This window comes from Oncorhynchus gorbuscha, linkage group LG15, assembly GCF_021184085.1.
Source record: "Oncorhynchus gorbuscha isolate QuinsamMale2020 ecotype Even-year linkage group LG15, OgorEven_v1.0, whole genome shotgun sequence".
Taxonomy (NCBI): domain Eukaryota; kingdom Metazoa; phylum Chordata; class Actinopteri; order Salmoniformes; family Salmonidae; genus Oncorhynchus; species Oncorhynchus gorbuscha.
Window position 1 is genome coordinate 46,733,753 of NC_060187.1, and position 144,179 is coordinate 46,877,931.

Here is a 144,179-nt window from a genome sequence, read left to right on the forward strand (position 1 = left end):
TGCCATGCCCCCCAGGGGTCAAATATGGGGTATATCCATATTATTATAGGGCCCCATGCTCTATAATACTCTTGCCCTATAAATAGGACGTCCTATTAGTTATATCCATGAGTCATATTAGTATTTTAATATCAAATAGCTTTCCTCAAAACGAACACACACACACACACACACACACACACACACACACACACACACACACACACACACACACACACACACACACACACACACACACACACACACACACACACACACACACACACACACACACACAGAGAGAGAGAGAGAATGGCAAAGTTGTTTAAAGTAACTGCCCAGTGAAAATTCTGTTAAAATTCTGTTAACTCATTCTCAAATAGACTGTTTCAAAAATGCATGATATTTTCAAATACAGGATGATATTATTCTCCTGGCCAATGAGTGGTCTACGTGCATTAAGATTTTTTGAACGGTATACGCTGTTGTTGGGATAAGCCCACACCGTGGTGTTGTTGGGGTAAGCCCACACAATTCTGTTGTTGGGGTAAGCCCACACCATTCTGTTGTTGAGGTAAGCCCACACCATTCTGTTGTTGAGGTAAGCCCACACCATTCTGTTGTTGAGGTAAGCCCACATCATTCTGTTGTTGAGGTAAGCCCACACCATTCTGTTGTTGGGGTAAGCCTACACCATTCTGTTGTTGCGGTAAGCCCACACCATTCTGTTGTTGAGGTAAGCCCACACCATTCTGTTGTTGAGGTAAGCCCACACCATTCTGTTGTTGAGGTAAGCCCACACCATTCTGTTGTTGAGGTAAGCCCACACCATTCTGTTGTTGAGGTAAGCCCACACCATTCTGTTGTTGGGGTAAGCCTACACCATTCTGTTGTTGAGGTAAGCCCACACCATTCTGTTGTTGAGGTAAGCCCACACCATTCTGTTGTTGAGGTAAGCCCACACCATTCTGTTGTTGAGGTAAGCCCACACCATTCTGTTGTTGAGGTAAGCCCACACCATTCTGTTGTTGAGGTAAGCCCACACCATTCTGTTGTTGAGGTAAGCCCACACCATTCTGTTGTTGAGGTAAGCCCACACCATTCTGTTGTTGAGGTAAGCCCACACCACTGCAACACAGAAAAGCTGCTTTATAACATACTTAATTACCATTTTTTGGGGGGAAGAAAAACTATTTCACTCATATTGTAATTCATTTCATAGAAATCTGGAAACACTGGACAGATACTTTAAAGTTTTACAAAAGCAATGAGGCATGTTTTAATTGGTCACCGTCTGAATGAAAATATCTTATGTCTGATATTTAGTGTGATCACAGCTAAAACATTTCCTTAATAATAAAATGCAAATGAACAGGGCATGCAACAAAAACACCAATTGTAGTGGGTGAACTTACTTGTCTGAACACTTGGCAAATTAATCAGTCACACATCTCAATCAGATTAGTCTCCCAGAGTAATCCCAGTTGAACTAGTTTTGGTAAATGAAAATGAAGTCAATATTTCACAAATATTGCTTCCGGTTGTCACCTTGTACTTACCCAGACACCTCACAAAATGTCTGTTTTTCAAAGTCCTTAACTCTGTTGCCTCTGGCTGGGACACATTGGACACGTACTTGTCACAACATGCTAAATACTGGAGAGGGGTCTTGTGATGTCACCTTCTGTCCATCACAAAATGGCTCAAACACCTCGAAACCGCAGGCACATTTTGGAAGTTAATGATGTCAAGAACATGCACAAGAAAAACATATTCATGCTTAGTAAAACAGAGCTAGAACAGTTACTCAAATAAAACACAAAATACTGAAATGCTGCATGTCACAGCACAAAATCTAGGAAGCAGAACAGTCCTTTTTCCTAAATACGTATAGCCTATTGGCTGAAAATGTGAATAAACGTCCTAATGCTTGATGGATAACACTTAAGTTCTTCAAATCCACTCAAAATCCATTCGACTGTCCTTTGGTTTGAGTGTTTGGAACGGTATTTAAGCAGTGGGTCTCTTGAAGGGCTCCGGGGAATTCTTTGAAATGATGTACACTCCATTGTCCAAGTGGTTTAGTTACAGATCTTCTCTGTCATTGCTCTCTGGGGGTAAAGAGAAGAGAGGAGAGACAAATCATATGATGTTGACAAATGACCGGTAGATGGCCCCAGGCTTAATTTATCGTAACCGACAATGCTACACACCTACCGTCACGCTGTATGAGGCCACAAATATATTCGAACAGATAGGCTACAATACAGTCATCATCTGATGAGAAGTCACTCGTCTGTTCCCATCTTACCTCTAGTCATCCAAAAGCTTATTTCCCCCCAGATTATGTTGTTGATATAGTCTCATTACTTTTTCACCAGGAGGGGAAGTAAAAGTCTGTCCTTTATAATGATGATAACAGAGGCATTTTATTGTACCTTGGAGCACCTACCTCCATCTGTTCAGATGTAATGAAGCTCTCTGCACTATAGAAAACAACTTGAACGTGACATGATTCTCAGTTATGGCTGGCTAGACTGCAATTTCACTTATGATGGTTATATAAACCAAGCCAGATTTCTTACAAAGAGTTTAACAAGTTTTTTTTTATGATGCAAACTGGGGAAATAAGTGGTGCATCATTAATTCCAATGACTGTGCCAAAGGGAAAATGAAAGACACACTGCTATCGTATAATTATTTTATACTGGGCTGTGATTTAGTAATATGCTCTATGCCCAGAGTTGATTCTGTATAATCACCCAGTTTATGTGGTTTGCGCAGACACTCAAAACAACATGTTCTGTTGTGGTGTGAAATAACGCACACAATACACTGCCTTCGTTTTATGGAGGAAAATGTAAGCTCCTCCCTCATTGGGCCACGGCAAAACTAGTCAGTCTGAATGATAGTAATGTGAGGGATACGCCCTCATACATTCATATCCAGACACCCTTCTACCCCTGTCCTAAATATGAACTTACAGGACATAGAAATGGAACCTTCCACCCAAGCTCTATCTAAGGATACATCCCAAATAGCACCCTATTCCATATTTAGTGCACTACTTTTGACCCCCCCATTCACCCCCACCCCTCCTTTCTCACCAGGGGCTCCAGTTCAGAGTGCTCGATGAGGCTGAACTCAGAGATGAAATAATAGTAGTGTTTGTAGCAGGTATTGATGTGGGCCTCAGCGCCCATACTGCAGATGCTGTCAAAGTGGTGGATGTAGACGTGCACAAAGACCCGGAAGAGACGGCTCAGGATCTTCTTACACACCTGCTGGAAGTTCTTAGGGAAAGGAACACCTGGGACCAAAGAGGATAGAACTGTCAGTGAGGAAGACTGCCACCCCATTCGATTCATTTTAGAGACCATCCCTGGATGCATTAATGAACATCTATTTGTAACTATCAGAATGTCATTATGTTCCATAATTATGCTATATTATGTTTCAGAATTACATCTCACTTAGCATTCAAATCTGTCACATTCGTTTCCATTGGAGATCATTCAAATCACACTGGACATCAATATCCTATACTGTAGGTAAATCATATACTGTCCAATTTCTCTCAACGCAATTACATGTTAATTTAATAGATTGTTCATGCACAAAATCTCCCTCCTCAAACAGAGCTTGATAACAACCCCTTGACAATGAACAATAGACTAAGAGTACCCCATTCAAGTTCTTCCAAATGCCACCCCCCAGAGTGTAAATTATACCGTGACATTCGGGGGAGCCTCACTTGGGATTTTTTTTTGTGGGCCTAACAGTAAAGTTGTCATTTAACAGTAAAAAAAAAAAACATTTTAATGTGGCATGAACACAACCAGTCGTGATGTTTTCATCTGATTGTCAAATAAATCACTTCAAGAAGTAGACTAACTGCAGCTGTGCACATTTTGTCTACTCCAAAAATGATTCCAGCATCCAAACCGTGCACACTGTACACTTGCTATTTGATGAATGGAAAAAGACATCTGTTACAAACATCACAAATGTAATGACATTTGGTGATTGTCATTAGGCCTATTATAGTGGTGTGCATTCATGGATGCCGAGGGAATCTATGGTTCCCCAAAAAACTATAAACACATTTTTTAAAATTGTGAAATTATATTTCATAATTTTCCTTCAATTCGCAAGTGTCTGAATCTATCTCACTGGAGAAAGCATGATACTCTTTTTGACCAGACAGCATCAGATACATGGGCTGCACATACTGTGACAGAGGGGCGCTGTTTTACTCACTCGGATGCTTTCTCCAGTGAGACTGATGCGTCTTTCGGCCAGGGCATCTTGCTGTCGGCCCGTCTTGGTCAAATTATCAATATTTAGAGACCACTCCAAAGTTTGACTTTAGTTGCATTTAGAGGAGCACATGTCTCATTCATGGGAGCTTAGCTCACACTGGCCCCCCATAATTCACACTCTGCCACCCTCATTCTGTAATTAACCTATCTCGTTAACCTTTCTAGATCCATTAAAGATACTGTCAGAGAGAGTGGGCATGAAGCCACATCACAGGTGCATTCACTATCCTAGTTTGGAACCACTGCCTTTACGCACCTACTCTCGTGGGGAAGATGTTCTCGTTGTTGATGTTCGTCTCTATCCAGTCCATCAGAAGGTTCATGTACTTCAAGGCGGGCAGCTTGGTGGGCTTCTTGTAGTCGTCTCCGTCCTGCCACCGGTACTCGTAGCGCAGGCCCCCCGACATGATGGGGCAGGTGCGCTCAGTGCAGAACTCGCTGACCGTGCCGTAGATCAGGTTGATCCGGTTGAAGAAGTCCACCACGTGCACGGCGATCCAGTCGTTGATGTTTTCTCCTTCGGGAAGCTGGACCACTTTCCTCAGGTCCAGGCCGGACTTCAGAGAGGCCTGGGCCTTCTTGTACAGCTCAAACCGCTGTGTGCCAGGCTCAAAGCGCTTCCGAGGCCTAAACGTTTTGTCTTTGCTGAAGACTTGTCCGAGGCAGAGCGCCATTGTCTTAATGGTGGACTCTATGGTATGGCCTTCCTGAGCATGGATTGGACAGGTTTCACTAACATACGTTTGTTTAGGTTGCAGGTCGCTGAGGAGTTGTTCTATTCAGAGGGCAGTGACCTTTACATTGGGGATGATTGAGAATGGAGGGACCCCTCTCTGAGACATAGAGGAAACAAAATAGGTCATGAGAGGTTAAGAGATGCTCAGCTCGTTCACAATGTTATCAGGCAGCATGATAGAAATCAGGAAATGAAAACAGCAAAGTAGAAACAATACTGTAAGCTTGTTTACAAAGGGCATGCCTTGAAGGACTTGATGAGCAAAGCATGTAGGGATTGTGAAACTGCTCGGAACAGAAAATATGACCCCAAATATGAGGTGAGAAGAATCCATTTGCGGAATTCATTTCTGGTGACCTTTTATTTTCTGGCGGCCACTATGCGTTGAATGTCACAAGACCAACAACCATAGTGTCCTTGAAATAGGCCCAGTGCGATCTCATACTGAAATCAGATCAGAGGGGATAGCCAAAGGTAATTGTGTAAATGAAGAGCATGCTGCACTTCGCTAAGGGGAAGCGTGGTGAAAGGGCTCTTTACGTCGTCTGTACGTGAGACATTTTGAACTTTCCACCTAAAAGCCGCCACCCACACGCTCAACATTATCTATGCAGAACACTACCTCTCACTGTGTCATACAACTCCATTGGAGAAAACCCACTTGCGCAGCTACACTGCCTCAAGTTCAATTGTAAGCACAATGAGTTGTCTAACACCTTCGATATTGACCTGATACAATATTGACGGAGGTCTACTCCCCTGTAGGGATGGGCAATAGCACAGTAGATAATTACTATAATGGCGTCATACATCCAGTCATTATTAGCTATTAACCATCTGGCAGACCATGAGGAGATCATTTCGCAGTGTCCTGGACTGGTTAAGGATCAAACAGCCTGAATGGGTTTGACATTTTCCTTTCAGACAGTGAATGTTGCAGAGGGACAAAATCTATTAGACTAAATTGCTTTTGTTTTTTTAATCATAAGGGTTAATAACGAACGGTTGTCCGTATCAGAATATCGTATGAAAAAGGGGGGATGAAGGAGTAAGGGGGGGGGGGGTAGTCATTTCGAGGGATGAGTCATAACAACAACCCGTATATCAATCAAGTCAAGCGCACCAGAGAGAAGAGAATAACTCGTGGTGCATCAGATCTTACCGAGAACTCCCCAGAAAACTAGTTCAGTTACAGGGCAAGGTTAGTAGCCAACTGGCTACTCAGCTCCATGGTTAAGAAGGATCTGAACTTGACTGAGTTTCCATGACTTTCATGTGGAGTGCTCTGAAAAGTCAAGGCAACCTTTACAGCTGTCAATAAGTCATGCAGGTATTTGTTCCATATATTATACGCTGAATAAACTAGAGACAATATGCTGTTCTAACATGCTTCTGAAGCTTCTTTTAAAATAGCTTCTTCTTTCATTCTATATGACACATACAGTATGTCCCGTGCCCTTATGACTGCCCCGTGACTGTATCCACATTTGTGTCCCACGTTCCATTTCACACAGCTGCTCTCAACAGTTCCTGGTTTTGTTATGGTGCAACGTGTGTGGTTTAAGTGGGAAATATTTTTCTTTCTATATAAGTTAAGCTTATTCATGTGCTCGGAGTCTGAAATCTACAGAGTCATGCAGAATGTTGCATTACACTTGGTTTAGTGTAGTTTTACTGTCGTTTTGCTATTACGCCTCGATTAGACCAGTAGCGTCAATGGGTTTTGGTACACCAGAAGTACATTCATTTCCAATGGAAAGCTCAGTTTGCCTTGCAGTATTGTGTTGCAGAGGCAGTGCGTTCTGTGTTCTGGGTCGTGCATACATTGGATTTATACAAGATATGCATAACATTGTATGCATCGACTTGACAGAACTAGTAAGCAAAAGGTGAATGTTGAACTTCTCTTGAATTCATATCCACTAAAATGTTTGATTACATAATGAAAAAGGTTTGACTGCAGAATTTATTACGCAGTATTGATGCAATGACGTTGTCGGTCTGACAGAGGCGTTAGACTTTAGCAGAACTTTGACAAAGAGCTTCCTCTTTCACTCCTCGTGGCCTGTATTTATAAAGCGTCTCAGAGTCGGAGTGCTGACCTAGAATCCGGTCCCCCCTCTCCATACGATATTTTTCATTATGAGCCTAAAGGCAGAACTGATTCTCGATCAGCGTTCCTACTCTCGAGACGTGTAGGAATGAGGGGCCCTGGACTGTTCAGGAGGAGAGTGTCATCCATCTTCTTGACAGCTTCCTCCACATACGCATGGTGTTTGTACACAGTACGTGTGGTGTGAACAGGATCCTCCTCTTCCTCAGTACTTTACATCTACAGTGGGGCAAAAAAGTATTTAGTCAGCCACCAATTGTGCAAGTTCTCCCACTTAAAAAGATGAGAGAGGCCTGTAATTTTCATCATAGGTACACTTCAACTATGACAGACAAAATGATAAACAAAATCCAGAAATTCACATTGTAGGATCTTTAAATAAATCTGCAAATAAATTCATTAAAAATCCTACAATGAGATTTTCTGGATTTTCTTTTCTCATTTTGTGTGTCATAGTTGAAGTGTACCTATGATGAAAATTACAGGCCTCTCTCATCTTTTTAAGTGGGAGAACTTGCACAATTGGTGGCTGACTAAATACTTTTTTGCCCCACTGTATTAGCTCTACTGGTGAATTTCTATTGGCGATAATACAGGCATTCAAAATTGGGAAAGCACTGAGTTTGTAGCCCATTGGAGAATGACCAGAAAATATGTGCTGGTGCACAACTGGATAGTTGGCTGATTTAGTGATGGCTACTACACTCCATTAGTTATGGTATCTAACTTTCAGATGCACAGATGTGAATAACAGTCGTGGACCGTACACCTCAGAGTACTACTGTATTTAACAGTCGCAGTGTACAGAGGATACATTTCTATACAGGCCAAGGGATTGGGATACATTCGCTTTGTTGACTTCACTGCTTCTCAGTCTCCACATGCCTCTCCAATTACAGACTGGTGCATGTCTGATCACGTACGGGGGATGGCGGACCAGACCCACTGTGCACACTGCACACTTTACTGAGTTTTCCATGGAATTTCCTTCGGACAGTGAAGCATAACAGCAGCTCTTTCTAGATCCTACACACATATGTGGGAGAGAAAAGAGTCGCTAATGCAATGGACCAAACACAGTTGGATCCAGTTATATGCATCAAAGTGAAAGAGTGAGAAAAGATACAAGGAGATCAACAGAGACATAAAAAAAGGGGGAGAAGTTTCCCCCACAGTACCTGGCTGGGCTCCCAATGTGGACGACTTGGGAATGTGGACAACGATCCAGGCAGATCTGTTCCTCTCCGGTTCCTACAGATACTCCCTCCTTCCCAGCTACCAACAGACCTCGAGGCTCCAACTTCACTGAGAAGCCAGCGACACAGCAGCGCAGACAAAAAAGTACAAGTCAAAAAGTTGTTTGGCTTCTCTTCCTGTGAGTGATGTCACATCCTGACTTTGTCTGAGAGGCCCCTGCTGTCTGTGTGTGTCTATGTGTGTGTGTGTGTGTGTGTGTGTGTGTGTATGTGTGCATGGAAGACCTATAAATCGACAAAGGAGGTTCCCTCTCTGCCACTCCTCATTCTCTCTCTCTGCCTACTTATCCTGTAGGAAGGCAGCCCGTCCCCCTTAGCCAACGAGGCCCAGCCCTCATGTGGGAGCTCTGTGAAAACAAACCCTCTTATTATCCCACAGAGCCAGAGCAGGGGGAGCGGACACACACTGCGCATAAGTGCTGCGGGCCTCTTGGCATGCAGTCTAGTCTCTCGCTCTCTCCTTTGTCATTTCTCAAAAACATATCATTTCACTGTCATTGCCAAGTCATAACCAAATCCATCCATTTTTGGCCCGCAGAAATGTGTCGCGTGGTGCCACACGTACACAAGCAAGTGTCACAAATCTACAAAGGAGATGAATTAAAGAGACAACAGCCGTGAGTAATCAAATTCAGCATGTTTCGCAGAAATGTTCTTGTTCACCAGCTCCCTTCCACAGTAAAAGGGTAAGGCTTGTTTGTTCCCTAATGGTCTAACGATGCTATGGACGCCATCCAGAGGAAGAGTTCTCTGTAGTTTAAAGTTACCTGGTCAGACACTGGCTGCATTCAGTGGACCCTCCTGCAGTGCCGTGATAAAGCAGTGGTCTCCAGGCCGGCAGCATGAGAGAAAGGGAGGGACCGGCAGAGAGAGAGAGAGAGCAGGCCTTTCTCTCTGAAGTGCATGTCATGTAGGGAAGACACTAACCCGCTTGGTATGTGAATAAACACTCCAATTGTAATTGGCCGTAACATGTTACGTACTGTGTTTTACACAACAATTATAACAGGTTTGCAACCTATTAAGCAAAAATAGACCTCCACGCAATAAAATAAATGTTGAATATTGATCATCAAAGTGCATATTTCAAAATCATGAATTCTGTATCTCACAGCTGCAGTGAAGAGGTTTTCATGTAATTACGGGTAAAAGTCTCCATGCAGTGACCCACAACATCCACTGGGTGTCAGCGTCTCCATATCTCTTGGTCTTGAGGGCTCAGAAACGAGAAAAGTTTCTCATGAAATCCAGAGTTTAAACAGAAGCTACGGTCAATAAGTCATTGCCAATAATCAATTATGAAATGAATGTTAGATTGACAAAAATGATGTGCATTGTCAAGCCTTGCCATGCTATGACAAGCCTTTCCCTTTCACACTAAGTAAAAGCTCTGACGAAGGCCGTGAGGCCGATACGTAAAGTTTATTGAATAGCAGTAACGCTATCAAGAGCAGTGTTTCGGGTTTCTTCTTACTTTTTTCTCCTTTCACACTAAGTGAAATAAAAAAGAGAAATATTAGAAATTTACCACACAAATTACAGCAAAGTAATATGTTAAAGGACACCACCGCTGAATAGGACAGTATAAACTAATTAGAGATAATAAAACAGATTATAACAGAACTCAATAAAATAAGTTTAACCAAGAATGTATCGTACATTACTAACAAAATAAGCCCGTGTGTGTACAGTACAGCAGTGATTGGGAGTCCCATAGGGCGACACACAATTGGCCCAGCGTCATCCGTGTTAGGGTTCGGCCGGGGTAGTCCGTCATTGTAAATAAGAATTCGTTCTTAACTGACTTGTCTAGTTAAATAAATAAATACAATGCTCTCACCGGTCTAGTTCTGGTGAGAATCGACTCCACCTTTTCCTTTGACCGCCCACCCTTCCCTGCTCCATCAAATGGATTAAAAACAGGGAGGAGGGAGGGACAAGCATTTCACTTGAAACACGGCACACATAACGGTTCCCTCTTCAAGTTTGTCACGCTCTCTACCACTTTTTCCAGGTGGGTAATACTTTTATTTGACAGATTATTAGATACTTGCTGTATTACACTTACATTTTGAATCAAAAGTACAACTATTGTAGTATAGTATAACTATTGTAGTTTTATTATTGTAAAACAGGTAACCTATAGGTATGTGGCTGCAGGGGATCTAAATTATACTGTTGGCTAGGCTGTCACAATGTCACAACCGTTGCCTATTATACTTGCATGCATACATATGATTAGTCATGGTAGGGGATTTCAAAACCACTTGACTTGATAAACTTAAAAAGTTTGAAGTAACAAGTTTTTTTATGTACATGCTATGTGAATATGCTATTTCTAATTCCTACAAATTACAGTCATATTTGTAATCAAGATCATGCGCATACAAGACAGTACTACCGTTACTACATGAACAGGAAGTGTGTGGCCTATCAATTGTGCAATCACAATGCCATTGTGTCATTTTTACATCTGGCCAGTGGCGATCATTTTTTAGGGGGATGGGGGTTGCCCGTTTTGCATGTTATTTTGGCATTACCACGTGTCACATATCAGTTTGCAAACAATGTAAAAAATAAAATACAAAAATAAAATTGAGTTAATAAAGCTGCACACAAACTTTGGTCTCTTTTTGGCTTTCTTGAGTAAAGCAGCTCCAAAATGTAGGTGTTTCAGCCTAGCTCAGTGCTTCTTTGGTGGTGGGGAGCCAGAAGAAAATATGGAGCATAGGGGTTGGTAACGTACTCTATTTGTGCCGTGATTGGCTCAGTGTTCTGTCACTCTTGGAGACGCAACGTCACCTCCTAATCTAAGGGTAGAGCTCAAAAATTCCCCTTGGGTGCTGCCATAGAGTTACAATAGAAGTGCCCATCCAAGAAGGCTCAAGGTCATTGGCCACAGATAAAATGACGTCAAATCAAGTTATATCTACAGTAGCTTTGATTGGTCAACATCATACTGTCAAAATCTTAGCTAGCAAGCTAGCAGACATCATCATGAATCAAGTCAACAATCTACTGGCAAATCCTTTTTAATCATTGTCATATGAAGAGAAATAATGAAGAGAAATTATAGTTAAAACGTATCGGTGCTCATCGGTCATTAGACATAAGCATTACACAAGTTGGAAATCTCAAATCGCAAATGAGTGGTTTGGAAGTAATCAGTGGCCAACTGCAAGAGTTGCAAAGCAATCACTAGCCTGCTATTCAGTGGAGTGGATGTGTGGTCCAAGTCTGTGTTTAAGGGTCTCTTTTCGAAGCTTAAAAGGATAAACATTCAACATTGACCATGCTGTCAATTCAGCATGACTTCTGCCGAGCTCAAACAACTAGAAACTAAGGACTGGGAAATCTGACTTCAGTTCAAGACAACTGGGAACTCGGAAAAAAACTCATTCAGACTGGGAAAATACATTTTGAAAGGTCATCCAACTCTGTATTGCAAGTCAGGAACTCAAGCCACTTTCTAGAGCTCCGACCTAAAGATCACTGATGTCATCATGATTCTACCTTGTTTTTTTCCGAAAGCACCATAAATTGCAAGAGCTTTCATTGTCTGCTTATATGCCCCCTTTATTTATCCTACGATTCTGACTTGGTGTGCAGAGAGAATACTGTAAGAACAGCCCATGTTCCTAATTATGTCGCTGTACATTTCAAAAGTGCTGAACTATTACATCCGTCCTAGCTCACTCATTAAGGTCTTAATCAAAATGACGGATTGCCTCTTATCCGCTCGTCGTCTCCTTGTGCCATAGTTTGTACATCTCAATTCTCAGTATAAATCACATTTGTTTAAGCAAGTTAGTCATATCAGTTATGTTTTTTTAAAAGACAGTTAATGAGGCTAAATGAACTGATCACTGCCAGAAAAGGCTCCGCCGACAGACAGGTATAGCAGTGGTAAGGTGTTGGGACAGCTTTATGTAGGCCCTAACAGTTTGGGGCATCGTTTGTCACCATATTGTGTAGTGTAGGGGCTTTGCTGGCATGCATAAACAAATATGTAATTGTTTGCCCCACCAAGATTTACATGCTAAAATCCCCACTGAATCTGGCCTACTCTGTGCTAGTAGTTGATCCCCCAAACCACAGTTTCGTTACAGAGAAAATTGGTTGTCACATTGTGCCGAGCCATCACTTGCAATTGACAACGCTGCATTTTTCCACTGTGCCATAAATCAATGTTTGAGGGATGCTGTTTACAACAACAAAAATATGGATTTATTGGACAGTGGAACATTTTTCCCAACATTTTGGGCAGAGACATTAGATTTAAAAAATAAACAAGTTTACTCAAACCTTACCTGGGCCGGATTCAGTGGGATCGCGGGTCGGATTGAGTGTACTCTCAGGCCGAATCTGGCCCTCAGGCCGTATGTATCATGTTTCAGGGAAGACCTAGATGCATTACATTACATTACATTTAAGTCATTTAGCAGACGCTCTTATCCAGAGCGACTTACAGATAGTGTCGAAGTAACAAAAGTTTATTACTAGAACTGGGGGCAGGCAAAATTACAGGTCAAGGGCAGGCAGAGGTCAGTAATCCAGATCAGAGTCCAAAAGGCACAGAACGGCAGGCAGTCTCAGGGTCAGGGCAGGAAGAATGGTCAAAACTGGGAAAACAAGAACTATAGAAAAGACATGAGCAAGGAGAAAACTGCTGGTAGGCTTGACGAACAAAACAAACTGACAATAGACAAAGAGAGAACACAGGTATAAATACACAGGGGACAATGAGGGGAGATGGGAGACACCAGATGAGGGGACAAGCACAAAGACAGGTGAAACAGATCAGGGTGTGACAGAACCCCCCCCCCCCCCCCGCCACACACACACACCCCTCTAAGAGCACCACCTGGCATCCTACCTGCGCGAATACCTGGTTGACCGGGGTGCGGGTTTTGGAAATCAGCGATGAGGCCTGAGACAAGGATGTCACTAGCTGGGACCCAGCACTTCTCCTCCAGGCCATACTCCTCTCAGTCAACCAGGTACTAGAATCCCCTGCCCAGAGGTCGAACCTTCAGCAAGACGTCTCACCGGGTATGCCGGTTGGCCGTCGATGAGACGGGGAAAGGGGTGGGCCTGGAAACAGGAGACAAAGGGCTGAGACATACTGGGGAAACGGGGTCCGGTGGTGGTCCGCTTGTAGTCGATACATGGAGGTGGTCGTAAGGGCCGACTGGGCTCTCTTCCAGGTACGACGACAGCTGCGGACAAACATCTGGGCTGAAGGTATTCCTCAGGGAAGAGCGGGGGGTGATAGCCCAGGGAACACTCAAAGGGAGAGAGACCCGTGGCAGAGCAAGGGTGTTGCTGGCGTATTCAACCCACAGCTTGGAGAACTCTGTGGCCCACTGGAGCTGCTCGAAGACCGAGGAGATGAGTGGTAGCGGGTAGTGGTTCTTCACCATGATGTCATTGAGGCCCCGGTAGTCGATGCTCCGGCACAGGGTTTTTGTCCTTCTTCTCCAAAAAGAATAACCCTGTGCCAGCGGGGGAGGCAGAAGGATGAAAGAACCCTGCAGCTAGGGAGTCCTCAATGTAGGTCTCCATAGCCCTGGTATACGTACCCCGACAGAGAGTGCAGTTGTCCCCGGGTTGGAGTGGTGGCTGGGAGAAGGTCAATCATGCAGTCATAGGGTCGGTGCAGTGGAAGCTAAGTGGCCCGGGCCTTACTGACCACCTTCCGGAGGTCCTGGTATTCTGCGGAAATGGCGGAGAGGTCCGGGGCAACTTCCGAGTCCACAGGAAGAAATCCCGGGGCAGGTTGCGCTGACTTCAGACAGTGGACATGGCAGAACGGGCTCCAGCCCATTAAAGGCACCAGCATTCCAGTCTGAGTGGTCTAAGTCACTGCATCTCAGTGCAAGAGGCGTCACTATAGTACCTGGTTCGAATCCAGGTTATATCACATCCGGCCATGCTGCGCAAAACTGGCCCAGCATCGTTGGGGTTTGGCCGGGGTAAGCCTTCATTGTAAATAAGAATTTGTTCTTAACTGACTTGCCTAGTTAAATAAAAATAAAGGTTAAATAAATAAAAATTCAACAAATAAAAATGATGGGATTGTGTTGCTGGAGCCAAGAGAATCCCAATACCACGGGAACCTGAGGAGACCCTAATCAGCATAAATTGGATTGCCTCGCTGTGGTTCCCTGACATTCGTAGGTTGATGGGAGTGGTATTGTGAGTGACTCGGCCTATAGAGCACCCATACAGCACTGTTACTGTCATGTTTGTCATTTATTGTCATGTCTTTCTCTTCTCTCTGTCGTTCCGTTCCTGCTCCCAGCTGTTCCTATTCCCCTAATCATCATTTAGTCTTCCCACACCTGTTCCCGATCCTTTCCCCTGATTAGAGTCCCTATTTATTCCTTTGTGTTCCGTTCCTGTCCCGTCGGTTCCTTGTATTGTATTCACCATGCTGTGATTGCGTTTCGCCCTGTCCTGTCGTGTTTTTGCTGTGATTGTGTATCACCCTGTCCTGTCGTGTTTTGTGCCTTCATCAGATGCTGCGTGTGAGCAGGTGTCTCTGTCGACTACGGCCTGCCTACCCGAGGCGACCTGCAGTCTGTGGCCGCTTCTCCAGTTGTTTCCCCTCTACAAATCTAGAGGATTTCTGTTCTGTTATTCCGTTTTGGACTTAATAAACTCTGTTTCTGTTAAGTCGCTTTTGGGTCCTCTTTCACCTGCATGACAGAAGGAACCGACCAAGGAATGGACCCAGCGACTTCAGACGCTCGTTACACTGCCGTCGAGATCCAAGGAGCCATGCTCGGCAGACACGAGCAGGAATTGTCTGCTGCTCGCCATGCCGTGGAGAACCTGGCCGCTCAGGTTTCCGACCTCTCTGGACAGTTCCAGAGTCTCGTCTCGTGCCACCTGTTACTTCCTGGCCTGCCGAGCCTCCAGAACCTAGGGTTAATAACCCACCTTGCTACTCCGGGCAGCCCACTGAGTGCCGCTCCTTTCTCACGCAGTGTGAGATTGTGTTCTCTCTCCAACCCAACACATACTCTAGAGAGAGCTCGGGTTGCTTACGTCATTTCACTCCTTACTGGCCGGGCTCGAGAATGGGGCACAGCTATCTGGGAGGCAAGGGCTGATTGCTCTAACAAGTTCCAGAACTTTAAAGAGGAGATGATTCGGGTTTTTGACCGTTCAGTTTTTGGTGGGGAGGCTTCTAGGGCCCTGGCTTCCTTATGCCAAGGTGAACGGTCCATAACGGATTATTCTATTGAGTTTCGCACTCTTGCTGCCTCTAGTGAGTGGAACGAGCCGGCGCTGCTCGCTTTTTCTGGAGGGACTCCACAGTGTGGTTAAGGATGAGATTCTCTCCCGGGAGGTTCCTTCAGATGTGGACTCTTTGATTGCTCTCGCCATCCGCATAGAACGACGGGTAGATCTTCGTCACCGGGCTCGTGGAAGAGAGCTCGCATCAACGGTGTTTCCCTGCTCCGCATCGCAACCATCTCCCTCCTCTGGCTTTGAGACTGAGCCCATGCAGCTGGGAGGGATTCGCATCTCGACTAAGGAGAGGGAACGGAGGATCACCAACCGCCTGTGCCTCTATTGCGGAGTTGCTGGACATTTTGTTAATTCATGTCCAGTAAAGGCCAGAGCCATCAGTAAGCGGAGGGCTACTGGTGAGCGCTACTACTCAGGTCTCTTCATCTAGATCTTGTACTACTATGTCGGTCCATCTACGCTGGACCGGTTCGGGTGCTACATGCAGTGCCTTGATGACTCTGGGGCTGAGGGTTGTTTCATGGACGAAGCATGGGTTCGGAAACATGACATTCCTTTCAGACCGTTAGACAGCCTACGCCCATGTTTGCCTTAGATGGTAGTCATCTTCCCAGTATCAAATTTGAGACACTACCTTTAACTCTCACAGTATCTGGTAACCACAGTGAGACTATTTCTTTTTTGATTTTCCGTTCACCGTTTACACCTGTTGTTTTGGGTCATCCCTGGCTAGTATGTCATAATCCTTCTATTAATTGGTCTAGTAATTCTATCCTATCCTGGAACGTTTCTTGTCATGTGAAGTGTTTAATGTCTGCCATCCCTCCCGTTTCTTCTGTCCCTACTTCTCAGGAGGAACCTGGCGATTTGACAGGAGTGCCGGAGGAATATCATGATCTGCGCACGGTCTTCAGTCGGTCCCGAGCCAACTCCCTTCCTCCTCACCGGTCGTATGATTGTAGTATTGATCTCCTTCCGGGGACCACTCCTCCTCGAGGTAGACTATACTCTCTGTCGGCTCCCGAACGTAAGGCTCTCGAGGATTATTTGTCTGTGTCTCTTGACGCCGGTACCATAGTGCCTTCTTCCTCTCCGGCCGGGCGGGGTTCTTTTTGTTAAGAAGAAGGACGGTACTCTGCGCCCCTGCGTGGATTATCGAGGCTGAATGACATAACGGTTAAGAATCGTTATCCGCTTCCCCTTATGTCATCAGCCTTCGAGATTCTGCAGGGAGCCAGGTGCTTTACTAAGTTGGACCTTCGTAACGCTTACCATCTCGTGCGCATCAGAGAGGGGGACGAGTGGAAAACGGCGTTTAACACTCCGTTAGGGCATTTTGAGTACCGGGTTCTGCCGTTCGGTCTCGCCAATGCGCCAGCTGTTTTTCAGGCATTAGTTAATGATGTTCTGAGAGACATGCTGAACATTTTGTTTTTGTCTATCTTGACGATATCCTGATTTTTCTCCGTCACTCGAGATTCATGTTCAGCACGTTCGACGTGTTCTACAGCGCCTTTTAGAGAATTGTCTCTACGTAAAGGCTGAGAAGTGCTCTTTTCATGTCTCCTCCGTTACTTTTCTCGGTTCCGTTATTTCCGCTGAAGGCATTCAGATGGATTCCGCTAAGGTCCAAGCTGTCAGTGATTGGCCCGTTCCAAGGTCACGTGTCGAGTTGCAGCGCTTTTTAGGTTTCGCTAATTTCTATCGGCGTTTCATTCGTAATTTCGGTCAAGTTGCTGCCCCTCTCACAGCTCTTACTTCTGTCAAGACGTGTTTTAAGTGGTCGGTTCCGCCCAGGGAGCTTTTGATCTTCTAAAAGAACGTTTTACGTCCGCTCCTATCCTCGTTACTCCTGACGTCACTAGACAATTCATTGTCGAGGTTGGCCTTCAGAGGTAGGCGTGGGAGCCATTCTATCCCAGCGCTTCCAGTCTGACGATAAGGTTCATCCTTGCGCTTATTTTCTCATCGCCTGTCGCCATCTGAGCGCAACTATGATGTGGGTAACCGTGAACTGCTCGCCATCCGCTTAGCCCTAGGCGAATGGCGACAGTGGTTGGAGGGCGACCGTTCCTTTTGTCGTTTGGACAGACCATAAGAACCTTGAGTACATCCGTTCTGCCAAACGACTTAATGCCCGTCAAGCTCGTTGGGCGTTGTTTTTCGCTCGTTTCGAGTTTGTGATTTCTTACCGTCCGGGTAGCAAGAACACCAAGCCTGATGCCTTATCCCGTCTGTTTAGTTCTTCTGTGGCTTCTACTGATCCCGAGGGGATTCTTCCTTATGGGCGTGTTGTCGGGTTAACAGTCTGGGGAATTGAAAGACAGGTTAAGCAAGCACTCACGCACACTGCGTCGCCGCGCGCTTGTCCTAGTAACCTCCTTTTCGTTCCTGTTTCCACTCGTCTGGCTGTTCTTCAGTGGGCTCACTCTGCCAAGTTAGCTGGTCATCCCGGTGTTCGAGGCACTCTTGCGTCTATTCGCCAGCGCTTTTGGTGGCCGACTCAGGAGCGTGACACGCGCCGTTTCGTGGCTGCTTGTTCGGACTGCGCGCAGACTAAGTCGGGTAACTCTCCTCCTGCCGGTCGTCTCAGACCGCTCCCCATTCCTTCTCCATGGTCTCTCACATTGCCTTAGACTTCATTACCGGTCTGCCTTTGTCTGCGGGAAGACTGTGATTCTTACGGTTGTCGATAGGTTCTCTAAGGCGGCACATTTCATTCCCCTCGCTAAACTTCCTTCCGCTAAGGAGACGGCACAAATCATTATTGAGAATGTATTCAGAATTCATGGCCTCCCGTTAGACGCCGTTTCAGACAGAGGCCCGCAATTCACGTCACAGTTTTGGAGGGAGTTCTGTCGTTTGATTGGTGCGTCCGTCAGTCTCTCTTCCGGGTTTCATCCCCAGTCTAACGGTCAAGCAGAGAGGGCCAATCAGACGATTGGTCGCATACTACGCAGCCTTTCTTTCAGAAACCCTGCGTCTTGGGCAGAACAGCTCCCCTGGGCAGAATACGCTCACAATTCGCTTCCTTCGTCTGCTACCGGGTTATCTCCGTTTCAGAGTAGTCTGGGTTACCAGCCTCCTCTGTTCTCATCCCAGCTTGCCGAGTCAGCGTTCCCTCCGCTCAAGCGTTTGTCCAACGTTGTGAGCGCACCTGGAGGAGGGTGAGGTCTGCACTTTGCCGTTACAGGGCACAGACGGTGAGCCGCCAATAAACGCAGGATTAAGAGTCCAAGGTTGTTGCGGGCCAGAGAGTGTGGCTTTCCACTCGCAACCTTCCTCTTACGACAGCTTCTCGTAAGTTGACTCCGCGGTTCATTGGTCCGTTCCGTGTCTCCCAGGTCGTCAATCCTGTCGCTGCTGTGCGACTGCTTTCTTCCGACATCTTCGTCGCGTCCATCCTGTCTTCCATGTCTCCTGTGTTAAGCCCTTTCTTCGCACCCCCGTTCGTCTTCCCTCCCCCCTCCCGTCCTTGTCGAGAGCGCACCTATTTACAAGGTACATAAGATCATGGACATGCGTTCTCGGGGACGGGGTCACCAATACCTAGTGGATTGGGAGGGTTACGGTCCTGAGGAGAGGAGTTGGGTTCCGTCTCGGGGCGTGCTGGACCGTTCACTCATCGATGATTTCCTCCGTTGCCGCCAGGATTCCTCCTCGAGTGCGCCAGGAGCGCTCGGTGAGTGGGGGGTACTGTCATGTTTGTCATTTATTGTCATGTCTTGTCCCTGTGCTCCCCATGCTATTCGTTTCCCTCTGCTGGTCTTGTTTGGTTCTTTCCCTCTTTCTCTCCCTCTCTCCCCCCTCCCTCTCTCACTCTCTCGCTCTCTCTTCTCTCTGTCGTTCCGTTCCTGCTCCCAGCTGTTCCTATTCCCCTAATCATCATTTAGTCTTCCCACACCTGTTCCCGATCCTTTCCCTGATTAGATCACCCTGTCCTGTCGTGTTTGTGCCTTCATCAGACGCTGCGTGTGAGCAGGTGTCTCAGTCGACTACGGCCTGCGCCTACCCGAAGCGACCTGCAGTCTGTGGCCGCTTCTCCAGTTGTTTTCCCCTCTACAGCATAAGCGTTCAGCCGGAGTCAATCTAGCCCTGCCCAGGTGCCTGGACTCCGAAGGGGGCGAGTTGGCAGCCCACGGTGATTCCCAAGAGAACTTGGGTGATGTCGGGGGCACTCGGACATGTGGACTTCGGGGATCTCCAGGATTCTTCGGAGGCAAGGCAGGAATCGAGGGCGACAGGGCATAGATTCCCTCTCTCTCCCACGTTCTAGATGTTGCCCATCAACCCGGATGGTCAAGGCTATGAGGAAGTCAAGATCCATGGGCAGCACCCGGGCTGCAAGCTCATCTTTGACCACCTCCGATAATCCGTGAAGGAACATGTCGAACAAATCTTCCGGGTTCCAGGCACTCTCAGCCACCAACATATGAATATTCACAGTGTAGTCTGCCACTATGGGAGTCTTGGCGTAGCTGGAACAGCTTACGAGCAGCTTATCTCCCGGACAAAAGAATCAAACACCTTCCGAACTTCCGCTATGAACTCCTCTAGACTGAGGTAGATGGTGGACTGTTGCTCGCACACCGCTGTATCCCAGGTGAGTGCCCTCACGGAAATCAGCATTATGATGTACGCTATCCTCGAGCTGTCCGAGGGGAACGAAGAAGGCTGCAGCTCGAAAATGAGGGAGCACTGGGAGAGAAAAGCCCGACAGGTTCCAGAATCTCCAGCGTAGCGCTAGCAGCAGGGTTCTCGGGACACTGGGGTAGGCTGGGAGATTACAGATGTGACGCGCTGCCTAGTGATGAATCTGGGCAATTGCTCCAGCAAAGTCTCGAATGTCTGGTTATGACGTTCTGCAAGGGTATGGAGTCCTTCCATAAGACATTGCAGTAACTCCTTGTGTCGTCCATTAATGGCTCCTTGCAGGGAGACAGCATTGTGGAGTTGGTCTGAGTCTGTTGGGTCGGTCATGGCCAGTTCATACTATCACATTTTAGGGAAGACCCAGATGCAGACAGTGTTGAAGTAACACATGTTTATTACTAGAACAGGGGGCAGGTAAAATGACAGGTCAAGCAGAGGTCATTAATCCAGATCAGATTCCAGAAGGTACAGAATGGCAGGCAGTCTTATGGTCAGGGCAGGTAGAGGTTAATAATCCAGTGTTGCAGGCCAAGGTACAGGATGGCAGGCAGAATCGTCAAAAAATGTAAAACAGGAACTATAGAAAAGACAGGTAGGCTTGAAAGATGCTGGTAGGCTTGACGAACAAAACGAACTGGCAACAGACAAGCAGAGAACACAGGTATAAATGCACAGGGGATAATTAGGGGAGATGGGAGACACCTGGTGGGGGGTGGAGAGAAGCACAAAGACAAGTGAAACAGATCAGGGTGTGACAATATGTTTTCCACCCCTGGTTTACACAGTTAGTTTGAATGTTGCTATCCCCCAATCAATGTCAAGTGTCAAATGCTGCTGCCTAAAGGATAGCCTTCTCTCTAGGCTAATTGCGCAAAGCGATTGCGTCAGATGTGTCAGAACATTTTCAGACAGTTTCCCGGTCACAGATTAAGCCTGAAATAAAATCTATTTCAACTGAGATTTTACATTGACCATGCTTTTTAGTTCAGGACTGGGGTTAATCTACAGTTTGTACAGAGAAACCGGTCCTCTACAGCTTCTCAAGGGAAAGACGACCCAGACTGGACTGAATCAAATGCTTTGGGTCAACATTTTATGCCCCTTGCTCATTGTTTGACTGGCCACTAAGCAATGGGCTGGCTTTCTCCTGGGTGGATGACTGGCTTTCTCCAGTCATCCAGGAATACAGGAATACAGAGAGGACAATGGCTTAACTTGTTACTCTTAAGAGTTGGCTATGTGCTCTACTTTCCCATTAGATTAAGCAGACATTTGCTTGTGTCCTGAAGAGGAGCCTCGTGAACCACATGATGGCAGAAATGCAATCGCTTAATTTGTCTAAGCACAGTGAGTAGTTAGAAGGTACTAAACAATAATTTCTTTCATAAGATTTTTGCAGACAAACCCTCCCTTTTAATCACCTCAGACGACCGAGAGAACTGCACCTGGATCGAACATGAGTATGTTTCCCCAAGCATATACATCATCCCAGGTTCACCATGAGCGTTGAACGAGTGAATGAATGAATTTGATTTGGACACATCAGATTGTGGAAGTTATTTTCAGACCAGAGGCAAGGCATTCCTCACATTCATCATGAATGGTGTCATTTCATTCGATATATACATACTCTTACATAATCCTACAGTACGCTGTCTGCCAGACCTGCTCTACACAAATAGGTCAAGTGTACCTTCAGGGTATTACCTTTTACCTGCTTAGTTTTATCTCAATGACCGTGTTGCAAGGGAGCCACAGCTCAATTTTAGCTTAGGATCTCACTGCTAACTAAAAACAGACTGAACAATGTCTATCAACTGGGCTGACATTTTGAAAGCAACTTATCTTGCATTCTCTCTCTCCCCATTCTCAAAATGCATTCGAGAAGAAAGTCCAAGATGAGGTACCTTGAGGAGAGAGGATGCGAGGATGCGAGGAAAGATCTAGTAACTCCTTTTTTTCAAGTTCAAGTAGTTTATTTGCCATTTGCCGGTATTAAAAAAATGTAACATTTAAAAACTAAAAAGTTTTAAGTAACATTCATGGGAATTTTTGTTGGAGCTCTCTCATAGTACAGTTCATACACAAATACAGTAAACATATCACAAATAGAACATAATTAGAACATCAATCCAATTAGAAGTGCTGAGATCCCTTGCTACTGATCAGAAGGGAAGTGGAGATAGATGTCTCAAACCTTGTGTGGCCGGGCATGCAGAAGACCACCATGGCATGGTACATAAAACACAACCTACACAATTGGGTACAGATCTAGTATATCTTAGCTATTTCAAGACTGATCATTGACCAATGTTCTGGAATGACGATATTAGAATTTCAGTAGCATGACCTTCATTTCAGAAAAGTTTAATTGATTTTTATGTTTCAGCATAGGGTGGAGCACTTTCACCTCGCATCCCTCTGAAGGGTGGACACCTCTGACTCAAACTATCCACCCTTCCCACCCACACCTTTAGAGGGTAGTAAAATGTCTTACAGCCAGGTTTCATATGCATAGGTACACATTCACATGCATTCAGCCTGCCCCTGAACGTGACCTTGTGTTTCTGTGGAAAGTTCCAGAAACCTGAGTACTCAGTGAGGGAGCAACAAGGAGGGGGAGCGGGGGGGGGGGGGGGGGGGGCGACGACAGAATGAGACCAGCTTAGAGTGTGCATGCTCCGTCTGGTCTGCTCCTGCAGGTAGGGGCTGTATTACTACGGTGCCAGCCACCACTTCCCCAGGCTTACTCCCAGCCAAAAACACTAGCAGTGGTGGCATAAACATGTCGGTCATTGAGAGTCCAGCCATATTGCAAAGATTGGAAGGATTTTTTTGTTGCCAGAATGTACAGTACTGTCTTGGGTCACTCTTCGATTACTCTTGGTTCATAATGTTGTGTGCATATGTGTGTAATGTTCATTGTGATTTCTTTCTTATATGACTGGAAAACTATTGTTAAAGGGGAAATTCACCCCAAAACACTTCTGGGCCCTCATTCCATTCAGCGGAATGTGAGAATAGCGAAGGCCCTGGTACAGCACAGTCTAGGGTACAGAGAGAAGTCTCGGAGACAAATGCTTACTTGTTTCGTATTAGAACACACACTCTCACACACCAGGTCAGCAGGGCACAGATTCATAATTTGGTGGGTGTTCATATTGGTCCTATTTCACACATATATGTTTTTTTTGCATATGCTACTCTCTCTAAGAGACCCTCAGAGAGTGGGGTCCCATGGCCAGGGTCTGCCATTATCAACAGTGACCCTGTAGCAATTAGGGTTAAGTGCCTTGCTCAATGGTACATCAACAGATTTCTCACCTTGTCAGCTCAGAGATTCAGACTAGTGGCCTTTCGGTTTCTGGCCCAACACTAAGCTACATGAAGAGATGGGTTAGTGTTGCAGTTTATGCTGGCAGTCATATAGCATTGTGGTAAAAAAAATAATCTGAGGGCAGCAGGTAGCCTGGCAGTTAAGAGCAGGTCCCTGAGCGACTAGGTGAAAAGAATCTGCTGATGTTCCCTCTGAGCAAGGCACTTAACCTTATTTCCTGTGGATAAGAGCAGGGGAGGGACTGGAAGGGAGGGAGAGAGCTGCCTCTAACCCTCTGTCTCCCTCATCTCTACTCTATCCTGTGGGACAGGGTAACATGGCCTTGGCTGACAGAGAAACTAAGAGGCCATTAAAGTACATCTGCACAACTATTAACAGACCAGCTGGCCGGTGTGTTTACGGACATATTCAATCAATCCCTATACCAGTCTGCTGTTCCCACATGCTTCAAGAGGGCCACCATTGTTCCTGTTCCCAAGAAAGCTAAGGTAACTGAGCTAAACGACTACCGCCCCGTAGCACTCACTTCCATCATCATGAAGTGCTTTGAGAGACTAGTCAAGGACCACATCACCTCCACCCTACCTGACACCCTAGACCCACTCCAATTTGCTTACCGCCCAAATAGGTCCACAGACGATGCAATCTCAACCACACTGCACACTGCCCTAACCCACCTGGACAAGAGGAATACCTATGTGAGAATGCTGTTCATCGACTACAGCTCGGCATTCAACACCATAGTACCCTCCAAGCTCGTCATCAAGCTCGAGACCCTGGGTCTCGAACCCGCCCTGTGGAACTGGGTACTGGACTTCCTGACGGGCCGCCCCCACGTGGTGAGGGTAGGCAACAACATCTCCTCCCCGCTGATCCTCAACACGGGGGCCCCACAAGGGTGCATTCTGAGCCCTCTCCTGTACTCCCTGTTCACCCACGACTGCGTGGCCACGCACGCCTCCAACTCAATCATCAAGTTTGCGGACGACACAACAGTGGTAGGCTTGATTACCAACAACGACGAGACGGCCTACAGGGAGGAGGTGAGGGCCCTCGGAGTGTGGTGTCAGGAAAATAACCTCACACTCAACGTCAACAAAACTAAGGAGATGATTGTGGACTTCAGGAAACAGCAGAGGGAACACCCCCCTATCCACATCGATGGAACAGTAGTGGAGAGGGTAGCAAGTTTTAAGTTCCTCGGCATACACATCACAGACAAACTGAATTGGTCCACTCACACTGACAGCGTCGTGAAGAAGGCGCAGCAGCGCCTCTTCAACCTCAGGAGGCTGAAGAAATTTGGCTTGTCACCAAAAGCACTCACAAACTTCTACAGATGCACAATCGAGAGCATCCTGGTGGGCTGTATCACCGCCTGGTACTGTTATGCAGGTGAATGAGGACCCAAAAGCGACTTAACGAAAACAGAGTCTTTATTCCAGTGTAGACAAAAGCGATAATCCTGGATAAACTCTAGGTGAAAGCAAACACAGGAAAACTGAAATCCACTCGTCAGTAGAGAGGAATGACTGGAGACGCGACCACAGACTGCAGGTCGCTTCGGGAAGGCATCGGCCGTAGCTGACAATGACACCTGCTCCCACGCAGCATCTGAAGAAGGTAAAACACGACAGGGCGGAACAAGGACACAGAACAGCGAACATCATACAAGGATCCGACAAGGACAGAAGCGGAAAACAGAGGGAGAAATAGGAACTCTAATCAGAGGGCAAAATAGGGGACAGGTGTGAAAAGAGTAAATGAGGTAGTTAGGAGAATGAGGAACAGCTGGGAGCAGGAACGGAACGTTAGAGAGAGAGAGCGAGAGAGGGAGAGAGGGAGGGGAAGAGAGAGGGATAGAAAGAGGGAAAGAACCTAATAAGACCAGCAGAGGGAAACAAATAGAAGGGAAGCACAGAGACAAGACATGATAATAAATGACAAAACATGACAGGTACGGCAACTGCTCCGCTCTCAACCGTAAGGCTCTCCAGAGGGTAGTGAGGTCTGCACAACGCATCACCGGGGGCAAACTACCTGCCCTCCAGGACACCTACACCACCCGATGTTACAGGAAGGCCATAAAGATCATCAAGGACATCAACCACCCGAGCCACTGCCTGTTCACCCAGCTATCATCCAGAAGGCGAGGTCAGTACAGGTGCATCAAAGCTGGGACCGAGAGACTGAAAAACAGCTTCTATCTCAAGGCCATCAGACTGTTAAACAGCCACCACTAACATTGAGTGGCTGCTGCCAACACACTGTCATTGACACTGACCCAACTCCAGCCACTTTAATAATGGGAATTGATGGGAAATGATGTAAATATATCACTAGCCACTTTAAACAATGCTACCTTATATAATGTTACTTACCCTACATTATTCATCTCATAAGCATACGTATATATACTGTACTCTACATCATCGACTGCATCCTTATGTAATACATGTATCACTAGCCACTTTAACTATGCCACTTTGTTTACTTTGTCTACATACTCATCTCATATGTATATACTGTACTCGATACCATCTACTCTATGCTGCTCTGTACCATCACTCATTCATATATCCTTATGTACATATTCTTTATCCCCTTACACTGTGTATAAGACAGTAGTTTTGGAATGGTTAGTTAGATTACTTGTTGGTTATCACTGCATTGTCGGAACTAGAAGCACAAGCATTTCGCTACACTCGCATTAACATCTGCTAACCATGTGTATGTGACAAATAGAATTTGATTTGATTTGCTTTGAACAGTTGATGTGAATATGTATGGGGTGCCATTTGTGATGCACACTTGAAGGTCTTTGTCATGGCTAAGTACCTCGTTACAGTAGATTCATTCTTAATTAGTGACGGCTTGTTTGCCAAGTGTTTTACATTGCAAATAATCTAAGAGCTTGCTGAAAGTAGGGAGAAATTAGTAGGCTACTTAATAACCTTTTACCGCGGTGGGTTAAATCAAGGTCACACATTCTTGGTAGTCTGAAACAAATCTACTTTGAAACAAAAGTATAGACCTGATGCACATGGTTATTTGTGGCTGTACCATGTCAGATATAGAGTTGAAAGGTATTCCATTTTTAGTTTGCCTCCTAATATTACACTTTATGTACATGACCAAAATCTGAAATAGATATATTTTTTTCAATCATCTTTATTTAATTATGAAATGATGAAAAATATGAAAAATATGAATAACATGTACTTACAATGGAATTTGACTCTGCTTTTAGATGGCTGAAAACACAGTGATGACACTTCAGGAATTCGATTTGAGTGGGGTGAATGAAGGCAGGAAAGGGCTACGCTGTCAATTTAAAACTAAATGGTGTCTGACTCCGACATAACTGTTCTGTGTTGCCCAGGACTGGTATACCAAGACATGTGTGTGTGTGTGTGTGTCTGTGTCGTACATGTTTCTTCTAGCGTCATAGCTATGTCACAACTATGCAGTGTTAAAGATCACCTAAACATCTGTTCCTCCTTTTAAATCTGGGGCGTGGCGGGGAGATCAGACTAAGTGCTTTCACACGAGTGAGAGTAAGCAGCACTTACAACGTACTGTGGTATTAGTCAGTGAGTCACTGTCGTCGTGTAGTAGGAACCATATTGGCTGTGTCTGTGTTATAAGATTCGACTACCAGCCTTGAGTAAACAGGAAAATGACATGTTTTATTGCATCCGCCAACTGGTCTCTTTCTCGTATGTGTTCTGAATGTCACAGTCTCTAGACTAGGGGAAAGGCTCAATGTTGTTAGATGAGAAATGCATTTTTTCCAATTACGTTTAGAAATCTCATGCCTGTTTTGTAGGTGTCATTGTGGGGTTGTGCAAGTTTATTTGAGGAAAGACTTCGACTTCCAGTCCAGATGGAGGGTGAAATGGATGTTAGCTTCGCTTTCTTTGTGTTGGCTGGGGGACAGAGACGCTAGCGGCGCAACAATGGCCCCCTTCATGATAACAGAGTCGCCAGTGATTTCTCTGCTGCTGTGCCTGAGAATTATATTATCAGCCCGCCCCCTGGGAGAGAAACCAGCCGCAGGAGGATACCATATTCTGCTGTGTTTACCTCTGCGAGAGGAATGGGGGGAGAGAGGAGGGGGATGGGGCAACTCCAGCAAGACCAGGGAACCTTTTTATACTATTTTTCACACCGCTGGGTGAAATAAAAGGCCAGCTCCCTCTTGCTTTTACTTTTTCACTTGTCTGGCATGCACTCTCACTGACACATATACACGGCTCCCTCCCTCTCTCCCTCCCTTGCGCTCCCTCTCTTTATGCCTTGCTCTCTTTTTCTGAACTAGTTATTCATCCACTGTGTTTATGAGTCAGGGAGGGTGGGGACTTGGAGGGCAGCAGTACCAGTCACACTTTGTCAGTTTGCTCTCTCTCTCTCTAACTCACACCCTCTCCCTCCTCTCTTTCTCTTTGTCCCTCCCTCTCTCTCCATATCTCTCCCCCGACTGCTGTCCTGGCCCTTCTCTCCATCAGGACAGGGAGAGCTAGCAAGCTATCCTCTGCGGTGAACGGGACTTGGCGTCCACACTGGCATCCATTAGCCCACTCTGAGGAGAACAGGAAGTTAACCACAGCAACGACGAGGTAAGTCCACCCACTTAGCATAAGATGGAGTACCCAGGAAACTAACCCTAACCCCTTTCTCAAATTTTAGCCCACTTGTTGAGCCAATGTTTTTTTCCGGTCGCGTTTGTGTCCCTAAGTTGGTTTTAGGCTTTGTATCACCTCAGGGAATAGCTCTGTTCTGTGTCTAAACAGGCTGGGGTAAACACACAGACATTGTTTGGACGTTGTGTGTGTGTGTGTGTGTGTGTGTGTGTGTGTGTGTGTGTGTGTGTGTGTGTGTGTGTGTGTGTGTGTGTGTGTGTGTGTGTGTGTGTGTGTGTGTGTGTGTGTGTGTGTGTGTGTGTGTGTGTGTGTGTGTGTGTGTGTGTGTGTGTGTGTGTGCGTGCGCAGAGGTAGAAAACCCGGTGTGTGTGTACAGTAGGTGTAGCAGCCTTGCAGACACTCCTGGCAAACAGATGCTGCACTGTGTGTTTGTTCTAATGGGCTCCTCCTTGACTCCCTCTCCCTGTGGATGTTTTTCCCCCCTCTCCTCTGCCTACCCTCTGTGTTTTCAATGTCAATGGTGAAGTCACTGAGAATAGCGTCCGGCCAAGGTTTCCAGACGGCTTATCGTCACATGACAGGTCGAGGTTGATAGCTTCGTGGAAGTATCTCCTCCATCCATTCTGGAGCAGGCAGTCTCTAAATACCAACAAGGGGTAAATCAATTGGCTACATTTGTCTATTTGTTTACAGTAAGGTTTTCTGGTTAGCTCGGCCTATGTGGTGTTTCCCTCGTGGAATTGAGGTAGTGTTGCACATGGACTTTGTGACCCTCTGGTTAAAGTGACCGAATCTGTTGGATGGTCATTTGATTTCCATAGGGGGGCATGTTGTTTTCACTCCACCTTTTATGTGGATGTATGTACATTTAAAAAAATAAGTGTTCAATAAATTGTATTCGTGGCGTGCCTTTGTTACAGCTATGAAACAGAAAGCATTGGTGTTGGAACCCGGTATAAGATTATTTTTAAACAAAATAAAAAAATGAATACCCCAACCACCAAGATGCACGGTCAGCAAGATGAAAACATCAGTAGCCTAAACATCATTACAAGCGCCATGTGTGCTTGATAATGGTGAAAATCATCACAAAAGCAATAACGTCATTATGAATATAAATGTAGATAAGACAGCATGTTCATTTCACATAGCCTAAACAACAAAAGCTGTTGAGTGCATTGATGATATTATTTCTTGCTTGATATGTAGGGCCTACTCCCGCAGTGACGACATTATGTGCTGATAGTAGCCCGTAGAATTCTCACCGGCGTGTTCTATTCCAAACGGTGCCGTCCCCTCTCCAGTCGCACCGTTTCATTTGGTGGTGGCGTGGGCACCTGCTCAGTGCGCCCAATTCTGGCTTTTTTTTTGCTTTTAGCCCTCAGAGGTGTAGGTTCAGGTTGAAGTTCAGAATCAGAAGAATTCTCATCGGAGATGTCATAATGATTTATTTTTCTTCCCCACCGTCGGAGTTGTTTTCCTTCAGATGTTGTAGCAATGCTAACTAGTGCATCCATTAATCTTGGTCTTCTTGCCGTTGTAAATTACATACGCTCTCTTGTGTACTCCAAGGAGGCCCGGAGCAGAATGATAGAGGACAGAACATTTTGAGATTATAATTAGAATAGATCAATACATTAGAATGCCTGTTCTTCATTCAACATTGGTGATCACATAATTATGCATCGCTCGCTTCCCCTCGTTCATCAACTCATCCGTTTTTCCCCATCATACTTGAGGCTACTTCATTTATTGAATCTCCTATTATATCTGTGAAATTAGTTTTGGTATAGTTTCGGGTTCACTTTCGAGGCAATTATCGGGGTGATTTCCAACTGGGCACGGCCTCTTCAACTATTGGGAGAAGAGGGGGAGCAGGTCCTACTGTCGAGAGAAGGAGGGGCAACGGGGAAAACCATATAAAAAATGTATACAACAACAGTTCTGTTTGTCATATTACAATTAGAACAATGACAGTGTGTATTGTAGACTTACATGTATTTGGGAAAAGTCAAGGACAGAGGGTGGCATTACTTTAAAAAATGGCAGAGTTATACATTTTTTTAAATTCATGAGCAGTACAAACGACTGCTTTAGCTGTTCTATTGTTGGTTTTATAATTACGACATGCAATTTAACTGTAAATATGTATTAGCCTATCTTTCAATGTGGCATGAACACAACCAGTCATGATGATTTCATCTGATTGTAAAATAAATAAATGAATAAAAAGTAGATTGCCTTCACACCTTAGTCCAAAATTGCATCCAATTGACTGAAACAGGGCCCTTCTGTCTTGCAACATGTAGCCCTGTGTATCTAAAGTGGTCTGGCAAAAAAAGAGAATGTCATGCCATACTATTTTAGTCCAGACAGCATCAGATACATGGGCTACACATACTAAGACAGAGGGGCGCTGTTTCGCTCGCTTGGATGCTTTATCTGACCATGATGGGTCTTTCTGTCAGAGCGTGTCTTGGTCAAATAAAGGATCAATATTTTAATATTTTATTTGGATGGGCAAGGAGGTACGGTAGGGCGGGCCAGGAGGTATGTTTTGGCTGGCCAGGCCCCCTAAGGACTGCCCATAACGCCAGCCCTGCCACCTTGGGATCCACCACTGTCTGCTGGGGAAACGACTATTGCTGACTTCGCAGTCACAGCAAAACAACTATTGCTGACTTAGCAGTCACGACACATTGAGGAAATTCTCATTGGAAGTCTTTACTTCTTTGGACGTCTTTACAACATTCTGAGAGCTTTGTTACATTGTCATTGGGGAGTCTTAGGTGGCGTTTCAAAGCTCAAGAGTTTGTCGTGAGCTCATGTGATTGGTACGTCTTGAGGCATTCGGTAGAGATGGCCAGATTGATTGATTATATAACTGAATCTGTTATCCCACAAAATGGTTTTATAATGAATCAAACAAATGTGATCAGCGTCCCAGTTATCTCCCGCTCAACTGCTGCGATACTATTCGATGTGCATAAACTCATCCATTTTCCATTCTAAATTAAAATCTGCTGCTGATGGAGCTCATGAGCTGGGCGTCTCTGTGTGTGTGTGTGTGTGTGTGTGTGTGTGTGTGTGTGTGTGTGTGTGTGTGTGTGTGTGTGTGTGTGTGTGTGTGTGTGTGTGTGTGTGTGTGTGTGTGTGTGTGTGTGTGTGTGTGTGTGTGTGTGTGTGTGTGTGTGTGTGTGTGTGTGTGTGTGTGTGTGTGTGTGTGTGTGTGTGTGTGTTAGCAAAAACCAAATGCATAGCTGGAGCCCTGAGCTGGATATAATTTATTTCACACATCTTCGATTTCTTATAGTTATACTTAATTTATAGTCAAATCCTGCCGTCTGTACTTCGAAATACCTCGGTATATGGTATAAACGGTATATATCGCCCAAGCTTAACCATCACCCACTAATTAACTTGTATTTTTTCCAGATTAAGGGTTTGAGCTAGAAATGTATCAATATTTATAATTTATAAATTAGCTATGACGTAGCCAATGAATGTATAATCACAATTTTGGATTTCACCTCAATCTCAAAATCAAAGAGTGATTTTCTCTTCTCCTCTTGCTTTGGCCATGCAGTGCTTCTCGCAAAAGTGATTGCTGTTATGAAATTATAAACTTTACCCTGTGTATATAAAAAGGACCATATGCACTGATTGTTTAAAGCTAAACCAAAATTATTGCTGTTGGTGAATCTGAATAATCTAAATAAAATTCATTCAGTGCCTTCAGAAAGCGTTCAAACCCCTGAATGATTCTGCATTTAGTTGTGTTACAGCATTCATTTAAAATTGATTATGTGATTTTTTGGGGGTGTCACTGGCCTACCCACAATACCCCATAATGTCAAAGCGGAATAATGTTTTTAGACATTTTTACAAATCAATACAAATTAAAAGCTGAAATATCTATAGTCAACACGTGTTCAAGCCCTTTGTTAAGACAAGCCTAAATAGGTTCAGGAGTAGAAATGTACACAACTCATCCTGTAGGATGCAAAATGCATCCTACAGGGATGATTTCTGTATTTTGAAAGTTACATATCTTGAAAACTTGATTGCTGACAAGCAACACATTTTGGGCTCGGTCAACACTGAGAAAATTAAACAAATGCCAAAATATCATTCCTTTAAATCTATGGCAAGACTGAGACTGTCTAGCAATGATCAACAACCAATTTACCCAGGAAGGCTCACAGCTGTAAACGATGCAAAAGGTGATTCTAACATGCATTGACTCAGGTGGTTGAATACTTATCTAATCAAGTTATATTCATGTATTTTTTAAATATTTTTTTTACAAATGTTAGGCATTTTCTTCCACTTTGACATTAGAGTTTTTTGTGTAGATCGCTGACAATTGAATCAATTTTAATCCCACTTTGTAACACAACAAAATGTGGAAAAAGTAAAGGGGTGTGGTTAATACCTTCTGAATGCACTGTACAGCCATATGAGGGTTGTGTCTCTGATAGCTTACTTTTATTCCAGTAAAACACAAGAGCACACAGATAACAATAACCTAGCAAATTACATAGGTTGTCACTCAACTAGTAAAGCCTCGTATCGCCCAAGCCATTTTAGTGTTTGTATGCTGAAGGTGTCACTCGGATGTGCAAGATCAGGAACAGGCCCGCCTACCTCGCATTTGTCAGCGCGCGAAGCCGTCCGCTGGGAACACCACATCATTTCAACTTGGAAATCTGGGTAATATTTGGTTGGGACGTTGATCAATGAGATTTCAACCTTTATTCACCCAGTCAAATTGAATTCCTGATGTGTTATCGCTATATTTTCAACCATCTAAAAGCACAGACAAATTCCATTGTTAAAAACAATGTCTGATTATTAGTTCAGTGTTCATCTAAATGTGTTATCGCCACTCTTTCAACCATTTAAAAACACAACAACGTTTAAATGGGAATACAATGTCAGATATTTTGTATTTATACAACACCTTAAATGTGATATCACTGTACTTCATCAAATAGCAGAAACAAATGACCTGGATGGCAGCATAGTGCAAGTGATCAATATTAAAGCAATTGTGAAGATCTCCACCGACCTGCGACCTTTGCATGCTATCTTGAACATGCACGGCTTTCTATGATTACATAAGAAGATGTTCATAGATACTGTAGGCTAAACTTCAAAATGTGGCCATGGATGTGTTACTCATTTTAAATTGATTAATTCTGTGACATTACTTTGTAAGATACCCACCCTTACCTTTAAGCTATTCACTGTATTACAAAAGTAGTTGTGTTTGGTTGACAATGCAACCAAATATCAACATTTAAAGGATATCTAATGCTTGGATAGTTTAATCTGAGCCACTTGTTATGCTGGTGAATGAGGACCCAAAAGCGACTTAACAGAAACAGAGTCTTTATTCCAGTCTAAAACAAAAACGATAATCCTGGATATAATCTCAGGTAAAGTCAAACAGGAAAACTGAAATCCTCTAGGCAGTAGAGGGGAACAACTGGATACGCGACCACAGACTGCAGGTCGCTTCGGGAAGGCGCAGGCCGTAGCTGATATAGATACCTGCTCACACGCAGCATCTGAAGAAGGCAGAAACACGACAGGGCGGAACAAGGACACAGAACAGCAAACATCAAACAAGGATCCGACAAGGACAGAAGCGGAAAACAGAGGGAGAAATAGGGACTCTAATCAGAGGGCAAAATAGGGGACAGGTGTGAAAGAGTAAATGAGGTAGTTAGGAGAATGAGGAACAGCTGGGAGCAGGAACGGAACGATAGAGAGAGAGAGCGAGAGAGGGAGAGAGGGAGGGGGAGAGAGAGGGATAGAAAGAGGGAAAGAACCTAATAAGACCAGCAGAGGGAAACGAATAGAAGGGGAAGCACAGGGACAAGACATGACAATCAATGACAAAACATGACACCACTGACTTAATCCTACCCTTGGACTTTTATTTTTGCTTTTTGTTGGAGACGTGAATCCACCATATCATTTGTTAAAGTTAATAGGCTATTTATTGTATTGCAAAAGTGATATTGAATTGTGTTTGGTTGTCAACGCAACAAAATATCAGCATTTGAAAAGGACGTATTTTTGTGCCACTGACTTAGTCTGGCTTTAATTCCAGTTTGTCTACAAATGAATAATTGATATGTCAACCAAGAATCAAAGTTCAAGAATAGGACTCAGACTTGAAGTGAAATGCGTGTAAGGTTTGATTTGATTTGAGTAGTAATCTTTAAACTTTGACTTGTAGATGAGATGGAGACGTGAATCCAACATATTAATGATTAACTTGAAGATTCCATTTGAAATCATCCAAAGCTTGAAGCTCTATGCCAGTTGAATCCTGGGTTGAATTGAAACAAAAGCTGTATAATCCTAAATAGTATCATTGATGATATACTTACAAAGTATGGTTACATTTCATTTTCTCTGTTAAACCTACCTCTCGGAGTGACTCTACTAGCAACAGTGAATCTATTTAGTTATTAAGAGCTCTCTCAATAATCATTCTCATGATAGCATATTGGTAATCTCAAAGCTGGCCTTAGTTTAAACCCTGGATGGGAGACCAAATTATTATTATTATTATTATTTTTCTCACCTTTATTTAACCAGGTAGGCTAGTTGAGAACAAGTTCTCATTTGCAACTGCGACCTGGCCAAGATAAAGCATAGCAGTGTGAACAGACAACACAGAGTTACACATGGAGTAAACAATTAACAAGTCAATAACACAGTAGAAAAAAAGGGGAGTCTAAATACATTGTGTGCAAAAGGCATGAGGAGGTAGGCGAATAATTACAATTTTGCAGATTAACACTGGAGTGATAAATGATCAGATGGTCATGTACAGGTAGAGATATTGGTGTGCAAAAGAGCAGAAAAGTAAATAAATAAAAACAGTATGGGAATGAGGTAGGTGAAAATGGGTGGGCTATTTACCGTTAGACGATGTACAGCTGCAGCGATCGGTTAGCTGCTCAGATAGCAGATGTTTGAAGTTGGTGAGGGAGATAAAAGTCTCCAACATCAGCGATTTTTGCAATTCGTTCCAGTCACAGGCAGCAGAGAACTGGAACGAAAGGCGGCCAAATGAGGTGTTGGCTTTAGGGATGATCAGTGAGATACACCTGCTGGAGTGCGTGCTACGGATGGGTGTTGCCATCGTGACATTTACATTTACATTTAAGTCATTTAGCAGACGCTCTTATCCAGAGCGACTTACAAATTGGTGCATTCACCTTATGACATCCAGTGGAACAGCCACTTTACAATAGTGCATCTAAATATTTTAAGGGGGGTGAGAAGGATTACTTTATCCTATCCTAGGTATTCCTTAAAGAGGTGGGGTTTCAGGTGTCTCCGGAAGGTGGTGATTGACTCCGCTGTCCTGGCGTCGTGAGGGAGTTTGTTCCACCATTGGGGAGCCAGAGCAGCGAACAGTTTTGACTGGGCTGAGCGGGAACTGTACTTCCTCAGTGGTAGGGAGGCGAGCAGGCCAGAGGTGGATGAACGCAGTGCCCTTATTTGGGTGTAGGGCCTGATCAGAGCCTGGAGGTACTGAGGTGCCGTTCCCCTCACAGCTCCGTAGGCAAGCACCATGGTCTTGTAGCAGATGCGAGCTTCAACTGGAAGCCAGTGGAGAGAGCGGAGGAGCGGGGTGACGTGAGAGAACTTGGGAAGGTTGAACACTAGACGGGCTGCGGCGTTCTGGATGAGTTGTAGGGGTTTAATGGCACAGGCAGGGAGCCCAGCCAACAGCGAGTTGCAGTAATCCAGACGGGAGATGACAAGTGCCTGGATTAGGACCTGCGCCGCTTCCTGTGTGAGGCAGGGTCGTACTCTGCGGATGTTGTAGAGCATGAACCTACAGGAACGGGCCACCGCCTTGATGTTAGTTGATGTTAGTTGAGAACGACAAGGTGTTGTCCAGGATCACGCCAAGGTTCTTAGCGCTCTGGGAGGAGGACACAATGGAGTTGTCAACCGTGATGGCGAGATCATGGAACAGGCAGTCCTTCCCCGGGAGGAAGAGCAGCTCTTGTCTTGCCGAAGTTCAGCTTGAGGTGGTGATCCGTCATCCACACTGATATGTCTGCCAGACATGCAGAGATGCGATTCGCCACCTGTGGAGCGAAGCTGTGACCAGTGAACTGAGATAAGGCGGAGCTTTACCTAGCATGGACTTGTAGATGACCTGGAGCCAGTGGGTCTGGCGACGAATATGTAGCGAGGGCCAGCCGACTAGAGCATACAAGTCGCAGTGGTGGGTGGTATAAATGAGGTGCTTTAGTGACAAAACGGATGGCACTGTGATAAACTGCATCCAGTTTGCTGAGTAGAGTGTTGGAAGCAATTTTGTAGATGACATCGCCGAAGTCGAGGATCGGTAGGATAGTCAGTTTTACTAGGGTAAGTTTGGCGGCGTGAGTGAAGGAGGCTTTGTTGCGGAATAGAAAGCCGACTCTTGATTTGATTTTTGATTGGAGATGTTTGATATGAGTCTGGAAGGAGAGTTTACAGTCTAGCCAGACACCTAGGTACTTACAGATGTCCACATATTCAAGGTCGGAACCATCCAGGGTGGTGATGCTGGTCAGGCGTGCGGGTGCAGGCAGTGAACGGTTGAAAAGCATGCATTTGGTTTTACCAGCATTTAAGAGCAGTTGGAGGCCATGGAAGGAGTGTTGTATGGCATTGAAGCTCGTTTGGAGGTTAGATAGCACAGTGTCCAAGGATGGGCCGGAAGTATATAGAATGGTGTCGTCTGCGTAGAGGTGGATCAGGGAATCGCCCGCAGCAAGAGCAACATCATTGATATATACAGAGAAAAGAGTCGGCCCGAGGATTGAACCCTGTGGCACCCCCATAGAGACTGCCAGAGGACCGGACAGCATGCCCTCCGATTTGACACACTGAACTCTGTCTGCAAAGTAAAAGGTGAACCAGGCAAGGCAGTCATCCGAAAAACCGAGGCTACTGAGTCTGCCGATAAGAATATGGTGATTGACAGAGTCGAAAGCCTTGGCAAGGTCGATGAAGACGGCTGCACAGTACTGTCTTTTATCGATGGCGGCTATGATATTGTTTAGTACCTTGAGCGTGGCTGAGGTGCACCCGTGACCGGCTCGGAAACCAGATTGCACAGCGGAGAAGGTACGGTGGGATTCGAGATGGTCAGTGACTTGTTTGTTGACTTGGCTTTCGAAGACCTTAGATAGGCAGGGCATGATGGATATAGGTCTGTAACAGTTTGGGTCCAGGGTGTCTCCCCCTTTGAAGAGGGGGATGACTGCGGCAGCTTTCCAATCCTTGGGGATCTCAGACGATATGAAAGAGAGGTTGAACAGGCTGGTAATAGGGGTTGAGACAATGGCGGCGGATAGTTTCATAAATAGAGGGTCCAGATTGTCAAGCCCAGCTGATTTGTACGGGTCCAGGTTTTGCAGCTCTTTCAGAACATCTGCTATCTGGATTTGGGTAAAGGAGAACCTGGAGAGGCTTGGGCGAGTAGCTGCGCGGGGGGGGGGGGGGGGGGGGGAGCTGTTGGCCGAGGTTGGAGTAGCCAGGCGGAAGGCATGGCCAGCCGCTGAGAAATGCTTGTTGAAGTTTTCGATAATCATGGATTTATCGGTGGTGACCGTGTTACCTAGCCTCAGTGCAGTGGGCAGCTGGGAGGAGGTGCTCTTGTTCTCCATGGACTTCACAGTGTCCCATAACTTTTTGGAGTTGGAGCTACAGGATGCGAACTTCTGCCTGAAGAAGCTGTCCTTAGCTTTCCTGACTGACTGTGTTTATTGGTTCCTGACTTCCCTGAACAGTTGCATATCGCTATTCGATGCTATTGCAGTCCGCCACAGGATGTTTTTGTGCTGGTCGAGGGCAGTCAGGTCTGGAGTGAACCAAGGGCTATATCTGTTCTTAGTTCTGCATTTTTTGAACGGAGCATGCTTATCTAAAATGGTGAGGAAGTTACTTTTAAAGAATGACCAGGCATCCTCAACTGACGGGATGAGGTTAATGTCCTTCCAGGATACCCGGGCCAGGTCGATTAGAAAGGCCTGCTCACAGAAGTGTTTTAGGGAGCGTTTGACAGTGATGAGGGGTGGTCGTTTGACTGCGGCTCCGTAGCGGATACAGGCAATGAGGCAGTGATCGCTGAGATCCTGGTTGAAGACAGCGGAGGTGTATTTGGAGGGCCAGTTGGTCAGGATGACGTCTATGAGGGTGCCCTTGTTTACAGATTTAGGGTTGTACCTGGTGGGTTCCTTAATGATTTGTGTGAGATTGAGGGCATCTAGCTTAGATTGTAGGACTGCCGGGGTGTTAAGCATATCCCAGTTTAGGTCACCTAACAGAACAAACTCTGAAGCTAGATGGGGGGCGATCAATTCACAAATGGTGTTCAGGGCACAGCTGGGAGCTGCGGGGGGTCGGTAGCAGGCGGCAACAGTGAGAGACTTATTTCTGGAGAGAGTAATTTTCAAAATTAGTAGTTCGAACTGTTTGGGTATGGACCTGGAAAGTATGACATTACATTGCAGGCTATCTCTGCAGTAGACAGCAACTCATCCCCCTTTGGCAGTTCAATCTTGATGGAAGATGTTATAGTTGGGTATGGAAATCTCAGAATTTTTGGTGGCCTTCCTGAGCCAGGATTCAGACACGGCAAGGACATCAGGGTTAGCAGAGTGTGCTAAAGCAGTGAGTAAAACAAACTTAGGGAGGAGGCTTCTGATGTTGACATGCATGAAACCAAGGCTTTTTCGATCACAGAAGTCAACAAATGAGGGTGCCTGGGGACATGCAGGGCCTGGGTTTACCTCCACATCACCCGCGGAACAGAGGAGGAGTAGTATGAGGGTGCGGCTAAAAGCTATCAAAACTGGTCGCCTAGAGCGTTGGGGACAGAGAATAAAAGGAGCAGATTTCTGGGCATGGTAGAATATATTCAGGGCATAATGCGCAGACAGGGGTATGGTGGGGTGCGGGTATAGCGGAGGTAAGCCCAGGCACTGGGTGATGATGAGAGAGGTTGTATCTCTGGACATGCTGGTTGTAATGAGTGAGGTCACCACATGTGTGGGAGGTGGGACAAAGGAGGTATCAGGGGTATGAAAAGTGGAACTAGGGGCTCCATTGTAAACTAAAACAATGATAACTAACCTGAACAACAGTATACAAGGCATATTGACATTTGAGAGAGACATACGGCGAGGCATACAGTAATCACAGGTGTTGAATTGGGAGAGCTAGCTAAAACAGTAGCTAAAACAGTAGGTGAGACAACAACAGCTAATCAGCTAGCACAACAACAGCAGGTAAAATGGCGTTGACTAGGCAGGGAGGGTCGGATTAACTACACACAGAGCCTGAGTGCGGCTGGGGCCGACAGATAAAACATAAACAAGCAGAATGGAGTACCGTGATTAATGGACAGTCCAGCATGCATCAGCTATGTAGCCAAGTGATCAGTGTCCAGGGGGCAGCGGTGGATGGGGCAGGGAAGCTGGACTGGCGAGTGTTATCCAGGTTTAAAAAACTGTCTGGCTGTGCAGAAGGAAGGTAAAAGGTAAAAGCCGCTAGCGGTGGCTAACAATGACTAAATAGCTTGTAGCTAGTTAGCTGGTTAGGTTCTGGAGGTTCTTGAGTGTGTTCTAAAAATTAAAAATTAAAGCGATTCCGTATCACATTGGGTGAGGCTGGTTACCGGAAGGTATAAACAAATAAAAAATCTAAAAGAGATAGAAAGTAAATATGGGTCCAGTGAGTGTTTGGGACGCGGCGATTCAGACGGTTAGCAGGCCTGTGCTAACAAGCGAACAGTTAGTAGGCCGGGGCTAAACAAGGATAGCAGTTAGCAGACCAGGGCTAAACAAGTTAGCAGTTAGCGGACCGGGGCTAAACAATCTAGCAGTGAATAGCTGTAGATAGATCTCCAGTTGAAATAATCCTGTGGTTGAAGTTCCACCCTTAAAACAGCAGTTTACATTGATTACTTTAAAAAAAAAACATTGTATTTTCCACTTAGATTCCACATCACAATACTTTGACAAATTACGTTGAAACAACATTGATTCTATCAGTTTGTGCCCAGTGCGCAATTCAACTAGGCCACTGACATTGCCTGGGGTCTTTCGGCATGAAGAATTACTCTGTAGATTAATGACTGTCGACACAATTACACTCAGTTCGACACTGACTGAGAGGATTCATCAGTTGTCACAGAAGACGAGAGGTATTTTCGGAAGGTAGAAAGAATGTAATATGAGCAAAATAATTTAGCGAACCGGCGATTCACTTGTACCTGAAACATTTGAATCAGGGACCGATGCGTATCGAAGAATGTTACATCCTTATTAGAAAGCCTCTCGATACGAACTGATCCTCTTGTGCACTGTCCTCAGATCTTTGGCAGTAAATTCCATTCAGTTATAGATCCAGTTGTTCAGTGAGATTTTTAACAACTCACAAGTCTGTCTAGGGTTTTAAGGACCAATAGATTATTACAATAGATTTCCAACAGTTGTCAGAATGTTCACGTGATTACTTAATGTGAAAGTGCTTCTCCTCAGAACAAGACAGACGGCAGATGAGTTAAAGGCACTGTGACGTGTGCCGGCACCACAGATATGTTGCTCATGCCACTCACCGCATTCTCCGCAGCTCCGAGGCCTGCAGATGCACTGTAGACCTACATACGGTGAACTTTTCCCTATTTCACCTGTAGGCGTCCATGACGCTCCCCTTTTCTGCCTGAAACTCATAATAAAATGTGATTTGCGTAAATGCTAACCTCTACTTTAGTTGCAGGCATTTCCTTGACCTTTCCAGGTGGTGCATCCATAATGTGACATGTGACATGTGTCATTAACATTTTGAGGCCTACGTGTCAGATTTACACTCACATTGCTCAGGAATGTTGCCATGATCACACACAGAATCAAGACAATGGGAAATTAACCTGATATCCCCTGCCGTGCCGTTTTAATCCGTGTCCTTGATCCAGGTGAACAAAATGTGCAGATGCCATTGGCCACTAGATTAGATCTCGCAAACGGGGCATTCCTTTGCCTCTTCGCTGTGTGCATTTGCTATGCCTTGTGGCTACAGTTACTGGTACTCCTCACCTTTACCAGGGTTCAAGAGATGTACAGTGCAGATAACCTAATGCCAGTTACCTTTGCATACAGGTTTGTTTGCAGTTCAGATGATTACAGTCCATACCTTTTATAGAAAGCTCTGTTGGTCTGAAAATGGCTGGCTGCTGAATTCAAGTTTGTTCCCACTGGGCACAGATCAGATCAGTTCAACGTCTAGTTTTGGTTTACATTTGGTTGAGTTGTCAACTAACTTGAATTCAACCCGAAATAAACAAATGTCACCATGTCATTGGATTTAGGTCCAAAGTTGGTTGAAAAAAAAGACAATTCCCTTACGCCAATGACTTTTTTGAAATCCAATCATCTTTCCATGTTGATTCAATGTCATCACGTGGATTTGAGTTGAAACGCCGTGTAAACAACGTTGATTCAACCAGTTTTTGCCCAGTGGGTCACCACTATCAAAAGGAAAAGAACAAGACACTGTATTTTCCTCATGATAGACTACAGATGGTGAAACAGATTGGCTTGCTAGTCAGCACCTTTCAGAATAGTGCATACGTAAGCTAGTTCCCTTAACCTAGTGTTGACAAACTTTTGTTTGTCATAGATTCAATTGAAGTAGGTCACGGATGGTCATTTACACCACTTGAATAAATCTGAATCACCTCGATCAAAGTTTCAAACGGTGTTGAAGTGCATGAACTGGTAACCGTTGACATGTACACGCAAACAAACAAAAAAGCGTTAGTGTGTTTGCCACCCTCAACAAAGCACTTGCCTTAAGTTCTCCCCCTTGAAAAGCAGTGTTGTTTGACATTCTTGCTGTATTAAAGACCTCCAGCTGAGTGTTTGGTTTATTGAAAGGAAGGGCTTTTCGTGAGCATACCAGCGGATGGGAGCTTCCACTTGGACTATTGTTGTATTGGTGCAGGGTTCCTCTGATTCAACTGTATACACTTTGACAATGTTTTCTATACTGCTCTGTATGCTCAGACATCACTGTTTGATTCATTCCATGACGATTCTGTACTGTGTATTTTTGCTGCATGGTAAGACACTTTTCTATACTCTCCGCAATGTTGTCTTTTGTTGGCCCTGATATCCCTCTCATTTGGCCTCAAACTCTCCCGCTGCACATTCTAGTGTATCATTACCTTTAATGGTGTTGTTTTAGGGTGGACGAGACTGTACTCCAAGTGCAGGGAGAGCGCAGTGTAGGCTGCTCTGAACAATGGATCCCTATTGCTCCATAGTGTAGTGGGATGGGACCGCACCCACACATCCCAGCTGTTGACCAATAACATTGACTGCTCACCCTTTATGGAATAGGCCTAGAGAGCTCTTGTCAAGAACAGAAATAGGATAAACTAGGTTTGGCCTATCCTGTGGGTGGGGGGGGGGTAGACCAAACCTTCTTTCATAAATAGTTGTATGATGGGAGTGTCCATAAACAATTAATTTTATCGAAAGGTGGAAAGGGAGAGCTTTATTTCAAGCTTATTTGTGAGTTCCTAGGTCAAGCCATGTGGTAACTAGCATCTTAATTAGCATTGATGTCAGGGTTGCTTGTCACAATCATCCCCATTGTAACAATGTACCCAGTAAGCTAAATGACAATGAAAAGTCGTCTATGTTTCACAAGTTTGGACAGCACAGTACAGCACAGTTAAATTCAGTAGAGTACAGTACAGTAGAGCAAAGTAGAGTACAGTATATTAGAGTAAAGTGCAGTTTAATTCAGTATAATAGAGTACAGTACATTAGAGTACTGTACAGTAGAGTTTATTTAAGTATACAATACAGCCAGCATGGGTGGCGCGGGGGTCCCCACCAAAAAATTATGAATATATTTTTAAAGAAATTCAGTCCGGTTTTAAACTGTCTTTAAAGTTGTAATAGTAGAATGCACAAGGTGCCATTTCTAAATTGGGTAGTTTTCTTCTTGTCAGAAATATCCCAATTGACTTTCCAATGTTAGCTAATGTTTTTTTATTTCGCCCCCCCCCCTTTACCTACCTTTACCTACCTTTACCAATAGGTAGGTAAAGAAAGAAAACAACAGTAAAAAGACAGGCTATATACAGTAGTGAGGATATAAAAGTAGTGAGGCTACATACAGTAGAGAGGCTATATACAGTAGCAAGGCTATAAAAGTAGTGAGGCTACATACAGACACCGGTTAGTCAGGCTGATTGAGGAAGTACATTGTAGATATGATTAAAGTGACTATGCATATATGATGAACAGAGAGTAGCAGTAGCGTAAAAGGGGGGTTGGCGGGTGGTGGGTGGTAGGATACAATGCAGATAGCCCGGTTAACCAATGTGCAGGAGCACTGGTTGGTCGGGCCAATTGAGGTAGTATGTATATGAATGTATAGTTAAAGTGACTTATGCATATATAATAAACAGAGAGTAGCATCAGCGTAAAAAAGAGGGGTTGGGGGGGGCACACAATGCAAATAGTATTGGTAGCCATTTGATTACCTGTTCAGGAGTCTTATGGCTTGGGGGTAAAAACTGCTGAGAAGCCTTTTTGTCCCGCTTGCCATGCGGTAGTAGAGAGAACAGTCAATGACTGGGGTGGCTGGGGTCTTTGAACATTTTTAGGGCCTTCCTCTGACACCGCCTGGTGTAGAGGTCCTGGATGGCAGGCAGCTTAGCCCCAGTGATGTACTGGGCCGTACGCACTACCCTCTGTAGTGCCTTGCGGTCAGAGGCCGAGCAATTGCCATACCAGGCAGTGATGCAACCAGTCAGGAGGCTCTCGATGTTGCAGCTGTAGAACCTTTTAAGGATCTCAGGACCCATGCCAAATCTTTTTAGTTTCCTGAGGTGGAATAGGCTTTGTCATGCCCTCTTCACGACTGTCTTGGTATGTTTGGTCCATTCTAGTTTGTTGTTGATGTCACTGCAGCCCCGTCGATGAGAATGGGGGCGTGCTCGGTCCACCTTTTCCCGTAGTCCACAATCATCTCCTTAGTCTTGGTTACGTTGAGGGATAGGTTTTTATTCTGGAACCACCCGGCCAGGTCTCTGACATGACAAAATGTAAAGAATTGCAAGAAAATTAGCGTAAAAACTGCTCAAATTTCTTTGCACCACATGACATGACGTGTGAACACGGGATCTTCCCCAATGCTGGAAGGGGGGCCCCAGTGAGACAGTTTGGAAACCCTGCTCTACCCTATTGTGCTCTACTCTACTGCACTGAACCATACTCTACAGTACTGAACTAAAGTCTACTCTACTGTACTGAATACACTCTACTTTTCTTTACTGTTCTGTACTGTACTGTACTCACTCTATACTGTGCTGTCCAAACTTGTGAAACATCGATGTCTATGATTGGTTCAGACCTGTTTGTCAAAATCTGTGAGACAAAGTCAGCAACATTCACACACACACACGCACAAACCTCTTCACATTTGAAAAAACATTCCTTGTTTTCAACAAAATAAATGAACACAAATGTTTACAGTTGTACTTTTTTCCCTTTATCCACATATTTCGTTGTCATCCAAATATCAGATGGTTACTGTTTTGTTTGATTAAAATACTTGTAGTTTGGTAGAGGATAAAAGTTGCAGGTCACTTAGTTCAATCGAATTGTCCTCATAAACCTGAGGTAAAAACCATCACACCCTGTTTGTTTCCAGAGATAACATGTCTTCAAATAAGCCTGTATGATCTCCCTTCTTCAGTCAGTGTGGTTATGTCTGCACCTTGATCGCTTGAGACCGGTCTAGAACAAATTTAAACATCAAAGACTGTTGCCTTTGCCTTCTCTCTCTCACGGCCGGGGTCATTTGGGGAGAGCAGAGAGCACAGAGGGAGAGTTTGTGTTTTGGCCTGGTTCCTGTACTTGGCAGTCCCAAACTGAGGCGAGGGCTGCCTCTGTGCTGTGGGATCGAGATGCTTGTCTGTCTCCTGTAGCCCCTCCCCTCTACTGTCAGGCCATGTCTGCCGAGGGGCAGGGACAGGGGCAAGGCATGCTAGGATGTGAGGGGCAGAGTGTGGAATGCTGGGTCATTGACGACAACCCGTTTGGGTCAGTGATACTCGTTCAGAAGCAGATCACTCTGCCACTGAACAAGGACTATCGACTGCAGCGCACACATTTACTTTCTCATTCTCTCATGTCATGAAACCAACTAAAATACCAGCTATAAAGTGATGCCATAGTAATGCTATGCTATGACGCACTATTGCATTTTATGTTTTGGGGAGTAACAAGGATTGATGGTTTTGGGGAAATACAAAATGATTCATTTGACGCAGGCAGCACTGATATGTTTAATACCATGAATTATGTTTGGGTAATGACACTGTAATGACATTGTAAATTCAGTAAATTAAGGTATTGCAATAGCATAGCATGTACAGTGCATTTGGAAAGTATTCAGACCCCTTGACTTTTTACAGCCTTATTCTGAAATGGATGAAATAGTTTTTTCCCGTCTCAACAATAAGCCATAATGATAAAGCAAAAGCAGGTTTTTTGAAAGTTTTGCAAATGTATTTCAAATAAAAAACTGAACTATCACATTTACAAAAGTATTCAGACCCGTTACTCAGTACTTTGTTGAAGCACCTTGGCAGCAATTACAGCCTTGAATCTTCTTAGGCGTGACGCTACAAGCTTGGCACACCTGTACTGTATTAGGGGAGTTTCTCCCATTCTTCTCTGCAGATCTCAAGCTCTGTCAGGTTGGATGGAGAATGTTGCTGCACAGCTATTTTCAGTTCTCTCCAGAGATGTTCGATTGGGTTTAAGTCTGGGCTCTGGCTGGGCTACTCAAGGACATTCAGAGACTTGTCCCGAAGCCACTCCTGTGTTGTCTTGGCTGTGTGCTTAGGGCTATTGTCCTGTTGGAAGGTGAAACATCCCCACAGCATGATGCTGCCACCGCCATGCTTCATCGTAGGGATGGTGCCAGGATTCCTCCAGACGTGATGCTCGGCATCAGGCCAAAGAGTTCACCTCCTTGACCAAGGCCCTTCTCCCCTGATTGCTCAGTTTGGTCAGCTCTAGGAAGAGTATTGGTGGTTCCAAACTTCTTCCATTTAAGAATGATAGAGGCCACTGTGTTCTTGGGGAACTTCAATGCTGTAGAAATGTGTTGGTACCCTTCCCCAGATCTGTGCCTCAATCCTATCTCGGAGTTCTACATACAATTCCTTCGACCTCATGGCTTAGTTTTTGCTCGTACATGCACTGTCAACTGTGGGACATTATATAGACAGGTGTGTGCCTTTCTAAATCATGCCCAATCAATAGAATTGACCACAGGTGGTCTCCAATCAAGTTGTCAACACATCTCAAGGATGATCTCATAGCAAAGGGACTGAATACTTATGTAAATAGGTTATTTTTGATTTTTATAGATTTGCAGAAATGTCTAAAAACCTGTTTTTGCTTTGTCATTATGAGGTATTGTGTGTAGATTGATGAGGACATTTTTTTTTTATACATTTTAGAATAAGGCTGTAACATAACAAAATGTGGAAAAGGTCAAGGAGTCTGAATACCTCCGGAATGCACTGTAAGCCAATATGTAAGGGTATTGCAGTAGCATATTACACTTACCTCTATATACAGTATAATGTATTTGCTGAGTGTAGTAGCTATTATTAAAATGACGTAATGACTCATCCATTTGCTTTTCCACAGGTGATTGGGTGATACCACAGGGGAAGCTAGTCAAAATGCTTCAGGACATTGGTGCTAGAGCCATGGAGGTCTACGAGTTCCTCTTGAAGGGAACAGGTGAGGTATTTTTCGACATAGTTCATTACCTGACTAAACCTCTGCTTTGTGTACTTTGACAGCGCTAACTGACATATTGCTCATAAACCTGTTTTGTAGTGTGTTTTTACAACTCTGAGAATGTTCTTTTTTTCTCAGACCCGCGATTGTGGGGCTACCCACTCATGCAGAGTCCGGTGAACATGACGGCCATCTTGCTGACCTACATCTTCTTCGTGCTGGTCGCTGGGCCTCGCTTCATGGCCAACCGCAAGCCCTTCCAGCTCAAGGAGGCCATGATCGCCTACAACTTTACCATGGTGGCGATGTCAACCTTTATTGTCTATGAGGTGAGACACTGTGAAGTCTCTCCAAGATCAGGTTCTTGATTGGTTCTTTTGAGAGGCATAGTCAACAGCACTTGGAGCTAGTCATTTCCCTGGCAGTATATTGGGTGTTTGGTATGTGGCTGCTCTAAATGGGTCATTCGCCTCCTTGGCCAGATTGTGTTGGATAATTAGAACACTAGCTAAATTACTATTGCCTAGATAGGCAGGAGGCAAAGAGGTAAATAATAGTTAAGATGTACATAAAGACGACCAATATACTTCCATATAGTCAATATACACTTGCTTATGTCAATAACAGTATGGGTTCTTTCCAATCTACCAATCCAGTTTGACTACCGGTAGCTACAGTATGTCTAAACTGATTTTGTCCTCTTGTGTTCTTAGTTCTTGATGTCTGGCTGGGCCACAACATACACATGGAGATGTGACGCAATTGATTACTCAGACAGCCCCCAAGGCCTTAGAGTAAGTGTTGAATCTTCGCTTCACACATGGGTTCCCCGTGGTGGTCATGAGATGCATCTTCTTTGAAAGAAAGTATGCATGACAAGGTCAACATTCTTACAATATTGCATCAATACTATCTTTAGACGAGGCTGTTTTGTCCAAATTCTCACCCTTTTCATGTTTTGTTCCCCTCACTAGATGGTTCGAGTGGCCTGGTTGTTCTTGTTCTCCAAATTCATTGAGCTCTTGGACACGGTAAGACTTCAGATGATTTCCCTTCGATTTGGAGTCTCTCTCCCTCTGTTCACATTGAGGTAGTCATCGCCGTGTTTGACATTCCTCTCGTTGGGTCAGGTGTTCTTCGTTCTGAGGAAGAAACATGGCCAGATCACCTTCCTGCATGTCTTCCACCACTCCTTCATGCCCTGGACCTGGTGGTGGGGCGTCAGCTTCGCTCCCGGTCAGTCCACACTGCCGCCTGGCCTTCTACCAGTCAACTGGACTACTAGTTCAACTTTTGACATAAAAAAAAAAAAAGAAAACATTTATCGTCATGTTGCCGCCTGATATTGTAATACCGGATGTGTGAAAGGGTGGGAAGACAATTCCAATTGAAGTAGATGAACGATTGGAGGAAATTGAGGCTTTTCAATTCAAGTGTAGTAGTCCAAAAGTTCATGCCTTCGAAAAACTGTGTTTGTGTTACCCGTGATTACATGCTAACCCCAGAAGGGATCCCGAAAACAACATAAATGACTGTCATGTATTAGCTGTTAATACAGACCACAAACTGCTCATCACCCATTCATTCATGAATTTAAAGAAACTCTTGGTAGACAGGTATTTAGTTGGTGGACTCAGTGTAATATGGGCAGGTTTGCTTTGAAGTGTTCTGTGTGTTTTACCCCAGGGGGAATGGGCTCTTTCCATGCCATGGTGAATTCCATCGTCCACATCATCATGTATTCTTACTACGGCCTGTCTGCGGCTGGACCACAATTCCAAAAGTTCCTCTGGTGGAAGAAGTACATGACCGCCATCCAGCTGGTATGTTTTTGTTAGTTTAAACGGATGTATATGGCTTTGTCATTTCCCCCATGTGGATTTGTACTATGAGTAGTTTGCTATTGCCGTTTAGTTTTTAGTTGTTTCTCCAAAAGGTTGTATTTTCTAGTTTATTTTTTTTGGGGGGGGGGGGGACTGTTGTAGATGCAGAATACTAAAGTAGTAAATACCATTGTTCATCAGTGCAAGCACTGTGCCACTTCAGAACATCCATCCCCATATATGCATTGTTCCTCATCATGCCACCAACTCTACCCAACAGGTTCAGTTTGTGATGGTGTCCCTTCACGCCACCCAGTATTACTTCATGAATAGCTGTGATTACCAGGTCCCCCTGTTCATCCACCTCATCTGGATGTATGGCACCTTCTTCTTTGTGCTCTTCTCCAACTTCTGGTACCAGGCTTACGTAAAGGGCAAGAGGTTGCCCAAGCAGGATACCAAGCCCAGCCTCAATGGCAAGGCCAACGGGACCACCTTGGTCGCCAATGGCAAATACCATGAGAACAGTACCAGCAATGGCACCAGCAACAGTTCCAGTCACCACAAAAATGGCAGTGCCCATGCGGACAAGATGAAGAAGTCCTAGGATCTTCGGAAAAGAACACCCAAGACGCATGAATATGAGATCCCCCGCACCAACGACCATGGATTCCAAAGAATGTTTTGGTTATGTTTATTTTCTGATCGATAAGTTTTATTCCGCACAACAACCTGGGGAAATGACGTGGTCAATGATTTCCTCAGTTGGGGTCCCACATTAACCGTTTTTAAATTTAAACTGGGAAACTAACTATGGAACACAATGTATGAAGAGAAGACATGTTATTATGGCCTAATGTTATCTTCACTGATGTTGCCAATGAAGACAGTTCCCATGAAAGGTTACACACTGTATGTACATGTGCGCACAAACACTCCTACACCCACTCACCTGTCGCCACACGATCATGTCCCTCTGACCCCTTGTGGACAGATTACACTGTACAGTTTCTATCATCAAACTTGAACACACCTTTGTAAATAGTTTTACTGTCAAAAACAACTAATGATGGTATGCTTTAGAATTTTGTTACTTTATCCATGTTAAATGAAATACCAATAAATGACATTTTAAGTAACTGGTATTACCTGTGGAAATGTTCATGACAATTTGAACCTTCGTTGAATACTGTAGCTTTTTACAAAAAGACCCAAAGGTTGACAGCCTTCCAAAAACCTTTTTTTTACACACAAGTTTAGTTGACACATTTCAGTCTGCATTAAAAACGCATTATGGCTATGAAAGCTGTAAGAGCCTTCCCTGACGATCGGTGACCGACAATGACCAAGTATACTTCGAATAACGAGTTAACCAATGGCCTCGTCTCTGTAGTGGGTCTCTCTTCCCTTCTATCCTCAGAAGAAGTTTCTTCTTTTCTTTTCTTAAGTATTTTCTATTTATATCATGGATCCCCATTCTTCCTGGGACCTGGCAAAATTAAGACAGTTATACAATTTTAGTTTGAGCAAATTTCTGCTGCATTAGTAAAGATGTGATCAATACATGGTGATGATTTCATTCCTGTGCTGTTTGTAAATACCCTGGTAGGTTGACAACCTGAACCAGGTTGCAGGCACTGGTTACAGACATCTTTTCTGGAGTGGGCAGCTTGATGACAGCCTGTCAATATTTTTATTTTACCTTTATTTAACTAGGCAAGTCGGTTAAGAACAACTTCTTATTTTCAATGACAGCCTAGGAACAGTTCAGGGGCAGATAGACAGATTTGTACCTTGTCAGCTCGGGGATTTCACATACATTATCAAGCATTTCACACATAATTTCACCTGTACAGTGGCAGGTCTTTTAAAGGTGTCCTGTTACTTGGTTGCTGGAGGCTGCTAAGTGATTAAATTCATAAGTTAAACTATTTGAGAAACGCTAATTGGCATCTTTGCATTATAGTCCCATACTTATGAGATTGAACCTTGACATACTTTCTCATGAAACTAGCTAATGTTCTGGTCCTGTAGGCACACATGGTTTCACATAACGCTTATTGTCTAAACGGTTAGCTGAATTTCTTTGTGCCTAGGCTCAAAGTGAATAGAAACAGTGTTTTGTTTCCAATGGGTATGAATGCATTTCCAGTAGCATGCCTGCCTTGCAGTGTTATCTCAGCCATCTAAACTACGTCAAGCATGTAGGATGTAAACAAGAGGCCCATTCTGCTTTGTTTGATGAGATGCATCGGAAGACCCGGGGAGCAGAGCGCCTTGCCGACCGCTCAGTGTCAGCACCCAGCCCACAGCTTTCTCCGTGTGGGGGAGGGGGCCTGGTTCAGGGTTGGGTTAGGTCAAACACAATATGTATGAGTTTGACTTGGAGCTGGTGACAAGTGCACTGTACACAGGGTTTGGTAGATTACTTTCTATATGTAATCCGTTACAGTTGCTAGTTACCTGTCCGAAATGTTAATCAGTAATGTAACTTTTGGATGACCTAAACTCAGTAACTTAATCTGATTACTTTCCTTTTCTTTTGGATTACTTTCCCCTTAACAGGCGTTAGAAGAAGATAAAAAAAGAATCCATTGAATGCATTTGGTGTGTCATAATAGTGGTCTCTGACGCGCTCAGGTGGAACTTAAACTTGCCAGTTTTTTTCCAATCTGAATTTAATGTCGTTGAGAAAACAGAAATGTGCATTTGTTGTTTCATAATAGTGGTATGCGAATTAATCTGAATTTAATGTCATTGAGAAAACAGAAGGGTGTCATAATGAATTTTTCCGCAAAGAGTCTAAGCCTTGTCTAAAAAGGGAAGGGGGGGGTTATATTAATCTATATGGAATTGTTTTAAGAATGTCATACCAATTGCTCCTTTTCTATTTGATTTAGAATATTAAGACCCTTTGTAGTATCAACAAAAATATTACAATATTTTTGGCCTTACTGCTATTAGCTCATACAAACAACAGATATCCCCCCCCCCAAAAAAAAAAATCTAAAGGAAGTTTGTTCTGAAGTATCTGTCCTATATCTGAGATATATAAGAAAGATCATGAAACAGTTTGTTTGCATGTATTTAACCCGTTATTTTTGGAAGTGAACAGTCTCTACATACATAAAGTATACTTAAATTCATTTTTTCAAATGGTAACAGGGGACATTCATACGAGTCTTGTGAGGTCTGTGGGCATCCTAGAGCAAAACAATCGACATGTACGTATTTGTGGGAGTCTCACCTCACACATTAGTGTGTAGCCCAAACTGTCCGGATGCTACTGACAGAAGTTGGCAGATTGTCTGTACCGACTTCAAACAAGTCCCAAGATGCTTGTGAGGGTCATAGAGATCGAACACCATCGTGTTCGTGAGAGTCTCATCTTTCCATAGAGGGGTCATAATAGTTTGTAGGCCAAACTGCTCGGAAGCTACCGCCAACGCAAATAAATAGCTCTAGCTTAAACTGTTTGTTATGGGGATTTTTTTAATATGCTAACTAGATTTACACAGGGACGCGGATATCAACCTTAGGGGGGAGTTAAAGTCATCCAAAAGTATTCATCTAGTTTTTGAAAAGTATCTGTAATCTGGTGCCAAGACAACAACCTTTATCTCAACGTCAGTGAGACGAGGAGCTGATCTTGAAACTATAGGAGAAAGAGGGGAGAAAACGCCCCCATCCACATCAATGGGGCTGTTGTGGAGTGTGTCGAGAGCTTTAAGTTTCTTGGCGTCCTCCTCACAAAGGAGTTAACATGGTTCACACACACCTGCACAGTCCCCTTCGGGAGCCTGACAAGATTTGGCATGGGATCCTCAAAAAGTTATACAGCAGCACCATCAAGAGCATCTTGACTGGCTGCCTCACCGCTTGGTATGGCAAATGCACCGCCTTTGACCTCACTACAGAGGGTAGTGCGGACAGCCCAGTACATCACTGGAGCCGAGTTCTCTGCCATCCAGGACCTCTATATCAGGCGGTGTCAGAGGAAGGCCCAAAAAATTGCCAAAGACTCCAGCCACCCAAGCCATGCACTGTTCAATCTGCTATAGCCTGGCAAACGGAAACCGGAGCATCGGCTCTCAGACCAACAGGCTCCGAGTCAGCTTCTACTCCCAAGCCACAAGACTGCTACATAGGCAGACTGCTTAATAGTACATTATTGGTACTGAACAATCTGCACTAACTCTATCTTACACTGACCCTATGCACACTCACTAGACTATATACAGTATACACACTGTATACAAACTCACTACATTGACACACCTACACACATTAACATACACTACAAACGCGCACACACACACGCATACCGACACAACACAAACACACACATACACATTACACACACTTTTACACTAATTTGCTGCGGCTACTCTGTTCTTTATTTTACTCTTATTATTATATATCCTGATGCCTGTCACTTTACCCTGCCTTCATGTACGTACAGTATTTACCTGAAATACCTCGTACCTCTGCACATTGATCTGGTACTGGTACTTCCTGTATATAGCTCCATTCCTGTGTATTTTATTTTATTCCTCTTGTGTTACTATTTTTTATTTGTATTATTCTTTTTAATCTCTGCATTGTTAGGAAGGGCTCATAAGCAAGCATTTCACAGTAAAGTCTAAACCAATTGCATTCGGCGCGAGCCAGTTACCACGAGGGGGCTAAAGAAGGCATAGCCACTTCAGTTCAAACCTTAGCCACCTCAGTTTGAGTTTTAGTTTTATATCCGATATAAAAATAGCCAAAAAGTTAAAAGATTGAATGACAGGTTGGCACCCAAAAAATCTGTACCTCTGCTGCAGTGTCAGCACAATGGACAGGGCGCACTGCTGCAGTGTGTGTAGGCAGCCTGGTCCGATTGACTAGACGTAACATAGTAAATGTAAATCCGGGATACTCAAATTAGTATGCTATGTTACATTTGGTATGGTTTCATAAGACATAAGGTTAGTTAAAGGTGCAATATTTGACTCTTGTGAGGAAACTAGGCATATATGTCGCGCGTCACTACTTTACAGGACAGACATTTGAATGTTCATTTTTAGTTTGATGAAAAATGCTTTCTGGAACATATTAACTTTAATGTGCCTTAAAAACAAACTTGTATGCCATCTGTAAATATGAAAACAATTGTTAAATTATGAACCCAGTTGGTTTAGCCATGGAAGAAGTAAGGAACCTTCCCCTAGCCATGATTGGCTTATAATGGATGGTCTGGAAATGCTGAAAGATGAGTTCAGATTGATCTGAGTTCAGATCTATCTGCCATGTAGCACGCTTCTGTCTATAACATGAGCTGCTTAGTATGCTTTCTAATGTGGCTTTTTAAAAATATGTCAAAAAAGAACTGCACAAGTGTTGCTAAGGCTCTCCATTTTCTGGAGGACTGAGTTTTGAAATCAGTGGAATGCCCGGTGGAAGCAGAGTATGATAGTGAAGGAGAAGGGATCGGTGCGCCAAGAGGTTAAGCTATTTTGGACCCCCAGGCTTCTGATGTCATGCATGCTGTCGTTTTGTGTTTATACGTTTTCATAAAGACAATGACAAGTTTGATGTCGGACAACAATAGAATGTTCATGTCACTGGGACAACAACAGTATATAGACATGTCAATGGAAGTAGTTTAAGCCAGCCTTTAGTCTTGAAATCGTGCCGCCATTTCCTGGTTGCTAAAATGTTGATAGTTTGCATAATTTCAGTTTATGTGGCAAAACAAGCAGTCATTGTGTGGAGAATCATTGTACCATCTAAACCGCTGTGAAATATGTTTTTCATAACCAAAAATATTGTATTTTCAGCTGGTGTACAAAAACCAAACTTAGGAAGGGGAACATAAAAATAGTGCACATAGAACATATCTACTGCTTCTTAGACTTGCTTTCAATGAGAATGACACATCTACAACTCAACTTTTCTATTTAATTTGGTTGGGTCGCCCAAAATGTTACAGTATATATTGCAGTGTTAAGGCAAAAACATATCATATGCTTTGCAAATTTGTAACATAATGTACGTTTAGCAAATCCAGTACATATCATAAGAAAATGGATGATAGACATTCTCAAATTAATATTTCATACTAAATGGAGTATCTCAGATTTACGTACACAATAATATGAAATGCTCTGAGACCAGCGGAAGCAGCATCAAACCACCGAGGCCGCTGCCAAGACCAGCAGCAATGATGCTCCTGAGCTCCAGCTAGCGCCGTGTACAGAGCCTACCCACCTGCCCACCCTTCCACAAGCGCCGCCATAAAGGCTCCACAGCCGCCTCCACCTCTGACTGTTCCTGATGATCTTGGAACACAGGAGCCAGCCTAGGTTAGCCTAGAAATCATATCCTAGCCAACAGGTTTTCTGTAAAAAAAAAACATGAATTTAATGGCAACTGTTTCATAGGAAGAGAGTGGCTAGAATACACAGCTACTGCAGCTGCTGCATTTTGTTTCCCATGTCCAAAGATCTGTGTTGGGTCCAATGCTAACGCAGACAAGGCGTTAGGGGAAGACCTAAGCTGGGTATTCTAACTGGAAGAATGCTATTGATCGTACCAAAGGATTTTCTAGGCACACATCAAGCAAAGAGCATTTGTAATGCACTGCACTGTGGAAAGAAAAACGAGTTCGATGTGTTATTGGGGAACATCAGTTACACTGTCAACACTTCTTATTGACGGACAGCTGGCAAGAAATCACGTGTTTGTGGACTTTTTTATTAAGTTCCTTATTTCAAACCAGTAATCACTGAGGGGGACATTGGATGTGATTGAGTCAAGAGACAGGGGGCAGTGGTGCAACATCTGTTAGATCTAAGCAAAACAGATTTGGTGGAATATGAGTTAAGTGTCACTCTTGCTCCAATGAGGACAAATTGACCACACTTGATATCTATCTTGCAACGATTCTCTAGGGCTCTCTCCGCTATGCCGACCATGCTAACTGCAAGGCAACATGGACTGACTCTTGGGGCGGCCACAGCTACATGCGAGAACTCATTTTCCACTTTGACAAACGTGTTCAGTCAGCACAGAGGAAGCATGCTACACCTAAGGAAAGCTCATCTAATCCAACTGCCATTTGAGGGGGATCTTACAAGAAGATTTTAGGGAGAATGGAATGATCGGTTATTCAGGAAGTTCCACAGAGCATCAAGGAAGCTGCAACCTTTTTGAAATGGTAAGATTAAAACAATGTTGCTGGTTGTTTTTTTTTGTCAGAATCTTTCTTGCCTTAGTGTGTAGGGCGCTGTCCATGGTGCTGATAGAAAGCCGCGACGTTTCGTGCCATTGAACCGGTCTTCTTGGTCAAAAGCATTTTTTTGAACTTTTGTTTGTGGTATATCATGATAAGCAGACTTTTATATACAGCGCATTCGGAAAGTATTCAGACCCCTTAATTTTTCCCACATTTTGTTACGTTAAAGCCTTATTCTAAAATGAATTCAATTGTTTCCTCATCAATCTACACACAATACCCCATAACGACAAAGCAAAAACTTTTTTTTTTTTAAATGATTACATATACAAAAATATCACATTTACATAAGTATTCAAGCTCTTTACTCAGTACTTTGTTGAAGTACCTTTTGCAGCAATTAACAGCCTCGAGTCTTCTTGGGTACGATGCTACAAACTTGCACACCTGTATTTGGGGAAGTTCTCTCATCTCTCTATAAATAAGGTTGACAGTGCCTGTCAGAGCAAAAACCAAGCCATGATGACGAAGGAATTGTCCGTAGAGCTCAGAGACAGGATTGTGTTGAGGCACTGAGCTGAGGAAGGGTACCAAAGAAATTCTGCCTACATCATTCTCAAATAGAAGAAGTTTGGAACCATCAAGACTCTTCCTAGAGCTGGCTGACGGAAGCCACTTCTCAGTAAAAGGCACATGACAGCCCTCTTGGAGTTTGTCAAAAGGCACCTGAAGGACTCTCAGACCATGAGAAACAAGATTCTCTGGTCTGGTGAAACAAAGACTGAACTCTTTGGCCTGAATGCCAATCATCAAGTCTGGAGGGAACCTGGCACCATCCCTATGGTGAAGCATGGTGGTGGCAGCATCAGGCTGTGAGGATGTTTTTCAGAGGCAGAGACTGAGAGACTAGTCAGGATCGAGGGAAAGATTAACAGAGAAAAGTACAGAGAGATCCTTGATGAAAACCTACTCTAGAGCGCTCAGGACCTCAGATTGGGGCGAAGGTTCACCTTCCAACAAGTCAACAACCGTAAGCACACAGTTAAGACAACACAGAAGTGGCTTCGGGACAAGTCTCTGAATGTCCTTGAGTGGCCCAGCCAGGACCCGGACTTGAACCTGATCAAACATCTCTAGAGACCAGAAAATAGCTGTGTAGCAACGCTCCCCATTCAACCTGACAGAGTTCAGAGGATCTGCAGAGAGGAATGGAAGAAACTCCCCAAATACAGGTGTGCCAAGCTTATAGCGTCATACCCAAGAAGACTCAATGCTGTAATCGCTGCCAAAGGTGCTTCAACAAATTACAGAGTAAAGGGTCTGAATGTGATATTTCAGTTATTTTGTTGTTTTTTTAATTTGCAAAAAAAACGTGAAAACCTGTTTTTGCTTTATCATTATGGGGTATTGTGTGTAGATTGATGAAGGAAAATAAAAGTTTTAATCAATTTTAGAATAAGGCTGTAATGTAACAAAAAGTCAAGGGGTCTGAATACTTCCCGAATGTACTGTGAGAATGCTGTTTATCGACTACAGCTCAGCCTTCAACACCATAGTGCCCACCAAGCTCATTATTAAGCTTGGAGTGCTGAATCCCGCCCTGTGCAATTGGGTCCTGGACCCCAGGTGGTGAAGGTAAGCAGCAACCCTCCTCTACATTGACCTTCAACACAAGGGTGCGTGCTCAGCCCCCTCCTGTACTCCCTGTTCACCCATGACAGCATGGCCACGGACGTCTCCAACTCAATCATCAAGTTTGCGGACGATACATCAATGGTAGGCCTGATTACCAAAAACGACGAGACAGTCTACAGGCAGGAGGTGAGGGCCCTGGCTGAGTGGTGCTAGGAAAATAACCTTTCCCTCTACAAAACTAAGGAGCTGATTGTGAAACTCAGGAGGTAGCAGAGAGAGCACAACGCAATCCAAATCGACAGGGACCAGTGAAGAGGGTTCCACGGCGTGCACCTCACTGACAACCTGAAATGGTCCATTCACAAAGACATCTACGGGCAGATGAAGAAATTCGGCTTGGCCCCTAAGATTGAGAGCATCCTGTCGGGCTGTATCACCGCCTGGTACGGCAATTGCAAAGTCCGCAACCCCAGGGCTCTCCAGAGGGTGTGCCCAACGCATCATCAGGTGAACACTGCCTGCCCTACAGGACGTCTACAGCGCCCGGTGTCACAGGAAGGCCAAGAAGATCATCAACGACCTCCGCCACCCGAGCCACGGCCTGTTTTCTCGCTACTATCTAGAAGGTGACGGCAGTGCAAGTGCATCAAAGCTGGCACCAAGAGACTGAAAAACAGCTTCTATCTCCAGACCATCAGACTGTTAAATAGTCCCCACACCTCTGCCCAGTACCCTGCAGTGAACTTAGTCACTGTTACTAGCCGGCTACCACCCGTTGCTCTACCCTGCACCATAGAGACTGATGCCCGATGTACATGGTCATTGCAGAACTAAGAACAGATACAGCCATTGGTTCACTCCAGACCTGTCTGCCCTCGACCAGCACAAAAACATCCTGTGGCGGACTGCAATAGCATCGAATAGTCCCCGCGATATGCAACTGTTCAGGGAAGTCAGGAACCAATACATGCAGTCAGTCAGGAAAGCTAAGGCCAGCTTCTTCAGGCAGAAGTTTGTATCCTGTAGCTCCAACTCCAAAAAGTTCTGGGACACTGTGAAGTCCATGGAGAACAAGAGCACCTCCTCCCAGCTGCCCACTGCACTGAGGCTAGGTAACACGGTCACCACCGATAAATCCATGATTATCGAAAATTTCAACAAGCATTTCTCAACGGCTGGCCATGCCTTCCGCCTGGCTACTCCAACATTGGCCAACAGCTCCCCCCCCCCACCGCAGCTACTCGCCCAAGCCTCTCCAGGTTCTCCTTTACCCAAATCCAAATAGCAGATGTTCTGAAAGAGCTGGACCCGTACAAATCAGCTGGGCTTGACAATCTGGACCCTCTATTTCTGAAACTATCCGCCGCCATTGTCGCAACCCCTATTACCAGCCTGTTCAACCTCTCTTTCATATCGTCTGAGATCCCCAAGGATTGGAAAGCTTCCTCAGTCATCCCTCTCTGGACCCAAACTGATACAGACCTATATCCATCCTGCCCTGCCTATCTAAGGTCTTCGAAAGCCAAGTCAACAAACAGGTCACTAACCATCTCGAATCCCACCGTACCTTCTCCGCTGTGCAATCTGGTTTCCGAGCCGGTCACGGGTGCACCTCAGTCACACTCAAGGTACTAAACGATATAATAACCGCCATCGATAAAAGACAGTACTGTGCAGCCGTCATCATCGACCTTGCCAAGGCTTTCGACTCTGTCAATCACCATATTCTTATCGGCAGACTCAGTAGCCTCGGTTTTTCGGATGACTGCCTTGCCTGGTTCACCAATTACTTTGCAGACAGAGTTCAGTGTGTCAAATCGGAGGGCATGCTCTCCGGTCCTCTGGCAGTCTCTATGGGGGTGCCACAGGGTTCAATTCTCGGGCCGACTCTTTTCTCTGTATATATCAATGATGTTGCTCTTGCTGCGGGCGATTCCCTGATCCACCTCTACGCAGACGACACCATTCTATATACTTCCGGCCCATCCTTGGACACTGTGCTATCTAACCTCCAAACGAGCTTCAATGCCTTACAACACTCCTTCCGTGGCCTCCAACTGCTCTTAAACGCTAGTAAAACCAAATGCATGCTTTTTAACCGTTCGCTGCCTGCACCCGCATGCCCGACTAGCATCACCACCCTGGATGGTTCCGACCTTGAATATGTGGACATCTATAAGTACCTAGGTGTCTGGCTAGACTGTAAACTCTCCTTCCAGACTCATATCAAACATCTCCAATCGAAAATCAAATCAAGAGTCGGCTTTCTATTCCGCAACAAAGCCTCCTTCACTCACGCCGCCAAACTTACCCTAGTAAAACTGACTATCCTACCGATCCTCGACTTCGGCGATGTCATCTACAAAATTGCTTCCAACACTCTACTCAGCAAACTGGATGCAGTTTATCACAGTGCCATCCGTTTTGTCACTAAAGCACCTTATACCACCCACCACTACGACTTGTATGCTCTAGTCGGCTGGCCCTCGCTACATATTCGTCGCCAGACCCACTGGCTCCAGGTCATCTACCAGTCCATGCTAGGTAAAGCTCCGCTTTATCTCAGTTCACTGGTCAAGATGGCAACACCCATCCGTAGCATGCGCTCCAGCAGGTGTATCTCACTGATCATCCCTAAAGCCAACACCTCATTTGGCCGCCTTTCGTTCCAGTTCTCTGCTGCCTGTGACTGGAACGAATTGCAAAAATCGCTGAAGTTGGAGACTTTTATCTCCCTCACCAACTTCAAACATCTGCTATCTGAGCAGCTAACCGATCGCTGCAGCTGTACATAGTATATTGATAAATAGCCCACCCATTTTCACCTACCTCATCCCCATACTGTTTTTATTTATTTACTTTTCTGCTCTTTTGCACACCAATATCTCTACCTGTACATGACCATCTGATCATTTATCACTCCAGTGTTAATCTGCAAAATTGTAATTATTCGCCTACCTCATTCCTTTTGCACACAATGTATATAGACACCCCTTTTTTTCCTACTGTGTTATTGACTTGTTAATTGTTTACTCTGTGTTGTCTGTTCACACTGCTATGCTTTATCTTGGCCAGGTCGCAGTTGCAAATGAGAACTTGTTCTCAACTAGCCTACCTGGTTAAATAAAGGTGAAATAAAAATAAAAATAAAAAATTGAACACTGGTCACTTTAATTATGTTGACATACTGTTTTACCCATTTCATATTTATACTGTATTCTAGTCAAGGCTCATCTTATTTAACTACTGCTGTACACACCAATTCTATTCATATACTGTCTATACACACCATCATATACATATATATTTATATTCTGGACTGACATTTCCTGTTCTGATATTGTTTTGTATTGTTCTGGATTACAGCACTGTCGAAGCATAAGAGAGACATAAGCATTTCTCTGCACCTGAGACAACATCTGAAGAATAGGTGTACGCAACCAATAAAGATCTGATTTGGTTAAAAAAATCAAAACCTTGTATGATTTCCTTGTGGTAATATCATGTTTAATTCATCCTGGGTTGACAGTAATGCATTTCAGGGGCAATCAAGAGGAATTCAAATACATTCAAATATGAAAACATTCTTAAACATTCATTCATTCAGTATGCATCAAACGGCTAGCTACAGATCTACTGATATATTTCTTTTGAAGTCATTCTCTTTTTCCCATTGCTTTTTAAGGTCAGGGGCTGAATCCAGTCCCCAGTTTAAAGGCATTCTCAAAATATGGGCATTTCTATTGAAAATATACAGACGTACTGGTCTCAAGCCACGAAATGAAGCAGATTACTATACCCTGATCTCATGGCCACTTTCGGGTTTCATGTGTGTGTTTTGGTGTTATTCCACAGTAACACTGGTGATACTGGTACAAAGCCTGACAGTGGGAAAAACAACATGAGGGTGGCATTTCTTTCTGCTGCTGAGTTAGAGGCCAAGGCAGGGTGACCTATGGAACAGCTTTGGTGAGTCAGACCACTTACCACCCAGCCACCTCTTGCCACAGGCTGGCTGAGACATATAGCGCCTGGAGGTGAGCTTTTATGTCCATTAAATGAGCGTACTCCTTCAACCAACGCTGTTTTGAAGCTCGTTCAAACTCACAGCAGCACAAATGGAGAGCCAGGAGAGAGGATGGTGAGTGGACGGCGCGATGTGGAGATGAGCGTGTGCACTTTGACCCCCTCCCCTAAGAGATGTTTTCCAGGATGTAGAAGATGAGCTCTATGACTACGGGTCCCTCGCTCCTCTTGCGCCCCCTGCTGTGGATGATGGGCGTCAGCACGGTGTCCAGGGCGCTGAGGTACGGGGCTGGGAGTGGCAGGCCATTGCTGCCTGCCACAAACCCCACCTGGAACATGAAACAGCGATGTTCACCCGCCACACATCGATAGCTTTCACTGCCAGCTTTGGCAACATCACGAAGGCCTACATCCCGCCACTGTTTACACGACTAATAACTTCATGTTAAAAAAAGGTGGTCCCCAACTCCCATCTTAGGCATTCAAGAGTTACTACAACTACTAAAGTAAGATGACACGCAATTTGAAAGATTCCGCTCCCAGAAAGTTGTATTTCTTAACATCTAAATGGTTCAAGTCCAGTATGTTCATTCAATGGGCACCCTCACCTGTTGGGAATCCAGTGTTACACGCAGCCCCAGCTTGGCCATGCCATCTTCCTTCAGCAGCTTGAGGTGTGGGCACAGTGCCAGGCAGAATGCCCGGGCCAGTCGCTCTGTCAGCCGGCTGTGTTCTGTATGGTGGTCGCCCTGGCTCTTAGGACGATCCCCTCTCTGTACAAAGAACACCTGGGAGACACACAAGAGACTCACAAAGACATAGGCCTGCACTTAGGGGAGTACAGTACAGAGGCAAATGGCTTTGAGTAAGAGTACCGCGAGAGCCAAGAGTAGCGGTGAAAAGCTGGGACGTGCGTACCTCTGTCCAGCGGATGACCTTTCCATTGGACTTGTATTCGGACTTTTGGAACATCTTCACACTATTGACGGACTCCATGGACTTCCCATCAATGGGGCTGATAACACTGCAAGATACACACGCACGCACGCACACAGCCATACAAAGAAGGCAAGCGACGATAAAGGGTATTCTACGGCGATGGACAAGAGGGTCCGATAGTCTGGTAGACTTGAAAGAGGGTCCGATAGTCTGGTAGACTTGAAAGAGGGTCCGATAGTCTGGTAGACTTGAAAGATGGATGAAGTGACAGGGGGGTGGGGTTAGTGAGAGAGGTTTAAGCAAGGTATAAAACGCCAACGTTCTTTACGTTACCTTGGAAATAATTGACGACGCAGCATTGGGGAAAACTCGTTGAGACTTAAGTGATCATGCCCGAAAGCCGGTGTCTGGGGGATATATTGGCACGTCGAGGGCGGGAAAAGCGTGCCAATACAGTGCATTCGGAAAATATTCAGACCCCTTGACTTTTTCCACATTTTGTTACATTACAGCCTTATTCTATAATGGATTTAATAGTTTTTTTCCCCAGTCATCAATCTACACATAATACCTCATAATGACAAAGCAAAAACAGGTTTTTCAAACTTTTTGCAAATGTATTAAAAATAAAAAACTGAAATATTACATTTATATAAGTATTCAGACTCTTTACTTAGTACTTTGTTAAAGCACCTTTGGCAGAGATTACAGCGTTGAGTCTTCTTGGGTATGACGCTGCAAGCTTGGCACACCTACATTTGGGAAGTTTCTCCCATTCTTCTCTGCAGATCCTCTCAAGCTCTGTCAGGTTGGATGGAGAGTGTCGTTGCACAGCTATTCTCAGGTCTCTCCAGAGATGTTCGATCGGGTTCTATTCCGGGCTCTGGCTAGACCAGTCAAGGACATTCAGAGACTTGTCCCGAAGCCCCTCCTGCGTGGTCTTAGCTATGTGCTTAGGGTCGTTGTCCTGTTTGAAGGTGAACCTTCGCATCAGACTGAGGTCCTGAATGCTCTGGAGCAGGTTTTCATCAAGGAGTTCAATCTTGGTTCCATCAGACCAGAGAATTTTATTTTTCATGGTCTGAGAGTCCTTCAGGTGCCTTTTGGCAAACTCTAAGTGGGCTGTCATGTGATTTTTATTGAGGAGTGGCTTCCGTCTGGTCACTCTACCATAAAGGGCTGATTGGTGGAGTGCTGCAGAGATGGTTGTCCTTCTGAAAGGTTCTCCCATCTACACAGAGGAATTCTGGAGCTCTGTCAGAGTGACCATCAGGTTCTCGTTGGACCTGCATTTACAATGTATCCATGTTGAGTTTGTGTGTTGGCTGGTTTAGTGTTCTGTAACTTTGTAGCAAGTACGGTCTGCATGTGTAGGTGCTTATTGAGTCATGATCGCACGGAGTTCTGATAACTATTCCAACGTCCCGATATCTTTTCCCACCGGCCCGTCATCTGGTTTTAATGTCTATTCTAGAATGCCCTTCTAGCCAATCAGAAACAAGCACCCAACAACGCTGTAGAATAAATGTAGGATAAAGATAGGCAAAAAAAAAAAACGAATTATGGGACACTGATCAGATGATTAATGACCTAACACTCACCCCTTATTCAAAGTGCATTCCTTATCCAGCCATTGGACCTGGACATGCTCCTGGCTGTCTGACTGGTCAATCGACCCACAGGTGATGGTGTAGTCTTTCATCTCCCGTAGCGACCGGCGAAGCTCCACCATGGTCTCCACGGTGATCTGCACCATCAGCCCATCTGGAGAGGGGGACAGCAAAAGCAAAAAAAAACACACACGCACACACACACACACACACACACACACACACACACACACACACACACACACACACACACACACACACACACACACACACACACACACACACACACACACACACAGAGAGAGAGAGAGACACCAACAAGGACACACACACACTCACATGCACATACATACAGCCACACACACAACTTTGAGTGCACATGGACACACACATACAGACAAACATTGACAGACTAAATAAGGAAATCTTATTTAGGATAAGTTAGTAGTAAAGCAATCATAATATGACTTTCTGTGTTTTAGTTAAATAAGACTAGTAAGGCAACTTTCCAGTTTTAAGCGAAGATACACAAATGTGATCCTACCTTCCACGATGCTGGATTTGGCAAGATATCCCGATGCTGCTTTCAGAGCTCCACTGAACACAAAAAAGCAGGAACCGGTGACTGAAACAAAACACAGCCCCATATATAACCACCTGACTTGTAAATATTACAGTTGGACTAACCAAAACTAATTACAGAGGTAAACTTTCTACAGCAAGTAACTTTCTCAGGATGGTTCACCCTCTCACGTGACACGACACTGCCCTCCAGTGGTGAAAAGAAGTGACAGCAAAGGCACGGTTTTTGCAAGTGAGCATATAAAAACATGACAAATCACGCATACGATTTCCCCCAAGGGGGGAAACGTGGCAGTAAATATTACCTCTCTGTACTGTAATCTCTCTCCCTCCCTCTCCCTCTTCCTGATGGTAGGTGATGTGCTGCTTGCCCTTTGTGTAGCATTCCCCCTCATTCCCCCATTTCTCTTTGTTTACAGGACAGGCAGTCTGCAGTCTCCCATAGTCCCCATCACAGTCTGTTGATTCCAGGGGCTTCTCACCTTTGCGAGGCTGATTGTGGATGCTGATGGCCTGAGTCTGGTACTGGCCATCGTCCCCCTGAACACAGATGAGGTGGGAGTCTGCCGCCACGTTGAAGCATGCCCCCATGGCCAGCACATGCTCATTGGACTTATTCAAAGCCCTCATCAGCTGAGTGAGAGAGAGAGAGAGAGAGAGAGAGAGAGAGAGAGAGAGAGAGAGAGAGAGAGAGAGAGAGAGAGAGAGAGAGAAAGAGAGGGAGAAAGAGAGGGAGAGAGAGAGAGAGAGAGAGAGAGAAGAGAGAGAGAGAGAGAGAGAGAGAGAGAGAGAGAGAGAGAGAGAGAGAGAGAGAGAGAGAGAGAGAGAGAGAGAGAGAGAGAGAGAGAGAGAGAGAGAGAGAGAGAGGGAGGGAGAAAGAGAGGGAGGGAGAAAGAGAGGGAGAGAAAGAGAGAGAGAGAGAGAGAGAGAGAGAGAGAGAGAGAGAGAGAGAGAGAGAGAGAGAGAGAGAGAGAGGGGGGAGGGAGAAAGAGAGGGGAGGGAGAAAGAGAGGGAGAAAGAGAGGGAGAAAGAGAGAGAGAGAGAGAGAGAGAGAGAGAGAGAGAGAGAGAGAGAGAGAGAGAGAGAGAGAGAGAGAGGGAGGGAGGGAGAAAGAGAGGGAGAAAGAGAGGGAGAGAGAGAGAGAGAGAGAGAGGGAGGGAGAAGGAGAGGGAGGGAGAAAGAGAGGGAGAAAGAGAGGGAGAAAGAGAGGGAGAATGTATTGATGTCAACCCTTGATCTATTGATGAAAGAGTTGTTTATAAAGGAGTGTTTTTATCATTTACAAAGTATTTATAAGCAGTTATAGCAGCTTCTTGGTCACAGTTAACCAAGTGTTGTTTCATGGTTTAGCTGTACCTCCTCATAGCCATTGGTGGGGATTTTAATGCAGGTCCTCTGAGCCTCCAGATCTACAGTGAGTCCAGGCACCACTGGCAGAGTGTACCGGTAATTCCTGAAGTCCTGGGAAGCAATGAGGGAAAACATGTGTGATTCATTAGGCACCAAATGGAAACAACTGACTGAAACAGGCAGGGACTATCTGAATTTGTCCAGTAAGAATCGTTTTGGTACGGTGTGCCCCAATGAATACAACCTTGGTGTTGATTGCTGTTATTGTCATGAGAGGCAAGCTACTTACTACTAGCAGCCTCATGATGGTGTGGCCAGTTTCCCCAAAAAGAGCCTTTCTGAAGCGCACACTGTACAGAGGACAGGGGTAAACTGGAAAGGAAGGGAGAGGAATGCCTTAATGGGGATGACACTGGGTGGATGTGGCAGTGAAACCCATACAAAGAAGAGAAAAGCCGCGTTGCCAAAGCAACACATGTAACAGATACCACAACCCGACAGCTATCCTGCCTTCATGTGGGTCTTGCTTGCATGCACATGCACGCGCACACACACACTCTCTCTCTCTCTACCCAGCTACATCTCTCTCCCGCTTCCAGAGCCCTGACTCACATCTGTACTCAGCCCCCAGTCTGAGCATGAGGCGCAGGGGGAAGGCCTTGGCCCAGGGTACTTCAGCCCGGTGGACGAGTAGGCCAAAGAGGAAGGGCTGGTTGGGCATAGGCAGGCCCTGCAGGGACTGGAGTGTGGAGCGTACCCAGAGGAACCCTGCATGCTCCTCACTGCTCAGGAAACTACTGGAGAACTGGGAGAGACCCAGGTGGCTTAGCACCTTGCCTGGTGGATGGAGGGAAAGAGACGGAAGGAGAGAGAGTGAGATGGGGGGGGGGGAAGAGAGACGGAGGGAGGGAGATAATGAGAGATATATAGAGAGAGGGACTAGCACACCATTAAACAGACTTGGAAGTCTTTTCAAGACCTGCTTCAGAGCTTTGTCCAGTGCTGGTAAACGGTAGCTAAGTTGCCAGACCACATCAGCGCCAGTCTCACCTGTGAGGGCGTCCCTGTAGAGCTGTATGAAGTGGCTGAAGATGTCCTTGGGGAAGCTCTTCTCCTCAGGCAGACACTGCAGAAGCACCACCACCTCCACCTGGCCTACCGCATGCATGCCCTTGGACGTCACACACCAGCACTTCCTGTTTACATCTGGGGAGAGCCAATGAGAGGCAGTGCTTCAATGTGAGGTCACTGCTGGTGACACGGTCTGACACTCTTATAAAATATACATGTGACTTGAGTCAATGGTGAGCTAGGAATACATGTAAACAGTGTATAATCTCTGTCAGTGACTGAAAAAAGGTTGAAGGTTGATAGGAAAGGTCACATACAGTTGACCAGCTTGACCATGGCCAGTAGGTTGGCGTTGAGGACAAAGACCAGGGAGTTGGGCCTGCCGCTCTCCAGCTCCTGGATGAGAACCATCTCAGAGGGCCTCTCCTCGACTGTGTAATCTGGGCGAGACAGAGGAAACTGTGAGCTAGACACCCGTAGATGCAAATGCCGCCTTTAAAAACAGTCAGACGTAGTTTAACCTCTGTGTCTAAATAAGATGTGTAAGCTGGCCACTAGTGTTTACATCCTATTAAATTGCCCAACACGAAGACATAACGCCTGATACCGAACCAGAGTAACACCTCTAACGCTGTCTACCTAACTGTACGACAGTCCCAGTACAGTAAACCAGGGGTTTCCCCAAACATGGCTTTGCAGTAAGCTAGCCTTTAGCATCTCCAGAGATAGCAGCCTGGTCGTACCTCCTTTGACTCCGGTGGAGGTGAGGATGGGAGGGAGGCCCTCCAGTGGGATGAGGTTGGCAGAGCTGCTGATGTGGCTGCTGACCAAGGCTGCCGTACCCCAGCCACAGGGCCCACACGCCTCCTGCAGAGGCTATACAGAGAAGGGAGAAGAAGGATTGAGGAGGAGAACACTTGATTAAGGCAGAAATTGGTCCGCTCTGACACACACACGGCGCCGGGTGAGCAGTTTAGGGGTTAAGTGCCTTGCTCAAGGGCCTAACGGCAGGTGAAAGCATCGAGGACAGTCCCAGATAGATTTTCCCACCAGACATAGGATTCCAACCAGCAACCTTCCGGTTGATGGCCTGCTTCTCTAGCCTCTCGGCTACCTACTGCCCCTAGGTGGAGGGAGGAGGGGAAGGAGGACTAGGAGGGAGATAGTGAGGCAGAAAGATAGTCAAAAAGAGAGAGCTTGTGGAATACGGTGGGGTTATGGATATCAAAGATACCAACAGAAAGCATGTTACCACATCCTTAGAACGTTTATTTTATTTGAATTGTATAAATTGCAGCAAATCAGTCCGGTCTGATAAGTTTTTTTACATACATTGAGAAGGGGCATCTCCTGTGCTATTGGGGCCCTCCTGCTGGTCTGTGGTGAGCCAGTGGCGCTTCTGATTGTAGCAGCTATACTTCTCCTCAATAACAGCGGTGAAAAGGTGGGGCCTCTGATTGGGGTACAAGGTGCAGAGTCTGATTTCTCATTGGATAGGATCTCATCAGCAAACCACACCTTCCTCCTCCCCCTTGGAGGGGTTCCTAAAGAACAACAAACACGAGAGATAGTCAATAATATAGACGGGAACAAATGTCTACATATTGCACCAATTAACTTTATAAGACATTTATTGCCTCAATCACTTTTTGACAGCATCCCTTTTGATTGAAACAAAACGTTCCATACACATTCGCCTATGGTAGAAGTGGTCAGAAAGTGACTTTTTGGACAATGAATGCCAAACATTCAGGAGATAACGGTGCTCAAAATTGATCCGTCTTGCATACCCCACCATGAGACATCCATGTCTTCATCACTGGAAAAGATTAACGGTTGAGTTTGATCAATTTAAAAGCTTACAGACAGTGTTGTCAAACAACGTTTTTTTGAATTCTCGTCATTTTCTAACCCTTTACATCAATTATAGAACAACGTGTAAACTCATGTTTGCATATGTGGTAGCTTAGAACCTACTTAACATCATTTGAGGTTTTTGTGTCGTGCCCACCATCGGTTGAGACACAACATGCTCTTGAATACAGGTTGGGTGTCATTTCAATCATAGAAATATAACTCATAGAATGGACCTATCCCTTCAGAAGACTGTAATTTAGCTGGTACACCATAAAAATTGGTGTACCATTGATCATCCTTGAGACGTTTCTACAACTTGATTGGAGTCCATCTGTGGTAAATTCAATTGATTGGACATGATTTGGAAAGGAACACACCTGCCTATATAAAGTCCCACAGTTGACAGTGCATGTCAGAGCAAAAACCAAGCCATGGGGTCGAAGGAATTTTCCGTAGAGATCCGAAACCACTCCTCAATAAAAGGCACATAACAGCCTGCTTAGAGTTTGCCAAAAGGCAACTAAAGGACTCTCAAACCATGAGAAACAAGATTCTCTGGTCTGATGAAACAAAGATTGAACTCATTGGCCAGAATGCCAAGCTTCACGTCTGGAGGAAACCTGGCACCATCCCTACAATGAAGCCGGTGATGGCAGAATTGTGCAGTGGGGATGTTTTTCAGAGGCAGGGACTGGGAGACTAGTCAGGATCGAGGGAAAGATGAATGGAGCAAAGTACAGAGAGATCCTTGATGAAAACCTGCTCCAGAGCTCTCAGGACCTCAGACTGGGGCGAAGGTTCACCTTCCAACAGGACAATGACCCTAAGCACACAGTCAAGACAACGCAGGAGTGGCTTCTGGACAAGTCTCTGAATGTCCTTGAGTGGCCCAGCCAGAGCCCAGACTTGAACACGATCGAACACCTCTGGAGAGACCAGATAATAGGTTTGAAGCGACACTCCCTATCCAACCTGACAGAGCTTTAGAGGAACTGCAGAGAACAATGGGAGAAACTCCGCCAAATATAGGTGTGCCAAGCTTATAGCATCACACCCAAGAAGACTCAATGCTGTAACTGCTGCCAAAGTTGTTTCAACAAGTACAAGTTGTTTCAACAAGTACCGCATAAAGGGTCTGAATACTAATGTAAATGTGATATTTCTGTTTTTTCTAAAATGTCTAAAAACAATTTTTGCTTTGTCATTATGGGGAAATATATGTAGATTGATGAAGGGAAAAAAAACAATTTAATCAATTTTAGAATAAGGCTGTAATGTAACAAAATGTGGAAAAAGTCAAGAGGTCTGAATACTTCCAAATGCACTGTAATTTCAAACAACAGATATTCCCATTCAAGTCAACATTCTCTGGTGTTTGTGGTACCATTTGAAAGTAGAAATCTGTATTTTATTCCCATTTTCGTGCATTCATCAGCCAAAACATGACATCTACCCTGTATTCAGGAACATGTTGTGTCTCAACTGATAGCGGGAACAAGACAAAAACCTCAGACAATGTAAAATAGGGTATAAGCAACAACATATGCAAATATGAAAAACATCTGGGTTTAGTTTTTTTTTTAGGTAATTTACATTAAAGGTTAAAAAGGCACATATTATTATTTCTTTTGTATACCCAGAAATTATGAAATAGTTTGACAACCCTGTTTGTAAGCTTTTAAATTATATCAATCTCATGTTTTGGCATACGACTCCAAATCACTTTATGAGCACTTCTACAATGGGCAAATATGTATGGAAGGTTTCGTTTAAATCAAAAGGGTTCCTGTCAAAAAAAAAAGTGATTGAATTTAAATGGATTTACCCTGTAGTGTCATGGTAACAGTGTTGTCATGTGATACTCACGTTTCACTAGAGTTGAGTGACAAGAGACACAGACACGCCCCTCCTTCCCATCCAGGTGTGTTAGTCGAAACTTCAGACCGGAGCACACTGAACAGAATACCTGTAGCACAGACACACAATCACAAATGGTCAGCCTAATTTCTCAAGGATAACATCCAATCCCTTCTTACTTTAAATACAACCTACACACACACACACACACACACACAAAATAGTGGTGCAAGACCCTCACCTTGCCACAGGCGCGACAGTGGTGCCTTCTCTTGGTGAAGGTGAACCTGACTTCACACATCATACAGACCAGCGCCTGGGCGTCAGGGACCCACACGGGGGCCACCTCCCCAAGGATAGTGCCTCGCTCCCTGGACAGAATGCCCGCGGGGCCGGCCTGTAGCTCATTGTCTGGATCCACCAATGGAGACATAGGGGAAGGTGTGCAGTCCCCCACAGCTCCCTCTTCACTATCTGCTTGAACTCCGTTGGCGTTGGTCTCATCATTAGCTAGTCCGTTGGCTTTGGTCTGGCTTTGAAGCCCCAGTCTAGGCTCTTGGATTTGGGCATCATGGCCGCCTCCATAGGGCTCCTCCACAGGGGGACCAGACGGGTCGTCAATGTAAGGGCCTAGGGAATCTGAGCCACTGGGGGGGTCCTGCAACTCAAGTCCACTCTCCTCCAGCTCCTTTTCCTCAACCACAGAGTCCTCCTTGGAGGAGGATGGCTGGGGCTTGTTCTTCACTTCCTCTTCCACCTCCACCTCCACCTCTGGCCCAGCAGCTTTGGAGGGGCTGAGCATTAGGGGAGTAGAAGCCTCCCCAAAATTCCTCTCTCCCCATGTTGAAAGAGTGGTCACAGTGCAGTTTCCCTCCTCCAGCTGTCTCATCAGTCTCTGAGCGGGGGTCTCCAGTTGGGAAACAGGAGCCACCCCTGGGCTCAGGACCCCCTCTGAATGGACTTTGGGTTTTGCAGGGGAATCTGATCCGATGTGTCCACAGCCCAGCTGTCCTGGTTTTGTGACATCCCCATCTTTGAGCATCAGCAGACAGGGTCTGTGGAGCCAGTGGTGCTTAGCATCCATCAGAGACGGAGCATCCGATTCATCTGTTCATACAAAGACGCGGGAACAGATCAAAACTATGTAAAGGTATATGTGACATGAACCTGACACAGACATTTTACTTCACTAAGAGAACAAACAGGCATATTAACGAAGAACGTGACATTTAGTCCACAAGAGCACCTAAGCACTCACTCACGCCCATGATCACAGATGGGACAGTCTGTGTTCCTAGGTGGTAATGGGTTCAATAAATGGGAGGCCATTTATCTCATTGCTTTGGATAAGTTAAATCGTCCACCGAGGCCAACATATGTGCACTGTCATCCTTGAGAGAGCTAGGATACGTCCCAAATGGTAGCCTTTTCCATATGAAATGCACTACTTTTGGCAGCCTATTCCCTATGTAGTGCACTACAGGCCCATAGTGGTCTGGTCAAAAGTAATGCTCTATATAGGAAATAGGGTGCCATTTCAGAGGGAGACAGGTCCAGAGAGCCAGGTAAAGCTGACTCATTCTCTGGGGAATAGGGCTGTAGTGACACACCAGCATTAAAAAAATACAGGCTTCAGTGGCAAAACTGGATGTTAGATTATGTACATTACTATTATTATTATAAAAGTTACATTATTAATAAAGGTGCATACAATTAGTTTGGAATTTTCGAGAATTGAGGGATAATGTCAATAACACAAATAAAGATATTTATAGATTTCATTCTATATTTTTTTTTAAATATTATACTCCGCTATCGACTGAAATAAGACAAAATGTTACGACTGTGAGGAGGAAAAATTCAGAATTCAGAATTGGGGTTGCATTATGCTGTGATTGAGCCTTGGTTGGTTATTGCCTATTGCACAATTTCAGATAGGCCTACCCTTTAGCGTTGGTGAATTCTTGTCGGGGTAAAACTGCACTGCAGCTTTTCACCCCCCCCCCACCCACCCCCCGTTATTGCACCCCAACCATTCATGCTGACGATCACAGATTACTGGTAAATATATCATCTTTATTACGGCGCATATAAACTACAATAGGGCTCAACCAGTACAGCTGACTGAGCGTTTGCTTCGCGGGACGGTGACGCATCCAGCACACGTGCAACAGTTTAAATCCCCTCAACCAGTGAACACGGCAATGCGACATTTGCTCCCCATCTCGATTCATTAATCGTTGCAGGTTAATATCGCAGCATTATTCCGTTTATCGCGTTATTTCCATAATTCAAGTCGTAGTTTCCCATTAATTCATATAGGCTGAAGGAATATTCTCGTGTGCTTCTGCCCTTCTATGAATGTGTCGCACGCGGCAAGACGCATGATGCACAGATCAGCTACAATTTCCCCTACGATAGCGCCAGATGATGTAGTTCTATCTGTAGGATTTTATTTTGGAATAGAATTACAAACGTACCTTCTGTCAATGAACCCAATAGGCTTTCATTCTCATCGTCCCGGGCACTGAAGAACTTCAACATATTGCAACATTAGTGGCGAAGAAGACAAGAAAAGCAGTCCTGCTCACTAGCAGAGGGACGATTTCCCTCCCACTATTCCCCTCTCTCCTTCTGCGTCCCCCACCCCCCCTCTCACTGCAGGTCTTAAGTAAACTCAAGGATGTCCTTAAATGTCCTTTTCTAAAGCAGTGTACACTGTATTAGAATATATGTTTAATTAATGAGATCATTCCATTACAGAAAATGTACTCTTATTTCTAGCCAAAAATGTGTCTAATGCACATATGGCATTACATTTTCATGTCTTTATGTGGTTTAAGTGTTATGACTTGGGTATTATGACCTGTGTACATGAAACCACAGAAAACATATGGATCTAAAAAAAATACCCCAAAAGTCCTTACGACCATCTTCGATATCATCCATGTCAGTGTAATATCACATTGGATGTCATCATCGCTGCAAGGCAGATTGAAATTAAATCGTGACTGAATAGTTATGCATCTTGACAAATTGATGGCCAGGGTGGCAGCTGTTGTGACAATTCTTCAAAAACGAAATATCCCCTTTCAACAGACAGAAAGACCACAGCACCATGTAGAAAATGTTAATCACCTTTATTTTGTTTCGTAAAAACAAAATGATTATTAAGACTAGCTTTAATTAAAATGACCACCGCAATCCTGTTCGAGACTAAAAATGTGGTGGAAAGTACTGAACCGTTGACCAATGTGTTGGGAGTTTAAGTGAGCAAGCAAGTCTGATAAGGACTGCATCCTTGGGACATTTCAAAATACACAAGTCTCTGGTTGACGGGATAGTGTTTGAAATGATAGGTCTTCGTAGCTAGAAGTTAAAACATCAGAGAAGTCGCCTTAGTTTCTTAATTGCAGTTCCAATCCTTGTATGGGGTCTCAAGGGGAAGCTCAATCAGTTTGCCTCATTCTTTGATGCTTCGTCAAAATTCTCCACCAGGTCTGAAGAGAAGAGGAAAAACAAAGGATGGTTTTACAGGTTGAAATTATATAATGTTTCCTCTGAAGTGTCTGAAATACTTCCCTTGCAAATGGAATCATCCTTACCTGGGACATCGTCGTCTTCTTCTTCAATATCTTCTGCTTTAGGGGTTTTGCTGTCAAGCACTGCAATAAATTTAAAAAAATACAGAAGTTTACATAGACCTTAGCCAAATGTTTTATTTTTTCACAATTCCTGGTATTTAATCTTAAACATTCCCTGTCTTAGGTTAGCTAGGATCACTTTATTTTAAGAATGTGAAATGTCAGAATAATAGTAGATAATTATTTATTTCAGCTTTTATTTATTTTATCACATTCCCAGTGTGTCAGAAGTTCACATATACTCAATTAGTATTTGGTAGCAAAAATGGTTTATCTTGGGTCAAACGTTTCAGGTAGCCTTCCACAAGCTTCCCACAATAAGTTGGGTGAATTTTGGCCTATTCCTCCTGGCAGAGCTGGTGTAACTAACTCTATAGGATTGAAGTCAGGACTTTGTGATTGCCACTCCAAAACCTTGTCTTTGTTGTCCTTAAGCCATTTTGCCACAACTTTGAAAGTATGCTTGGGGTCATTGTCCATTTGGAAGACCAATTTGCGACCAAGCTTTAACTTCCTGACTGACGTCTTGAGATGTTGCTTCAAAATATCCACATACATTTCATTCCTCATGATACCATCTATTGTGAAGTGCACCAGTCCCTCCTGCAGCAAAGCGGTTGGGATGGTGTTCTTCGGCATGCAAGCCTCCCCCTTTTCCCTCCAAACATAATGGTCATTTTTGTTTCATCAAACCAGAGGACATTTCTCCAAAAAGTACACTATTGGTCCCCATGTGCAGTTGCAAACCGTAGTCTGGCTTTTTAATGGCGGTTTTAGAGCAGTGACTTCTTCCTTGTTGAGCGGCCTTTCAGGTTATGTCGATATAGGACTCGTTTTACTGTGGGTATAGATCCTTTTTCCTGAGGTCTTGGCTGATTTCTTTTGATTTTCTCATGATGTCAAGCAAAGAGGCACTGAGTGTGAAGGTAGGCCTTGAAATACATCCACAAGTACACCTCTAATTGATCCAAATGATGTCAATTAGCCTAACAGAGGCTTCTAAAGTCATGACATCATGTTCTGGAATTTTCTAAGCTGTTTAAAGGCATAGTCAACTTAGTGTATGTAAACTTCTGACCCACTGGATTTGTGACAGTGAATTATAAGTGAAATAATCAGTCGAAACAATTCTTGGAAAAATTACTTGTGTCATGCACAAAGTAGATGTCCTAACTGACTTGCCAAAACCATAGTCTGTTAACAAGAAATTTGTGGAGGGGTTGAAAAGTGATATTTAACGACTCCAACCTAAGTGTATGTAAACTTCCGACTTCAATTGTATATATAGTAAGCATCAAGACGCTCCTCAGGTCTCAAAATAATCCCCAGTGCACACCGTAACAGAATTTCCTTTTACAACAAAAATCAAGAGCTTCTATTTGACACATTTTGCTTGGTCCCTCCCCGTTATGTCCCGGTTGGTTCCTTGTGAATATACCCCAGCCATAACCTAATGATTTTACATGAGGGCCAACCCACCTTGTCGAGGGAACTGCTCTGCTAGTTTGCGCAGGCTGGTGAGGCTGTCGGCGCCCAGTTGGCTGAGGATGCCCGGCAGCATCTCCGTGAGCTGCTTGGTCTCGGCATGGCCGGTGATAGCGAAAGTGTTGGCCGACAGAGATGCCTGCACTTTGGGGTTGTTGAAGTGGATCACTGAGCCATCATCCTTGATCATGTTTACCTGGTGACAGTAAGAGGGGAGGGGGTCGCTCACTTCAAAATTCTACTCCAAGTTTGGTCCCCAAAGTCATACTAGGCTGCAGTCCAAGCAAGAGACTTCAACATCTACAGTGCCTTCAAAAAGTATTCACACCCCTTGACCTTCTCCAGATTTTGGAGTGTTATAGTTTGAATTCAAAATGGATTCAATTGAGACTGCGTCACTGGTCTACACACTATACCGCATAATGTCAAAGTGGAACTGTGTTTTTAGAAAGTTTACAACTGTATTAAAAATGAAAAGCTGAAATGTCTTGAGTCAATAAGTATTCAACCTCCGTTATAGCAAGCCTAAATAAGTTAAGGAGTAACGATTTGCTTAACAAGTCACATAAGTTGCATGGACTCACTGTGTGCAATAAAAAGGTTAAACATGATTTCTGAATGACTCATCTCTGTACCCCACACATACAGATAATTGTAAGGTGCCTCAGTCGAGCAGTGAGTTTCAAACAGATTCAACCACAAAGACATTGACTATCCCTTTGAGCATGGTGAAGTTCTTTGTATCAATACACCCAGTCATTACAAAGATACAGGCGTCCTTCCTAACTCAGTTGACGGTAAGGAAGAAAGGCGTTCAGGGATTTCACTATGAGGTTAATGGTGACTTTAAAACAGTTAGAGTTTAGTGGCTGTGATAGGGGAGAACTGAGGATGGATAAAACATCGTAGTCACTCCACAGTCCTAACCTAATTGACAGAGTGAAAAGAAAGCCTGTACAGATTATTTTTATATTCCAAAACATGCATCCTGTTTGCAACAAGGCACTAAAGTAATACTTAAAAGAATATGGCAAAGCAAGTCACCTTTTATCCTGAATATAAACTATTCCAATACATTACCGAGTACCACTCTCCATAGTGGTGGCTGCATCATGTGATGGGTATGATCGTTCAGGATGAACCCCCCCAAAAAAAACAGAATAGAGCTAAGCACAGGCAAAATCCTAGAGGGAAAAAGTGGTTCAGTCTGCTTTCCACCAGACACCGTTCAACAGGACAATAACCTAAATCACAAGGCCAAATCTACACTGTAGTTGCTTACCAAGAAGACAGTGAATGTTCATGAGTGGCCAAGTTACAGTTGATTTAACTCTACATGAAAATGTATGGCAAGACCTGAAAATGGTTGTCTAGCAATGATCAACAACCAATCTGACAGAGCTTGAAGAATTTTGAATAATAGGCAAATGTTAGTCAATCCAGGAGTGGAAAGCTCTTAGACTTACAGCAAAAGGTGCTTCTACAAAGTATTGACTCAGGGGTGTGAATACTTATGTATAGGAAATAGTTTTTCTTTAATTTTCAATACATTTCCAACAGCATGGTTTTCACTTCGTCGTTATGGGCCATTTTGTGTAGATGGGTGATTGACCTAATTGAATCCATATTGAATTCAGGTTGTAACAAAAGTGTGGAATAAGGGGTATGAATACTTTCTGAAGGCACTGTATAAGGGAGGCATGAAACTAACAAAATACAACATTTAAGAACTTAAGATGACAAAATGTATAATGGTAGCTGTGTTTACCTCCTCAATACCAGCAATGTTGTTGACAGCTAATTTCTTTAACGAACTCTGAAGTTTTTTGTCGTCGGCTGTTGCCGTCCTGTGTACGACCTTCTTCTTCCTACGTGCAGAGCCCTGAAAACAACACAGGGAGATGTAAGAATGTACATCAACAGAGGTTAAATAAAGCAGTGGTGTGCCCAGTGCTCTACCAACCCATCAGGAGTATCGGAAACCATACGGCTGATGATTAAAAATAAAACATTTGCAAATATATAACATAGGAGTTATTTTATATACATCTATTTATTTCACTTTAAACTTGTCACCTTAAATGACTAAAATAATGTGCCATTTTAAACAACTTTTAGTCTATATTGTAATTTGATTAAAAAAATTGATATAGGTCTAACTCATCAAGATTGACTTGATCTAATACACATTTCAGAGGCACGTTCAACAGGACACAATGTTTTTGGAATGTTCAGACACGTTAATGTATAACAAACATGCCTCCAACATGTAGAAAAAGGATGTGCAACTTTGACGGGGGTGGGGGATGGGACAAAACAAAAAAAACACCCCATGAGGGTCCAGGGTGGCTCACGTGTCCGTGTACCCACATCCATACCCACACATGCAGACAGAGCCGGCCCTAGCCTTTTGGGGGCCCTAAGCGAAATTGAGTGGCCGCCTTGGGCTAATTGAGTGACTGACAAGAGAAAGACTGCTGATGCATAACCAAACTTCAAATTTGAACCCAAGAGTAGTTGAGACCATGACAGAATTGTGCAGCACACCCCATAATCACAACGTTTTTTAACTTTTCATACAAAACAGTATAGTTTCTATTGAAATAGAGTCAGCAAAATTACATTGCACAAGCAGCACCACAGATATTGCGATGAGCATGATGCAAGACTTCACTCTCAAACAGTATATGCACATGTGCACGGGCTCTCTTCAAACTTCTATAGGTAGGCATGGGACAAACAGTGGATAAGTTTAGCCATGCGCTCCAATGCACTTAGTTGTTGCGGAAATTGACCCACTATGTTGTTTACTTAGCGCATCTACGTCATATCACTGACTACCTTTAAACATTGCACACCATTCTGTCCTGCTGAACGCACCCTATGTACTTCCTGTTGAATCTCTAAATAGGGAAATTAGCTTACCTTTCCTCCTATCCGGACCTGCGCTTGAAGTTTTGCTAATTTTTCTTGGTTCATGTTTCTACCTGGAAAAATGACAGATGAGTAGAAGTTCAACTAAAACATGTAAACTAGCAACTGAACTTTTTTCAAGTGGAGGCATATGGGTTGTTATCTTGTCAATTATCTACACTAGTATCAGAACAATTTGCTCCATGACCAGTTTCATCCATAATTTGACTGGAAGTATTGTGGATTGCGTCAACATACATTTGCTGCCAAGCCAACTAGCCGAGAAAAGCTCAGAGAATAGAGTTCAGCATTCCTCACTTAACTAGCTGCTAGCTAAGATAGCCAGCTAACAACTGTACACGCTAGAGAACCTCAATATGCGAGCTAGTTAACCACATTTGTCAAGAGGGCGTTGTTACTAGCTATCGAACTTTAACTACCCACGGAGAACAGTGAAACAAAGAACATAGCTACAATTTCAATAACGAGCCTAATCCACATGCGATATCTTTCACAAAAGGGATGCTGTATGTTGAAGACGCAAACAAATAGCCAGATATAGCCAGGCTAACCAGACAGACTAGCACGCTAACTCGAGCCAGTTTACAAAATGAAAAGTGGATTTGCTGGGTATCCTATGAAGTGTCATTGCCTCTTTTCATCTAAGGTACATCAATCTAAGTCAAATATCAAACACACACGTAATTGTTTACCATAAAACCACTCTAAAATGGACGTAAAAACAATATACCAGACCTGATCCACAAATATCAGAGGAAACATGCGGCAACGAAAGATAGGAGGATATGACGAATATCTTCTTCTATGGTATATTGGCGATCGCACAATGTAATGTGCATTCCGCCACCTACTGTGCGGGATGGAAACAGGGTTCCCAAAAATGTATCAAAATACAAAAATAAACGACCAAACTAAAATAAACTGAACTAAATCACAAAACTTTTCAGCTAAAAAAAACCCTACACCGGTTCCAATTTTCGACACTAGTGTTGTCCATTCATAACATTAATCTTCACAAACTTTGCCCGACGCGCTGCTTGATTCGAACTCATCATCCAATCCGCGGTCTTCGACTGACCCATTTCTTCTTCTTCGAGTGGTTTTCCAGCCGCCTGGACGCTTTGTTGCGTAATTGGATTTGAGTTTCTAAACCCAGAAGCTCAACATTCGAAGACTTCCGGGAAACAGCTTGCGAAAATAGACTCGAGCAAACGGCCTAAGTAGTTGAACATGTTATTACTCCAACATGTTATTACTCCAACCTTGTGAAAGTGACAAACGGACACGTTTTCATTTTCCTCAAAAAGAACGTTATATTGAAGGAGTGCTTGCACATTCGCAGTTCGGGGCGAGACGACCGTTAGAGCCGATGACGTGTGGCCACGCAATAGCTTATCTAGCCAATGGCTGCATTCCAAACACTGAAAAGACACACCCTCTCCCCTCAAATTAAGTGGACTCTTCCAGCGCTGCAAATTTAGCAATTTTGTTGCTAGATTCAGCAACTTTTCAGACTACCTGGCAACCTTTTTTTTCAAACAGCACCTAGCAACAAATTGAGCTACTTTTAAAACGTTTTTGGAAATTTTAGCAACTTTTGAAAAGTGACTCAAACGCTAAAATGCACAAATTTTCCCACTAAATTACAAAAAAATGATTTTGTCTGTCACACACTCAGTCACAACACACGTGCCTGGCTGCAAAAGTGCATTGTGAGTGATGTCAGCAGCAGGCGCTCAGCTCGTTCACAGCAGCAGCAGGCCAGCAGCAATTTCAGTAAATTGCAAATCATTGTTGGCGGACTGCAGCAGCAGTAGTACGGGTTCGACGAGCCAAACCCAATGAATATAGTTGGTCATGAATATTTGATCTTGAACAGAACTTACAACATCAATCAACATGTCTCAATCACAATTGTACAGCCAGAAGTACAGAAAAGAGTGTGAGTCTGTACCTGAACAAATGTCAAATCATATTTTTTGCCGAGATGGCAGGTCAATTTGAGTAGCGTTATTGTGTATTCTACGTAATGACAGTTTTTATGTGATCACACAATGACATCACAACGTCATTCAGCAACAAATCAACCTGCCTCTAGCAACATACCCTGAAAATTAGTTGGCAACACTGGACACTTCTGATGATGTGTCTTGAGGTCTGAGGAGTTTACGCTTGCAGGGCAGAAATTCCTTCATCCCGCGACGATTGTGTTATCACCCATCGGAAGATTTATATGCGCTACAGTCAATTATGATTGCGTGTCTACTTATATTAACTATATAATGATTAATATACGCCTACTGTATGATAGCTAGCAAATTAACTAACTAGCGTTAGCCTGCCTAGCTGGAACTTCTGAAGAAAGAAAATGTTTTATTTCTACAATTTCCAAAAGATAACCAAACAAAAACATCAACACTTTTACAAGATGTGTTTGTGCATTAGTAGCACAGTTTCTAACTTATTTACATTCCTTTGAACTTACACTTGTATGTTGACTCCATATTGACGTTGAGGTTTAAAGTTTTGGCAGACTTTCCTTTAAGGCCCAGAAGTGAACGTAATTGTACACTCGCAAACTCCATTAGAAACGAGGGCTGAGGGCTTACGTTGCAAACTTCCCTTGCTTGGCTAATCATTTGAACCGACGGCTGCGGGTATTCCCCCAAGGGCTGAGGGTTTAGGGCCAAGGGCTGTCAACTTTGAGTTTGGAATGCAGCCAATGTCTCCAAGACATTGCCTACAAGTGTGATTGGGGATTTCTATTGGAAAATCAGTTTTAGCCTATATTTATACATTTTGGGGGGGTATTGCTGTCTTTCACAGTTTGAAAAGTGCATTTCACAGATGTTCACAAAATAAGGGGAAAAGAGAAATGGGGAAACTCATTAACCCTCCTACCGTATGGGAGTGATATACAGGGGAACCTGTCAGAATTTTTTTTTTTGAAAAGCTTTGTGTGTTAAAACACAATCAAACAGAACTATTCTAACAAGTCTCTATAAATCACTTCCTCATAACGGCAAATTCATTTGAATTTAATTTTTATTACCTGTCAACATAGTCTAGGCCTACTTCCAAAACACTTCAAATTCACAGTTTGAACATAAAAGGCAATTTGTAGAAAAATGTATATAATTTAGTTTTTACTAAAGGGATCATTGAACTTGTAGCCTATATTGTTTTTCAAGTAGGAAAGAGCAGATATAGCAATACAAAGTTTCAACAATACAATGAATGTGTTTTAATTTCCATACGTTTTTCACCAATGCCGATCTTTGGCATGTATATTGTTGGCGTGATGGTTAACACAACATCTGCACATTTTATTTTTTACTCAAGAACACATAATGAATTTGTTAATCACAAATCTCAAACCACTTTGAGCCTTGGGATCGGAAAACACTTCCAGGCCATGTTTCAACACAGATGAGGCATTTACAGACAAGTTATACTGCAGTGACTTGATATATGTTACACTGCACCGATGTACCTTTCATTGGATACCTTTGCGCATTCCGTTTCAGCGGTATACATAGTCCATATATATACGTAATGTGATGTCAACACGGTTTAAGTAAACACTGTTACGTTAAATTAAATCATTTTAAAACCACTGAAAGGATAGAGGTGATCTACTCATCATCAGATGAGCTAAACTGACTGCGTTGTAAGTGGTAAGCTGGCTGAGCACCCATGGTGAGAGAATCCCTTCTAAAAATGTCTTAATACAGAAAATGTTGTACAAAAAGTCGTCTTAAGATAGCTAGGTGGGACATCCACATAACACAGGCATAGGGGCGGCAGCGTAGCCTAGTGGTTAGAGCGTTGGACTAGTAACCGGAAGGTTGTGAGTTCAAACCCCCGAGCTGAACAGGCAGTTAACCCACTGTTAACCCACTGTTCCCAGGCCGTCATTGAAAATAAGAAAGGAGGATTATTTAAGATACTGTTTGAAGTGGTAGGTTTTCAAAAGATGGGCAGGGACTCTTCGGTCCTAGATTCAGGAAGAAGCTGGTTCCACCATTGGGCTGCCAGGACAGAGTAAGTGTTGGACTGGGCTGAGAGGGAGCTGCCCTCCCGTAGGGGTGGGTAGGGCCAATAGACCCGAGGTAGCAGAACGGAGTACTCTCAGTTAGAACAGACAGACACATGAATTTCAAATGTGTCAAAAAAACACATTTTTCATCAGTCCACAGTACCGCAGCAGGTCAAAGAGATAGGCCAACCATCTGCAAGACACAACAGCAACCTCAACGGCTTGGCCAGCCAGAAAAGTCTCTTAAGAATTCAAAACCCATATTTTCACATGGTAACAATGGCATAGCTGCCATATTGGGATTCCAGAAGACTGTGAAACAGAACTATTAGCTTCAACGGAGGAACACCCGCTGAGTTGATGTTTCAGATTGCCTGGCACTCTCTCACTGACTGATAGCGAGCTTGAGCTTGAAACAATCAATTGGCCTTGTCATTCTGCACAGGCTCTAAGGCCTCTGGGGACCTCGAGAGTAGCAGATGTCTATAGTTCTGAGCACCTGCATCTATCATAATACTGCTGAAAATCACAGTGAAGACTCAAGAAAACAACATTGACAGCTGGTGCGGATTACAGAGTTCATCCTTTCAAGGCCAGGTGGTGCTGTACAGTAATAGGTTAGCCTCATTGACTGTTGTTTCTAGCTAACTCAGGGGTCCATATTCGTCCAGGCATTAATTGTGTGTCATTGATAAGCAACATGCCTGTTGCTAGGTTCTGTGTGCCTCATGAATGTGCAATACACTGTGTGCACAATTATTAGGCAAATTGAATTCCTCAGTATTCCTTTTATTGTTGAACATCGCTCTTAGTCAATCCAAAATGTTATTGAACCTCTAACCTGAATGTTTAACAAAGGAAATCTGAGTTTTGTTTTTCTCAGAGGAATATAAGTGGGCACAATTATTAGGTAACTATTAGTGTGCAGAATTATTAGGAAACTAAATAACCAAAATAATTTATCCCAACTCACTTGCTTATTCCCAATTTTTAGAGTAAGTGTAACAAATAATTAACAAAAAAATGACAATTAAATAACATTTTTGGCCTTTCAAAAATATTACGTAACCAATATAGTCACCCATCTTTTCAATAACTGCCATGAGCCTTCCGTCCATGGAACCTGTCAGTTTCTTGATCTGTTCACTATCAACTTTCGCTGAAGCAGCAACCACAGCCTCCTAAATGCTGTTCAAAGAGTTATATTGTCTTCAGTCACTGTAAATCTCATGTTTGAGAAGGGCCCACAAGTTCTCAATAGGATTTAAGTCAGGTGAGGAAGTGGGCCAGGTCATTATTCGTCAATCTTTGAGGCCCTTGCTGGCTAGCCAAGCAGTGGAGTACTTGGATCCATGTGATGGAGCATTGTCCTGCATATAGATTACAGCCTTCTTGAATGCTGAGGACTTCTTTCTGTACCACGGCTTGAAAGAATATTCCAGAAACTGGCAGTAGGTTTGGGAGTTAAGTTTCAGTCCATCTTCAACCTGAAAAGGTCCAACTACCTCATCTTTAATGATAGCACCCCATACCAGTACCCCTCCTCCACCTTGCCTGACTCAAAGTGGTGCCCTGTGTCCATTACTGATCCAGCCATGGTTCCATCCATCTGGTCCATCAAAAGTCACTCATTTCATCTGTCCATAAAACCTTTGAAAAATCTGTGTTCAGGTATTTCTTTGCCCAATCTTGACGCTTCAACTTGTGAATCTTATTCAGTGGTGGTGGTGTTTCAGCCTTTTTGACCTTGGCCATGTCTCTGAGCACTTGACACCTTGTACTTCTGGACACTCCAGGAAGGTTTAATTCTTCTCAGTTCTGGAATATGGTGGCACTGGAGGATAATGGGTTCCTGGTAGCTTGACGTTTAATTCTTCTCAGTTCTGGAATATGGTGGCACTGGAGGATAATGGGTTCCTGGTAGCTTGACGTTTAATTCTCCTCAAGTCTTTTGCAGTTAATTTGCACCTTTTCTTCTCTATGCGTTTTTTTGGCACTTCAGTTGACTATTCGCAACAAAACATTTGATTGTCCGGTGGTCACGTCTCAATAGTTTAGCTATTTCAAGAGTGTTGCATCCGTCTGAAAGGCATTTTACAATTTTTGACTTTTCAGTGTCATTTAAACCTCTTTTTTTGGCCCATTTTACTTGAGGTAATAAAGCTGCCTAATAATTATGCACACCTTGATGTAAGGTGTTATTCACTTTCACCACACCCTCCCTCATTACACAAATACATATCACCTAAAAATGATTCAATCCAATAAGTTTATATGGTTTGGAGTTGGAAAATGTGCATAGAAATAATAAGATCAGAATACTCACTTGCCTAATAATTGTGCACGCAGCGTACTTGCTATGCTCATCCAAAAACCAAACTTGTCTGGTTCCTTAGCCTTAACACCTATACATCAATGTGCTGCTGCTGCTGCAACCTCCAAACCACCCTTCACCCAGGACCAAGGCTCTCTCTGATCAGATGCCCCATCCAGGAGTTCAGGTGATGGGCTTGATCATGGTGTTCGGTAGGCCTCCAACGTCTCCACAAGGCAGAAGCAGTCTGGCTTACTGCTGATGGAGGTGCTGCTGATCTTACCAGAGCCCTTCAGTGTGCTGCATTTCCAGTGGTGGAGGATGTGAGAGTGGGCTTTGATGCCCTAGCAGCTGTGTCCACCAGGAAAAGCTTCTAGATGATGGCCTTCTTCAGAAGGATGTAGACCCAGGGGTCCTAGGATCTGGTTCCAGGTGGCCATGCATTACTGCCAGTAGCAGGGATGCGGGTGCTCATTATGATGACAATGACCTATGGTGGTAAATATAGGACATTATGTGAGACAGAATGTAAGTCTAATAAAGTGTTTCTCAACTCCAGTCCTCAAATACCCCAACAGCACACATTGTTTTGTAGCCCCGGACAAACACATCTGATCCAACTTCTTAACAAATCATCAAGTCCTAAATGAGTTGAACCAGGTGTTTGTCTGGGGCTACAACAAAAATGTGTGCGGTTGTGGGTAGTCGAGTACTGCAGTTGGGAAACACTCAGTGGCAACCCGTCATTCAGGGCAGGATGGACTGAGCCCCATAAAAATGTGTGTGTGGGGGAGGGGGAGCTTGCCTGTTTTGCATGCTATTTTGGCATTGATTCATGTCACTTCATGTCACATATCAGTTTGTAAACAATGTAAAAAAATATATATATATTTGATTGAGTTAATAAAGCTGCATACAAATATGGTCTCTTTTTTGTTTTCTTGGGTAAGGCAGCTCCAAAATGCAGGTGTTTCAGCCGAGCTCGGTGCTTTCTGTGGTGGTGGGGCTGGCCAGCAGAAAATAGGAGCATTGTGCCGTGATTGGCTCGGTGCTCTGTCACTCATGGGGACCTTACGCAATCGCCAAGCTTAAGTCCTTAGAAAGGGTGGACATCCAAAATTTCAACCCTTTGGGTCCCGCCATAGAGTTATATTACAAGTTCCTTTCCAAGAAGGCTCAAGGTCATTGGCCACTGAAATTACGTCAAATCACGTTATATGTACAATAGCTTTGATTGGACTGATCATGTCAACATCTTACTTTCACAATTTTAGCTAGCAGTCATCTTGAATCAAGTCTACTGGCAAATCCTTTTTAATCCTTGTCATATGAAGAGAAAGAATGAGGAGAAAAAAATAGAAAACGTATTGCTGCTCATCGGCCATTGGACATAAACATTACACAACATTTTAGAGATCACAAATTCAACAATGAGTGGTTTGTAAGGAATCGGTGACAGTGGCTAACTGCAAGCATTGCAACTGGGAAGTCGGGAATAAACAGCTCAAACTGGGAAAATATGTTTTGAATGGTCATTCATTGATGACAAAATTTGGACTATTTTCACCAATGTGGTATTGTAAACACATCGTTCCTGGCCGGTGTGTGCTTGTTACTAACTTTTTTTGTACAGATTTGACAGTGCTACAAATAGTAGTGGTTGCGCTTGGTTTGCACGTTCAAATTCAGCACACACAACACTCTATAATAGAATTGTGATATTTTGACGTGTCAAATTAAAAGCTTATTCAACGCCTCAAATAGTGTTATATGACATGTATCTTTTTTGACACACATAGACCCAAATAGCGTTCAATGTGCCTCACCCTAATAATTTGATCTATTTTCACCTCTTAATTGCATATACTGTTCTAACTTGGTGGTGCACATGTAGCCTATTACCTGTTTTAGAGAAATGTAATCATCAAATATTGTAAGAGCTTTCAATGTCTGCTTATATGCCCCCTTTATTTATCCTATTGGTCTGACTTGGTGTACAGGGAGAACACTAAGAACTGCCCATGTACTGAATTTTGTTGCTGTACATTTCAAAAGTGCTGAACAAATAGTTATATTGACTACACCCATCCTAGCTCACTCATGTCTTAATCCAAATTACGGATTGTTTCTTATCTGCTGGTCATCCCCTTATGCCATAGTTTGTACATCTCAATTGTTAGAAGAAACCACATTTGATTAAGCAGGTCAGCCATATCAGCTATGTTTTTTTAAAGGCAGTAAATTAAGCTGACAGACAAGGCTCCGCTGATAGCCAGGTGTAGCAGTAGTAAGGTGTTGGGACTGCTTTTGGGACAGTTTTATGTAGTCCCTAACAGTTTGTGGGCACGGTTTGTGACCGTTACAGTGCAATTAATGTATAGTTTAGTGTTGTGTAGTAGCTTTGCTGGCATGCATCCCCCACAGAGTTCCTCTGTCCAGTGTCTGTGTTCTTTTATTTTTAATGGCCAGTCTGAGAGACGGCTTTTTCTTTGCAACTCTGCCTAGAAGGCAAAGCATCCCGGAGTTGCCTCTTCACTGTTGAGTCTGGTGTTTTGCGGGACTATTTAATGAAGCTGCCAGTTGAGGACTTGTGAGGCATTTGTTTCTCAAACTAGACACTCTAATGTACTTCTCCTCTTGCTCAGTTGTGCACCGAGGCTTCCCACTCCTCTTTCAATTCTGGTTAGGGCCAGTTTGCACTGTCCTGTGAAGGGAGTAGTACACAGCATTGTACGAGATCTTCAGTTTCTTGGCAATTTCTCGGAATAGCCTTCATTTCTCAGAACAAGAATAGACTGACGAGTTTCAGAAGAAAGTTATTTGTTTCTGGCCATTTTGAGCCTGTAATAGAACCCACAAATGCTGACGCTCCAGATACTCAACTAGTCTAAAGAAGGCCAGTTTTATTGCTTCTTTAAAATCAGCACAACAGTTTTCAGCTGTGCTAACATAATTGCAAAAGGGTTTTCTAATGATCAATTAGGCTTTTAAAATGATAAACTTGGATTAGCTAACACAACGTGCCATTGGAACACAGGAGTGATGGTTGCTGATAATGGGCCTCTGCACGCCTATGTAGATATTCCATTAAACATCTGCCGTTTCCAGCTACAATAGTCATTTACAACATTAACAATGTCTACACTGTATTTCGGACCAATTTGATGTTATTTTTATGGACATTTTTCTTCTTCTTTTCTTTCAAAAACAAGGAAATTTCTAAGTGACCCCAACCATTGAACAGTAGTGTATGTCCTCTTGTTTTTCTCTTCTTGACTGGTGGCACAGTCATTGCTAACTTACTGATCCTATGATGAAGACTAAGACAGTGATTGTGCAAGTCTGTTGCTACCAAGTATTCTTGACTTCAAGTTGATTATACAACATTTCCACATGGAAGTGTTTTTCGAAAATGTGCAAAAAAAATGTGTTTTGTCTCACATAATTTATGGTTCGGGGCCCAGTTTCCAAAAAGCATCTTAAGGCTAAGTTCATCGTTAGAAACTTCATAGGCGTATCGTTAAATCTCAGAGCTCTTTACCAAAACCATTGTTACTCAAGTTGCACTTGAAAACAGAAGTTATTTGCCGACTGCCTCAGATCACTCGTAGAACAGCTAACTGGTAGTTAGATGCTTCTTTTGCCCTTCGGCGTCACTTCATACACAAGATATTCGCGAAACATAAACATCTTGATTCGATCTGTTTCTGTGACTGCCGATAACTTCAGAACCAAGCTGATTACAATACAAAGTTGCCAATGTCTTTGCAATTGTTATAAACAAGCAAAGGGTAAAAAGATGTTTCAAATTAAAACCGAGATGACTGCTTTAAAAGACAAATACATGAAGCTACATAGGCCTATATACTGTATTTAAATCATATTGAAATAAATGTCACGTTCATACGATCGAGTTCCATTTAGCTAATTAAAGGCAACTGGCAAATTTTGGCCTCAATTTCAGACCTAACAACATGTGAGCAAGGATATGCCAAATATTCAATTTGTGGCATAGCCTAAGCATTAGAATAAGCCGCCTCAATATTAGCAGCCATAGCTGTTAATTTAGTTCTAGGAGATGATCCGTCGTCAGTATTTAATGTTAAGGTAAGATGTGAATGGAGAACGTGGATCTGAGAGTTGTGGTGGCTTTCTTTCGACCCTACTGTATCAGTATTTACACATGCAATGATTTAAAGTTCTCCCTACGTTGTGTTTTGGGAAACGCATGTGAGTCCTTCGGCCGTTATTGAAGAGACGCATCGTTAAAACACTCCTGAGCTTTAGTTCCATCTCTATCAGGAAGTGGGCCCTGGCTATTACTTCATAGACAAGATTATTTGCATTCATGCTTTACATTAAGCACATACCAGTTCCTGTAAGTGACAAATTGACAAAATGGTACAAATTTGAAAAAAGTATGATATGTTACGAATTTGAGCTAGGTTGCTAGGTGGCTAACATTACCCAGCTGGCTAATGTTAACTAGGCTAGGGTTAGGGGTAAGTGTAGGAATTAGTGTAACGTCGACACAGGGAGTCAGGAAGCAGGTGCAGTTAGTGAGTTTAGATGTGACAGTACTTCCCCCAACACACAGAATTACGTCGGACAGGAGGACGGCCCCGGGGGCGAGGAGTGGGCCGGTCCGGATGAAGCAGGTGGAATTTGGACCAAAAACTGGGAGGAGAGCGGGTATGAGGTGACATGCAGGGAGGAGGTAAGGGCCTAGTCAATCAAATGTCCTGCCGCATCAGAATCCAGTAGAGCTGTAGAAAAAAATAGATGATTGACAGCCAGCTAGTGAAATCGATACTAAAAAAGGTTTGGCGGTAAGTGATGATGATGGATTACTCACGCTTAACCCAGGAGACGGATGATCACGGGGCCGTCCTTCTGCTCTCGTGGATTCCGGGATGGGACGTTCCGGACACTGTTGAAGCTGGTGCCACTCCTGGCCACAATAGGAGCAGGGCCCAAACTGTCTCCAACAGCCTCACTCATCTGCGGGGAGGTGTGGCCCCTACCTCCATGGGTTCAGGCTCTGACGGCCAACGAAGGAGGGAGAGAGGCGATGGGGGAGCCAACTCACATCTGGTGAGTGAAATATAGGGAGCACTGGAGAAGGAAGCAACATCATTTGTATGGAGACCCGTCATATTTGTCTGGGAGTGACAAACGGGCATCACTGACCTTAGCGGGCTGTTGGATGGTCTGGGGTGCTGGCTCGCTGGGCTGGTCAACATGTGATAGAGAATCCTCCACCTGTTGGAGGTGACACCACTCCGGAAATGTCAAAACCTTGAAGAATGCGGAGGACCTCATCTATAGCTGTTCCCAGTTTTGCCAGCTGGTGATGGTGAAGGACAAGGAAACAAAACCAATACTGCCTGAAGAGTGATGCTAGGGAGTGCTAGATAAAGGGGGAGTAATTAGGATAGCGATGGAGTCCAGGTGTACCTCATAAAGTGGGGCAGGTGTGCGTAATAAGGATTTCCAGGTGTGCATAATGATGGGTTTTCAGGACCGGTGATGTCGAGCACCGGAGAGGGGGAGCGGGTGTAGATGTGACAGTTAGGTTAAATGGTTAAGGTTAGGGTTATGTTAGGGGAAGGGTTAGCTAAAAGGCCTTTATTTCAAAGTCCACAGAGGTCTGGTCCAAACATTGACCTCTATAATTGGTTAAGATTTGGTCCAGTCTGATCCGGACCATCCTTGATTTGGCACAAACATAAACATCTAGGATTGATTCAGATTTGGTCCGATCGAGACTTGACCAAATCTGAACCAATCCTAGACATCTATGTTTCACAAGTTTGAACAGCACAGTACAGTAGAGTAATGGTTTTTAAACCTCTCCATGGGGAACCCAGACCATTCCATGTAATTCATCTATTTAATAGCTAGCACACCCAATTCAACTTGTCAACTAATCCTCAAGCTCTTGAATTGCTAGATCAGATCTACAGCAAAATTGTGAAACGTCACGGGGTCCCTGAGAAGAGGTTTGAGAACCACTGCAGTAGAGCATAGCAAACTGCAGTACATTACAGTAAAAAATTAAAGAAAGTCTTTTCAACATTCATTCAGAACCAAAAAACGAACCAGATTTCAAAGTCCGGAAAAACGTATTTTCAACATCAGGAAAATAAATATCTTACACTTCCGGAAAAGACGTATACTCACCTTTCATTCAGAACCTAAAATGTACCTGTCACGCCCTGGCCTTAGTATTCTGTGTTTTCGGTATTATTTTGGTTAGGCCAGGGTGTGACATGGGGATTTATGTGGTTTGTTTTGTCTGGGTTTGTTTGTAGTTATGGGATTGTGGTTAGAGTAGTACTCTAGGTAAGTCTATGGTTGCCTAGAGTGGTTCTCAATCAGAGGCAGGTGTTTATTGTTGTCTCTGATTGGGAACCATATTTAAGGCAGCATATTCTTTAGGTCTTTTGTGGGTGATTGTTCCTGTCTTTGTGTTTGTTGCACCAGAGAGGACTGTTTCGGTTTATTGTTTTGTATTATGTTAATGTTTGAGTTTTTTTCTTTATTAAAGAACATGAACACCAGCTACGCCACATTTTGGTCCGATCCTTGCTACACCTCCTCTTCAGAGGAGGAAGAAGAGAACTGTTACAGTACCTACATATTACATGTCAGGAGTTGTGAAAAACTGAGTTTAAATGTATTTGGCTATGGTGCATGTAAACTTCAACTGTATATACATTATTAACTCATTTTTCAACCAGCAAACTATAGTTTTGGCAAGTCGGTTAGGACATCTACTTTGTGCATGACACAAGTCATTTTTCCAACAATTGTTTACAGACAGATTATTTCACTTATAATTCACTGTATCACAATTCAAGTGGGTCAGATGTTTGCATACACTAAGTTGACTGTGCCTTTGAACAGCCTTAAATTCCAGAAAATGTCATCGCTTCAGAAGCTTCTGTTAGGCTAATTGACATCATTTGAGTCAGTGTGAGTTGTACCTGTGGATGCATTTCAAGGGCTACCTACAAACTCCGTGCCTCTTTGTTTAACATCATGGGAAAATCAAAGAGAATTGTAGACCTACACAAGTCTGGTTCATCCTTGGGAGCAATTTCCAAACACCTGAAGGTACTACGTTCATCTGTACAAACAATAGTACATACGTATAAACACCATGGGACCACGCAGCTGCCATACCACTCAGGAAGGAGACGCATTCTGTCTCCTAGAGATGAACATACTTTGGTGCGAAAAGTTCAAATCAATCCCAGAACAACAGCAAAGGACCTTGTGAAGATGCTGAAGGAAACAGGAACAAAAGTATATCCACAGTAAAACAAGTCCTATATCCACACAGCCTGAAAGGCCGCTCAGCAAGGAAGAAGCCACTGCTCCCAATTCGCCATAAAACAGCCAGACTATGGTTTACAACTGCACATGGGGACAAAGATCGTACTTTTTGGAGAAATGTCCTCTGGTCTGATGAAACAAAATTGAACTGCAAGCCCAAAGAACACCATCCCAACCCTGAAGCACATGGGTGGCAGCATCATGTTGTGGGGGTGCTTTGCTGCAGGAGGGTGCACTTCACAAAATAGATGGCATCATGAGGTAGGAAAATGATGTGGATATATTGAAGCAAGATCTCAAGACATCAGTCAGATATTTAAAGCTTGGTCGCAAATGGGTCTTCCAAATGGATAATGACCCCAAGCATACTTCCAAAGCATACAACCAAGTCAAGGTATTGGAGTGGCCATCACAAAGCCCTGACCTCAATCCTATAGAGAATTTGTGGGCAGAACTGAAAAAGCATGTGTGAGCAAGGAGGCCTACAAACCTGACTCAGTTTCACCAGCTCTGTTAGGAGGAATGGGCCAAAATTCACCCAACTTATTGTGGGAAGCTTGTGGAAGGCTACCCGAAGCGTTTGACCCAAGTTAAACATCCCACATTGATTAGCCAATCAATCTTGAATATGTTGATATCAGAGTCTATCGTGACGCCCGTGTAATCGTGGCCCTAGCATAGATTTATGGGCAAAGTTCATGATAGTATAGCCACCAAGCCTTTTCATTTCACATTTTTGATGACAAATTGCTTAAAGGTACATTTATGGACAGAAATAATACACTATTACATTGTTCCTGTTTTGTTATGACATATTCCCGCAAAGTTTGCTGCACTATATCTAAATAATCTCTATAATCTGTTTTATCATTAGCAATTGAGGCATTGACATCATTACACAAACGTACAGATAATATGTACCCAATAGCCATGATTAATTTACATTTTTTAAATGTATCCTTTATTTAACTGGGCAAGTCAGTTAAGAACAAATTCATATTTACAATGACGGCCTACCAAAAGGCAGAAGGCCTCCTGTGTGGACAGAGGCTGGGATAAAAAAAATTAAAAAAAATAGGACAAAACACACATCATAACAAGAGAGACACCATAACACTACCTAAAGAGAGACCTATAAGACAACAACATAGCATGGCAGCAACACATGAAAACACAGCAACGGTAGCAACACAACATGACAACAACATGGTAGAAACACAACACGGCAGCAGCACAACACGGTAGCAGCACAAAATATGGTACACACTTTATTGGGCCCAGACAACAGCACAAAGGGAAAGAAGGCAGAGATAACAATACATCCCACAACGGTCAGTGAGAGTGTCCATGATTGAGTCTTTGAATGAAGCATCACCTGCCTGAAGTAGATTTGTCTAATCTTAGCAATTTCTTCTCAGCTAGCTACATAGCCGTCTTTGTATCAAAGATAATTGCGTAATTATCGTATTTCGCCGTCCTAACGTAGTCTTCACTAGCCAGCTAGCTAACGTCCACTGATTAGCTGCACTGGAGAAACTATTACACTCAACTGAACGACTTGATTAGTGTAGTGTTAGCTAGCTACATAGCTGTCTTTGCTGTCTTCGTATCATCGTATCCAAGATAATTGTGTTGTTTAGGTTTAGAGTGTGTAGTCTTAGAGTGATTATCTTAATTTACCGAGGTTAGCTAGCCAGCTATTTGTCGTCCTTAACGTAGGTGACTCTGCTAGCTAGCCAACGCTAGCCAACGTCTTCTGTATAGAACTCAACTACCCGGTCGCATTCACAGGTAGTATCACATTTTCACTTCATTTCATTACAGTACAACGGTTTGATTTGTTTGATCGTAGCTAGCTACTTAGCTAGCTACATAGCCGTCTTTGTATCAAAGATAATTGTGTAGTCTAGAGCGATTTTCTAGGTTAGCTAGCCAGCTATTGTCGTTCTTTTAACGCAACGTAACGTAAACAACACTGCTAGCTAGCCAGCTAGCCCCCGAATAGCAACACTGCAGAAACTATTACACTCAACGGAACGACTTGATTAGTGTAGTGTCAACAACGCACCCACTGCCAGCTGGCCTACTTCAGCAGTACTGTATCATTTTAATCATTTTAGTCAATAAGATTCTTGCTACGTAGCTTAACTTTCTGAACATTCGAGACGTGTAGTCCACTTGTCATTCCAATCTCCTTTGCATTAGCATAGCCTCTTCTGTAGCCTGTCAACTATGTGTCTGTTTATCCCTGTTCTCTCCTCTCTGCACAGACCATACAAACGCTCCTCACCGCGTGGCCGCGGCCACCCTACTCTGGTGGTCCCAGCGCGCATGACCCACGTGGAGTTCCAGGTCTCCGGTAGCCTCTGGAACTGCCAATCTGCGGTCAACAAGGCAGAGTTCATCTCAGCCTATGCCTCCCTCCAGTCCCTCGACTTCTTGGCACTGACGGAAACATGGATCACCACAGACAACACTGCTACTCCTACTGCTCTCTCTTCGTCCGCCCACGTGTTCTCGCACACCCCGAGAGCGTCTGGTCAGCGGGGTGGTGGCACCGGGATCCTCATCTCTCCCAAGTGGTCATTCTCTCTTTCTCCCCTTACCCATCTGTCTATTGCCTCCTTTGAATTCCATGCTGTCACAGTTACTAGCCCTTTCAAGCTTAACATCCTTATCATTTATCGCCCTCCAGGTTCCCTCGGAGAGTTCATCAATGAGCTTGATGCCTTGATAAGCTCCTTTCCTGAGGACGGCTCACCTCTCACAGTTCTGGGTGACTTTAACCTCCCCACGTCTACCTTTGACTCTTTCCTCTCTGCCTCCTTCCTTCCACTCCTCTCCTCTTTTGACCTCACCCTCTCACCCTCCCCCCCTACTCACAAGGCAGGCAATACGCTCGACCTCATCTTTACTAGATGCTGTTCTTCCACTAACCTCATTGCAACTCCCCTCCAAGTCTCCGACCACTGCCTTGTATCCTTTTCCCTCTCGCTCTCATCCAACACCTCCCACACTGCCCCTACTCGGATGGTATCGCGCCGTCCCAACCTTCGCTCTCTCTCCCCCGCTACTCTCTCCTCTTCCATCCTATCATCTCTTCCCTCCGCTCAAACCTTCTCCCACCTATCTCCTGATTCTGCCTCCTCAACCCTCCTCTCCTCCCTCTCTGCATCCCTTGACTCTCTATGTCCCCTATCCTCCAGGCCGGCTCGGTCCTCCCCTCCCGCTCCGTGGCTCGATGACTCATTGCGAGCTCACAGAACAGGGCTCCGGGCAGCCGAGCGGAAATGGAGGAAAACTCGCCTCCCTGCGGACCTGGCATCCTTTCACTCCCTCCTCTCTACATTTTCCTCCTCTGTCTCTGCTGCTAAAGCCACTTTCTACCACGCTAAATTCCAAGCATCTGCCTCTAATCCTAGGAAGCTCTTTGCCACCTTCTCCTCCCTCCTGAATCCTCCGCCCCCTCCCCCCCCTCCTCCTTCTCTGCAGATGACTTCGTCAACCATTTTGAAAAGAAGGTCGACGACATCCGATCCTCGTTTGCTAAGTCAAACGACACCGCTGGTTCTGCTCACACTGCCCTACCCTGTGCTCTGACCTCTTTCTCCCCTCTCTCTCCAGATGAAATCGCGCGTCTTGTGACGGCCGGCCACCCAACAACCTGCCCGCTTGACCCTATCCCCTCCTCTCTTCTCCCGACCATTTCCGGAGACCTTCTCCCTTACCTCACCTCGCTCATCAACTCATCCCTGACCGCTGGCTACGTCCCTTCCGTCTTCAAGAGAGCGAGAGTTGCACCCCTTCTGAAAAAACCTACACTCGATCCCTCCGATGTCAACAATTACAGACCAGTATCCCTTCTTTCTTTTCTCTCCAAAACTCTTGAACGTGCCGTCCTTGGCCAGCTCTCCCGCTATCTCTCTCTGAATGACCTTCTTGATCCAAATCAGTCAGGTTTCAAGACTAGTCATTCAACTGAGACTGCTCTCCTCTGTATCACGGAGGCGCTCCGCACTGCTAAAGCTAACTCTCTCTCCTCTGCTCTCATCCTTCTAGATCTATCGGCTGCCTTCGATACTGTGAACCATCAGATCCTCCTCTCCACCCTCTCCGAGTTGGGCATCTCCGGCGCGGCCCACGCTTGGATTGCGTCCTACCTGACAGGTCGCTCCTACCAGGTGGCGTGGCGAGAATCTGTCTCCTCACCACGCGCTTTCACCACTGGTGTCCCCCAGGGCTCTGTTCTTGGCCCTCTCCTATTCTCGCTATACACCAAGTCACTTGGCTCTGTCATAACCTCACATGGTCTCTCTTATCATTGCTATGCAGACGACACACAATTAATCTTCTCCTTTCCCCCTTCTGATGACCAGGTGGCAATCGCATCTCTGCATGTCTGGCAGACATATCAGTGTGGATGACGGATCACCACCTCAAGCTGAACCTCGGCAAGACGGAGCTGCTCTTCCTCCCGGGGAAGGACTGCCCGTTCCATGATCTCGCCATCACGGTTGACAACTCCATTGTGTCCTCCTCCCAGAGCGCCAAGAACCTTGGCGTGATCCTGGACAACACCCTGTCGTTCTCAACCAACATCAAGGCGGTGGCCCGTTCCTGTAGGTTCATGCTCTACAACATCCGCAGAGTACGACCCTGCCTCACACAGGAAGCGGCGCAGGTCCTAATCCAGGCACTTGTCATCTCCCGTCTGGATTACTGCAACTCGCTGTTGGCTGGGCTCCCTGCCTGTGCCATTAAACCCCTTCAACTCATCCAGAACGCCGCAGCCCGTCTGGTGTTCAACCTTCCCAAGTTCTCTCACATCACCCCGCTCCTCCGTTCTCTCCACTGGCTTCCAGTTGAAGCTCGCATCCGCTACAAGACCATGGTGCTTGCCTACGGAGCTGTGAGGGGAACGGCACCTCAGTACCTCCAGGCTCTGATCAGGCCCTACACCCAAACAAGGGCACTGCGTTCATCCACCTCTGGCCTGCTCGCCTCCCTACCACTGAGGAAGTACAGCTCCCGCTCAGCCCAGTCAAAACTGTTCGCTGCCCTGGCCCCCCAATGGTGGAACAAACTTCCTCACGACGCCAGGACAGCGGAGTCAATCACCACCTTCCGGAGACACCTGAAACCCCACCTCTTTAAGGAATACCTAGGATAGGATAAGTAATCCCTCTCACCCCCCCTTAAGTTTTAGATGCACTATTGTTAAGTGACTGTCCCACTGGATGTCATAAGGTGAATGCACCAATTTGTAAGTCGCTCTGGATAAGAGCGTCTGCTAAATGACTTAAATGTAAATGTAATGTAAATGTAGTTTCTGAAAGCAGGACTGTTCAAATCAAACAAAACTTCATTTATAGTGCTCATGTCTTACAGGGGATGCATTTCAAAGCGTTTGGCAGATGAAATAATAAAAGGTGAGAGAATGAGACAAGTTGAAATAGTAAAACAATAATAAAATAACAATGGACACGAGAGACTAATGTATAAAATAAATACCAAATGAATAAGACGTGTAGGATGGGATAAAATACATGAAATACATAGTATGACTAAAAGCACCATATGTAAAAGCTTGGCTAAAAATACTTCTTAAGATGCTTCATAGACATTTCTACAGTTTCTGAGGCCCTCAGATCCTCCAGCAGGCTGTTCCAAAGACCAGGACCATAGTGGCTGACCAAACGTTTTGGTTCTGACCTTTGGGACAACTAAAAGACCAGTGCCAAAGGATCTGAAGGGACCAACCAGGCACATGTCCTAAAAGCATATCAGATATGTATTCGGTTGCAAGGCCACGTAGTGCTTTAAAAATCAATAAAGCAATTATAAAATCAATTGTAAAACCATCAGGCAATCATTGCAGGGACTTTAAAAATAGGGGTAATGTGTGCTCTCCTTCTGGTCTTCGTTAGCACACGTGCTGCCGCATTCGGGAATTATTTGGAGTTGGCTAATGTTTTTTGGGGAAAGGACCAGACAGGAGAGCATTGCAATAATCAAGCCTACTAGTAATAAAAGCATGCAGTGTCAGTGTCAGTGTCAGTGTCAGTGTTGGCCTGGCAGAGAAATGGACACTCTTTGGCAATATGTCTTACGTGATAAAAAGCCAATTTAGTCACATTGGTTTGGAGAGGTCTCTCCTCTCTATCTGCAATCATTCCTCCATCCCCACCTCCAACACACTCCGTTTCGAACTATGTGTTCTCTCACAGACACTCGGGCCACCTGTTGGCTAGCAGAGGCTGCCGCTGTCCCACAGGGAACTCCGAATTCCCCACCTGTTCTCCCATACTATTGCTACATGGACTCTCTCCATGGACCCTTCTATTTAATAAGAAATGTTGCACTGACTCTATCCACACTCACACTGACACTCCAACACACCCTCACACACACATAACGCGCAGATTCACACTGACTCTACACACACGCACACACACTCAATCATCATATACGCTGCCGCTGCTCTGTTAATCACATGTCCTGATGCCTAGTCTCCTTACCCCTGTACACATATAACATTCCCACTCCAGTATCCCTGCACATTGTAAATATGGTATTGGCACTGACCCTGGAACTGACCCTGTATATTATAAAAAGTTATAGTACAACTGATATTGATCAGCGCATTGTTGGGAAAGAAAGGCATTTCACTGTAACTTGTGCATGTGACAATAAAAACATAACATATTTAACTTGAAAATACTACCACTACTCTGAAAGAGGCAATCTGCAGGCAGAGAGGCAAATATTAACATCGCAGGCTGCACTTAGCTAGGTCAATGAGACTAGCAGATGGGATGGGGCTTTGTCAACCCATCACAGTGCATTATCAGACTGAGAAAGAGCAGACGAAGGACTGTTTGCTAAATGAGATATGAGATTGGTGTATTCATTTACATATTTATACAGAGAATAAATATTGAGTGAAAAGTAGTCAAAAAGTTGCTTGAAATAAACTGTCAGTTTCGACAGTAACTATTCCAATCTGACTACTCAAACCTTTGGTGAAAGTTTAAGTTCTACATTTAAAGTACACAATGGTTCCACCTCTGTGTGAAGAGGGTGCATGTTAACCTGTCAGGACGGTCAGGCATTTCTAAAATGTTAACAAGGAACAGACTGAACCTTATAGATAAGCAAACACGCTGATCTGAACCTTCTGCTCAGGGGACACGGCTATAATTAACGAGAACTGGAAGGCCAAGAAGATCATCAAAAGACCTCAGCCACCCGAGCCACTGGCCTGTTCACCCCGCTACCATCTAGAAGGCGGAGACAGCGGGGACCGAGAGACTGATAAACAGCTTCTATCTCCAGGCCATCAGACTATTAAAACCTTGACAGGATCGGTGTCCCTAAATGTTCTTTAGAACCCAATTCATACAGTCCCATTTTTACCACATTCTTGCCTGGATAAGACTGTTACATCTACTTTGCACCTGCCAGCGAGTTTAAGAGGACCTCGACCGAGGTGGGTGAATATGTACAGTATTTGAATAAATCCATTGAATATACACCATCACAAAGAAATCTATTATTACTTTGTTTTAGGCAGGTCCTAAGAAACACTAATGAAATTTATTTTCAAAAAGAGTAGAATGGCATATGTGTCATGCAGGTGAAAGAGGACCCAAAAGCGACTTAACAGAAACAGAGTTTATTTAAGTCCAAACAGGGAATAACAGAAATCCTCTAGTCTGTAGAGGGGAATAACTGGAGAAGCGGCCACAGACTGCAGGTCGCTTCGGGTAGGCGCAGGCCGTAGTAGACAGAGACACCTGCTCACACGCAGCATCTGATGAAGGCAAAAAACACGACAGGACAGGGCGAAACACAATCACAGCATGGTGAATACAAAACAAGGAACCGACGGGACAGGAACGGAACACAAAGGAATAAATAGGGACTCTAATCAGGGGAAAGGATCGGGAACAGGTGTGGGAAGACTAAATGATGATTAGGGGAATAGGAACAGCTGGGAGCGAACGGAACGATAGAGAGAGGAGAGAGAGGGAGGGGGAGAGAGAGGGATAGAAAAAGGGAACGAACCTAATAAGACCAGCAGGGGGAAAAGAACAGAAGGAAAAGCAAAATGACAAGATGATATAAGACAAAACATGACAGTACCCCCCACTCACCGAGCGCCTCCTGGCGCTCTCGAGGAGGAACACTGGCGGCAACGGAGGAAATCATAGATCAAACGGTCCAGCACGTCCCGAGAAAGAACCCAACTCCTCTCCTCAGGACCGTAACAAAAACGATAAAAAGGGAAACTAGGGTACTACTCTAAAAAAAAAATGAGAACTAGGGACAGACTGAGACACAGCAAGGGCAGGAACAAGAACAGGAGAGATGCGATGGCAGGGAACAGACTGAGACCCAGCAAGACCAGGAGCAGAAGCAGAAAAAAATTACCAGACTTCTTCTGCGCGCAGTCTGAACACGCAGCCACGAAACGGCGCGTGTCACGCTCCTGAGTCGGCCACCAAAAGCGCTGGCGAATAGACGCAAGAGTGCCTCGAACACCGGGATGACCAGCTAACTTGGCAGAGTGAGCCCACTGAAGAACAGCCAGACGAGTGGAAACAGGAACGAAAAGGAGGTTACTAGGACAAGCGCGCGGCGACGCAGTGTGCGTGAGTGCTTGCTTAACCTGTCTTTCAATTCCCCAGACTGTCAACCCGACAACACGCCCATAAGGAAGAATCCCCTCGAGATCAGTAGAAGCCACAGAAGAACTAAACAGACGGGATAAGGCATCAGGCTTGGTGTTCTTGCTACCCGGACGGTAAGAAATCACAAACTCGAAACGAGCGAAAAACAACGCCCAACGAGCTTGACGGGCATTAAGTCATTTGGCAGAACGGATGTACTCAAGGTTCTTATGGTCTGTCCAAACGACAAAAGGAACGGTCGCCCCCTCCAACCACTGTCGCCATTCGCCTAGGGCTAAGCGGATGGCGAGCAGTTCACGGTTACCCACATCATAGTTGCGCTCAGATGGCGACAGGCGATGAGAAAAAGAAGCGCAAGGATGAACCTTATCGTCAGACTGGAAGCGCTGGGATAGAATGGCTCCCACGCCTACCTCTGAAGCGTCAACCTCGACAATGAATTGTCTAGTGACGTCAGGAGTAACGAGGATAGGAGCGGACGTAAAACGTTCTTTTAGAAGATCAAAAGCTCCCTGGGCGGAACCGGACCACTTAAAACACGTCTTGACAGAAGTAAGAGCTGTGAGAGGGGCAGCAACTTGACCGAAATTACGAATGAAACGCCGATAGAAATTAGCGAAACCTAAAAAGCGCTGCAACTCGACACGTGACCTTGGAACGGGCCAATCACTGACAGCTTGGACCTTAGCGGAATCCATCTGAATGCCTTCAGCGGAAATAACGGAACCGAGAAAAGTAACGGAGGAGACATGAAAAGAGCACTTCTCAGCCTTTACGTAGAGACAATTCTCTAAAAGGCGCTGTAGAACACGTCGAACGTGCTGAACATGAATCTCGAGTGACGGAGAAAAAATCAGGATATCGTCAAGATAGACAAAAACAAAAATGTTCAGCATGTCTCTCAGAACATCATTAACTAATGCCTGAAAAACAGCTGGCGCATTGGCGAGACCGAACGGCAGAACCCGGTACTCAAAATGCCCTAACGGAGTGTTAAACGCCGTTTTCCACTCGTCCCCCTCTCTGATGCGCACGAGATGGTAAGCGTTACGAAGGTCCAACTTAGTAAAGCACCTGGCTCCCTGCAGAATCTCGAAGGCTGATGACATAAGGGGAAGCGGATAACGATTCTTAACCGTTATGTCATTCAGCCCTCGATAATCCACGCAGGGGCGCAGAGTACCGTCCTTCTTCTTAACAAAAAGAACCCCGCCCCGGCCGGAGAAGAAGAAGGCACTATGGTACCGGCGTCAAGAGACACAGACAAATAATCCTCGAGAGCCTTACGTTCGGGAGCCGACAGAGAGTATAGTCTACCTCGAGGAGGAGTGGTCCCCGGAAGGAGATCAATACTACAATCATACGACCGGTGAGGAGGAAGGGAGTTGGCTCGGGACCGACTGAAGACCGTGCGCAGATCATGATATTCCTCCGGCACTCCTGTCAAATCGCCAGGTTCCTCCTGGGAAGTAGGGACAGAAGAAACGGGAGGGATGGCAGACATTAAACACTTCACATGACAAGAAACGTTCCAGGATAGGATAGAATTACTAGACCAATTAATAGAAGGATTATGACATACTAGCCAGGGATGACCCAAAACAACAGGTGTAAACGGTGAACGGAAAATCAAAAAGAAATAGTCTCACTGTGGTTACCAGATACTGTGAGGGTTAAAGGTAGTGTCTCAAATCTGATACTGGGAAGATGACTACCATCTAAGGCAAACATGGGCGTAGGCTTGTCTAACGGTCTGAAAGGAATGTTATGTTTCCGAACCCATGCTTCGTCCATGAAACAACCCTCAGCCCCAGAGTCAATCAAGGCACTGCATGTAGCACCCGAACCGGTCCAGCGTAGATGGACCGACATAGTAGTACAAGATCTAGATGAAGAGACCAGAGTAGTAGCGCTCACCAGTAGCCCTCCGCTTACTGATGGGCTCTGGCCTCTTACTGGACATGAATTAACAAAATGTCCAGCAACTCCGCAAATAGAGGCACAGGCGGTTGGTGATCCTCCGTTCCCTCTCCTTAATCGAGATGCGAATCCCTCCCAGCTGCATGGGCTCAGTCTCAAAGCCAGAGGAGGGAGATGGTTGCGATGCGGAGCAGGGAAACACCGTTGATGCGAGCTCTCTTCCACGAGCCCGGTGACGAAGATCTACCCGTCGTTCTATGCGGATGGCGAGAGCAATCAAAGAGTCCACATCTGAAGGAACCTCCCGGGAGAGAATCTCATCCTTAACCACTGCGTGGAGTCCCTCCAGAAAACGAGCGAGCAGCGCCGGCTCGTTCCACTCACTAGAGGCAGCAAGAGTGCGAAACTCAATAGAATAATCCGTTATGGACCGTTCACCTTGGCATAAGGAAGCCAGGGCCCTAGAAGCCTCCCTACCAAAAACTGAACGGTCAAAAACCCGAATCATCTCCTCTTTAAAGTTCTGGAACTTGTTAGAGCAATCAGCCCTTGCCTCCCAGATAGCTGTGCCCCATTCTCGAGCCCGGCCGGTAAGGAGTGAAATGACGTAAGCAACCCGAGCTCTCTCTCTAGAGTATGTGTTGGGTTGGAGAGAGAACACAATCTCACACTGCGTGAGAAAGGAGCGGCACTCAGTGGGCTGCCCGGAGTAGCAAGGTGGGTTATTAACCCTAGGTTCTGGAGGCTCGGCAGGCCAGGAAGTAACAGGTGGCACGAGACGTAGACTCTGGAACTGTCCAGAGAGGTCGGAAACCTGAGCGGCCAGGTTCTCCACGGCATGGCGAGCAGCAGACAATTCCTGCTCGTGTCTGCCGAGCATGGCTCCTTGGATCTCGACGGCAGTGTAACGAGCGTCTGAAGTCGCTGGGTCCATTACTTGGTCGGTTCCTTCTGTCATGCAGGTGAAAGAGGACCCAAAAGCGACTTAACAGAAACAGAGTTTATTTAAGTCCAAACAGGGAATAACAGAAATCCTCTAGTCTGTAGAGGGGAATAACTGGAGAAGCGGCCACAGACTGCAGGTCGCCCGGGTAGGCGCAGGCCGTAGTAGACAGAGACACCTGCTCACACGCAGCATCTGATGAAGGCAAAAACACGACAGGACAGGGCGAAACACAATCACAGCATGGTGAATACAAAACAAGGAACCGACGGGACAGGAACGGAACACAAAGGAATAAATAGGGACTCTAATCAGGGGAAAGGATCGGGAACAGGTGTGGGAAGACTAAATGATGATTAGGGGAATAGGAACAGCTGGGAGCAGGAACGGAACGATAGAGAGAGGAGAGAGAGGGAGGGGGAGAGAGAGGGATAGAAAAAGGGAACGAACCTAATAAGACCAGCAGGGGGAAAAGAACAGAAGGAAAAGCAAAATGACAAGATGATATAAGACAAAACATGACAATATGTTGATTTGAATTATGTTTTGGGTCTGTGTAGCCATGGCTGCACTATCCAAATCAAATCAATCGTTATTTTGTTAATTAAACAGACAAGACACACCTCGCAGGCAACACCCATATATTTTATGTTAATCATATAATGGAAAAGAACAAAATAAAGAACAAAAAACAATTATCCACTCAACTTGCGTCACAAAAAATAAAAAGGGATATTTTAAAACAGAGCAAAAAGAATCAATTTGTTAAACTAGGCCTATCCTACATAACATACAGGCAAAATGTTCTAAAACAGAGCAAAATAATCAACTTGTTAAACTAGGCCTATCCTACATAACATACAGGCACATGTTGTAATAAATGAGCCAACTGGAAAAGATGACCATGAGCAGCACTCATCTCAACTTAACTAACATTTCCACACCCTAATTGTACCCTAACTGATATCTAAACGCAGATTCAGTGAAAATAAAAATCTGACATTGATTGATTGATCAAGTCCCTAAATTAACTTCCTTGAGAGCAGCCACCTTAACAGCTGATGAAACTGTGGGTTTGCACAACCAATGAATTTCTGGATAAGCTGTCAGAAACTGGTTCAGGGAAGCTCATTTGTAGTTCGTCGTCCTGCTAAATGACTTAAATGTAATGTAAATGTAATTTTACCGATGGCAATTTGAATGCACAGAGATACCGTGACGAGATCCTGAGGCCCATTGTCGTGACGTTCATCCGCCGCCATCACCTCATGTTTCAGCATGATAATGCATGGATCAATGTCGCAAGGATCGGAAACAAAATCCCTGGAAGCTGAAAACGTCCTAGTTCTTCCATGGCCTACGTACTCACCAGATATATCACCAATTGAGCCTGTTTGGGAGGCTCTGGATCGACATATACGACAGCATGTTCTAGTTCCCGACAATATCCAGCAACTTCGCACAGCCGTTGAAGAGGAGTGGTACAACCTTCCACAGGCCGGAATCAACAACCGGACCATGAGTCAAATGGTGGTCACACCAGATACTGACTGGTTTTCTGATCCACTTCGGGACGATTGCTGATACACAAGGGAACCTGTTGAGCGTGAAAAACCCAGCAGCATTGCAGAGGGTGAATGGGGTACACAGACATATTACGGACTCTTACATTGCTCGTTCTGATATTTCTTTGTTACTTTTTGGATTATGTGTGCATGGTTTTGTATTGCTAGGTATTACTGCATTGTGGGGGCTAGAAAAAAACAGCATTTTGCTGCACCTGCGATGACATCTGCAAATCTGTGCACACAACCAATACACTTTTATTTGATGTAGGAACATTCACAGGGACATTCGAGAAACATTACAGGGACATTGCAGTAACATTACAGGGACATTTCAGAAACTTTACACACAGGAATATTGCAGCAACATTACAGGGACATTGCAGAAACATTAAATGGTTATTGCAGAAACATCGCAGGGATATTGCAGAAATATTACAGGGATATTGCAGAAATATTACAGGGATATTGCAGAAATATTACAGGGATATTGCAGAAATATCACAGGGATATTGCAGAAATATTACAGGGGTATTGCAGAAATATTACAGGGACTTTGCATTAACATTACAGGGATATTACAGGGACATTGCAGAAACATTACAGGATCATTGCAGAAACGCAGAAATGTTGCAAAGGGACAAAGGCTACACTGCTCTGTCGGAGATGGGAGAGGGCACTCACTCACATAGGGATGATGAGCTACATTTGATATGACACATCTGTGTGCAGTTATTATACGATTAACTGAAATGATGTGTTCATTAAAATAATGGTCAACGCAGGATCAGGACCTAGGGTCCATTTTCCTGAAATAACTCTGCAAAGCTTGTTCTGTAGCTTGATCCTGGTGTGGTAAGCCAAAGGATTTGCTCTGTCCTCTCTGAGGATTCCTTTCCGTGTGGTTAAACCCAATAATTACCAAAAAAAGGGAGGAAAAACAGGTCGGTGTGTAAATTCAAGGGTGGGGGCTTCCAGCATTCAAAATGTATTTGGATGGAAGTTTTTCCCAAGGGTGGGACTGTATTTCCATCTGCTGGTTTAAAAGCACACTTCAACCACTGTTATTTCCTTAAGACTCGTATCAATCTCCACTCCAGTTGTTTGGATGTCATAAGGTGAATGCACCAATTTGTAAGTCGCTCTGGATAAGAGCGTCTGCTAAATGACTTAAATGTAAATATAAAATAAACTATGCACATCCTTCTAAAATGTCAATGTAAAGACATTGTCCCACATGAGAAAAATGTATTAATTTAAATGTTATTCAGTTCCATATGATGCTATTTCTAAACGGATAGATGACACACAGTAGCTGAATTACAAAGACAGGGTGAAAATGTGTATATTTTTTGTTGAAGAACACAACATCACAGGTCAACGGCAGGAATAGCATATTTTAGCACGCCACCGACAATTTAGTCTATAACTGCGAAAAACAAATACAATCTACTACTACTACTACACACTGCTCCCTCAGTCTTATGTTTACACACTGCTGCCTCACAGGCTGATGTTTACACACTGCTGCCTCACAGGCTGATGTTTACACACTGCTGCCTCACAGGCTGATGTTTACACACTGCTGCCTCACAGGCTGATGTTTACACACTGCTGCCTCACAGGCTGATGTTTACACACTGCTCCCTCAGGCTTATGTTTACACACTGCTGCCTCACAGGCTGATGTTTACACACTGCTGCCTCACAGGCTGATGTTTACACACTGCTGCCTCACAGGCTGATGTTTACACACTGCTGCCTCACAGGCTGATGCTTACACACTGCTGCCTCACAGGCTGATGTTTACACACTGCTGCCTCACAGGCTGATGTTTACACACTGCTGCCTCACAGGCTGATGTTTACACACTGCTGCCTCACAGGCTGATGTTTACACACTGCTGCCTCACAGGCTGATGCTTACACACTGCTGCCTCACAGGCTGATGTTTACACACTGCTGCCTCACAGGCTGATGTTTACACACTGCTGCCTCACAGGCTGATGTTTACACACTGCTGCCTCACAGGCTGATGTTTACACACTGCTGCCTCACAGGCTGATGTTTACACACTGCTGCCTCACAGGCTGATGTTTACACACTGCTGCCTCACAGGCTGATGTTTACACACTGCTGCCTCACAGGCTGATGTTTAAGCAACTCCGCCAATTCAAATTAAAATTGTTAAAGGGGGAGAGCGAGAATAACCATTTTGAAATCTTTAATCTAGCTGGCTGATCCAAAAACACTGAAATGGCTTGACTGTTTTCAAATTATACTGGTTAACATATAAAACACTGAAATAGCAAGACTACTTAGACATTATACAGGCTGATATATATATATATAATCTAAGCTGTTTAGCTGGTTAGTTATCTTTTTAAAGGAGCTTGCATCTTAGTTGACTATTTTGCTGATGTTTTTCATCTGACAACATAATGCAGCAATTAGAGCTACCAATGCCAGTGGTGGAAAAAGTACCCAATTGTCACGCTTCAGCAAAAGTAAAGATGCATTAATAGAAAATGACTCAAGTGAAAGTGAAAATCACCCAGTAAAATACTACTTGAGTAAAAGTCTAAAAGGATTTGATTTTAGATATACTTAAGTATCAAAAGTAAACATATAAATCATTTCAAATTCCCTATATGAAGCAAACTAGACTACATCATTTTTTAAAATCATTTTTTAAATGTACGGATAGTTGGTGGCACACCTCAACACATTTGTGTTTATGGAGTCTGCCAGATCAGGTAGTAGGGATGGCCAGGAACGTTTTCTTGATAAGTGTGTTAATTGGACCATTTTCCTGTCCTGCTAATCATTCGAAATGTATCAAGTACTTTTGGGTGTCAGGGAAGATGTATGGAGTAAAAAGTACATTATTTTCTTTAGGAATGTAGTGAAGTAAAAGTGGTCAAAAATATTAACGTAAAGTACAAATACCCCCCAAAACGACTAAAGTAGTACTTTAAAGTATTTTTACATAAGTACTACACCACTGCTAACTTCTTAGCTAGCTATTTTCTCTTGAGCAATGAGCTAATATAGCAAGCTGTATCTTAGCTGGCTGGTTAAATAGAGCTATCTATTCATACAACTAATACAATACAGGCTCCTCTGAGGCTGATCTGAGTAAATAGGGGCCTTACAGGCTAATCGATAATAAAGTTTCCTCTCAGGCGGGTCAGAGTAAATATGGGCCTAACATGCTGGTCTAATGGTCTATAATAAAGGCTCCTCAGAGGCTGATCAGAGCAAATAGGGGCCTTACAGGCTGGTCTATCATGGTAACGGTTAATTTCAGGCATGCCAGTTTAAATAAGGGCCTCACAGATGGATCTATAATAAAGGTTCCTCACAGACTGTAAGGCCCATATTTAGAATATTTTTTGTCAACAATGAACTCTCCACTAAAGACAAAGGGTGGGCCTGTATTCTACTGGTGAAAAACACATAAAGGCGGAAAATGTGGCAATTGCAATTTTCCTCTGGTGATTGGAACAATTGTTGTCCATATAGACCACCCACACACTGCAAAGTTAATAATAATAATAATAATATATGCCATTTAGCAGACGCTTTTATCCAAAGCGACTTACAGTCATGTGTGCATACATTCTACGTATGGGTGGTCCCGGGAATCGAACCCACTACGCTGGCGTTACAAGCGCCATGCTCTACCAACTGAGCTACAGAAGTTCCCCCGCTACGCCCACAATGAACGTTAAAACAGTAATAGACGACAAGACATTCATTCTCCTGCACCCAGAGACCAGTCCATACAGATGGAGGCCACAAATAGCCACTAGGTGTCAGGGCAAACATGAGTAATATCTCCTGAAACGCCTCATAACCTTCACATTTCAAATTTGCCAAGAATTTCCACTAGCTTTTGACACTTAGAGAAATGACCGTCTGTTTTAAGCCTACCTTCTGGTCATCTAAAAGTTATTCACGGCCGATGAAAAAGACAAGTTATAATACCTCATAAATCACCAGACTCTGTACACTGCCTTCTGTTTTTACCTTTTGCTGATCATGTCATTTGATCTCCAGCCCCTGCTCCGTATTGGATGTGCGTAGGCTATGCAATCTTTTCCTATACTTATCTTATACTTCATCTCAACTATGTGCAGGAAACAGTTTGGTCCCACTGGATAATGATGCCACTTTTGACTGATAAAACCATTCAAGAATCACCACCAAAACATCCCCAAACCATCTCCCCCACTACCAGGGGCTATCAAACATTTGTAATTTCAGCAATTTAGGGCCAGTGCTTATCTATGTCAGGAATGGGGATATGTGTCATGATGGAAATTGCTGCTCAGAAGATGAAATGATCCGACCATGATATGGAACGTTGAATGTTCATCCTCCGGCTCAATGAGGTATCAAATCCTGACACATACTGTAATGTACTCTACGCCCTGCATCCGCAAACGGTATGCACCTGATGTCAATGGTGATGAAGTTGAACACTGTTGAAAGAGGAAGGGGGGATAGCTCATGATTTGTTTTTAACCTTTGTTAACGCCCGTTTTGTCACGTTGGTTTTGGAAACAGGATTCCTCACCCAAATGAAGTCCGGACAAGATTGCTTATTATTTGTGTATACCAAGCACTTTGGTCCTGTAAAAACTCGGGACTAACCTTTTCCAAAAATACAAATAAAGAGGCTTGGAGGCGAATAGTTTGTCAGCACGAAAACCTACTTGTAAATTTACACCGCATTTCCAAACCTTTGTTTTCATCTTTATTTTACCAGGTAAGGTCAAACGTTATTACCATGTCGGCCCGAGAGTGCGATTATAGGGACTGAAGTCATTTAAAAACAAGCTTGTTTTAAACCCTGCTTGTCCTTTGAAGCCCTTCAATCCAACCAGGTCCACCTCCGGGATGCTCATCCTGATCCAGGTCTCAGGTGGACGCTGTGTAGATGACATCCCATCATTCCGAAGGGTTGCCGCTGTGGCCCCGTCCTGTCTGGGAGGGTAGCTACTGGCATTAGGATTCAAAAGTAACATGTTAAAGTATTCAGATAACTTTTTTTGTGGTGACAACTAACCTACCGCATTAGTTTTCAATTGAAGTAATCTGTTAGTTAGTTACTCTTTTTTTTGGGGGGGGAGCAAGGTGATCTAGGTGATCAAGTCAGGCTCAGTTGTTAAGAATGTATATTTCTCCAGCTCTGTTGTCTCCATAAACATAAAGGAAAGGGCACTACGATGACACAATGCGATCATGTAGTTTTACATAGAATCTCTCTTCCCAGTTTGTATCAGTGTGGAAAAACAGAGTGGTAGCCAGTTGTCCTTGTATTTGAGCTCTCCTTTTATTGTGCCCAGTTGTTTTATATAGGCCCTATGTAGTTACTTACAGAATGTGTAAATAATTCAACAAAATCATTTATTTTAAGTATTGTGAAGGAGATATTGCGTCTGTCATTATTATTTGAGTTGGTATATCCCAGAGTTATAAACTAGCCTAATTGCTGAAATAGGTCAATCAAATCAAGAATGAGAGAAAAGTCTGATTAAATGATAATTGACACAGACATGGTGGTGTAGTATGAAGATCTGAATTCCACGAACCAAGAGGTTGTGAGTTCATATCCCAGGTGAGGACATGTTGAATAAAAATTAATGTATAAATTAAAAAGCACAATTTAATCATGTGTGTTAAAAGCACTGTTTGTGTGTGTAACCAGTTGCACAGCCTTTTTTAGTTAAGCTGCCCAAATAATATTTTATAGTAGAATGAACACAAGTTGAGCAAACACCTCAAGTTTTCTCAAGTTGGAGCTAAGTTTGTGCCAACTATTTTGAGGAGCAGCTACACACTTCTGCTTCTCCAGCAACTGCAGCTTGCGGGTCATTCCACGAAAAGAGTGCCTTTTGAGTCCCTTTGATATTTTAAGTAAGAATTGTGCACCAATATTTTTTAAAGCCTGTTATATTAATCTAAAATATATTTAATATAGACCATATGGATAATTCAATTAATCAGATTTTTTTATGACACTTGCTAAAGTGCCAAAATTCTGCATTTTGACATTTCCCTCCTTCAGCCCTGTGTCACTTCTAAGGAGATGTTAGCCCACTTAATCCCAACATTTCTCAAAGTATCACCATCATTGTAAAGCCTTTGTCAAAGCAACAAAATAACTAAGTCATTTCTGAAGATGATTATTTATTTCATGTGATTAGTGAATCATTTACATCTGTCCATCATTTGAAGTTCAACACGTTACGCGAACAGAACTCTCATTTAATAGTCAGATCCTAGTGTAAAAGCAGGTGAGCTGGTTCCACTCTTTTTTTGCCACGTTCTGGTGTTTTGTGGTGGAAATCTGAGCGGGTCGAACATAACATGTCAACCCTGTTACCCATAGATAGACAGGCATTTCTTTTTTTTCTTTTTTTTTATACAATTTTTATAATAATTTTGTGAAGCTTACATTCAATTGCCACCCTCCGTTGCACACAGTGAGCTTCCATTCCCCCTGGTACAAGGGGATTTATGGCTGATTTAAGAAAACAGTCAACCCTGTTACTTTATTTGCCACTTAGTTAGCACTTACTATAGTCATTTTTTAATTTAACCTGCTGAGATGAAGTTGAACATGTGCTCTTTATGTCAGAATGTTAAAATTATGTTAAATCCAACATATATGTATTTTTTTACCAAATTACACTTCTCAAAGGGCACTGAATTGGTGGAATGACCCTTGTACTTTTCCACTCCTCCCACACACTCCCATAAGGGACACTCCCATAAGGGAGCCAAGGGAAGGATGAGGAAAATCAGCATGTTGGAGTCCAAACACAGTCACATCTTCTCCAGGTCCTGGGGACCTTTCTGTCTATGTCTGGTATCAAGAGCCATCTGAAGCTGGTGTGAGTGAGCTGTTTCCATTGAGAGTAGAGGACGGGGTCCAGTCTGGCTGGTAGAAGTGGATGTCGAACATCCGAGCCCAGTTGGCGAACACTGTCTTCTCTGTGATGAAGCGATGGTGGCTTCCGCGCCGGTTCCGCTCGTGGGAGAGATACATGGCGCACTCGTCAGGCCCCGAAGGCTCGTAGTAATGATACGGCACCGAGAGATGGGAAGGAGCCCTGGAGAAAGGAGGAAATGAAGGGGAGAGAAGTTTGAGGGGGGAAATGGAAGAGGGGGTAGAGAGAGCGAGAATGGGAGAGGAGAGAGATCAACAGAAAAAGAGAGAGAGTGTGTGTGCATGCATGCGAGAGACAGATAGAGAATGGGGAGGGGAGGGAGAGAGAGAGGGATTGAAAAATACGGAGGGATGGTGGAGATGCAGTACAGTGCATTCGGAAAGTATTCAGACCCATTGACTTTTTCCACATTTTGTTACATTACAGCCTTGTTCTAAAATCAATTCAATATTTTATTTCCCCCATCAATCTACACACAATACCCCATAATGACAAAGCGATTAGAAATTGTTGCAAATTTATAAAACATAAAAAACTGAAATATCTTATTTACATAAGTATTCAGACCCTTTGCTATGAGACTCGAAATTGAGCTCAGGTGCATCCTGTTTCCATTGATCATCTTTGAGATGTTTCTACAATTTGATTGTCGAGTCCACCTGTGGTAAATTCAATTGATTGGACATGATTTGGAAAGGCAACCACCTGTCTATATAAGGTCCAACAGTTGACAGTGCATGTCAGAGCAAAAACCAAACCATGAGGTCGAAGGAATTGTCCTTAGAGCTCCGAGATAGGATTGTGTCGAGACACAGATCTGGGGAAGGGTACCAAAATATTTCTGCAGTATTGAAGGTCCCCAAGGAAACAGTGGCCTCCTTCATTCTTAAATGGAAGAAGTTTGGAACCTAGAGCTGGACGCTCTGCCAAACTGAGCAATTGGGGGAGAAGGGCCTTGGTAAGGGATGTGACCAAGAACCCGATGGTCACTCTTACATGGCTACAGAGTTCCTCTGTGGAGATGGGAGAACCTTCCAGAAGGACAACTATCTCTGCAGCATTCCACCAATCAGGCCTTCATGGTAGAATGGCCAGACAGAAGCCACTCCTCAGTAAAAGGCACATGTCAGCTCACTTGGAGTTTGCCAAAAGGCCCTTAAAGACTCTCAGACCATGAGAAACAAGATTCTCTGGTCTGATTAAACCAAGATTGAACTCTTTGGCCTGAATGCCAAGCGTCACATCTGGAGGAAACCTGGCACCATCCCTACGGTGATGCATGGTGGTGGCAGCATCATTCTGTGGGGATGTTTTTTAGCAGCAGGGACTGGGAGACTAGTCAGGATCGAGGGAAAGATGAGCGGCGCAAAGTACAGAGAGATCCTTGATGAAAACCTTCTCCAGAGCGCTCAGTACCTCAGATTGGGGCGAAGGTTCACCTTCCAACAGGGCAACAACCCTAAGCACACAGCCAAGACAATGCACGAGTGGTTTCAGGGACAAGTCTCTGAATGTCCTTGAGTGGTCCAGCCAGAGCATAGACTTGAACCCGATCAAACATCTCTGGAGAGACCTGAAAATAGCTGTGCAGCGACGCTTCCCATCCAACCTGACAGAGCTTGAGGATCAGCAGAGAAGAATGGGAGACACTCCACAAATACAGGTGTGCCAAGCGTGTCGCGTCATACCCAAGAAGACGTGAGGCTGTAATCGCTGCCAAAGGTGCTTCAACAAAGTACTGAGTAAAGGATCTGAACACTTGTGTAAATATATATATATTTTTTTATATATATACATTTGCAAACATGTCTAAAAAACTTTTTGCTTTGTCGTTATGGGGTATTGTGTTTGGACTGATTAGAGAAAAAAACAATTTTCTTAATTTTAGAATATGGCTGTAACGTAACAAAACAAGGAACAAGTCAAGGGCTCTGAATACTTTCTGATTGCCCTGCATATCATATTTCTTAGCCCCGAGATGTGCTTATCAAAGCTACTTCTTTCCCTGTGATAATTCTTCAGTCCTAGACTCAGTACACTCTGGCCCCAGAGGAGAGCTTGAGCCAGCATGCATAATTCACACAACACAGACATTTGATCTGGTCCCATGGCCCTGCCTGTGGATATCAGCTCGATATCTGGAGCACCTGTTGTCCTCCATCTAGCTAGCTTTTGTTTTATTAGACCTTCCCCTCTCATGTATTTAAGAGGCATAGTCAAGATATTTAGAACACAAGCAGGTATATTGTATTTGCCAGAACATAAATAATAATATTAATAATAAAAGTGAGAAGTTGCCTATTAATAATAATCCCTTATGGCATACGTCATTGAAACTCTTGGGTCTGACACCACTGTGCCCTGTGCTGAACCCAACCCACCTGCAAAAGTCAGGAGCCACCATGCCATAGACATTGATCGTATCACAGAGTTCCAGGGCAATGACCATGGTGAACCAGCCAGTGCTCAGCCATGAGTTAGAGGTCTTCCTGGATGACAAGGTGAGGGGAAACAAGACACAATATATACTATATGTTCAACCAAATGTGTTGCATGACTCAACAGATTTAAATGAGAGAAATTGTGAGAGAGAAAAAAAACTGGCCCTATGTGGTGCTTGCAGTGATATCCATTCTGCCCAAGGCCTTCAATTTATTACTTAATTTTTAATACCATAAGATTTCACACTGCCATATTCCTAATTTACATGATTTGACATGAAATCGCAATTTCAGTGCTGTTTAACAGCCATCAAAGCAGTGCCCCCTGTAAAATGGAGCCCTTTCATCTACTGAACCGTCAAGGCTAGTTTGTCGAGGTGGACCTGCCAGCCATACCAGCCCCTCACTGGGGGATATCCCAGCTGGCAGCGGTGCCACTTCTGTCTGGGCTCATTCTGTTTACTGTTGGCAGCCTCTGCCAGGAAGGCACAGGGAGAGTACCAGCGAGAGTGCCAGACAGTGAAAGTCTGGTAGGACCTGCAATCGGTTTCTGCTCCTAGCTTTGCCTCAGTGACATTATCTTGTGAGGCTGTGTAGCGCTTTTGTCACTTCCTGTCAACAGTTAATGAAGACACCAATTATCTCGTATTATCGTAGCATATGTAACTGTCATGTACAGATGTACTATCTTAATTCGATCACTCTGTTGTCGAAGAGATTTTCCTGCGCAGAAACACAGAAACATTTGGTCAATGGGTTAGCTTGTCGCAACATTGCCTGCAATGCCGTGTGATGGGTTTTGGATTTCTGAGCTTGAACTATTATTAATGATTAGTTATATTATTAATCATTAGTTATCAAAGACACACGAGGGGTGACTGCAGGGAGAACAGTCACATGTTGCAGTGCTGCTAAGGAACCATTTAAGGCCCATATCACATTGATTTAAGCAGGCAAGTCAGTTAAGAACAAATTCTTATTTACAATGGTGTCTTCGGAACAGTGGGTTAACTGCCTTTTTCAGGGGCAGAACGGCAGATTTTTACCTTAACAGCTCGGTGATTAGATCTAGCAACCTTCTGGTTACTGGCCCAATGCTCTAACCACTAGGCTACCTGCCCGGCAACAATGATGCAATGTTTAGCGATAAGGAGGAGACTCCACCCAGAGTAGGGTATGTATACTACCTCGGCTGAAACCATGCCTTTGTCTAATGCAGCTGTACTGGCCCTCTGGGAAGAATAAACTTGGTTTGAGTTTTCACAGTGTCCGTAGAGTTTTTACTCTGAGAATTAGAACCTAACACTTGGTAATGTAAAATTGGTAGTTGGCATTAGGTTGTCTCAACGTTATTACACAACTTCTTGTTTCTTCTTCTTCTACCACTTCCATTCACAACATGATCCAGCATTTTGTTTGGGACAGAGTTTCTGTACTTACAGATTGTTAAAATCCCTCTCCAGCTGCATTGTCCCATTCAATGAGATTCTCATACCCCACCGTCTACAACTAATCCTCTTAGTTCCTAACATATATTCAGAGTGCTTTGAACTAAATCCCATTAATGATAGTGTGAGTGGTTGGGTGGTTGTTGGGATTTCTTTCTTATTCTTTTGTTAAAAATGCTCAAAAGCAGCTTTTGAATTAGAATGTGTATGCCCAAGAGCACTGACTACAATGCATTCGACTTCCCTGGCAAATCCTGCTTCAAGTGGCTCAAGTCCTCAAACACACTGACTGTATTTTTCGGAAGTCATTCTTGACCAGAATTAGACAGACGGACAGACTCACAAAGCCAAAACCCAATGGCATCATTGACCCAAGGGTCAAAATGTCAAAACCCTACCTGTCTCTCCCTGTCTCCTTCTTGAAGAGCTCATCGAACTGCGGCATCTTGAGCTGGGAGATGACGTAGACCTTCAGTTTGGGCAGAAGTTGGTTGACCATACGCAGGTTGTTGAAGACCAGGCCTTTGCCGTCGCGTCGCATACAGCTGCTGGGTCCCCAGAAGAGGAAGACTGAGTCCTGGCTGGCGTTGAGCAGCTCCTGCCGGCTCCGCAGTACCCTCTGCATGCTGGAGTGGGCGATGACGCGCAGGCTGGTACGCTGGCCCACATCCCGCTGGAAACTACCCCCAGTCGGGGCGTCGTTCATGCGGATGACGCACTCAGTGCTGTCGATTTCGTCCCCACGGTTGCTGCCGGTAAGGTGGCCAGAGCTGGTCACCAGGGCACAGCAGTTACAGTGCATCCTCAGAGGCTCGGGGGGAAAGTCAAGAGGTCAAAGACAGTATAGTAAAGTGAGGTCAGAGGCTACAGGAGTTCAACTGTGGCCATTAAACAACATAAAAAATTCATGCTTCCTTATTTCCTTGCACTGAAATTATGTACAGGTAACTGCCAAAATAAAGGAAACACTTTAAATGAGAGTTCTGGTGGCTCTGTTATGGTGTGGGGTGCATTTTCCTGGCATGGTTTAGGTCCTCTCAACCCCTTAGATGGCAAGGCAGATACCAACAAATACACAGCCATTCCGAGTGATTACCTTCAACCTATGGGAATCATTTCTATTCTGGTGGGAGTGGTCTGTGGTAGAGGTCTTCACAGATCCACCTGTCCGGATCCATAAGTCGAAATAATGTCACAGGTCTGGTCGGATCTGATATTATTGTCTCGGGTATGTCTCGGGTATGTGTCATTTTAACAGACTTTACTGGAAGGATCCATACTGATCCGAATGTGACTGTTGCAGTAGAAAGAGAGAGAAAATGTGCAATTTATACAGCTTCTCTTTGCTTTCCACGAGAGTGGCGCATGTAGCTTGTTGTTGTTGTTGTTGGCCAATCATAAGTCATCAAAACAGCAATAGGCTACAGTCATAGAGCCTCTGTTAGGTGCAAAAGTTAGGAGATATCTAATCATTGGAAATTTTTGAATTAAAATGATGGAATTAAAAGTTAACAAGGAGAAGGATAGGTTCCAATGGCCAAGAGCCAAACGGTAGGCTACTACTTTATATTCTGAATGGAATTATTGTTTGTAACTGTGTAGGACGAGAATGCGCATGCAGCCTTTATTAGCCCCAGCTAGCTAGCTATCTTAACACGCTCCTCCTGGTTTGATGCAGTCAGGACAGGTTACCTATATCATATTGGATGATAAATAACCTAGCTAAGGCAGCTATTAGTCTACTACAGCACTTGTTGGCTTAGTTGGTTGCTGTCACTCATCTCTTCCACCCACCTCCCTGTTCCGTGTCACTTGCTCACTCACAGTAGCCTACACACACAGCATGGCCTATGCTAGAGCATTACCTCTCTCTACTTCATCTCCCTTGCGCTTTATCAGCTCCAGATAATAAAGTAGCTTGAAAATGTACTTCTCTGCTGCTTCCCCCACTCGGATTGGATCGGGTCTGGATCCGACCAGCTCTATACGGAATTGGTCTAGTTGTTCTCGGGTACGTTTGAAACGGATCTCTATATTTAAAAAATGGATTTATGCATATTGGGTCCGAATGGGAAAGCCCCAGGTCCATTGAGGAACGGGTCCAACTTTTTGAACCTATGAAGGCCTCTAGTCTGTGGTCTTTTCAAGGATGGCAATGCCCCCATCCACAGTGCACGAATGGTCAATAAATGGTTTTATGAGAAGGAAAATTATGTAAACCATATGCCATAGCCGTCTCAGTCACCAAATCTCAACCCAATGGAATACTTATAGAGCGATGCCTGAGACAGCGTTTTACACCACCATCAACAAAATACCAAATTATGGAATGTCCTGTGGAAGAATGGTGTCGCATCCCTCCAACAGACTTTCAGACACTTGTAGAATCTATGCCAAGGTGCATTGAAGCTGTTCTGGCGGCTTGTGGTGGCCCAACACCCTATCAACCTTACACTGCAGTGGGCTAAATCAGGTTTGATTCAGGATTTTTGTCTATTTTATTATGAATAATCTTTATTAATTACGAAATAATTAAAAATATGAAAAACATTCTACCCATGAGGCCAAAGAGGGTGCTTTTGGTCATTGACTGTAGGAAAGGGATGTGACACTTTAAGTTGGTTATTCCTTTATTTTGGCAGTTACCTGTAGCTAACAGCATTGGACAAGTGAAACCACGGTACCCACCACATTGCTCAAGCCTATCGGAAGGCAGAAAAGAAAGAAGGATGCATGTTTGAAGTTTTCAAACAGAGTCTGTGCTCTCTGGGGCTGACTGAAGCCCAAGGGGTCTTCTACAGGAATCACACAACCCATTATCTTTCAATAAAATATGAGACATATTCACATATTCATTTTGGAGTATGTAACGATGCCTGTAGCCCTTTCCTGCAGTCAAATGACCTAGTGGCCTCATGGGTGGAATGTTATTCATATTTTTCAGAATTTCATAATTAATAAACATTACGTCAAAAACACGCTGAGAATCCGGTTTCTATGTCAAACGGTTTTGTTATGTTTAAGTCTCCTGTGAGTTATATAAAGTGTAATATTAGGATGCACACTCAAAATTGAACACATTTCAACTCTATATCTGACATGGTACAGGTGTTTTATTTTGTTTAAACCCATAACCATGTGTGTCAGGTGTATACTTTTGTTTCAAAGTCGATGTGTTTAAGACTACCAAGAATGTGTGACCCTGACTTAGCCCGCAAAGTAAAAGGTTAACAAAACAAGTAAAAACATTTTAAAAGAATGTAATCCTCCCTCTCTCTCATCAATGTCAATGGGCACACGGAGAGTTGAGATCCATGGCACCAGATTCAGATCTCCCTGCCAAGAGGAAAACTGTGTTCCCCAAAATTCAACAGCACAATCAATACCCGCTACAGCATAGAGTAGAAGGCCAGGCAAAAGGGCATCTATATCTAATAATGAAAATCCTGAGACCCTCTCATGAATTATTCCAAGGCTTAATGCAGAGGCCCATTGGCATTCAGAGCTGTACTCTTAGCTTCATGCTTGACTGTGGCCCGTGTGGCCTGTGCACAAATACATACTGTGCATACGGGTGAGATTACAGACTTCACTGCCTCATGATCCCGCTCTACTGTTCACATGTGTCTTCCTGTAATCTCTGTAATTACACACAGATGAATTAACAAGGGAAGCTGCCAGGAAACGGAGAAGGGAATGGGCACGGTGTGGGAAGTGTGTGTGATGAGTGATCCGGGTTCTTCCGTCATGGTAGCAGGTTGAGAATTTTGAATTTCCCGACTTCAAACTTCCGCATCTTTCATCGACATAGTGTGGATATGTCAATTGCTCGCGCTAGCTAGACATCCTACAAGTAGACGAGAAAAAAAATGACACGCCACGATTATACACAATCCCCTGCCAGGCTACGAAAAATACCTAGCGAGGACATAAATCGTATTTATTTTTCGTATTCTTTACGTTTCTGCAGATATGGAACACGTACTCCCCATGGCAATACGAACCGCTCTTCTTACTACTTCCTACTTAATGCAGTTCGATACAAGAAAAGAAAACCATGCCGTTTTTGTTTCTGCATTTTCTCTATTGGCTAGTCTTCATGCCTGTCTCTTCTAATAAACTGCAGGTGTTTAATTCCTGGGAGATGTTGTTCTTTCCCTTTTCATCTCTGCTGCTTTCTTATCTGAACGGACTATGTTTGTCTGGGAACATTTTCTCGGCACATTCGTTTCCCCTTTAACGAGTCAAGAGATAAGATTGATATTTGGAATTGAAAAAACGCTCAGCAAAACGCGGACCTAGAACCCAAGCAATAACTTTCAACTTTATTATTGGATCCTCCTTGTGGCCTAGAGCACCAGGGATATTCTCCCAGTACCAGTAATAAGTGTTTTTGACAGGAAGACTAAATTGTCTTTGACAGAGCCCAGAGCTTCTGTCAGCTCAATGCTTCTTTCTAGGCAGAAATAGCAATGACTTATCGACCTTCATTTTGAGGAAAAGGTTGAAACCGAGTCTTTTAGGGGAGAAACCTTGTCAAAAAGGATTCTCAAATAACACATAATTGAATCACATGTTATTACATATTCCATCATTATGGAAGCGACCTGCTTGAAAGCAATAATAACTGGGAGGATCCTTATTAGGCCTATTATGCATTTGAAAGTAGTCTGAGGTAGAGGTCTTCATGGATCCACCTGTACCCAAATAGTTTGATAGTTTTATATTATTATGAACTCATTTCAATATGGGCACACCTACCTATGCAGTAGGAACTTGACTAATACGACTCACCGTGTCATAAATCATTCATAAACCGAAAATATACATATTCCACTCAAACTGTGCATCCCAAATGGCACCCTACTCCCTATACATTGCAGCACTATTGACCAGGGCCCAAAGGGCTCTATGTAGGGAATGCCATTTGGGACGGTGCCATTTGGGACGTAGTCCCAGAGTTAGTCCCAGAGTTAGTATAGTAATGGCGCGTTGGCAGGTTCAGACTTCATTGACCTCTAATGTGAAGTAGATTAGATTAGCTGAGCCATGATAAACAGACCACAGAGCTCACAGCACAACACAGTTATGAGTAGTGCCTCAACCCAGTCAATTACCATCCACACAGCATCTCCAGACGCATCACTATCATCCTGCTTAGACTCCTCCCCAGAGGAAAGCAGGATCATAATTGCTTTTGAGAACAGCCGCGTCCATTCAGCTTCTCTCTAGCTACCTCCCAGAATACTCACAGCACCCAAGGCGGACAGTAGCCTTGATTTCATGTCTCGCAGTTCTGGTAAATGTAATATTTCAAAAACAACGGTTTGACAGTGAGACCAGGTGCACAGAGCCCTTCCTTTATGATGACTAGAGACAGTAGGCCAACATATCAGAGGAAATGTCAGAATTGAGGGTGTTGAGGCATTTGAGGGACAAGGGGGAATTGTCTTGGGGGGGGGGGGGTTACTGTATTAACAGATGCGGTCAAATATATTGGCATCGTTGCACTTTTCACAATTTCTTCTCAAATAAGTAGAAATTGAAATCATCTTTGGTGTTCACACGTGTATTTTTGTTTGATTTACAACTGCTTTTTAATGATGAGGGCACCAGCATTCTTCTCACAGCTCTGCGATATTTTCTGTATATATTACTGCCATTTTGTTCTTTAAAAAATGTCAGAGTTCGTCTTTAACAGTGAAATCTAAAAACCGTCAATTCCCACTTAGAACCAAGATGGAGTCAACAGCTGCCTCTTACAAAATGATGATATTCATTGCTTCCTGTCAGCTTTCCTCAAGGCTCTGATTAGCCCTGTCTATCTATCCGTTTATGAGGGAGTAGGTCCTCTTGGATTAATGAGGACTTGGATCCTTTAGAAGAAGTTCTCTCAGTGAGGAGGAAGTGCGGTGGGTGCACAGCGAATGGGCTACTTATGTTAATGACATCCAGAGGATGATGTCCAATAAGGTTAGCCGTGGTTCGGTTAAGCGTTGATCTTCTAGTCTCTGTCTAGGCCTATACTGGTAAAGATATTAGATGTTCGGGAGGAATGCACTGATTCTCGTCTTAGGTTGTCGTTTTTTTTAAAGGGATTTCTGGATCCTTTGTCCGGTGTTCTATACAACTGGGACTTGTAAAGGGCATCATTAAAGAGGGAGTCTCACAAATAATACATTTCTGCACTTGTGACTTTCTCCGGTTATCTACATTTCTAGTTCCAACTAATCATCAGAGATTACATCAAAAGGCAAGGCTTTGAAAGCAAAGTGGTGGATTTCAGCACTGGTGCGAAAACACACATATTTAGTGAGGAGATTTACAGAACATACATGATTTGTGATTACCATGTGTAAAGGCCAGTGCATATTGATGCTGATGGCCATGTGTTAAAGGTCAACATCTCTTTAATAGGAATCGGTAAAGCATCAAAGGAGGGGGGATTGTCACTAACTGTACCTAGTCCACCAGGCGTGTGTGTGTGTGTATGTGTGTGTGTGTATGTGTGTGCGTGCGTGTGTACGTGTGTGCCCGCGTGCGTGTGACTGCAGCTGTAATCAGATTGTCAAAAGTGAGAAAGCCATAGAGGAGGGACATTCTCAGAAAAGAAACCACCGTGACGGACAGTGGAGAAAGTAACACAAAGGGGGAGACACACTGATTAATTCTAAATTCTATGATTACATCTAAGATACACCTATTTCCTTTTTTATATATTTCCTTTTATGCTACATGTATCAGCAGCGTTTCAGCTAACATAAATGATTTGTCCTGAAATATTCAAAGGCCACCAGTCAGGTACTGTATATCTTATGTCTCATCCCAATTCACAAATGCTGAGATGAAACTAGAAAGAGATACATGTTCCCAGGTATCGAAGTAGAAAGGGTTTGCTTTGGGTAGCTTGTGAGCAAACAAATAACCTTCTATGGCACGTAGGTGGAGGCAGACCTTTCCTGTTTATTCTCCATGATTAATGTGTGGCCTTTCTCAGCCCCATAACGCAGCTAGAGGAGTAGTGGTGGTACTCACAGGTCCAACACCCAGCTCAGTGGAATCATGGCCCATGAAAGAGAAAGTTATGCACATAAGTTAATGGGGGGCATAACCAGAATCCTTCAGGCGCAGTAAATATGGTGGTGTGTGTGTGTGTGTGTGTGTGTGTGTGCGTGTGTGTGTGTGTGTGTGTGTGTGTGTGTGTGTGTGTGTGTGTGTGTGTGTGTGTGTGTGTGTGTGTGTGTGTGTGTGTGTGTGTGTGTGTGTGTGTGTGTGTGTGTGTGTGTGTGTGTGTGTGTGTGTGTGTGTGTGTGTGTGTGTGTGTGTGTGTGCATGGGGGGGCGTGCATGCATGAATGCTTTGTGTATGTTAAGTGATCAGAGTCAAGAGGCCCCGCAGCTAAAGCCGATACCGACTGACTGGGATGGTCTGTGAATTCAGATAGTCCAGATCGTGATTTTCAGGGTGTAGCTACACTACAGCGGTACTTTAGAGTCCCTACAGTGGAGAGCAGACCTGAGATGGGGCAGTTTGCCGATTAATGAAGTGATACGATGGCAGGGAATGACTGGAGAGAAGATTCATATCAGGGGACGGGGTGAGAACGGAAATATAATCCAGATGTGTTCATTGTGCTGCCTTTTCTTGGACTGGGACCAAATAGGACACAAAGAAAGATCTCTTTGTGTCCTGTTTGGTCCGAGTTACTCAGTTTTTTCATCATCATATTCTAGCTGTTGGCTGGAAGGGGACTTCAAATTGCTGCTGAATCTATTGAAAAGTTTGGTTCTGGGCAAGAACAAACAACTTCGTTGTGCTGGGCATGTACAGTACAATGGCTACAAATCACATAACTCCCTGACGCTTTTAATAGTCGTTAAACAGTGAGCAGTGAACAGAACCGCTCCAGACACAGACCCCCATATAATCCTGTTCTCAACTCCTCTCCGTTGTGGCCTCTCTTGTCCGGTGCCACCTGAGAGACGCAGTGTCCTTCCACGCTGCCGCTCTCTACTCCCGTATCTCTCCCACTCTGGAGCCATGCTGCTAAAGTCAGCCCATACAGAAGCCAGCACGCTGTGTGTGTCTCTTATTTAGGAATAACAACCAACAAAAACTCAAAGGTACCAAAACAACTGCTCTCTCTGCTACCGCACGGAAAGCGGTACCGGAGCGCCATGTCTAGGTCCAAGAGGCTTCTAATCAGCTTCAAATCAACCCCCCAAGTCATAAGACTCCTGAACATCTAATCAAATGGCAACCCAGTCTAATTGCATTGCCCCCCCTCCCTTCCATTACGCTGCTGCTACTCTCTGTTATTATCTATGCATATCTATGTCACTTTAATAACTCGACCTACATGTACATATTACCTCAATTACCTCAACTAACCGATACCCCAGCACATTGACTCCATACCGTTACCCCCTGAAATTTTACTGCTGCTCTTTCATTATTTGTTACTTAAAAATAAATACAAAATGTTGTTATTTTTCTTAAAACTTTATTGTTGGTTAAGGGCTTGCAAGTAAAGCATTTCACTGTAAGGTCTACTACACCTGTTGTATTCGGAGCGTGTGACAAATAAAATGTGATTTGATTTCAACTACCTATCTCTCTTTCCATCAACTTGCCTGGGAACCTCACTGGCTGCAGTCTTTGGAACAGGGATTCAAACGTACTGCAAACGGTTGCCAATTTCGAAGTCCCACCCACTCGTGTGGTTTCAAGAAGAAATCTGCCGAGCTATATCAATAAGCCACTTCGAGTGTAGCCTACCTGGGATATTTGTCTGTGAGCTGGCTGGTCAGCTTTACCTGAATAACAGCTGGACACAGATCAGGAGGTGCAGCTCGTGTTATTCATGCACAACATCACTAGAGCAGTCAATGTGCCTCTCAGGTGCTTAATGTCCAACATATTGGCTGTGGCCACTGATTACAATTACACTCACAAGACACTGAATCGATTAACCCTCATCTTAGTTCTAAACGATTGAACCTTAAGCGACAGACTGAAGATATGTGGCAACAAAGGCATTTGGGTTATTGAAAAGTCTAGTGATAGTGCTGTTGATGGTACTTTGGAATACCCTGTAGAATTTTGCCGAATACCTACTTACAATTTAAAAATATCTACAAAGCCTTTGGAATAAATATCTACAAAGTCTTTGGAATAAATATCTAAAAAAGCCTTTTGAATAAATGACACAGGAAACAACCACTGTTGGTTGACAGCATTGGTTGTCCATACATGTTTTAAATGTCTTGACACATTTCTACAGATGTTGAGTTCTTATAGTCAGTATACCGCTTACCTTTTGATCGATGACTCCAGTGTAGCCCTGTAGGGTTGATGACAGGGCTCTTCCTGGTTTAGGCTGCGCTTTCCTGGGCTTATCCATTTGCGGCCCAGTAGCAGCAGCATCCGTGGGATACGCTGTCCCTGACGTGTCCGTGAAGCTGTTGTTGTACACAACCATGAGACTGGTACCCATGGTAATAACTATAATGACGATAACCCCACGGCGCTATAATAAGGAGAAAATTGGTAAAATAGGCTATATCATGAGATATTCAACCGGTTTATAAAATATGCACAAAAAAAACTATATTAGCCTATATCTGCAGTATGCTATAATAAATTATTTATAGCATTTCTATTCTAGAATATAATGACAAATTAGAACTATAAAACTCTGTTAGCAGCTTATGATAATGGTTGTGAGATGACACATAATATCACATCTCTTCTTTCTGTAATCACAATTCAATTCTCTAATCCACCACTCAAATCAACCCACTGTGAAGAGATGTCAGTTCAGTCTAGTTTTGATTTACATTTGGTTGAGTTCTCAGTTAACGTGAATTCAACGTAAAATCACCCAAAAAATTGATTTAGGTTACAAGTTGGGGGAATTTCTTGAGGGAAATTCTATAATGCCGATAACTCAGTTTTCCACGTTGATTCAACTTCATCACATATGATCTTTGTTGTTGAAATTACGTGGTAACAACATTGACTCAACCCGTTTTTTTTGCCCTGTGGGAACAGATGCGCTCTATGATTTAAAAAGACTGACGGCTGTGCACTCTTCACATTATAATCTTTAAATCCATCACCCAACCCATTGTCATAAAGATAGAGCCGAAACTATTTAAACAGTAGAGTAGAATAGACTAGGAGCATGATACAGTAGCAGTAGGCGAGAGGTCTATTTTCTCCCATAACTTCCATCTTTCCAAAAGAGTTTCAAAAAGCCTACCACCTGAGCCTTCATTTTGTGGATGTCCTCCATAAAATTGTTCCCTTTACATAACGATTTAGAAGCCGGAGCATTCACGTTGCTGAAATCGTCGCAGCCGTGTCTGTTTGCGCCAAATAACAACTGACTGACTTTTTGACAAAGAGCGCATCCCTAAATGTAGCAGATTAGCACTCGCACTGATACATACATCAACGATCCACTCCCCTCTCGCAGAATCCAGAGCGCCCAGTATGATAACTCCGCATGGTCATAATGAACGCCTGTTCAAGAATGGAAGAATTTCGTACAATTCAAATGATTGATTGGGGATCTCTTTACTGAGGAATGTAGCCTAATTCTTTCTGTTGAATGTGTTTGAAATATTGTATACATTTGTATTATGTTGTATTTGTAAATTGCAGTGCTTCCTTGTAAAAGAGACCTTTGTAAAAATGTCGGTGTTAAGCAAATAGTTTATAGGCTGTTAATTACTATTAATAAGTAGTTAATATCAGTGGTGGAAAAAGTACCCAATTGTCATACTTGAGTAAAGGTGTAGATACCTTAATAGAAAGTTACTCAAGTAAAAGTGAAAGTCAGCCAGTACAATACTACTTGAGTAAAAGTCTAGAAATGTTTGGTTTAAAATATACTTAAGTATCAAAAGTACATGTAATTGGTTAAATATACTTAAGTATCACAAGTAAAATTATAAATAATTTCAAATTCCTGCAAAGCAGACAGCACCATTTTTTTTAAATGTACGGACAGCCAGGGTCCCATTCCAACCCTCAGACATTATTTACAAATCAAATGCAGTGATAACCAACAAGTAATCTAACTAACAATTCCAAAAAAAACTACTGTCTTATACACAGTGTAAGGGGATAAGGAACATGTACATAAGGATATATGAATGAGTGATGGTACAGAGCAGCATACAGTAGATGGTATCGAGTACAGTATATACATATGAGATGAGTGTGTAGACAAAGTAAACAAAGTGGCATAGTTAAAGTGGCTAGTGATACATGTGTTACATAAGGATGCAGTCGATGTTGTAGAGTACAGTATATACATATGCATATGAGATGAATAATGTAGGGTAAGTAACATTATATAAGGTAGCATTGTTTAAAGTGGCTAGTGATATATTTACATCATTTCCATCAATTCATCATTTCCATCAATATTAAAAATGGCTGGAGTTGGGTCAGTGTCAATGACAGTGTGTTGGCAGCAGCCACTCAATGTTAGTGGTGGCTATTTAACAGTCTGATGGCCTTGAGATAGAAGCTGTTTTTCAGTCTCTCGGTCCCAGCTTTGATGCACCTGTACTGACCTCGCCTTCTGGATGATAGCGGGGTGAACAGGCAGTGGTTCGGGTGGTTGATGTCCTTGATGATCTTTATGGCCTTCCTGTAACAACGGGTGGTGTAGGTGTCCTGGAGGGCAGGTAGTTTGCCCCCGGTGATGCGTTGTGCAGTCCTCACTACCCTCTGGAGAGCCTTACGGTTGAGGGCGGAGCAGTTGCCGTACCAGGCGGTGATACAGCCCGCCAGGATGCTCTCGATTGTGCATCTGTAGAAGTTTGTGAGTGCTTTTGGTGACAAGCCGAATTTTTTCAGCCTCCTGAGGTTGAATAGGCGCTGCTGCGCCTTCTTCACGACGCTGTCAGTGTGAGTGGACCAATTCAGTTTGTCTGTGATGTGTATGCCGAGGAACTTAACTAGCTACCCTCTCCACTACTGTTCCATCGATGTGGATAGGGGGTGTTCCCTCTGCTGTTTCCTGAAGTCCACAATCATCTCCTTAGTTTTGTTGACGTTGAGTGTGAGGTTATTTTCCTGACACCACACTCCAAGGGCCCTCACCTCCTCCCTGTAGGCCGTCTCTCGTCGTTGTTGGTAATCAAGCCTACCACTGTTGTGTCGTCCGCAAACTTGATGATTGAGTTGGAGGCGTGCGTGGCCACGCAGTCGTGGGTGAACAGGGAGTACAGGAGAGGGCTCAGAACGCACCCTTGTGGGGCCCCGTGTTGAGGATCAGCGGGGAGGAGATGTTGTTGCCTACCCTCACCACCTGGGGCGGCCCGTCAGGAAGTCCAGTACCCAGTTGCACAGGGCGGGGTCGAGACCCAGGGTCTCGAGCTTGATGACGAGCTTGGAGGGTACTATGGTGTTGAATGCCGAGCTGTAGTCGATGAACAGCATTCTCACATAGGTATTCCTCTTGTCCAGGTGGGTTAGGGCAGTGTGCAGTGTGGTTGAGATTGCATCGTCTGTGGACCTATTTGGGCGGTAAGCAAATTGGAGTGGGTCTAGGGTGTCAGGTAGGGTGGAGGTGATATGGTCCTTGACTAGTCTCTCAAAGCACTTCATGATGACGGAAGTGAGTGCTACGGGGGCGGTAGTCGTTTAGCTCAGTTACCTTAGCTTTCTTGGGAACAGGAACAATGGTGGCCCTCTTGAAGCATGTGGGAACAGCAGACTGGTATAGGGATTGATTGAATATGTCCGTAAACACACCGGCCAGCTGGTCGACGCACGTTCTAATGAACTCGCACACCGAATCAGCGTATTCGTCAATATTTCCATCTGACGCAATACGAAACATGTCCCAGTCCACGTGATGGAAGCAGTCTTGGAGTGTAGAGTCAGCTTGTTCTGACCAGCGTTGGACAGACCTCAGCGTGGGAGCCTCTTGTTTTAATTTCTGTCTGTAGGCAGGGATCAGCAAAATGGAGTCGTGGTCAGCTTTTCCGAAAGGGGGGCGGGGCAGGGCCTTATATGCGTCGCGGAAGTTAGAGTAACAATGATCCAAGGTTTTACCACCCCTGGTTGCGCAATCGATATGCTGATAAAATTTAGGGAAGAAGCATTTGTGTTTAGTCAGTCCGCCAGGCCAGATACAGTAGGGATGACCACGTGTTCTCTTTATAAGTGCATGAATTTAACAATTTTCCTGTCCTTCTAAGCATTCGAAACGCAACTAGTACTTTTGGTTGTCAGGGAAAATGTATGGAGTAAAAAGTACAATGTTTTCTTTAGGAATGTAGTGAAGTAAAAGTAGTCAGAAGTTAATATGTAATCTATAGTTTTATGTAAAGTACAGATACTAAAAAAAACTACTTAAATATTACTTTAAAGTATTTTTACGTAAGTACTTTACACCACTTGTTCATATAAGCTGAATAATGAAATTCAATAGACGTAGTTTATGTAATGGTATAGGCTATGCAAACATGCGGAATAACGTTTATTTAAGTCCTTTTTTAAATCTTATATCATAACCTAATAACCAGATTGTGGGATAATATTTCATAAAAGGTAGGCTACAGAGTAATTTAGACAAGGTATTCTTATTCTTATTTATCAAATTATGTAAACATAATAAGGTAGTGGAAAAGCACCTGGGGCAGGGCTTGAACCATCAACTCTGCGGGACCACCTGTGTGTGCACTACCACCCATGCCTTAGAGTTCTTGACCTCTAGGCCGTGATCACAAGTGCTGCATAGCATGCCAACAACAGACACTGGTAACCCCGATGTGAAGTGAGAGCATATCCTCATCTAAAAATGGCAACCAGAGCAGAGCACCAGCGCTCCTCACGGAGAGCAGATTTGCTAGAAGCTGTAATCTAGTCTGGAGCTGCTGGGAAATGGGAATCAGGCTTTTTTTAGTCGACCTCTGAGTTGTTGACTCCCCGACTTTTATATCTTATTGACATCGCTGTAAGATGATTCTCACCAAGGAGTTAGAAGATATGGTTTGCGGGCGGCAGCTTGAGGGAGGTGGTCAACAAAGTCCTGTTAAATCTCAATAGAAAACAATACATTCAGTCAGCCTATGATACTTGAAGTAGTAGAGGGTAATATTCAGGTCGTTTCACTCTGGCCTAGATGAACATTTAATGATGCCATTGACCTAATTAGTGAAATTGGCATGGTTTAAGGGTAATTAATAATAATCAAAGCCTTATATTCAGATGCTTATGTTCATCATTTTTCTATATTATCATGTTGTACCCGTAGCTAATTCAAACAAGTTTAACACTGCAATAATTCCACTGTGATGAAAGGGAGTATGAGGACACGTGAAAATGACCTGAAAAATAACCTGACAAATAGGACCTGAGAGAGACTGGTAGAGGTTACTAGAGGAGATGTCATAACAGGAAGTGAATAATACTGTTCATTCTTCCTGTGAAAAAGCTGTGGTCATGGCTAACTATTGGCCAGCCAAAGGGGTACTGTCACAACAGCAATCAATGCAAAAACACAATTATTTGAATAGCGGGAATTTACACCTCTTTGAAACTGGTAAGGAGATATTCAATTGGGTGGGAAGAAATTATACCACATTGATTTCAAGGTCCGACAAGGCCACATAAACGTGCTTCACGTAAGGAAAGCAACAAGAGGAATCGATGCTTTGGGCTCATTGATCTCTAATGGGTTCCATTCATAGTTCTATTCCACTAGGCTTTCTATCTACATTTCTCTGATGGGGTCATGGGGCAAGAGTAGTGTACTGTATATACTATAGAGTAGAATTTAAAATGCTCTTTCTCTTTATCTCAGCCTCTCTCTCTCTCTCTCTCTCTCTCTCTCTCTCTCTCTCTCTCTCTCTCTCTCTCTCTCTCTCTCTCTCTCTCTCTCTCTCTCTCACACGTTGACATACAGTTCTGGTCAAATATATCAATCTTGTCTCAGAGCATTTCGTATTGTTCAAATCAAATCAGAGCGTGTTTGTCACATGCGACAAATACAACAGTTGTTCACCATAGAGTAAAATGCTTACTTACAAGCCCTTAACCAACAATGTAGCAGAAAAATAAGTGTTAAGTAAAAAAAAATAGATAAGTAAAAAATAAGAAATATAAGTATCAAATAATTGAAGAGCAGCAGTAAAATAACAATGGTGAGGCTGTATACAGGGGGTACTGGTATGCTGGCTTTTCAACCTCAGCCATATCTTGGATTCAAAGCTATCTATCTATCTAATAGAACTCAAAGAGTTTTCTTTAATGGAAGCTCTCTGATGTCAAACATGTAAAGTGTGGTGTACCACAGGGCAGCTCTCTAGGCCCTCAACTCTTTTCTATTTTTATCCATGACCTGCCACTGGCATTAAATAAAGCATGTATGTCCATGTATGCTGATGATTCAACCATATACGCATCAGCAAACACAGCTAATGAAGTCACTGAAACCCTTAACAAAGAGTTGCAGTCTAAAAATAAGAGCATTGTATTTGGTACAAATCATTCCTTAAGTTCTAGACCACAACTAAATCTGGTAATGAATGGTGTGGCTGCTGAACACATTGAGGAGACTAAATTACGTTGCGTTACCTTAGATTGTAAACTGTCATGGTCAAAACATATATATTCAATGGTTGTAAAGATGGGGAGAAGTCTGGCCATAATAAAGAGATGCTCTGCGTTTTTAACACCACACTCCAAAAAGCAAGTTCTGCAGGCTCTAGTTTTGTCTAATCTTGATTCTTGTCCAGTCGTGTTGTCCAGTGCTGCAAGGAAAGACCTAGTTATGCTGCAGCTGGCTGTAACGGCGTTCGTCTGTTGAAAGAAGAGTGTCGGACCGAAATGCAGCGTGTTGGTTACTCATGACTTTAATGAAAGAATCGCGGTACATGAAATAACTGAAAGACGAAAACAACAAACGGAACGTGAAACTAATTACAGCCTATCTGGTGAATACTACACAAAGACAGGAACAATCACCCACGAAATACAAAGCGAAACTATGGCTCCCTAAATACGGTTCCCAATCAGAGACAACGATAAGCACCTGACTCTGATTGAGAATCGCCTCAGGCAGCCAAGCCTAACAACACCCCTAATCAGCCGCGATCCCAAATAATAGAAACCCCAATACGAAAACAACATATAAACCCATGTCACACCCTGGCCTACCCAAACATATAACAAAAACACAAAATACAATGACCAAGGCGACACTGGCCTAGAACAGAGTGGCACGTTTTGCTCTTATTGGAATCAGAGGGCTGATGTAAATACTATGCAAGCCAGTCCCTCTTGAATAAGAGTTGAGGAAAGGCTGACTGCATCACTTCTTTTTTTATAAGAAACATTAATGTGTTGAAAATCCCTAAATGTTTGCATAGTCAACTTACACACAGCTCTGACACACACACTCATCCCACCAGACATGCCACCAGGGGTCTGTTCACAGTCCCCAAATCCAGAACAAATTCAAGAAAGCTCACAGTATTATATAGAGACCTTACTGCATGGAACTTCCTTCCATCTCATATTGCTAAAATAAACAGCAAATCTGGTTTCAAAAACAGATAAAGCAACACCTCGTGGCACAACCCCTCTCCCCTATTAGACCTAGATAGTTTTTGTGTATGCAGTGATATGTAGGCTACGTGTGCCTTTCAAAAATGTTTTATGAAGTTCTGTCCTTGAGCTGTTCTTGTCTATTGATGTTCTGTATTATGTTATTCTGTATTATGTTTCATGTTTTGTGTGGACCCCAGGAAGAGTAGCTGCTGCTTATGCAACAGCTAATGGGGATCCTAATAAAATACCAAATACCAAATAATAACAGAGAATAGTAGCAGTGTAAAAGAGGGGGGGGTGCAATGCAAATAGTCTGGGTAGCCATTTGATTAGCTGTTCAGGAGTCTTATGGCTTGGGGGTAGTAGCTGTTCAGAAGCCTTTTGGACCTAGACTTGGCACTCCGGTACCGCTTGCCATGTGGTAGCAGAGAGAGTCTATGACTAGGGTGGCTGGAGTCTTTGACCATTTTTAGGGTTTTCCTCTGACACCGACTGGTATAGAATTCCTGGATGGCAGGAAGTTTGGCCCCAGTGATGTACTGGGCCATATGCTCTACCCTCTGTAGTGACTTGCGGTGGGTAGTGCGTACGGCCTAGTACATCACTGGGGTAATCCAGGAAATTCTGTACGTAAACCTGAGACACTCCATTTAGTGTGATATGTTACATTTAGTATGGTATGTATTAATTTGTGGATGTCCATCATTAATTTCCTGTGATACGTTATGATTTACAATTCGTATGATGTGTTACGAATTTGCAAAACGTGCAATATGTTATGAATTAGCAAAATGTACTATATGTTACGACTTTGCATAAAGTATGATATGCTACGAATTCTAGCTAGGTTGTTAACGTTAGCTAGCTGGCTAAAGTTAGCTAGGCTAGAGGTTAGGGTTAAGTTTAGGAGTTAGGTTAAAGGGTTAAGGTTAGGGTTAGGGGAAGGGTTAGCTAAAAGGGTTAAGATTGGGGTTAGGGGAAGGGTTAGCTAACATGCTAAGTAGTTGCAAAGTAGCTAAAAAGTAGTAAGTAGTTGAAAAGTGCTAATTTGTTAAAATGCTAAAGTTGTCTGTGATGAGATCCAAACTGACAACCTTTGGGTTGTTAGATATTCGCCTTGTACATTCACCCATTCACACCGACCAACTACCCTACTTTAAGTAACCATCTGTCTTATGTAATCATACCAAAGTAACATATCATACTAATTTGAGTGTCCCCGATTTACATTTACTATGTTACTTCTAGTCTATGAGACCAGGCTGAATATATTGGCACCCTTGCATGATTCACTATTGCTGCTACATAAAATAAGTTGAAATTGAAAAAACATTTGGTGTTCACGTGTATTTGGTTGATTTACAACAACACAGGATCCCCAAAAATTACAGTTTTTCTAAATCACTTTAAAAAAAAAATTGGGAACAATGTTGACTTTATGAAAAATAGGAAATGCTTAAAAAAAAGATTTGCTTTCTCAAATCATAAATACATTCATCAAAAGAGCAAAAAAGATTAACACAGCCATACTTATCTCGAGTCCAAGCAGACAAAACAGAACGTTAGTCTGTCTTTTAAAAATCCCAGTAGACCAACATATTTTCTTTGCAGCCACTGTCCAAAGGTGCAGAATTATAGGCAATTACTCTCCTTTTATTGATATTTCGCAAAAAAACAATTTCATACATCAAATCAAATATTACTCCTGATATTATATATATTTTTTAATAAGCACATTGTGTGCAGGATTCATTCACCGGTGTCATTACAATCCAATTCCATGTCTCCAATCAATACAAAGGCTGGTTTGCTCATTGTTTTGTAGACGTTGCATTGGTGCACAAAAACACAATAGAAATAAGGAAAGGTGAATACAATGGAGGAACACAACCGATATGAATGTTTACACAGGAAAAAAAGGTTATATTAAAACCAGGAAAATCTGGAGAGTCCTCTGTTGATTATAGACACATAGGTTTAATAAAGTGTGATAATAAAATAACAACAATCAGACTTAATACATATCACTTAAACAGGGGGTTAATTAAGGGTTCTCCTATCTACAAACAAATACAATAACAAGCTTCTGAAGGTTTGATGAGAACATTCCATTCAAGATGGTCAAAAGCTGTTTTGATATCAACAACCATTATTGATAAATCTGTATCTTGTTTTTTTTTGCGTATTGGATTCAATTTATAGCTGAAATAATAGATTTAATAACAATATTTTAAAAAATCACCCAAAGCAAAAAATATACACAAATAATGCTTTGGAAAGGGGCACAAGGGGCACAGGGGGGGATTTAGTTTTCAATTGGTCAGGTATATTAGGGGATCATCTGCAAAGAAATTTAGTTTATGTTATGTTTACCATTAAATCTGTCAATATATGCCATTTAGCAGACGCTTTTATCCAAAGCGACTTACAGTCATGTGTGCATACATTCTACGTATGGGTGGTCCGGGGGAACGAACCCACTACCCTGGCGTTACAAGCGCCATGCTCTACCAACTGAGCTACCCTGACCACCGTCAATGTGCCCTTGAGCAAGGCACTTCATGTTAATTTCTCCTGAATGTTAGCTCTGGATAACACCGTCTGCTAAATAACAAACATTTAATCCATCGGTGCAGTGAGATACGCGATGGGTTGGCGTATACTTAGAAACTGGAAATCAACCAATTCTCCACCGTTAACACAATGGAAAGGTCAAAATGTTTTATTATCTTAATGTTGAAAGTGTGAGTGATGCGGGAGATGGGGGTGTGAACAGGTGGGTCTGGGCTGTGGTGATTTTGTGAATGTTTTGTGTGTCTGTATGTTGACATTTGAATGTGTATGTTTTGTATCGTTTAAATAATAATAATAATAATAGAAGGGGAAAAAAAGAAAGAAAAAAAGAAGGGTTCTTCGGCTGTCATCATTGGAGAACCCTTTGAAGAACCCTTTTTGGTTCCAGGTAGAACTCTTTTTTGGTTCAATGAAGAACCCTCTGTGTAAAGGGTGTAACCAAAAAGGGTTCTTCAAAGGGTTCTCCTATGTGGAAGACCAAAGAACCCTTAAGGTTCTACTGTAGCACATTTTTTCTAAGAGTTTATTAATTATTAATTTAATTTACACCAAAGCAAAGCTTTATAATTGAAGGTCACAATGTTGAAGATGATGACTTAGGAGTAACCAAAGGTTACTTAGAAGTAACCCCACTTCATTCTCTGCATGTCCAAAATATTGTAAAAAGTCCTAACAATTAGGAGGTCTCCATTTCCTAGATCTTTCAATACAGTATATTGTACATGGTATGACACTGATGGGGCAATTTAGAATTCTGAGCAGTAGTATTTCTTGATTTCAGAGAAAGTGAACACAATTGCATCACATTCTCCTTCTGTATTCACCGATGACATAATGTATTTAAAGTGTTGATAAATGTGTTCTAAGATATGCAAGTCAGGTACTAAGGCAAGAAAATTATCAGAAGTTCTGTAAATGTATTAGAGCGTTTCATCATTGCTGTTTTGATATAGATAGGGCGATGTCAGCATGTGGGACATCTGGTGTACATTTGTGTTTGAGGGTACTACTGTACTTTGGCAGTTTTGCAACCCAATCACAACAAAAGTTATTGGGTTGTTGCTGAATGTGTTCGGTGCATGAAAAAAAATGGTTTTGGTTAGTGGGACATTATAGTGTGTGTGGTTAGATTTCCTAGATGGGGTGACCCGTTAAAACGCATAAAAAACCACCATACCAATGACACCTTGCTCTAGAATGACAAAGCTTTCCTTCTGTCAATTGCAATTCCACAATCTAGGTTTTGGTGTTAACATAACTAGTTATTGGTAGTGTTTTAAAATATAATAACCATTCTTGTAAACAGTTACTATATATTTTATGAAAATCAGATTTATAGTAAGGTCTCACTTCCCCTGAATCGTGAAACAGGGACCTTTTTCAGCAATAGAAAATGCACAAAATTAAACTTGAATCAATTTAAATGTATTTCCCTTCATTAGATATTCTAAAATATATTGAAATATGTTGTTTTATTGTTCAAAACATCTCTGAATCAATTTTAGATGCTTTATAGAAAATAAACAGTATAGGATACAGTGAGGTCACTTGCTGGTGACGGCATATTTCATATGTCGTCAAAATGACACAGTGCTCAACTCCGCTCTGCCATAGACAAATACGGCATACAGCTATTAGAACCAATAGGTGGTCAAAAAGACTAGTATGAGGACAGTTTTCACCTGAGTAGTTTGCAACACAAACTCCATAGCCTTTCACAATGGATTTACAATTCTTCCAATGTGGTGCGCAAAAACACACACATACACACACACAACATTATTCTAAATAATGAATTAAGGTTCTAACGAAATTCTATATCAACAATTGAAATGACTGAAAAATGCTGTTCAAAACAGTCTATGGCAGACTGCTATGACTATTGCTGTATTCTACAGACCTGCTGCGTGTAGCTGTATAATGGGAAGAAAAAACCCCGTTTTGAACAAGCTAGCTAGCTAACCTTAGCCAGTCACCTCCGCCATAGACAGAGACCAGCACTCGAGCATGATACCATAATGGTTGGTTTTGTTTCTGATTAAGCCTACTGCTGGGACACCATACAGATGCGTTGTTGAACTGATCTTCTGAATTGTATTGCTTGAGCTTCTACGCCATTTGTTTGGGTGTACCTTTTATTAATCTAGTCTAAAGACATCTCTTTTTTAATCTTACTGAATTAAGCCTGAAGGTAATTTGTTCTGTCCAAGAATAATTCTGTCTCCAAAGGGACAGATCGTAATTCACTTTTTGTGCTTTGGGGATGGGTTTGTCTGATACCGCACGGCAAGCAGTACCAGAGCGCCAAGTCTAGGTGCAAGAGGCTTCTAAAACAGCTTCTACCCCCCAAGCCATAAGACTCCTGAACATCTAATCAAATGGCTAACCAGATGATTTGCATTGCCCCCCCCCACCCCTTTTTACACCACTGCTACTCTCTGTTGTTATCATCTATGCATAGTCACTTTAATAACTCTACATACATGTACATATTACCTCAACTAACCGGTGCCCCCGCACATTGACTCTGTACCGGTACCCCCCTGTATATGGTCTCGCTATTGTTATTTTACTGCTGATCTTTAATTACTTGTTACTTTTATTTCTTATTCTTATCCGGATTTTTTAAAACTGCATTGTTGGTTCGGGGCTCGTAAGTAAGCATTTCATTGTACACCTGTTGTATTCGGTGCATGTCACTAATAAAATTTGATTTGATTTGAACTACCTATCTATCAATCAGCTTGCTTTTGTGTTTTTGTACTGGACAGTGTGTTTTTCCCCTGATTTACATTCACTCTTTTGCAGGTTTTACTAATTTCTTCCATCCTAGTCAAATGTCTTCAACTGCTTGCATGCACTTCCCCTATATCAAGCTGTTTTTGTACTGCCCTTATATGCACTACACTATTCCATGTGCTAACATTTATTATAAACTGGGTGGTTTGAGCCCTGAATGCTCATTGGCTGACAGCCATGGCATATCAGACTGTATACCACGGGTATGACAAAGCATTTGTTTTTACTACTCTAATTACATTCTTAACTAGTTTATAATAGCAATAATACACCTCTGGGTGTATGGCAAGACAAAGTATGAGAACCCTTTAGAATTACCTGGATTTCTGCATAAATTGGTCATAAAATGTGATCTTATCTTTATCTAAGTCTCAACAATAAACAAACAGTCTGCTTAAACTAATATCACAACCAAAAAATATATGTTTTCATGTCTTTATTGAACACACTGTGTAAAAATTCACACTGCAGGGTGAAAAAAGTATGTGAACCCTAACTGGTTGACCATCATTTGGCAGCAATAACCTCAACCAAACCGTTTCTATAGTTGTGGATCAGACCTGCACAACAGTCAGGAAGAACTTTGGACCATTCCTCTTTAAAAAACAGTTTCAGTTCAGCAATATTCTTGGGATGTCTGTTGTGAACCACTCTCGAGGTCTCTGACTGGGCCACTCCAGAAGGCGTATTTTCTTCTGTAGAAGCCATTATGTTGTTGATTTACTTCTGTGTTTTGGGTCATTGTCCTGTTGCATCACCCAACTTCTGTTGATCGAACAGATAGCCTTACAATCTTCTGCAAAATGTATTGACAAACTTGGTCATTCATTTTTCCGTCGAGGATAGCAAGCTGTCCAGGCCCTGAGGCAGCAAAGCATCAGCAAACCATGATGCTCCCTCCACCATACTTTACAGTTGGGATGAGGTTCTGATGTTGGTGTGCTGTTCCTTTTTTTCTCCACACATATTGTTGTGTTCCTTCCTTCCAAACAACTCAACTTTAGTTTCATCTGTCCACATATTTTGCCAGGACGGCCACTCCTAGGGAGAGTAGCAACAGTGCTGAACTTTCTCCATTTAAAGACAATTTGTCTTACCGTGGACTGATGAACATCAAGGCTTTTAGAGATACATTTGTGACCCTTTCCAGCTTTATGCAGGTCAACAATTCTTACGCTTAGGTCTTCTGAGATCTCTTTTGTTCGAGGCATGGTTCACATCAGGCAATGCTTCTTGTGAATAGCAAACTCAAATTTTGTGAGTGTTTTTTTATAGTGCAAGGCAGCCCTAACCAACATCTCCAATCTCGTCTCATTGATTGGACTCCAGGTTAGCTGACTCCTGACTCCAATTAGCTTTTGGAGAAGTCATTAGTCTCGGGGTTCACATACTTTTTCCAACCTACACTGGGAATGTTTAAATTATGTATTCAATATAGGCAAGAAAAATTAAATCATTTGTGTGTTATTAGTTTAAGCACACTGCGTTTGCCCATTGTTGTGATTTAGATGAAGATCAGATTAAATTTGATGACCAATTTATGCAGAAATCCAGGTAATTCAAAGGGTTCGCATCCTTTTTCTTGCCACCGTATGGCCAATATACCATGGCTACGGGCTGTGTCCAGGTACTCCACGTTGCGTCGTGCGTAAGAACAGCCCTTATCCGTGGTATATTGGCCATATTCCACACCTCCTCGGGCATTATTGCTTAATTATACCGCAGGTATACAGTGCATTCAGAAAGTATTCAGACCCATGAACCTTTTCCACATTTTGTTACGTTACAGCCTTATTCTAAAATTGATTAAATACACATTTTTCCTCATCAATCTACACACGGTACCCCATAATGACAAAGAGAAAAACAGGTTTTATATTGTTTTGCTAATTTATTTACACAAGTATTCAGACCCTTTGCATTGAAGGTCCCCAAGGACACAGTGGCCTCCATCATTCTTAAAAGAAGAAGTTTGGAACCACTAAGACTCTTCCTGGAGCTGGCCGCCTGGCCACACTGAGCAATTTGGGGAGAAGGGCCAAGAACCTGATGGCCACTTTGACAGAGCTCCAGTGTTCCTCTGTGGAGATGGGAGAACCTTCCAGAAGGACAACCATCTCTGCAGCACTCCACCAATCAGGCCTTTATGGTAGAGTGGCCAGATGGTTGCCACTCCTCAGTAAAAGGCACATGACAGCCCACTTGCAGTTTGCTAAAAGGCACCTCTGATGAAAACAAGATAGAACTCTTTGGCCTGAATGCCAAGCGTCACGTCTGGAGGAATCCTGGCACCATCCCTACAGTGAAGCATGGTGGTGGCGGTATCATGCTGTAGGGATGTTTTTCAGCTGCAGGGACTGGGAGACCAGTCAGGATCGAGGGAAAGATGAACGGAGCAAAGTACAGAGAGCTCCTTGATGAAAACCTGCTCCAGAGCGCTCAGGACCTCAGACTGGGGTGAAATTTCCCCTTCCAACAGGACAACGACCCTAAGTACACAGCCAAGACAACGCAGGAGTGGCTTCGGGGCAATTCTCTAAATGTCCTTGAGTGTCCCAGCCAGAGTTCGGACTTGAACCCGATCGAACATCTCTGGAGAGACCTGAAAGTAGCAGAGCTTGAGGGAATCTGCAGAGAAGATTGGGAGAAACTCCCAAATACAGGTGTGCCAAGCTTAAAGTGTCATACCCAAGAAGACTCGAGGCTGTAATCGCTGCCAAAGCTGTTTCCACAAAGTATAGAGTAAAGGGTCTGAATACTTATGTAAATGTGATTTAAAAAATATATTATTATTATAATAATAATAATAATAATAATTGGTTACAAATCAAATCAAATGTATTTATATAGCCCTTCTTACATCAGCTGATATCTCAAAGTGCTAGAGAGGAACCAGGCTAGGAGGGGTGGCCAGTCCTCTTCTGGCTGTGCCAGGTGGAGATTATAACAGAACATGCCCAAGATGTTCAAATGTTCATAAATGACCAGCATGGTCAAATAATAATAATCACAGTAGTCGAGGGTGCAACAGGTCAGCACCTCATGAGTAAAAGTCAGTTGGCTTTTCATAGCTGATCATTCAGAGTATCTCTGCCGCTCCTGCTGTCTCTAGAGAATTGAAAACAGCAGGTCTGGGACAGGCAGCAAATCCGGTGAACAGGTCAGGGTTCCACAGCCGTAGGCAGAACAGTTGAAACTGGAGCAGCAGCACGGCCAGGTCAACTGGGGACAACAAGGAGTCATCAGGCCAGGTAGTCCTGAAGCATGGTCCTAGAGCTTAGGAAAGAAAGAGAGAAAGAGATAATTAGAGAGAGCATACTTAAATTCACACAGGACACCGGATAAGAAAGGAGAAATACTCCAGATATAACAGACTGACCCTAGACCCCTGACACATAAACTACTGCAGCATAAATACTGGAGGCTGAGACAGGAGGGGTCAGGAGACACTGTGGCCACATCCGATGATGGGGCCACAGGGCCAAACAGGCAGGATATAACCCCACCCACTTTGCCAAAGCACAGCCCCCACACCACTAGAGGGATATCTTCCACCACCAACTTACCATCCTGAGACAAGGCCGAGTATAGCCCACAAGGATCTCCGCCACGGCACAACCCAAGGAGGGGCGCCAACCCAGATAGGAAGACCACGTAAGTGACTCAACCCACTCAAGTGACACACCCCTCCTAGGGACGGCATGGAAGAGCACCAGTAAGCCAGTGACTCAGCCCCTGTAATAGGTTTAGAGGCAGAGAATCCCAGTGGAGAGAGGGGAACCAGCCAGGTAGAAACAGCAAGGGTGGTTCGTTGCTTCAGTGCCTTTCCGTTTACCTTCACACTCCTGGGCCAGACTACACTCAATCATAGGACCTACTGAAGAGATGAGTCTTCTGTAAAGACTTAAAGGTAGAGACCGAGTCTGTGTCTCTCACATAGGTAGGCAGACCATTCCAGACCATTTCATTAAAAAAAGTCCTATAGGAGAAAGCCCTGCCTCCAGCTGTTTGCTTAGAAAATCTAGGGACAATTAGGAGGCCTGCATCTTGTGACCGTAGCGTACGTGTAGGTATGTACAGCAGGACCAAATCGTAAAGATAGGTAGCAGCAAGCCCATGTAATGTTTTGTAGGTTAGCATTAAAACCTTGAAATCAGCCCTTGCCTTAATAACAGGAAGCCAGTGTAGGGAGGCTATAGCACTGGAGTAATATGATAACATTTTTGGTTCTAGTCAGGATTCTAGTTACAAAGTTCTGCATGTGTTTCACATCGAAACACAGGGAATAGTATTTTTTGTAATTTGCTATAGGCTGTTTTCAAGGACATGTAAATGTGGCCAATATCCCTAGTTTATTGAATTCAAATTCAAATCTTCCCAGTCACGTTGTCCCGCGGCAAATTGTGCATATTGTTTTTATGCAGGTTTGAATTTTTGCATTGAAAATCTGTCGCCAATTGGATGGAAACCTACAGACACCCTAAAGTACGCTAGTCCACTGTCCCTTTGATTATGTCTGCACATCATGGTTCAAAAGCAGCCCCAAACATCTAAAGAATAAGCTACAGACTGGGGTTGAATATTTTCCATGTGTTTTACAAATGTTCCATCCTGAGAATAACCCAGCTTTGATTGGCCTGAAGATTCATGTCTGATGCTAGCCTGTTGCGGTAGCATACATTAAATACATTTTATGAGCCCTACATTACATACCTTTTCTGAGCCTTACATTAAAGACTTTTTATGACCACAAGCCCGAAAAGGCCCAAACGATTGTGTCCTTATCCAATACAGCCTAAAAAAAAAAAAAAATTGACCCCCGTAAGCCAGATGGAGATGTGTAAATTAGACGTGCTTTCAGTCCTTTTACTACTGTAGCATATGCCCCAGCAAATGTAGGGACCACAATGGAAATAAGTCCGACTTTATTGCGTAATCCCGATCACTTTAAACATGTTTTTAATTTTAGGAAATCAATAATACAATCAATCAACCCAAATTGTGCAGAGGCAATTAGATGAATGGAAAGACACATCTGTTACAAAACACCCCAAAAAGTTTAATGCCATTCAGAGATAGTCAAGCCAAACTTTCGATACTGATTAAGCCAACAAGGTAGGGAGGGATGTGTTTTCTGTTTGTCAAGATTGACATAGTCTATTTATTATGGTGTTGAAAATTCAAACCATGTCGGTATGTTTTGTTTATTGGTTGTGTGGTACATTGGCACAGAAACCTGTTGGTAGAAAATTCTTAGGATATATTTTATGTAATTATTAATATAGCATCAAAATGTTGAAAATCTAATTTCCCCCTTGTCTGCAACTGGCTCTGATCGTGAAGTAATGAAGCAGGCAG

General features: G+C 43.7%; 5 protein-coding genes across 8 annotated transcripts; 1 reads left to right on the forward strand and 4 right to left on the reverse strand.

Annotated features, from left to right (window-relative positions):
* Positions 1–1,233: 1,233 nt before the first annotated feature.
* Positions 1,234–10,283, reverse strand: LOC123997397 (MOB kinase activator 3C-like). Of its 2 annotated transcripts, XM_046301576.1 has the most exons (5): positions 10,247–10,283; positions 8,329–8,753; positions 4,558–5,134; positions 3,087–3,289; positions 1,234–2,090 (listed from the first exon to the last, which is right to left on the reverse strand). In XM_046301576.1, exons 3-5 carry the CDS (start codon positions 4,973–4,975, stop codon positions 2,061–2,063), a joined length of 651 nt encoding a protein of 216 aa, XP_046157532.1. In that variant the 5' UTR covers positions 4,976–5,134; positions 8,329–8,753; positions 10,247–10,283; the 3' UTR covers positions 1,234–2,060. The 2 variants fall into 2 exon arrangements, with proteins under 2 accessions (XP_046157532.1, XP_046157533.1); XM_046301577.1 differs by lacking the exon at positions 10,247–10,283 and having other exon boundaries at positions 8,329–8,758.
* A 44-nt stretch (positions 10,284–10,327) lies between these two features.
* LOC123997396 (elongation of very long chain fatty acids protein 1-like) lies at positions 10,328–50,142 on the forward strand. Its single transcript, XM_046301575.1, has 9 exons — positions 10,328–10,420; positions 28,165–28,275; positions 47,079–47,174; positions 47,313–47,503; positions 47,888–47,968; positions 48,149–48,205; positions 48,305–48,410; positions 48,861–48,997; positions 49,278–50,142. The coding sequence occupies exons 3-9, from the start codon at positions 47,114–47,116 to the stop codon at positions 49,602–49,604; spliced, it is 960 nt and encodes a 319-aa protein (XP_046157531.1). The 5' UTR covers positions 10,328–10,420; positions 28,165–28,275; positions 47,079–47,113; the 3' UTR covers positions 49,605–50,142.
* Positions 50,143–61,333: 11,191 nt separating this feature from the next.
* Positions 61,334–73,762, reverse strand: LOC123996656 (zinc finger FYVE domain-containing protein 9-like). Of its 2 annotated transcripts, XM_046300218.1 has the most exons (16): positions 73,624–73,762; positions 71,385–72,250; positions 71,153–71,252; positions 68,762–68,973; positions 68,173–68,305; positions 67,747–67,869; positions 67,409–67,564; positions 66,971–67,195; positions 66,648–66,730; positions 66,365–66,469; positions 65,491–65,641; positions 64,971–65,051; positions 64,418–64,580; positions 62,796–62,901; positions 62,486–62,665; positions 61,334–62,206 (listed from the first exon to the last, which is right to left on the reverse strand). In XM_046300218.1, the coding sequence occupies exons 1-16, from the start codon at positions 73,685–73,687 to the stop codon at positions 62,045–62,047; spliced, it is 2,910 nt and encodes a 969-aa protein (XP_046156174.1). In that variant the 5' UTR covers positions 73,688–73,762; the 3' UTR covers positions 61,334–62,044. The 2 variants fall into 2 exon arrangements, with proteins under 2 accessions (XP_046156174.1, XP_046156175.1); XM_046300219.1 differs by lacking the exons at positions 61,334–62,206; positions 62,486–62,665; positions 62,796–62,901; positions 64,418–64,580 and adding an exon at positions 64,743–64,793.
* Positions 73,763–74,268: 506 nt separating this feature from the next.
* LOC123996526 (transcription factor BTF3 homolog 4-like) lies at positions 74,269–80,152 on the reverse strand. Its single transcript, XM_046299927.1, has 6 exons — positions 79,942–80,152; positions 79,198–79,259; positions 78,041–78,154; positions 76,267–76,468; positions 74,749–74,808; positions 74,269–74,643 (listed from the first exon to the last, which is right to left on the reverse strand). Exons 2-6 carry the CDS (start codon positions 79,249–79,251, stop codon positions 74,597–74,599), a joined length of 477 nt encoding a protein of 158 aa, XP_046155883.1. The 5' UTR covers positions 79,252–79,259; positions 79,942–80,152; the 3' UTR covers positions 74,269–74,596.
* A 31,021-nt stretch (positions 80,153–111,173) lies between these two features.
* On the reverse strand, positions 111,174–127,310 carry LOC123997429 (alpha-N-acetylgalactosaminide alpha-2,6-sialyltransferase 5-like). 2 transcript variants are annotated; one of them, XM_046301641.1, is made up of 5 exons: positions 127,138–127,310; positions 126,187–126,399; positions 117,269–117,681; positions 115,363–115,470; positions 111,174–113,143 (listed from the first exon to the last, which is right to left on the reverse strand). In XM_046301641.1, exons 1-5 carry the CDS (start codon positions 127,165–127,167, stop codon positions 112,903–112,905), a joined length of 1,005 nt encoding a protein of 334 aa, XP_046157597.1. In that variant the 5' UTR covers positions 127,168–127,310; the 3' UTR covers positions 111,174–112,902. The 2 variants fall into 2 exon arrangements, with proteins under 2 accessions (XP_046157597.1, XP_046157596.1); XM_046301640.1 differs by having other exon boundaries at positions 127,135–127,310.
* Positions 127,311–144,179: the final 16,869 nt, after the last annotated feature.

Bases quoted from the DNA above. Each gene is read 5' to 3' on its own strand.
- LOC123996526 (XM_046299927.1), bottom strand. From the start codon at position 79,251: ATGAACCAAGAAAAATTAGCAAAACTTCAAGCGCAGGTCCGGATAGGA. The intron at 78,155-79,197 runs GTAAGCTAATTT...TGTTGTTTTCAG, and splicing joins AGGTCCGGATAGGAGGAAAG to GGCTCTGCACGTAGGAAGAA. The intron at 76,469-78,040 runs GTAAACACAGCT...TACTGTCACCAG, and splicing joins ACATTGCTGGTATTGAGGAG to GTAAACATGATCAAGGATGA.
- LOC123997397 (XM_046301576.1), bottom strand. From the start codon at position 4,975: ATGGCGCTCTGCCTCGGACAAGTCTTCAGCAAAGACAAAACGTTTAGG. The intron at 3,290-4,557 runs GTGCGTAAAGGC...CTTTGGTCCCAG, and splicing joins CATCTTCCCCACGAGAGTAG to GTGTTCCTTTCCCTAAGAAC. The intron at 2,091-3,086 runs GTGAGAAAGGAG...CTTTACCCCCAG, and splicing joins ACTCTGAACTGGAGCCCCTG to AGAGCAATGACAGAGAAGAT.
- LOC123997429 (XM_046301640.1), bottom strand. From the start codon at position 127,167: ATGGAGGACATCCACAAAATGAAGGCTCAGGTG. The intron at 115,471-117,268 runs GTAGGGTTTTGA...CTTGTCATCCAG, and splicing joins AAGGAGACAGGGAGAGACAG to GAAGACCTCTAACTCATGGC. The intron at 113,144-115,362 runs GTGGGTTGGGTT...TCCTTTCTCCAG, and splicing joins GTGGCTCCTGACTTTTGCAG to GGCTCCTTCCCATCTCTCGG.
- LOC123996656 (XM_046300218.1), bottom strand. From the start codon at position 73,687: ATGTTGAAGTTCTTCAGTGCCCGGGACGATGAGAATGAAAGCCTATTG. The intron at 67,870-68,172 runs GTACGACCAGGC...TGTCTCGCCCAG, and splicing joins CTCCACCGGAGTCAAAGGAG to ATTACACAGTCGAGGAGAGG. The intron at 67,565-67,746 runs GTATGTGACCTT...GGCTCTCCCCAG, and splicing joins CATGGTCAAGCTGGTCAACT to ATGTAAACAGGAAGTGCTGG.
- LOC123997396 (XM_046301575.1), top strand. From the start codon at position 47,114: ATGCTTCAGGACATTGGTGCTAGAGCCATGGAGGTCTACGAGTTCCTC. The intron at 47,969-48,148 runs GTAAGTGTTGAA...TCCCCTCACTAG, and splicing joins ACAGCCCCCAAGGCCTTAGA to ATGGTTCGAGTGGCCTGGTT. The intron at 48,206-48,304 runs GTAAGACTTCAG...TCGTTGGGTCAG, and splicing joins TCATTGAGCTCTTGGACACG to GTGTTCTTCGTTCTGAGGAA.